General features: G+C 40.4%; 9 protein-coding genes and 1 pseudogene across 12 annotated transcripts; 5 read left to right on the forward strand and 5 right to left on the reverse strand.

Annotated features, from left to right (window-relative positions):
* The first annotated feature begins 43,199 nt into the window (after nt 1–43,199).
* LOC122003956 (calmodulin-binding protein 60 D-like) lies at nt 43,200–44,891 on the forward strand. The gene is made up of 5 exons (XM_042558915.1): nt 43,200–43,391; nt 43,475–44,051; nt 44,128–44,288; nt 44,363–44,528; nt 44,625–44,891. The coding sequence occupies exons 1-5, from the start codon at nt 43,224–43,226 to the stop codon at nt 44,822–44,824; spliced, it is 1,272 nt and encodes a 423-aa protein (XP_042414849.1). The 5' UTR covers nt 43,200–43,223; the 3' UTR covers nt 44,825–44,891.
* A 3,625-nt stretch (nt 44,892–48,516) lies between these two features.
* Nucleotides 48,517–49,598, reverse strand: LOC122004575 (putative glutamine amidotransferase GAT1_2.1). Its single transcript, XM_042559439.1, has 3 exons — nt 49,505–49,598; nt 48,718–49,418; nt 48,517–48,651 (listed from the first exon to the last, which is right to left on the reverse strand). Exons 1-3 carry the CDS (start codon nt 49,596–49,598, stop codon nt 48,517–48,519), a joined length of 930 nt encoding a protein of 309 aa, XP_042415373.1.
* A 1,055-nt stretch (nt 49,599–50,653) lies between these two features.
* Nucleotides 50,654–51,166, reverse strand: LOC122004576 (zinc finger CCCH domain-containing protein 37-like). The gene has a single exon (XM_042559440.1). It carries the CDS (start codon nt 51,164–51,166, stop codon nt 50,654–50,656), a length of 513 nt encoding a protein of 170 aa, XP_042415374.1.
* Nucleotides 51,167–51,773: 607 nt separating this feature from the next.
* Nucleotides 51,774–57,957, forward strand: LOC122006419 (phytochrome-associated serine/threonine-protein phosphatase 3). Of its 2 annotated transcripts, none has more exons than XR_006118692.1 (10): nt 51,774–51,978; nt 54,094–54,240; nt 54,348–54,415; nt 55,095–55,152; nt 56,052–56,162; nt 56,277–56,327; nt 56,786–56,929; nt 57,014–57,110; nt 57,265–57,336; nt 57,541–57,957. XR_006118692.1 is itself a non-coding variant. In XM_042561917.1 (10 exons), exons 1-10 carry the CDS (start codon nt 51,898–51,900, stop codon nt 57,622–57,624), a joined length of 909 nt encoding a protein of 302 aa, XP_042417851.1. In that variant the 5' UTR covers nt 51,775–51,897; the 3' UTR covers nt 57,625–57,957. The 2 variants fall into 2 exon arrangements, 1 of the variants encoding a protein (XP_042417851.1); XM_042561917.1 differs by having other exon boundaries at nt 51,775–51,978; nt 57,014–57,106.
* Nucleotides 57,958–61,489: 3,532 nt separating this feature from the next.
* On the forward strand, nt 61,490–64,660 carry LOC122006421 (peptidyl-tRNA hydrolase, mitochondrial-like). Of its 2 annotated transcripts, XM_042561920.1 has the most exons (8): nt 61,490–61,840; nt 62,782–62,866; nt 63,202–63,269; nt 63,361–63,411; nt 63,495–63,568; nt 64,043–64,101; nt 64,168–64,244; nt 64,329–64,660. In XM_042561920.1, the coding sequence occupies exons 1-8, from the start codon at nt 61,604–61,606 to the stop codon at nt 64,440–64,442; spliced, it is 765 nt and encodes a 254-aa protein (XP_042417854.1). In that variant the 5' UTR covers nt 61,490–61,603; the 3' UTR covers nt 64,443–64,660. The 2 variants fall into 2 exon arrangements, with proteins under 2 accessions (XP_042417854.1, XP_042417853.1); XM_042561919.1 differs by having other exon boundaries at nt 64,043–64,244.
* Nucleotides 64,661–64,957: 297 nt separating this feature from the next.
* Nucleotides 64,958–71,127, forward strand: LOC122006420 (glutathione reductase, chloroplastic-like). Its single transcript, XM_042561918.1, has 11 exons — nt 64,958–65,380; nt 66,461–66,686; nt 66,787–67,065; nt 67,148–67,324; nt 67,413–67,466; nt 67,543–67,691; nt 69,484–69,547; nt 69,632–69,802; nt 69,889–70,029; nt 70,197–70,250; nt 70,994–71,127. Exons 1-10 carry the CDS (start codon nt 65,004–65,006, stop codon nt 70,230–70,232), a joined length of 1,674 nt encoding a protein of 557 aa, XP_042417852.1. The 5' UTR covers nt 64,958–65,003; the 3' UTR covers nt 70,233–70,250; nt 70,994–71,127.
* Nucleotides 71,128–80,763: 9,636 nt separating this feature from the next.
* On the forward strand, nt 80,764–88,865 carry LOC122004578 (annotated as a pseudogene).
* A 788-nt stretch (nt 88,866–89,653) lies between these two features.
* On the reverse strand, nt 89,654–90,588 carry LOC122004579 (keratin, type I cytoskeletal 9-like). The gene is made up of 2 exons (XM_042559441.1): nt 90,564–90,588; nt 89,654–90,458 (listed from the first exon to the last, which is right to left on the reverse strand). The coding sequence occupies exons 1-2, from the start codon at nt 90,586–90,588 to the stop codon at nt 89,908–89,910; spliced, it is 576 nt and encodes a 191-aa protein (XP_042415375.1). The 3' UTR covers nt 89,654–89,907.
* A 1,085-nt stretch (nt 90,589–91,673) lies between these two features.
* On the reverse strand, nt 91,674–105,621 carry LOC122006423 (IQ domain-containing protein IQM2-like). The gene is made up of 12 exons (XM_042561921.1): nt 104,959–105,621; nt 104,677–104,833; nt 95,304–95,503; nt 93,952–95,227; nt 93,754–93,868; nt 93,605–93,670; nt 93,437–93,525; nt 93,260–93,350; nt 93,010–93,156; nt 92,820–92,912; nt 92,631–92,732; nt 91,674–92,485 (listed from the first exon to the last, which is right to left on the reverse strand). The coding sequence occupies exons 4-12, from the start codon at nt 94,230–94,232 to the stop codon at nt 91,859–91,861; spliced, it is 1,611 nt and encodes a 536-aa protein (XP_042417855.1). The 5' UTR covers nt 94,233–95,227; nt 95,304–95,503; nt 104,677–104,833; nt 104,959–105,621; the 3' UTR covers nt 91,674–91,858.
* A 1,429-nt stretch (nt 105,622–107,050) lies between these two features.
* Nucleotides 107,051–113,703, reverse strand: LOC122006424. Of its 2 annotated transcripts, none has more exons than XM_042561922.1 (14): nt 113,487–113,703; nt 112,287–112,988; nt 112,172–112,206; nt 111,988–112,066; nt 111,798–111,876; nt 111,367–111,459; nt 111,130–111,290; nt 110,991–111,047; nt 110,356–110,515; nt 109,888–110,107; nt 108,007–108,120; nt 107,779–107,898; nt 107,571–107,622; nt 107,051–107,396 (listed from the first exon to the last, which is right to left on the reverse strand). In XM_042561922.1, the coding sequence occupies exons 2-14, from the start codon at nt 112,890–112,892 to the stop codon at nt 107,238–107,240; spliced, it is 1,935 nt and encodes a 644-aa protein (XP_042417856.1). In that variant the 5' UTR covers nt 112,893–112,988; nt 113,487–113,703; the 3' UTR covers nt 107,051–107,237. The 2 variants fall into 2 exon arrangements, with proteins under 2 accessions (XP_042417856.1, XP_042417857.1); XM_042561923.1 differs by having other exon boundaries at nt 111,367–111,447; nt 113,487–113,702.
* Nucleotides 113,704–143,082: the final 29,379 nt, after the last annotated feature.

Here is a 143,082-nt window from a genome sequence, read left to right on the forward strand (position 1 = left end):
AAATTTACTTAATGTACCGCAAGACTAAGTACTTTGATTAGTTCAAAGAGTACAAGGTTGATGCGGAGAAATGTTAAAGTAAAAAGTCACTATGGAAGATCGTAGTGGCAAGTACCTCTTGAGAGATTTTAGAAGTCACTTATCAGAAGTTGGATTTCAATCCCAACTAACTGCATCTGGTACACCCCAACAAAATGGTGTAGTAGAAAGAAGGTAAAGGACTCTTATGGAATAATTAGATAGATGATGAGTTATTCAGAAAATTACCAAATTTGTTTTAAGGATAAACTCTGAAAACGAAAGTGAACATAGTACCTTCCAAGTTAGAACTTTCTACTCATATAGAATTGCTGAATAGGTGAAAACCTATTTTGAAGCATATTCGGATTCGGGTAATCCAGCACATATGTTAAAGAGAGACAATGATAAGTTGGATAGGAGTTCACTTGTTTGTAAGTTATCCTAGATAAACAAAAGTAGGTTTATAGTCTTAAAATCAGAAGGTCATTGTTAGCATCAATGACTGATTTTAGAAAAGGACTATATAATGAACCACGTGCTCATAAGTAAATTTGTTCTTAAGGAAATAATAAAGGACATGTCTAACCTAGTACCAACTGTACAAGATGAGATACCACAAGAAAACTGCAACACGTATCACAAATGATACACAATTGCAGAAAGTGCCTTGTCGTAGTGGGAGGGTTGTTAGGCAACCTAAATAGGTTCATGTTTTGGGAGAGTTTTTGGATTCGATCCCTGGAGGACATGAACCTGATCTCCGGTCATATGATGAAGTACTCCAAGATAAAGATGCAACATCTTGGCAAAGAGTAATGAATAACAGAATTAGAATATATATATTCTAATAAAATCTGGAAGCTTGTAGAATCACCAAATGGTGTAAAAGTCGTTGGGTGTAAAAGGTCTATAATAGGAAAAGAGGGATAGACAGGAAGGTAGTAACTTTCACAGCAAGGCTTGATGAAAAAGGAAACTTTTTGGTAGCCATGCTTAAGTCTATCCGGATTCTTTTATCTATTTGGCAAGTGGATGTCAAGACAACATTCCTTAATGGAAGTCTTGAAGAAAGCATCCATATAAAGCAACCAGAAGGGTTCATTGCAAAGGGCTAAGAGCATCTTGTGTGCAAGCTCAATCAGTCTATGGACTGAGGTAAAGCTTCAAGGTCTTGGAACATCCGGTTTATCAAAGTGATCCAGATCTATGGATTTAGTAACCGGATAAGTCTTGTGTATACAAAAGGTGTGATGAAAGCGTGGTGGTATTTTTGTACTATACGTAGATAACATTTTTGGTAGTTGGAAATAATATCAAAATGTTGTCAGAAGTAAGGGTATGGTTGTTCAAACAATTCGATATAAAGGACTTGGGAGAATGTATATATTCTTAAGATCAAAGTAATAAGTGATCGCAAGAAAAGAATATTTTACTTATCCCAAGCTTCATATATCAGAAAAATCCTTGCTCATTTTAAGCATGCAAAACTCCAAGAAAGGTTTCTTACCTTTTCAGGATGGAGTAACTTTATCTAAAGATATGTCTCTGTAGACATCAAAGGAGATAAAGGAAATAAAGACAGTTCTTTATGCTTCGGCTGTTGGAAGCCTAATGTATGCTATGCACGAGATCAGAAATCTGTTTTGCCAAGGGCATAGTTAGCAGATAACCCTAGACAAGGACATTGGACTGCAGTAAAGCATATATTAAAGTACCTTAGAGGCACTAGAGATTATATGCCAGCTTACAAGGCAGTTAATTTGGTCCCTGTGGGCTGCATGGATTTTGACTTCCAATCGGATAGGGACAATAATAAGTCGACCTCGGGGTTTTGTGTTTACTTTAGGAGGTAAAGTCATAACTATGGAAGAGTGATAAGCATAGGTGTTTTTCTGGACTCCACCATAGAAGCTTAGTATATGGCAAGCCTCTGAGGTAGCCATAAAAGCTGAATGACTCAATAACCTCAAGATAGACTTAGATATGATTTCTGGTTTGTCCAAAGATTATTACAATTTATTGTAATAATGTGGTGCAGTAGCAAACTCGAAGAAACCATAAGTCTATAAGGCAAGTAAACACAATAGAGCGCAAGTACCACCCAATACGAGAAATTGTATAACGAGGAGAAGTTGTTGCCGCCTAGATTGCATCAGATGATAACCTAAGGTCCTTAAGGCAAGAGCTTTTTGAAAGGCATGGGAATCAGATGTATGGCAACAGATATGACAGCTTAGTCTTTTAGTATAAGTGGGAGATTGTTAGAGTGTATACTAAAAGCCTAGCTTTTGGTATAAACATTTATCTAGAAATAAGAATCACATTGGTCAAATATCTACATTTATGATAAATGTAGTTGTTCAATTAATTTATATTGTAGATAACATGGTGTGTGGTGTCACACAGAGGATCATGTTATCTTATAAATTATAAACAGTAGCTCACGACCATAATGGAAAGGAACAAACCATTGGAAGGTCGTAGTGTAATTAGGTATTAGTTTATCTTAACTATATAATTACACTAGTACACTTAGAGTGTATTGAGTAGGACCATTAGAGGTCGTTTCTTTTATACTGACTTTATAAAGAAACAAAGACCTCAGTTATTATGGAAGTGTGTGCTCTTAATCCTAATATAATAACAAGCACATATATTTGATATTTATTTCTTTAATTTATCAATGGGTGAGATTTAGTTCGATGAATCAATAAGCCCGATAAGTTGGGAAATGATATCACTTATAGTGTGTGTTGTTGACTATAGAAGGAAACTGTGTCCTAGTGATCTAGGTTGAGAATGTCCCCAAGAGGAGCTCATAAGGATTGTCATGTTAAACCCTGCAGGTGGACTTAGTCCGACATGACGATCAAGTTGAGTGGTACTACTCTTGGAGCTAGATATTAATTAAGCGAGTTGTTAGTAACTTACTTAATTAGTGGACATTTGTTATCTTAAACACAGGGAGACTAACACACTCATAATGAGAAGGAGCCCAAAATGTAATTTGGGATTGGTGCGGTAGTTCAATAATAGTTCTCTAGTGGAATGAATTATTATTGATAAAATTAAGTTGTGTGTTCGGGGCGAACACGGGATGCTTAATTTTATCGGGAGACCAAAACCAATTCCTCCTCTCGGTCCCTATCGTAGCCTCTAGTATATAGAGATTTATACCCACCGCATACCCACCTTCTTACCCATCCAATGGGGCCGGCCAAGCTAGCTTGGAACCCAAGCTAGGGCCGGCCAAGACCAAGTGGATGAGCCATGAAGGTGGCCGGCCAAAAGCTTGGGTCCCAAGCTTAGGTGGTCGGCCACTAGAATATTAAAAAGGATTTTTATTAAAATTATTTCTTATGTGGATATCATGATTTTAAAAGAGAGTTAAAAAATTAAAATTTCCTTTTATAACTTTCTACAAAAGATTAAGAGAAGAGATTAATCTCTTTCCTTATTTGTAGTTTAAAAGGATGGTTTTAATTTTTGTAAAACTTTCCTTATTTGTAAATCATCTACATGATTAAAGAGAGTTTAAAATTTGAAATCTTTCCTTATTTGTTGATTAAAGGAGGATTTTAAATTTTAAGAAAACTTTCCTTTTAAACATGTTCATGATTTAAAAGAGAGTTTAAAAATTAAATATTCTCTTTTATAAGTTTCTACAAAAGATTAAGAAAAGATTTGATATCTTTCCTTATTTGTAGATTGAAAGAGATTTTAATTTTTAGAGATAACTTTCTTTTTATCCACATGTTTAAAAGAAAGATTTTAATTTATTAAATTTCCTTTTTATAAACCAATCATGAAGGGATAAAATTATTGGAGAAATTTTTATAAATTTCCGGAAACAAATTAGGAAGTTTTAATTCTTGTTTAATTAAAACTCACCTTGATTTGAGGAAATAAGTGGCCGGCCATGTTTTAGTGAGAAGAAAAATTATTTTAATTAAAATAAAATTTTCCTTTTCATGGCAAAAGAATTAAGGAAGTTTTTATTAAAATTTCCTTATTTGCCAAGACCAAGGATTATAAAAGAGGAGGTAGAGGAGCCTTCATGGGAAAACAACCTCTATTATTTTCTCCCTCTTTTCTTCCTTGGTGTGGCCGGCCTCCTTCCTTTCTCTTCTCTCCATCTTGTGGCCGGACCTCTCTTCCTCCTTGAAGATCAAGTGGTGGCCGGATTTTAGCTTGGAGAAGAAGGAGAGAAAGCTTACATCCCTTGGAGCTTGATTGGTGGAAAAAGATCTTCATCTCTTGGAAGCATAGTGCTTGGCCGAAACTTGAAGAAAGGAGAAGAAGGTGTTTTGGTGGTTTCTCATCTCGGAAGATCGTTGCCCACACAACGTCCGAGGTTAGAAGAGGAATACGGTAGAAGATCAAGAGGTCTTTCTAAAAGGTATAACTAGTAATTTTTCTTTCCGCATCATGCTAGTTATTTTTGGAAATAATACCAAATACAAGAGGCATGCGATTCTAGTATTTCGAATATATTTTTCGATGTTGTGTTCTTTTATTTTCTTTTTCCTTGTGATTTGATTGTTCTTTTCGGTTAACCTAAAGTTATTTTAGGAAATTAAATATTAGCTTTCCATAAAAGGTTTTGTCTAGTCGGTGGTGGTTGCTCCCATATCCAAGAAGGTCATGTGCCTCGCCACGTCAGTACTGGGAACCAATTATGGAAATTAATATTTAATGGAATTAATAACTTAAGGTGATTTGGGTCGAACGTGTTAAGTTCCGCAGGAGACCCAAGTCAAAACCTAAAAGAACGAATAGATTAAGTTTTGGATCAAACGTGTTAAGTTCCGCAGGCGATCCAAAATTTAATTTAAAAGAACACATGGTAGCTAGGAAAAGGTTCAGACCTTTGTACAAAATTTTTGTACAGTGGAACCTCTAGGCTTTCCGAGTAGCAACCAACAAACCCATCTTTGGACACACATCAACCGATGCTCCAATTTTGGGCACACTTCAACAAATCCATTGTTGAAAAACTCTCCCCCTGAAGAGTTGCTCATCGTTGTTCACAACATCACTTATTGTGATCAACACGATACTGAAGGTCCCATACCCTTCATTATCCTTACCCTACATTCTCCCCCAATGTAGGTAAATGCCCATCCTTGAGCATTATCAAACAGAAGGTTAACCACCTTCCAAGGTTCATAAAAAAATAAATTTTCATGTCTTTAAAGAGGCCCTCCCCCTAAAGACATGGTAGTAACTTCTGTCATTGCACCAACAATGACTTGAAATCCCTAAACCTTTAGGAAACCCAGATTTGGAAGTTTTGAGGTTCAAATGTTCAAAATTTGAAACAAACCTCAACCTAAACTTCAATGAGGTCTTCCTTAACCATTCCATCCTTGTTTTCAACACGAAAACACCCTTTTTATGTATACAAATATATTTTAAGGGTTTGGAATGGTTACCTAGACTAAAATAGGTTCAAAGTGCTGAAATCAGGCTTTCCCAGCCAAAATCAGCAACTTGGATCGATTGGAAAGGGCTTGTGAAAGGGCTTGTGAAAGGGAGTAAGTTAGACTTTCATTACCTAGAGGGAGTTTGTCCTCTTAGGGGGAGAATGAAGAGCTTAACTTATGCTTTCATTACCTAGTGGCATGAAGAATGAGGCTATGGGATTAGCCTAACTTACATGTGGTATTGTAAGTGTGATTGTAGTATTGTCAAACATCAAAAAGGGGGAGATTGTTGGTGCAACATCCCTCAGGTCAAGGTTGACCTGGTTAACCAAGCTGAGTCTTGGTTTGGGTTTAGATGTTTGACAATAAGATATTGATCGAAGAAGAGTCAAGTAGGTCAAGGTTGACCGGATACTTGACTGGGAAGTCCTAACTGGCATGTTAGGCAGAAGGAAATCCTAGTGAGTGAAGCTAGGCAGAAGGAAATCCTGGTGAGTGAAGCCAGGTGAAAGTCCTAGTGAGTGAAGCTAGGCAGAAGGAAATCCTGGTGAGTGAAGCCAGGTGAAAGTCCTAGTGAGTGAAGCTAGGCAGAAGGAAATCCTGGTGAGTGAAGCCAGGTGAAAGTCCTAGTGAGTGAAGCTAGGCAGATGGAAAACCCTAGTGAGTGAAGCTAGGTGAAAGTCCTGGTGAGTGAAGCCAGACAAAGGAAATCCAGATGGATCAAGGATGATCGGACATCTGGTGTTGGGAAGTCCAAGTAGGTCAAGGGAGTGACCAGATACTTGGCACGACGAGTAAAAGTCTAAGTGGGTCAAAGGGATTGACCGGACACTTGGTGGGGAGTCCTGGCAGGTCAAGGGAGTGACCAGATGCTAGGCATGATGTACCAACAGGTCAAGGTTGACCGGATGTTGGTTAGGGAGGTTTGGGACTTGGTTTTGGGCAAAAACCAAGTGCTGGATCGATCCGTGGATCGATCCAGGCTCTGGATCGATCAGTGGATCGATCCAGATTCTTCCCAGTGAACAGAGAGCTTCTGGATCGATCCGTGGATCGATCCAGAGGTCCTGATCGATCAGCCGATCGATCGGGACGATGCTTCTTCGCGCGATAAGCGCTGGATCGATCCGTGGATCGATCCAGGCGCGTTTCCAGAGCACAGAGGCGCTCTGGATCGATCCGTGGATCGATCCAGCCGCGATTCCTGAGCACAGAATCGATCGGGATCCGACCGTTGGCGTCGTTTATAGCTGCAGGCGTGCGATGGCTGCGTGCAGACTTTCACCGATTCATTCCAGCTCTTCACCAGCTTCTCCATAGCTCTCTACAAGCACGTGATCGCCAGTTCTTGAAGGTTCTTGGAGGCTTTCCAAGTCAAGAGGCGGATCCATTGCAAGAGGAAGAAGTTAGGGTTAGGGTTTTCACTGCATTTCTTGTAAGCTTTTACTTAATCTTTACTACCCTTTCTTCTTCTTGTACTGAGAGTCTTGTAGGGCTTCTCCGCCCTCGGTAGTTACCGAAAAGGAGTGTTTCATAGTGGAGGGTGCGTGCGTGGTGTGGATCCTTGGATTAGTCACCTCCTTTGGAGGTGGATACCAAGTAAAATCCTAGTGTTAGCGTGGTTGTATTTGTTTCTGTATTTTCCGCTGCATATCCTTGAAGAAACAAGCAACGCCAAGCGACGAGCACGCGACGAGCTATTCACCCCCTCTCTAGCTACTTTTGGTCCTAACCGATTGAACCTTTCTGAATCGATCCACTGATCGATTCAGACTACCTGGATCGATCGGCTGATCGATCCAGCGAGCTACTGCTCGCGAGATTTGCCTTCTGAATCGATCCATGGATCGATTCAGGCACTCCAATCAATCCATGGATCGATCGGAGCTCTGATAGTTGCTGAAATTCCATTTCAGTCAACTTCAGAAACCCCTAGAAAATTCTACAAAAATCCAAAAATTATGAAATTTCTTGTAGACATTGTTTAGGGCATATATTATCAAGGAAAAATAGTTTTCTATGAAAATACATCATATTTTCAAAGATTGACACAAACTTGAAAACTTGCAAAAACTTTAGTGTTTTCTTCAAGTTTGTGTCTAACTATTCAATGGTGATTACTATCAAAGGATAGCCTTCACCAAGGTTTTCCAAAATCATTTTGAAAACTTTTTCAAAACCAATATCCCACCATATTCCTTGGGCTTAATGCACATGACTTGTACATTAGCTTTCCCAATGATGGGAAAACACATATCTATGTGTTTTGATGAAACTAAAACTCAAAAGAATGCACTAAATCAACATCTTGAGTTTTGTTCATCATCCTAACATCTCACTTGTATCTAATGTGCACTAAAACACATACAAGTCATCTTATAGGTCTTTGTGAGATGTAGAGATTGGTTTTGCCCTAATCTAGGGATCATGCATACTATCTAGGCATTTTGGAGATATTAAACACCCACCTAGGATGTCACTTGTTAATAAGTGTTGTTAAATGCCTTTTGTCCTTGATTACAAGGAATTAAACTTAATGCATGATAATGTTATGGCATACATCAAAAGGAAATAATTTTCAACAGAAAATATCCTATAACTACATGATGTATGAATGTCATGACATGGTATTTTGTATTTTCATAATAAGTCATGAATGCAAAAGTAGACATGATGTCATGGCATATGATGGGCAAACAATCATGGCAAGATTTAGCATAAATAAAATATACCTAGATTAACTATCTAAGTATCCTTAAAACCTTAGCTAAACTTACAACTTAAACCTAGATTGCCCTTAAGTGCGTCAAGAAAACGCCAAAACCTAAATTGGCATTTCCAATTCCCTTGATTAATTTATGCCAATTGAAATTAAGCATATTCCTCAAATGTTGGCATATTTCATTTTTCCACAAGAGTAGCACTTTAAAGTTAAGGCCCGGATTGCCTTAAATTTCCTAAGAACATACCAAAATCCCAACTTGGTAGCTCTTATGAATTTCCCAATATGTGCCTTTTAAGATTAAAATCAGATTTTCACCACTAGGCACATTTTACTCTTTCAAGGAGTAAATAATAGTTCCATTTCATTTTCAAAGGTTAACAAAAAACCTTGAAAATGCTCCTTGAGTGTCAATTTCCTCAAAGTTGGGTTAACTACCCTTCTAATTGGAGTTGACACTCTCTAACCCATTTATGGGGTAGAGAAGATGCTCCTAGGAACCCAACACCTATTGGTGCTCCTTGGATGCTCTAGGTACTCACTAGGGATACCTTCCCTAGATACCTTCCTAGTGACCTTGTTGGGCTTCTTAGAAGCCTTGGTCACATTTTCTAGGTCAACCCTAGGGATAGCCTCCCTTGTGACCTTGTTAGTGACTTTCTTAGACTTCTTAGAAGTCTTAGTCACTTTGGTTGCAAAAATACTCTTAGGGATGACTTCCCTAGTATTCTTGACTTGACCACTAAACCTAGGGTTTGTTCCATAACTATATGGAACCCTATGATAACTAGGCACATCCTTCTTAGCCTTTGGTTTGTATCCCAAACCTCTATGGCTATTTGATGGCTTTGACTTTCCTAGCCCTAGGTTTTGCTCATTTTGCCCTTTTAGGATATTTTCCATCCTTTTAGGGTCTTTTCCATTTTATCAAGTCTTGATCTCAAGACTTGATTTTCTATCATTAAATCCTTAGAATTTGGTTTTTCATTAAGTCCATGAGCATTTTGGTTTCTAGGCTTGTATCTAAAATCCTTAGAGTTATTGCCTAGACTATTACCTACATTCCTAACCCTAGGAGTGATAGTCTTAGCATGTAGGGCCACATGCTTTTCCTTAAAGCCCTCATGCTTTCTATTCTTATGGTAAATTGCATTAAAATGATAAAAGTTAGACCTATCATGCTTTTTACCATAATGTAAAGGAGTATGCTCAATAAATGTTACTTTCTTCTTTACCTTGGAGGCTCCCCCTTGACTAGTGCCTCCTTGAGCCTTGACCCTCTTCTTCCCCTTGGGGCATTGACTACGATAATGCCCCTTTTGATTGCAAGAGAAGCATATAATATGCTCCTTGCTCTTCTTTGTGTTGGGGATGGTCTCCTTGGGCTTCACCTTGCCCTTTTGTGCCACTTGGCCCTTCTTCTTGGCTAATTTAGGGCACTTGCTCTTGTAGTGCCCATGTTCCCTACATTCAAAGCATATAATATGATTTTTATTATTAATTGAAATATTTATACCTTTGCTTGTAGGGGTGGCATCTTTTTCTTTGGATCCGGAGGTAGAAGCTTCCTCTTGATCGGACCTTGATTCTCCTCCATTTGATTTTTCTTGACTTGTGGAGGTAGAAGCTCCTTCCTCCTCTTCTTCTCTTGACCCGGATGTAGAGGCCTCTTCTTGCTCCGGGTTCACCAAGGATTGCTCCCCCTCAATCCTAGAGGTGGAGGCTTCATCATCTTGAACATGAAACAAGGAGTATGCTCCCTCCTTGTTCCCTTCGTTGCATTCCTTTGAGGATGAAGCTTCTTGGATTTCCTCTTCTTCGGAGGTTGAGCATCTCTCAACCTCGTAGTCCTCCTCTTGGTCTTGCTTCAAAAAGTCACCCTCTCTAGATTCTTCTTGTTCTTGTACAGTGGAGGGGATCTCTTCATGAAGCTTTGCCAATTTACTCCATAATTCCTTTGCATCTTCAAATTCTCCAATTTTGCAAAGGATGGTGCTTGGCAATAAATTGACCAAAAGCTTGGTCACTTTGTCATTTGCCTCGCACCTTTGGACTTGCTCCGGGCTCCATTTGCTTTTCTTTAGAAGCTTGCCCTTGGAGTTTGTTGGAGCTTCGAAGCCTTCAATTAGAGCAAACCATTGCTCTATCTCCATCATAAGAAAATTTTCGATTCTTGATCTCCAAGAATCGAAGCTTGCCGATGTGTATGGTGGAGCCACCCTTGTGTCAAATCCAAGCCCATCTTGGAATTGCATCTTGAAGTTGAGCTTCATAAAGTCTTGAACTTGAAGAATTTGCTCCAACTTCTTCACCCTCTAGCTTTTCTTGATATGCTTGACCCTTCCGGCGATGATTCCGGTGAAGAGCGGCCTCGCTCTGATACCACTTGTTAGGACCAAAAGTAGCTAGAGGGGGGGTGAATAGCTCGTCGCGTGCTCGTCGCTTGGCGTTGCTTGTTTCTTCAAGGATATGCAGCGGAAAATACAGAAACAAATACAACCACGCTAACACTATGATTTTACTTGGTATCCACCTCCAAAGGAGGTGACTAATCCAAGGATCCACACCACGCACGCACCCTCCACTATGAAACACTCCTTTTCGGTAACTACCGAGGGCGGAGAAGCCCTACAAGACTCTCAGTACAAGAAGAAGAAAGGGTAGTAAAGATTAAGTAAAAGCTTACAAGAAATGCAGTGAAAACCCTAACCCTAACTTCTTCCTCTTGCAATGGATCCGCCTCTTGACTTGGAAAGCCTCCAAGAACCTTCAAGAACTGGCGATCACGTGCTTGTAGAGAGATGTGGAGAAGCTGGTGAAGAGCTGGAATGAATCGGTGAAAGTCTGCACGCAGCCATCGCACGCCTGCAGCTATAAACGACGCCAACGGTCGGATCCCGATCGATTCAAATGTTCCGAATCGATCGGGGAGGCTTTGGATCGATCCACGGATCGATCCAGAGCGCCTCTGTGCTCTGGAAACGCGCCTGGATCGATCCAGCGCTTATCGCGCGAAGAAGCATCGTCCCGATCGATCGGCTGATCGATCAGGACCTCTGGATCGATCCACGGATCGATCCAGAAGCTCTCTGTTCGCTAGGAAGAATCTGGATCGATCCACTGATCGATCCAGAGCCTGGATCGATCCACGGATCGATCCAGCACTTGGTTTTTGCCCAAAACCAAGTCCCAAACCTCCCTAACCAACATCCGGTCAACCTTGACCTGTTGGTACATCATGCCTAGCATCTGGTCACTCCCTTGACCTGCCAGGACTCCCCACCAAGTGTCCGGTCAATCCCTTTGACCCACTTGGACTTTCTCTCATCGTGCCAAGTATCCGGTCACTCCCTTGACCTACTTGGACTTCCCAACACCAGATGTCCGATCATCCTTGATCCATCTGGATTTTCCCTTGCCTGGCTTCACTCACCAGGACTTTCACCTAGCTTCACTCACTAGGGGTTTCCATCTGCCTAGCTTCACTCACTAGGACTTTCACCTGGCTTCACTCACCAGGATTTCCTTCTGCCTAGCTTCACTCACTAGGACTTTCACCTGGCTTCACTCACCAGGATTTCCTTCTGCCTAGCTTCACTCACTAGGACTTCCTTCTGCCTAACATGCCAGTTAGGACTTCCCAGTCAAGTATCCGGTCAACCTTGACCTACTTGACTCTTCTTCAATCAATATCTTATTGTCAAACATCTAAACCCAAACCAAGACTCAGCTTGGTTAACCAGGTCAACCTTGACCTGAGGGATGTTGCACCAACAATTGTGAGCAGAGGACTTCATTAACTGGATCAACAAAGTAGAGCAGATCTTCAACTATAAGTGAGTTACATATCGGATGAAGGTGAAGTTAATTATCATTAGACTCAAGGGGTGAGCATTAGCATGGTGGAAATAGATGCGGTGCTTTTGAGACAAACAAGGTAAATCCCAAATAATTGACTGGGAAGATATGAAGAAAAATATGAAGGAACACTTCCTTCCCTTTGTCTACACCTAAACTTTGTTTCAATAACTTCACTCATTAAGACAAGGTGCGAGATCAGTTGATGAATATACAGAAGAATTTTTCCAGCTGATGACCCGAAACTACCTATCCGAGATGGAGGAGCAAAAGGTGACATGTTACTTAGGAGGTCTACGCATGGCCTTGTAAGTTGCCCTCAGTCTTCATTCACTTTTAATGGTATCAGAGGCTTTTCAGTGTGCATTGGTTGCTGGAAAGCAACAAAAACAAAAACTAGCGGGGAGAAGCGACTAGAACAGTCAATCAGCTCACCCTTAAACTTTTTGTCCTTTAGAACAATAGCCATCGCAGCAGCCACCACAGTGGTTACCACAGGTTTACTCTAAGGCTCCTATCAAATGTTATCAATGTGGTGAATAGGTGCATATGGAACACCAATGTAGGAAGCTTGTTAGAGCAAATGATGTACCCATAGGTTTTGATATTTGGGCAAAGAGTTTAAGTTATGATTTGCATCTATATTTGATTTGTGTTGTTAAGTGGGTAGGTGACAGGTGCAACGAAAGATCAAGTGTGATCTTTGCAAAGGTGAAGTCCAAGCTTGAGTCTTAGCTGTGTAAGTCTAAGTGTGACTTGATAAGGTGAAGACCCAAAGTGAGGGGCTCTTGGCAAGGATGAAGTCCTGAAGTGAGAAGCTCCTAGCAAGTGAAGTCCCAGGAGAGAGGAGCTTCTTGGCAAGGATGAAGACCTGGAGGTAAGAAGCCTCTTTGCAAATGAAGACCTGGAGGTAAGAAGCCTCTTTGTAAATGAAGACCCAACAACAAGGACAAGGCTAAAAGACGCTCTTAAAGGCAAGACATGAAAGATGGGGAAGCATCCGAGGGACGCAAGACTGATGGAGGAGGCTAGAAGGCAAGGTCAAGGTTGTGCGGACGAGGACGAGTACATGAATGTTTATACTCAAGCTAAACCCCTAAGTTAGGATTTACCAGTCAACTGGTATATATCTCAGTTGACTGGTGTTAAAAACTAGCAAACCCGGAATGGAATCCTGAGTTTGTGGTTCTAGGGTACTAGTAGACTAGTAAAGTTACCAGTTGACTGGTCAGTTGAATGAGAGTGAATAAAATGTTTTTATTCATTCGGCTCATGAAGACAAGTTGACTAATCCATGGTGAGCAATTGAATGGAATCGATCCGTTAGGTTGTAATAGTCAAATTCTATAGAGGCCAACCGAATTGTAAGTATGGCAATGACCTGGTGGTGAAAACATAACTTAGGTGTTTCCTTTCAAACTCTATATAATGGAACTCGGATTGACTGACTTTGGTAACAAAATTAGAGATGGTTAACCCCTAATAGAGTCTCCAAAGCTCAGAGTAATCTAAGAGTTCTGAATCGAGTTTGTAGTGAGGTTTCTCCACCGAAAATGAGGATTGAGCTAACCAGATTCGGGAACTAATCCACTAATAGATTGAGGGATCGTCCACTTTACTGACAGCTGTAGAGTAGGAGTATCATCTCCGAATCACGTAAATAAACGTGTTAGAGTTTGTTTTCTTTCTTCTTGTCTCTAGGGTTAGTTTTCATATTTGGTTGTGTGTATTTTCGCTGAGCTAACAAGTATAGGGAAGTGAACGACGTGGGTGACCGTCTATTCACCCCCCCCCCCCTCTAGCCGGTGATCAAGGCTCCAACAAAGCTTTCTTCTATTGATTCGAAGGGGAAAAACTTGTTGATTGAGGAAGATATAATAGCAGATACAATAGCAATTGATGATCTAATGTATGAAGCATCTGACGAAGTGATTTATGGTGATGGCTATGAGACTTTGATCGTTCATAAGAGTCTATTGACTCCCAAGGGTGATTTGGGAGACAATTGGTTGAGAACGCATATTTTTCATATTACCTGCACCATCACGGATAAAGTTTGCAAGATGATCATCAACAAGGGTAGTTGTGAAAATGTAATATCCATGGAGGCTGTCCAAAACTTACAACTAAAGATAGACCATCAGCCTAAATCCTACAAGTTATCTTGCCTGAATAAACAAAGTGAGGTAACAGTAGACTGGCAATGCCTCATTTTTTTTCAATTGACAAATATTTTGATAGTGCTTGGTATGATATGGTAGTCATGGATGTATGTCATATATTATTGGAGTGCCCTTAGCAGTATAATCGTAGTGTTGTTCATGATGGATGGAAGAATACCTATACCCTTAATGTCAAGGGAAAAAAATTGTGTTTGTGTCGCGGTGGAAAGCAACTAATCCAATTCCAATATCTAAAAATACTAATCTATTTTCTATATCCAAGTTTTTAGATGAAGTAGAGCATGGACTTGTGTATGCTTTGCTACTATGTAGAGAGTTGCTCCTACCATGGATACTGAGTTACTAGCTGAAGTACAACAACTACTAGCGGATTTTGATGGGTTGAGCCAGAGGAGCTTCCTTCTGGGCTACTGCTTATGCGAGATATCCAGCATCAGATTGACCTTGTTTTGGGGTCGAGTTTGCCTAATCGGCCAACTTATTGCCTTAGCCCTAAGGAAGACAAACAATTACAACATCTGGTAATGGTGTGCTAGAAAAGGGACACATCCGAGAGAGCATAAGCCCTTGTGCGGTTCTTGCCTAACTAGTGCCGAAGAAGGATGTCTTGTGGCATATGTGTGTTGATAGCAGAGCCATCAACAAGATTACAGTGAAGTACATGTTTCCAATTCTCCACTTGGATGACATGTTGGATCAGCTATCCATTTCTAAGTTCTTCACAAAAATTAACCTTAAAAGTGGATACCACTAGATCATAATAAGGCCTAGTGATGAATGGAAGACGACATTCAAGACGCAGTATGGGTTATATGAGTGAATGGGCATTCCTTCCAGAATATCCAATGTGCCCAACATCTTCATGAGGTTTATGCATCAGATCTTGCGACCCTTTATGAGAAAGTTTGTGATGGTATACTTTGATGACATCCTCATTTATAGTCCAACATGGGCATCACACTTCGATCATCTTCTTGTTGTCTTTGAAAAGCATAGAATAGAGTGCTTATTCGTAAATAAGTACTCTTTCTTTACTATATCGGTAACTTTCCTTGTCTTTATTGTGTCTACTAATGGTGTACATGCAAATCAAATAAAGATAGATGCAGTCTTGAAGTGGCCTCAACTGAGGACCTTGCACGATGTCAAAAGATTCCATGGCTTAGCTTCTTTCTACCACCTGTTCATCAAAAATTTCAGCACTCTGATTGCTCCTATCACTGAGTGTTTTAAGGGAAAGGATTTTAAGTAGTCTAAAGAAGCAGAGACTAGCTTTTAACTAATCAAATAAAGAATGACTACAACACTAGTTTTGACCCTTCTTGATTTTGATACATTATTAGAGATCAACTGTGATACATCTGACATGGGTTCTGAATCAATCTAGGCGACCAAGTGCTTTCTTCAGTGAGAAGCTCTATGGGTTCAAGAAAAATTATTCTACCTAAGACTTGGAGTTCTATGTCATTATGTAGTCCTTGAAGCATTGGTGACACTACCTAGTACAAAAAGAATTTATCCTATTTACTGATCATGAAGCATTGAAGTACATCAATGGTCAACACAAGATAAGAAAGCGACATGTCAAATGGGTGGCTTACTTACAAGAGTTTGCCTTTACACTAAGGCACCAATCTGGGAATCAGAACTATGCCGCAGATGCCCTTAGTCAGCATTCTTCATTACTCACCACCATGAGTACTAGTGTTATAGGCTTTGAGATTTTTCCATATATGTATGCAGCTGACACATCATTCAGAAGGATATTCCAGGAGGTATATGATGATCATCGACATGATTTTATTTGGTATAATGGTTATCTATTTCATGGATTGTAGTTATGCATTCTAGACTGCTTTCTAAAGCAGCATATTATGAGCGAGCTTCATAATGAGGGGCATTTTGAATGTGATAAGATGTTGGCCCTCATCTCTGTCAATTTCTACTAGCCCAAGTTAACCAATGATATAGCTCACTTGGTTGACCGATGTTCTCGATGACAATGGTCTAAGGGGATTCTAACAAATGTAGAATTGTACACTCTCCTATCTGTTCCTGAAGCTCCTTGGCTTGATATCAACATGGATTTTGTATTGGGATTACCCTACACGCAACAAACCTCATATTCATTTCTTATTGTGGCTGACAAATTCTCAAAGATGGATATCTTTTTTCTTTAACTTAATAGGTTTTTCTTCAATTTTTCAAAAAACATGAGATGTGTTCTCGTTTCCTTACCTATAAAAAAAGAATTTATTGAACTTATTGAAATTGAACTAATCTCTCTCATTGATGTATTATTTCATCGATATTGAAATCACGATGCAATTTTCTTGTTCCTGAATGGGCCCTTGCACTTCTTTTAGGTTCATGTTCTACTCTGGGAAAAGATCTGTCCGAATTTTATTTGCACATATAGGGCAAATAATCTCAGTACCACTTCTTTTTTTTTCACATTTCGTAGCTTACAGGAAGACTATGGATGCTGCTCGGATTGTCCATCTTTACTTCAAGGAGATCATGCGTTTACATGGCATTCCTCCATCACTTCAGATTGAGATACCAAATTCATCAATCATTTCTGGAAGAGCTTATGGGGAAAATTAGACACATAGTTGAACTTTAGCAGCGCTTACCACCCTCAAATAAATGGACAAATCGAACTAATGAATAAAAGTCTGAACAATCTTCTAAGATGCCTCACAGGAACTAAACCAAAATAGTGAGACTTGGTGTTACCTCAAGTAGAGTTTGCCTACATCAGATTGAGAACCAGAACCATGAGATTAAGTTCTTTTGAGATTGCCTATGGCTGAAATCTATCAAAAGTTCTAGACTTAGCCCCTGTTCCATGTGTAGGGTGAATTAGTCCTAGTGGATGAGATGACAAAGCATCTTCAAGGTATTTATAAGCAGGCAAAACTAGCAATTATGGAAGGTAATACCAATTATAAGGCTCGGGTCGATAATTTGAAATTGGGGATTTTGTTTGGGCTATATTGACTCATGATCATTTCCCTATTAAAGAGTATAATCAGTTCAAGGATTGAAAAATTGGATCATACTAGATACTGTAGAAGATTAATGGCAATGCCTATGGGTTGCGCCTTCCTAATCATCTAAAGACTTCCGATGTCTTCAATGTGAAGTACCTAATTCCTTATTTGGTAGATGCTGATAAAGCTAATCTGAACTCAAGGGTGAGTTCTTTTCAACCCGAGGAGACTGATGCAGGTCCAACCCATGTTTAAGTCCAATATGAGCCTTCGAACTTCAAACAATCATAATTTTTTACTCGGGACTCGAAATCAAACTCTGTCTATGGCCACGCATGTAGAATTCAAAATCCTACGTTTGTTATTAGTGAAACTATAATCACCAAATTTCAACCCCAAATTCCATGATTTAAACCCTTTTGAGGGTCTTTTTACTATTTTTAGTAATGTTTATTTTTTGGATATTTAGGATAATTTTTGTATCCCTGATATTTATTAGAGAGAATATGTCTTGATCCATGTCTTATTTGAGTTAAGATCATTTAGTTAATTACTTTCTTTTTCATGTAAAAATCCTTTCTTTATAAGATTGGAATTAAAATTTGATAATTGTAATTTATTTTATTTTCAGTTAAAAGATCTATTTTCTTTCTCTACAAAATTAAAATTAAGATCTATTAATTATATATTTTTTCCTTATTTAGGTCTTAGGTTGTAGTCTATATAAGAGTTATATTTAAATGTTGAGGAATTAATCCTCTATTCTTAATAAGAAGTTTCCTTTTTGGAGGTTTTTTTTCTTGTATTCTCCTCAATTTCCACTCTCCTCGTCAATCCGCAAGATAAGCGCTATCCTAGTCAACGTCAATTCGAGTGCCCAATCCAACGGCTCATTGTGATAGCCTGCCATTTTATTATGTTGATTCAACAGTCAAAATTCTAAGACTGAAGTATATTAGGGTTAGTGAGTGGAGAATGTCATCACTTTTTTCGTCATCTTCTCCAAGTTCTAGAAGTGGTGATTTTCTATGGCCTCACAAACTTCCTTTTCCTATAAGTTCCTTCACGCTTCCTATGCTCTAACTCTCATTGTCTCTTTTGTCTCCATCCTCCTTAGTCTTCCAATGCATCCATGGTAACTGAAAAGCATTTCAACTCTCTGGTATACCTCGATGACATCGGGTTTTAATGGAGGTGACTTGGACCAACTGCGCTAACAATATAAAATTTTTGTTGACCATCAAATAATAATCTCGAATGCTCTTGATCGACCTCATCTCCGCTTGCCAGTTTCATCAGCTTTTTTAAGGATTGGTTGTTAGACGTCCTTTAATTTCCCATTTTGAGATCTTTATTATGGTCTCTCAATATTTCTACATTCTCCCTAAACAACTGGACCAACTCTTTTCGACTACTCTGAGTATTAGTTAAGAAGATGGATGTTGGGGTCTTTTACTTTGTAGCGAGACCTTCCAGCAGCTTTTTAGATGAGATGTTGGCTTCACACAAGGGATGAAAGTCTCATTACCTATTTATTTGTCCTCCCACTCCATTCGCCTGGCTAACTAGCTAGCAAATGTAACTACCAAGCCGCTGAGTCTGAATCGGTACAAGTCGAAGCCCACCTATCTTATAACAGAAAACATTGTCTTGTCTTTACTTTGACATCAAACTCATGCTCGACCCTCAAGTTGGACAAGGCTGAGTTGGAGGAGCGGGTGCTTCGCCCGCTAGTTCTTCGGACGATGCGACAGTGCGATCGAGCTAGTTACGATTCAACCCTCAATTAACCAATGGTTCCGTTGAATCGACAGTTATATTTATATAGATTTTTAAAATTTTAATATACATAATATATTTTTATTGATGAAAATTTGTTAAAAAGAATGATGTTATCAGATTTTAACCTAAGTCTTTTGGTTGAGAGACAAATGTCCTATCCATATGGTCTATAACATATTAATATTTATTGTTAGTTAATTATTTAATAACTAATCAATAGTTTTCTTTTACTATATAAAAAAGAGTAATTAAGTAAATAATAATAATTTATAAATTATTAGTTAATTAAGAGATTTTTATTAATTAATTTTTAAAATTTAAAAATATAATAATAATCTTGAACTTTGGCGAACCATGATGAACCATGTATGAATTGTGAACCGGTGATTTTAAACTATGAACTGTAACCAATTTGGGATGATTAATGTTAAGGGTCAACCACAGAAATCGTCAAATCAGTGGTTCCGAACCATTGAATTGTCGGTTTTGAACCGTGGTCGAGCCTAAATCTGACCTATAGTGGTCCCAACCCTAACTCCATTCGTTGAGCTAGGATCTCTATGAGTTGAACTGAGTTTCACTCGTCCACCTCATGGTCCAAACTCTTCGACCTCTCCCCATGCGACCTTCTGATGGACTCAGTAGGTAACCTTGTGTCAACCACTTCACCTTCAAGAGCAAGTAGTCGCCACAAGGATAGAAGATCCCTCGATAGTCCAACCCCATCTTAATAATATTAACCCACTGGCTAACCATGATGTGGCCTGAGATTAATGAGGCAGCACAGCGCAAATCCTTCAGCTCCCTAGCGAAGTGGGTGGTGCATGACTCAATCGAGTAAGAATTTGTAGAAATTATCATGTCAAGGCAGACTTGTGCATCTAATTTTTGAGATCAATATCTTTTCCCCGTTATAGTTTTGGGCTATCACTACACCAAATATGACTTCCCGCAGCGTGCATTGCACGTTACACAACTACGAGCTGTTAAAAGTCATAAAACATGATAGCGCGTCACACGCTATGGTTAAGAACATTCGTAGAACATGTCACACACTGTGGTTATGAGCATTCACAAGGTGCACTGCGTGCTGCGGTTACGAGCATTCACAGCACACCGCGTGCTGCAATTAAGAGTAATCAACAACATTCGCAGTGTGCGTCGCACACTGTGGTTACAAGCATTCGCAACATGCATTGTGCGCTGCAGTTAAGAGCAATGGGCAGCATTCGTAGCGCGCATTGCAAGCTGCAGTTAAGAGCATTCGCAGCACGCACCACACGCTATGATTAAGAGCATTCGCAGTACGTACCACACACAGCGATTAAGACTATTCACAGCACATGTCATGCGCTGCAGTTACAATCATTCAAATATCACATACAGATACCACACAAATTACAATATCACATACAATTATAATACCACACGTAAATTATAATAGCACATACATATACCACATATACACAATTATAAAATCAAAACTCAAACAATTATAATACCACATTTAGCCATAAACATCACACTTAAGTAAAATAATCCAAACTAGTAACAAAAATTTACTTAGTAACATAATTTCTTTGTTTACAAAAGAGTATATGACTTTAAAATAAATAGAATCTATATCAGTTATACACAACTATAAACTTAGATACCAAGTGACTATACTTCCTATTGCATCCTCAAGAAAAAGTATTTCATCATTTGGTCTAATTAGATCCACCTTCTCTATAAAACTTTATCAACCCAAACTTCCAACATGATCCACTAAGAAGAATGTGATGCACTTTTTCTTTTGGATCCGTGGATGCAATTTGACCTTATACCACAACTCCATCAATGTACCAATAAAGTAGCTTACATTTAGCATTATCCCTAATATATCCATGACTCACATCCTTCATTTTTTACTGTATAATCATATAAAATTATTAATTCTACCATGTATATTTTTATAATAAATATATAATTTAAAAAATATAAATTTCAAAATAATTACCTGACCTACAATTAGATTTTGGTTAACATTCTCAACATTACCATGTTTTTTCCACGACTACCGTCACCAACATCATTACCGATACCGCTACCAATGCCACCACTAGCAACCTAATTTTATAAACAAATTGTGTCAATTAATATCATCATAAGATAATTTTACTAACAAGAACACAAAAACTCAAAGTAATTAAGACAAATGATGACAAACTTTTCCATATTATATCTTATGTTATTAACTACTAACCTGTTCTTGCTCATTTTGTTGCCTCATAGTTTTGAAAAAATAAGAACCCCATTTCTTGTTGAAAGTTATTCACCATACTTTCAAGTCGTTTAACAGTTTCATTTTATTGAACAGAAGCTCCAACTTTTGATGGTGCAACTCCAAAGCTCATTCCGTGCACTCTACCTCGAGCTTCTTTGCCAAATACAAGACTAATTGCATCATTAGGAATGTTAGTTGTGTTATGAGATTTTGGTGGACACCCTTCTATTTCTTTCTGCAAATAAAAAGAGACAACTTTTAAAAATGATAAAATAAGAAATTTAGATTGTCTATTTTTTTCTTACAAATTCTACAAATAATAAAGAGATAGTTTTATTAATATTTTCTCTCCAACAGCTTGACTACTAGGTTCTCCATTTTTTTCTTGTGACCTTCAATTCAAACTTTTGATCGTGTAATTAGTGTATCTGCTGGACTTGCTTTTTCCTTAAGTATAAGAAATATAAAATTTTTTAGAACAAATAATATTACTAATTAAGTGTATATGTAAAATTTTTTCATAAAGTTTGATAAATAAATTTTTTTACCATCATGCAAGCCAAACATATGTAACCACTATGGCTCATTATGTGAATGTGGTCTTGATTTTCCCTCATTATTCTAAATTTTACACTTTTTTCCTGAGAATCAAAATATATCTAACATATTTATATATAATTAATTATCTATTTGATTAACAAATAATAATTACTTAGATAAGAGAAATGAAAATAAATAGTAACAATTAAGATATAAAAGATAAAATATGAATACTAAATTAACAGTAAAAAAATACTAATAACCCCTCTAAAAAAGAGTTAATCAAATACTAGATGCAAAGATAAAGAATCAAGTATATAGAAATATAGAGAATCAAGAATACAAAGATACAACATAGCTTACTATTTGATAGGCTTGTAGAATAGGCATGCAATGACCCTATCTCAAGTACCAAATTATTATGCTGAAGAGACCTGAACTAGACAAAACTCCAACAAGTCAATTCTAAAAGGGTTCTGTCCATCAATGTTACTTCATGCTTGAGAATGAGTATCAAACATGAGTAAGCATCTAAGCATTCAACATGGTTATTTCTTTAAAAAAAAAGAATAAAGAAAAAAACTTACATGTGGTGAATGAGGATGCCAATATCCAAGACATGTCAAACTATCAATGTAATGCTCTAATATGAAGAGTCTGAATATTAAAGCTATTCATAAAGTCAACACAAAGATCAAGCGCAAGATCTTCATGATGGAATGTATTGGACAAGCTAACAAAATTGATCCCTTAAGAACTAAGGATAAAATGTTGTATTATAAGTAGCATGGGCGGATCTAGGCGAGGGTTGTAGGGGGCTAAAGCCCTCATCAAGATTTGTCAGAGAAAGAGCTAAAGAGGAGTCCGACATGAGAAGTTCGGTGTTCGGCGAGTTCGACATCCGACAACCACAGAGAAAAAACGGAAGCAGCAGGAGGTTTTCATTTTTTTTTTTTAAATAAAATTTAAAGGCCTCACTTTGCAACCCAAGCCCAAATGCCCAATAGGTCATCTATATGGTTTTTTTGCCCTGTTCGTCAATTGCGCTTTCTCCCTCCTCGCGATCGCGAATCGTGACTCCGCCTCAGTAGTCAATAGTCAGTACTTCGTTCCGCCGTCCGCTGTTCGCGTTCTATCATCCACTATCCGCCGGTCCACCGCTCACCAGTCCGACGCCCGCCGGTCCGTCGCCCACTGACTGCAGCGCGCAGTCCACCGCCTCCCTCTCTGGTTTTTTCTCTACTTTTATTTTGTTTTCTTGTATTGATTCCGCTGTCTGCCGATACGCCACCGATTAGTCTGCCGATCCGCCGCCGACCAGTCTGCCGCCCATCGACTATAGCAGGCCAGCAACCGCTAGCCGCCCACTAGGTCCGTCGCCTCCTTGTTTTTTCTATACTTTTTTTTTTCTGGTGTTGATTCCACTGTCTGCCGATCCACCACCCACCAGTCCACCGCCGGCCAGACAGTCCTGGGTCCGTCGGTCCGCCGCCCGCCGACTGCAGCAGCCACCCACTAGGTCCGCTGCCTCCCTCTCTATTTTTTCTCTAGTTTTGTTTTTTTATCTATTTTTGTTTTTTTTCTTGTGTTGATTCCATTGTCTGCCAGTTCTCCATCGACTAGTCTGCCGCTCATCGGTCAGCCGCCCGCCGACTGCAACAGCCGCCCACTAGGTCCGCTGCCTCCATCTCTTGTATTTTTCTCTACTATTTTTTTCTTGTGTTTATTTATTCATTGGATTATGTGTGACTTTGTTCTCTCGATCTCTTCTATTTTAAATTATTCTATTGACTACCAACTACCATTACCAAATATGAAAATTAATATTATTCAGTGGCACAGTGCTATTCGAGGTAAATAGTAAACTAATTGTGTTATTTTCTCACTTATTTTGCAGAGTCATTGTCTTATTGAGAAGCCCCTAGCCACTAGGCCACCATTCCTCAAGTCATTCACATAATTCAAGGTTAATTTTTTTTTACCATTCTTATTTCTTTTTTTACTTTTTTATTTCAATTTAAATTAAGGGTTTAGGATTTAAATTAATTGTGATTTGTGAATATTAATTTAATCACATCATATACATGACTTTATTTTTAATTAATTATTTATGTAGATTATGGAGAGATTTAAATTAATTGTTTTTTTTACTTTATTTACGTTTTATGATGTCAAATTGAATTTTTTGTTATTAAATATATTTATTTTGTTACAAAAGATATTCTGTTAGCCCTCGTTAAAATTTATCTCTGGACGCCCCTAATAAGTAGAGTGAACTTAGGTCGATCCCACTACAAACCTCATAATGTTAATACTCCTATATAACTAAATGTGCATGGTTAGAGGAGAAACAGAATTACCACAAGTCATATGTCATTAGTTAACGATTAACTCATTCATTAAAGAAAGACTGCAAATAGATGTTTACAACATCTGTCTACTCCATATTTTCCAAGATTCTGTAATAATTATAAACTCATTCATTAAAGAAGGATCCCAAATGCATGTTTCCAACATCTATCGACTCCATACTTTCCAATATTTTGAAGTATGTAGGCATTGGTGCTTCATTTTTTACATTCATAAACTTCAAATTCATGACAAAATAGAGGCTCAGTTAATATGAAGCATAATTTTCAATATTTTATACTAGGTAGGCTGGCCAGTGCTTCATTTTCCACATTCATAAAATTCAATTTTATTACAAACTAGTTGCTCCATTAATGTGCAACATGTATGTTTTGGAGAAAAATAAACCATGCAGACAGGAGAGCTGAGGAAATCAAACTTTTAGGCACATAGTAGCACACAACATTATTTATCTTTGCAATCAAGAATACAAAGATAAATAATGTATATGAAATACATAAAATAATAAAAGAAACTTTAATAGTAAGATTTATTAATTAATATTTACTTGAAAGGTAGATAATAATGTCCTCTTTACAAATAATTTCCATTGATTTTGATCCATAAATTCAAGTTTCAAAAGACTAAGATTTCGTGAAATCACTGGACCAACATTAGCTTCTCGTATAAGTATTTGTAGTTTGAACTTTCTATCGAGCACAACTTAACCAACTTTTGAAAGATTAATTTCTTTCCCTACTCTTCAACATTATAATTCATCTGTACATTAAGAAGCACGACAATATATTTACATTTTGTCATAATTAATATCAGACAAGAAAAATTTAGTGACCGAAGACATTACCCAAAGACAATTCCCACATCCTATTTTTCACTTCTTCATCTACATCATTCCATCCATCTAATGTATATCACACAAATTCTTTTATCATGCAACCTAGGAAAGAAGCGTACTTAACTGAATTATCTCCAATCGGTTGTCCAAATTCATTACGCTTTAGTTCTTTTGACTTTTGTTGACCATTAACCAAATTCAACTTTGATAGACCACGTCCCTTTTTCTTATCAATTTTGTCATCATCAATTCCCTCTTTTTTTATTAAAGTAAACCAAGATTTAAAACAGAATACAATATCATCTGAATTTCATCTATAACTACTTTGCTGCATTTTTTGCCCATTTTTTTCATCTTTTGAAAGTTATATAATTAATGACCTGCTCATTTACAATATGATATCATCATCGCTGAAAACACACAAACTAGAAAAATATAATAAAACAGTAAATAAAGTATAATGAAACTTGAAAAGAACATTTATTAGATGAAGTAATTAACTATAAAATATACCCCATAAAATTTAAGTCATGGATCAGTTACATCAATTCCCTCACACTCATTCCTTACATATGGTATATTCTCGATAATGTTACCTCAAGTCTAGACACATCAAGTGGTGTTGATGACATATAGGCATCCTCTTCAATCAAATTCATATCATGAATACCCCGAGGTGACACTTTTAGCAACACATACCAGTTTGATTCATCATTGTCCCTAGAATAGAATACTTGCTTTGCGTGTGATTCTAAAATGAATGGATTGCTTTCAAAAGTTCTTAGTCCTTGATGTAAGTTGACCAGTGTAAAATCATCTTCTATTTTAATACCAGTTCCATGATTGGCCCAATCACACCTAAAGATAGGAACTTTAAAAGAATAGTAGTCTAGTAAAATAATATCTCATATAACCCCATAGTATGATAGTCTTCCTACTGTATATGAATAATCATTAGCACTAGATTGACAAACAGTATCGACTTCAATTGAAACACCACTATCTTGTGTCAACCTTCCAACATCAATTATGTGAAATTGATGCCCATTTATAATATAACATATATAAGATATAACATATTTTCTTGGACCATGTGCTAGTCATTGAATTCTGCATGAAGAGGTATCATAACATGTTTTGATAACCATTGACCAAATGTTTCCATATGTCATTTTTGTAACAACATTTCATTCCTTATAAAATGATGATCTGCTTGTTTAAGCTCCTCAATGTGTATCCTATTTAAAATCATTAAAGAGTGATTGTTACAATATATGAATTATGTACTAGACCAATATTATCTAATAATTAACTATACTTATTGTAAGTAAGGTTCAACTTCTACAGTATTAAACAACACATATCAATGTGCGTCTTGCAACACAAGGTCTTCTAAAATCTTAACTTTTCCTTGGGAAATTGGGCGACCTTCCACTAATCCATTCTCCAAATCCGCATTCCGATTAGAACGGACACCAATACTAGCAACTTTTTTTAATATAAGCACTATAAAATTGCATTCTTTCTTCTGCAAGGTAACACTCAGCTATGCAACCCTCTAGTCTTGCTCAATTCTTCACATAACCTTTAAGTATTTTCATAAATCTAAATAACAAAATAAATTAGATGAAAGAAGTGTTGATAACAAAATCTAATTCGTTGTATAATATTTATTACATTTCAAATGGATACACATACATCCAGCAGAATTGGACTGGTCCACACAAGCGAGCTTCTCTAGCTAAATGAATTATCAAATGAACTGAAATGGTAAAAAAAAAGAGTGGAAAATACCTTTCCAACATGTATAGAGTTTCAACAATATTCTCCTCGAGTTGTTCTAAACGGTTCCTGTTTAACACTCTTTAACATAATTCATTATAAAATGTACACAACATAAATAGAGCATTGTATGGACCTTTCAGTAAAAGATTTCTCAATGAAACTGATAGCAATTGTTGCATTAGAATATGACAATCATGAGATTTCAGCCCAATAAATTTACAATCTTCTAAAGAAACACAATTACCAATATTTGAGCTATAACCATCGGGTAGCTTTATTTTCTTCAACCTAGAGAAAAATACTATTAGGACCAAAAGGGATTTATATATCTCCACAACAGCATAATATTATTCACTTTGGGCCTAAGCCCTCATGGTTTTATTTTTGGGCTCTATCCAAAAGGCCTCATACAAATAGAGATATCTTTTCCTTATAAACCCATGATCATTCCCATATATTTTTAATGTGGGGCTTTGTTTGCAATTTTGCAATCCAAAATCCCTCCCTCCCCTCAAACAAAGGATCACAGGCTTCCCACGTCTAATCCTTGATCCACCAGGTCTTCCTTCCCCTTGGCCCACCCGACCTACTAAGACTTTCTTGCCTAGCCGCAACTAGGACTTCCTGCTTGGTGTCTAGTCCTCTTGATCTAGACACGGGAGCCCCTACTTCCTTTATTCAAGGTCAATATTCTACTCACATGGCTTAATTAGACCATATCTCTTGTGCACAGTAGTCGGTTAGACCTTTTGGTAGTCCAAGTTTTGATACCAATTGTTAAGACTAAAAGAAATTTAGATATCAATACAATAGTGTGATATTATCCACTTTGGGTCTAAGATTTCATGGTTTTATTTTTGAGCTCTACCCAAAAGGTCTTATACCAATGGTATCTTTCTCTTATAAACCTGTGATCTTTCCCATGTATTTTTAATATGGGACTTTATTTGCAACCTTGCAATCTAACAAATACATCCTTTTCTTTTTTAGACAATCTGTAAGGCGCAGCAGGTAAGTGATACATGTTTTCCCCTTTTGTTGAGGATGTAATTCTTCTCTAATTTTTAAGTGCATCAAATCTTTCCGAGCATTAACACTATTTTTGGATTTTTATTTTCTTCATGTTTAACAATATGCCTATGATATTCTCACAGATATTCTTTTCAACATGCATCATAATGCGGTGATAAGGAGGGGCTCCACCCCGTGGAGCATAGCTGTCACGGTGGAGGTCAAAGTCAAAGTGGTCAACGCTCAGATATCATCGGTCGGTCGGGTGATCAGGTCAACGCTCAGATATAATCGATCGATCGGGAGACCAGGTCAACATCGGTCGATCAGGCGATCATGCCCCAACCGGGGGGAGAAGGTTCCGGTCCGATCCTGGGGGGAGAAGGTTCCGATCTGATCTCGTCTTTGACACGAGGAAGTGTCAAATGACCGACGCTCAAGGGAGTAGTGGACGCTGGACGGAAGAGGAGACGATGTGCAGAAGTCGGGCCGAGCAGCTATCCCGCTCGACCTTGCGATAAGACTCGGTATTGGCACAGTGGAGCTTCGGCCGACCGGATGAGACACGAGAACAGCGAAGTTACGGCCGAGCAGATACATGCACATGACTAGTGAAGTTTTGGCCGAGCGGCCAACCCGCTCGGCCTAGCAACATACTCCCTCTGTTATCCATCGGCATCCTTTTGGGAGTTAGTGCCACTGACACCGGGCATCGACAACTAGAAGATCATATGGTGGAAGCTTCTACTGTCACTTCAAAGATATGCTCGACCTGTTAAGGTACTATGTCAGGGACACTTTACTAACAAGTTTTTTCAGAAAAAAATTTGGGAAGCGTGCTCTCCTTGGGGAGCGTGCATGTACACTACAGGAGCTCTATATAAAGGGGGGTCCAAGCATCGGCGGAGGTATGCAAGAGACGCTGTTCGTGCTACTGTTCATTCTTGTTGTTACTCCACCTTCTACTTCATCGTCGATAACTGACTTAAGCGTCGGAGGGCCAACGCAGGGAACCTCTTCCCTGGCTCCGCACTGACGTCATCTGTGTTGCAGGTCAGAGCGGAGTCTATAGGCGGTCAGCGTGAGCGCCACATCCCCAGCTTTCTATCTCATCGACTTTCGGACAGGATTATATTTGGCACCGTCTGTGGGAACTTAACCTGCATCCGAGTTCAGAAGATGGAGAACGTTGGACGACTCACCACCGTGACGCTCACCAAAGAGGAGCTCGACATGCTAGTGTAATCCCGAGCGGCGAAGATGTTCGAGCAGCAGCAACAGCAGGCACTAGCCAATCGCACTACAACAAAAATGACTTTCTGCAGCGCGCAATTATGCTATCTGCAGCGGACATCACATGCTGCACAACTCCATGCTGTTAAAAGTCATAAAATATTCGCAGCGCGACCGTGCGCTGCTGTAAATTGAATTTGCAACGCGTGTTCGCGCGCTGCGATAAATTGAATTTGCAGTGCATAGCTGTGTGCTGCGGTAAATTACATTCACAACGCATAACTGCACGCTGCGGTTAATTGCATATAAAATAAAAAAATGTCACACATATAATTATCAATATCGTACAATTATCGCTAAAGGAATAACTGTGTTACAGGCATATAAAAAAAAAAAAAATAAACATCATATACTTTTTCTTTCTAATATAAATAACTGTGTTACAGGTTGATAAGGTAAAAAAATTATAAGCAGCAAGCCTTTACTCTCCTTCTATGTCTCTCTGAAGTAGTGCAAGTAATTCAAAGTCCACAATGATTTCTGATTGTTGCGTTGGTTCTTCTAACTCTCTTGCATTGGAATACATAAAATAGTCATAACATTAATAGACCAGTCGGTTCTTACAAGGTAACATTCATGAGACTAGTTCTACAAGAATCAAATGACATAAGTTAGTATTAGATAACTAATCACTGATTCATGTGTCTGAAAAAAATCAAACGATAATTTTTTTATTCTGAAATAAAGGGAGTTGGAAACACATTGATAGCATAATAGAAAAATGTTTTGATACAATCACTGGGGCATAACTCCAAACTATTGATACTGCTTAAAATGACAGTCACTAGGGCACAACCCCAAATGAACCATATTAGTACGACTTAAAATGCCTTTAATTTTCAATAAAACTGATACAATATATAGAAAACCTATTACAATGTGAATAATGCTGAAGTGGTTTTAGTATTATTTGTCAATGGTGCAACTCACATCATGGTAGTAAGAACAATGTACAAGATAAACGTAAACCCATAAAGCACAATGATGCAAAATCTCAAACTTTATGTTGAGTATCCACATTGCAGTACATATAATTAAAATTATTATAATGTAGATACTACCTAAGTAATTTTGATCTCTTAGTGGTGCAACACATCTTAATTGAGCCTAACTTATTTGCTCATAAAAAATTCAAATTCAATAAATGCCTATCACCCTTAGCACAATGATAAACTAAACTAAATTAAATGTTGTTAGTTGAAATGCAAGACTAGCTCAGAAAAGTTGAGATATGGAGATATCGGAATAGAGTAAAGCTAATTTTGGAAAGAAAGTTCTAAATATTATAAATGGTCATACTTTCTCAAATAAGAGAACATATGTGGGCTAATAAAATTAAAAAACAAGTATGTGCAAATGAGCAAGTTAATGTTACTTAGCATGTGATGACTTAGGGATTCCAACAAGTAAACAATCTCCTTATTAGGTTCAATGGCAGTGAGATTATAATGGAAACTAGACACATAATCAATGCATACAATTCACTAAAAAGTAATTAAAAATGATATTAAGAATATTAATTATCCGTTACTAGATAGCAAATAGCATGATTCAGTTAATAAAATCTACTGAAGAATCATAACACTAATATATCCGAATCCATATTAATCAAAGCTTAAATCTTGGTATAAAAAGAGATTTCACCCATTTTATTTCAGATCCTGTCAATAGCTTAATCTAATTTTTTAAGTGTATAACTCTTAAATTTTTGACCCGCTATTCTATTAGGTAAGTGAGAGCATGCCCAGTGGCATTATCTTTAGCAAAACGGCACAAGAATATCCAAACAAGAACACCTTCAACTGAAACTCCATCCAATAAATTAAAAGTCAAATTCTCCTTTAATTTTTGAGTGGTAAAGAAATGTTTGATTCAAACAGTTACCTGTTGTGCTTGAGGAACAACAATGCTTGAATTGCCACCGCCACCGTCGAGTAGCCCTTTTATCTCATGCCTTCGTCCTACTTTTGCCAAAAGCATCTGATAGTAAGGCGCTGAGTTCAGAAGTACCATTTATCCGACTCCTTAGCATTTGCTCAAACAGATCTCATGTTCTATTATATCTGATTCCCCTCTTCAACAGCTTGTCAAAAACTTCCATTGCTTGGCTAATCCTTCTTGCCTTCACCAATCCATCAAACCAGAGGACTCTCTATGCTATGGTTTGGGGAGTAGAGTGCTTTCAACGACAACATAATATACGAAAAATAAAAACAAATAAAAGAAATCTAACCTAAGAAAGATCCCGACGAAGATGTTCAAGTCAGTGGAGGGCTTCGATGGAGAGGGTTTCGGCGTGGAGGACTTAGGGTTTAGGGCTTCAACAGAGAGGGCTTCGGCGGAGGAGTTTGCGTGAGAGAGAGGTCGCGCGTTTAGTTTTTTTGCGTGAAAGAGGTGCGTGCAATTGGTTTTGCATGAGTTTGGTACGCGAGGGGAGTAAGTGAAAAATAATTGTGGAGGGTTTCACATGAATAATTTTGGCAAAAAGACTATTAACAACGCTAATTGCACGTTATTAAAATTTTTTAATATTTATTGGCAGCGTGTATTTTTACACATCGTCATTTATATATGTATAATAATTATTAACAGTGTCCACCGCATGACATTAATATTATGTTTTAACAGCGCACTATACACGTCGTTGAAAAGTATATTGACAGTGTACTTTTTTCGTATGTCATCATTTATATAAATATTATACTATCTGCAGCGCACATAATTAGGTGTGTCGTAAAAACTATTATTAACAACGTGCTTTAACTGCGCGTCGTTGATGATGCGCTGTGAAAAGTCATTTTTGTTGCAGTGTCGGTTAGTACAACAACCGACGACGTCGACAGCAGGAGGGCGAGCGGGATTGGAAGACTGACCGGAACCAGTTTCTATATGGGGGAAGAATAGAGGTCTGACCAACACGCAGGAAGCGCCGCCCACGCCCATCCCATTTCATCACGTCTTGTTCCAAACCCCCTAAGAAATAGCTCAGGTGAACCAGGAAAGGGAGTCATCTTCGGACGACGCTCCCATTCGAGATGCACAAAAAGGAAAGGCGCCTAGAAGTCACGCTTCGCCCGAGCAGATCAATTTGTAATTCTCTTAGGCGATCTTGGGTGAGCCTCTACCTAGGCACTATACCCCATTGGCGATCGGGGAATATAATGGAATGACTAATCCAGATAATCATCTGGATAAGTTTGATAACGCGGCCACGCTTCACCAGCACACAGATAGAGTGAAGTGTCGAGTCTTTCTCACTACTCTCTCCGGCTCGGCGCAGCACTGGTTCCGAAGATTGCCAAACAGATCAATACGTAGCTTCCAGGACTTCTGAGCTACGTTCCAGCACCATTTTGCCAGCAGCTAACGCTATCAGAAGACGAGCGTCAGCCTCTTTGTCCTGAAGCAAGGATCGAAAGAAGCGCTCTGAGCCTACATCAGGTGTTTCAATCAAGTGGCCATGGATATCCCCTCAGTCTCATCCGAGACGATGATGAATGTCTTCACGCAGGGGCTGGTTGAAGGAGAGTTCTTCCGGTCGCTCATTAGGAAGCCGCGCAAGGACTTTGACCACCTACTCAGGAAGGCCAATGAATACATAAACGTGGAAGAAGCCCAGGCAGTAAGGAAGAAAGAAACGTCAGCCGAGCCCACGCTGGTACCCAAGTTGCGACCATCGAACAGCCACCAACCGCCCAAAGAGCCAAGAACAGAGGGAGCACGGTCGCATCAAGAAGCCAGGACACATGTCGTGTAGCATGTGGCCTCTAGTCGGCAGAAGACGACAAGAGGCAAGGTATGGACACCGATGTTCTGCTCCTTTCACTAGTCGTTGACGCACAACATGCGCGACTGCTACGATCTGACACCGATCGATGGCCGACCGGCGCCGAGAGGATACCGTCGTCGATCTCCAACTTCAGATCGGCGACATAGACAACGATCTGTCGGGCGACGAGAGGACAAAAGAAGAGTGCCCAAGTGGCACCATCGACACTAGAGGAGGGATAACGCTGATCCTGCTCGAGTCCCGGCTAAGCAAAATAAACTCTCCACTCAGAAAGAAGAAAACAGAAGCAACGCCGCCCAAGTCTTATTCTATGGGGTCAACTATAACTGTCATTTTGTACTATAATGTCTGAAACCACTTATTTAATTTAGGATATTTATTGGATTAAATTATAATTTAATTTAGATTTAATTAAGAAATTATTAATTTAATAAATGGATTTAGTTAGATTTGATTAAGTTAGCTTACATTTATGGAATTAGAATTAACCAATTAAGAAAACGGTTGAATATAAATATGTATAAAATTTATTTTAAAAATAAATATGTATATAAAAATTTATATAACTGTATACATTTTTATACAAAAATGTATATGATTTAGTAAATATATAAAAATTTATATAACCATAGATATAGATTTTTGTTATTTATAAAATTTATAAAGACTTAGTATGTATATAAAAATTAGTATAACATATAGATATAAATTTTTATATAGAAATTATACATGACTTAGTATTTATGTATATAAACTATCCATCTAATCATAAATGAGATATAAATAATATAGGTACTATAAATTATAGAAATGTAACGTGTATGATAATAAAAAGGAAAAGACTATAATATATGGATAAAACTTAGTATATAAGAATTAAAGGCCTTAGCATTTAGAGATAAAACTTAGTATGTATAAATTTGTAGACATTATTCATCTAATTAATATGGAAATAAACTAATATATTACGTGATATATAAGTTATAATTACAAAGAATAAATAGAATTAAATAAGGAGAATGTAGGATTAATATATAAAGAAAGTGCTCTTGGTAACCAATTAAGAAATTATAGTATTATAAATTATATATCATGAATAAAATTTATATGACTAAGTAAAATATATATGGAATTATATAACTATGGTTTCTATCTAGACTTGTTATTAAGTTTTATAAAAAAAATAAAATAAATGACTTAGCATTTATATAAGTTACGAATTTATATGTGGATAGATATGGAAATAGAAATTGAGACCAAGTCCTAAATTCCCTCTTTTATTTAAACCCGCAACTCCACCTTGTCTTCTTGTTGCCACCAGCCTAAGGAGGTTTCCCCTACCCTTTGTTTTCTCCATCGATGCTAGAGTTTCAAGGGAAGACAAGGAGTTATAGTTAAGTACTTAAGGCATGTTCTCAACCATGTTATTATTTTAATTAGCCTCTATGTCTTGTGTAGTTTTGGATTTTTGTGGCTTGTGAGGTTTTGGTTTGTTTTCTTACTAAGGATACCATGGTTCGGCCCATACAAATGGTGCATATTTTCAACTATGTTAATGCTTTAGATTAGCTTCTATGTCTTGTGAATTTCGAGTACCATAGATTGAGTTGTGATGCTTTAGTTTAAGTTCTTTCCTTAAAGCTCTTAAAGGTTGTTTAAATGGAGGATTTTGGATTTTGGATTTTAGGGCTTATAATGATTGGTTATTTTTTTGCTAATGACACCATGTTTAGGATCTTTTTATGCTCTAAATTGATTGTGAATAGGTTGGATTTCGGATGTTATAGGGTGCAGTATAAAACCTATGGTTTAGTTCACACATCTTGGTTTAAAATTGTATTTTAGAAACGATATAGTTCGATGTTGCACTTCATGTTTGTTACATGCTTCTATCTATTTTTGTTTAGAAGATAGGAGACCATTTGATACCCAACTCGAATTGTAAAACTTGTAAAATTCAGATTTATAGTAGTAGATTAAAATTCTATTTTAGAGACTATATAGTCTGATGTTGCACTTCATGTTTGTTCCATGCTTCTAGTTGTTTTTCTGTAGAAGATAGGAGACCATTTGATACCCAACTCGAATTGTAAAACTTGTAAAATTCAGATTTTATGAGTAGATTAAAATTCTATTTTAGAGGCTATATAGTTTGATGTTGCACTCCATGCTTGTTCCATGCTTCTAGTTGTTTTCCATTAGAAGGTGGGAAACTTTTCTATGCTTATTTCAACTTATAAAACTAGAAAATTTCAGATTTATGGAGTGGTTAAATTCTGGTTTAGAGCTTTAATTAATATGATGTTGTAAAAATTTGTTTTAGAGCTTTAATCATCATGACGTTGTTAAATTCTATTTGTGAGGTTTAATTAACATGATTATGTTAAATTTTGTTTTTAGAGGTTTTATTATCATGATGTTTCTCTACAAGTTGCTTCGTGTTTTACTATTTGTTTTCCCTTAGAAACTAGAGATCTTTGCATGCTCAAATTATGATATAGATCATGCAAGCTTCGGATATGATAGGAGTCATTTTAAATTCTGTTTTTAATGGTTTAATCACCATGGGGTTGCATTAGAAACTAGAGAACGATGCATGCTCCGATTATGTTATAAACCTTGCAAGTTTCGGATATGGTAGGAGTAGTTCTAAATCCTGTTTTAAGGGTTTGTTCATCATGGTTGCTCTACCATTGTTCAGGTTTTTCTCATATCATGTTTTATTTTAGTTCCTCAGGATCATGTATGTTTAGGTACCCTAAATGAGTTTCGGTTTTTGGTTTGTAATTAAGTCTATGTTAAGAAAATGATACCATTTAGCTCCTATAAATTTTTAAGTTTTCAAAATTTGTTTAGTATGCTTGTGATTACCCTTGCTTCACATCATGATAGTTTAGAAGGCTATAGGTAGGATATAAATTTGCATGCTTACGTTTAGATTTACGATTATGCCATGTCTAAATTTCTACGCCTACTCATGCTATGTTGATACAGAAGTCGAAGTTTAAGTTTTGTTATGAATTGACACGCAAGTTTATGTTCATATTCTTCGTATGTACGATTATGATATCTTAAGGTGATAATGATAATGATAAGAATTTAGGTGGTGTTTGGTTCTCTCCTAGGAATCGGAATGAGAATGGGTATCATAGTATTTTGGAATGGGAATGGGTAAGAGCTTGGGTATTATTCTTAAAAATAATGTTTGGTTAGTTAAATATTTTCGATCAGAATGAACCTAAATTTCTTTTTTTACCCTTAGAGGAAAATAAGAGAAAAAATTAGATGGAAGAGAAAGTTGAATGTGAGAGAAACATATGATGAGCGAGAATGATGAGAGAGAAAGTGTGATGAGAAAAAATGAAGAGGGAGAAAGTGTGATGAGAGAAAATGAGGAGAGAGAGCGTGATAGGAGAGATTGAGAAGAGAAAAAGTATGAAGAGAGAGAAACTATGCTGAGAGAAAATGAGGGATTGAGGAGAGAAAACGTGATGAGAGAGAAATTATGATGGAAAAAAATGAAGAAAGGAAAAGTGTGATGAGAGAAAATGAGAAGAGAGAGTATGATGGAAGATAATAAAGAGAGAGAAAGTGTGATAAGAGAAAATGTAGAGAGAGTATGGTAAAGAGAGATTGAGGAGAGAGAAAGTATGATGAGAAAGAAAGTATGATGAAAAAATGAGGAGACAATTAAGAGAGAGAAAATGATGAGAGAGAATATAGAGAGAAAATTATAGAGAATGTGTGATGAGAGAGAATGAGGAGAGAGAAAGTGTGATGATAGAATGAGGAGAGAGAAAGTACGATGAGAGAGAACAAGGAGAGAGAGTGAAATGAAAGAAAAATTGAACAAATATACTAAAGGTATTTTCGTCCAAGACTTAATTCTCATTCCTATTCCATCAAAACCCAAGGGAGGAGGTGGGTTTCATCCATACCCAAGTTTTTGGGTTTCATTCCAAAATCTTGATTCCATTCCCATCAACCAAACATAAGGTTTGGGAATGAATCCATTCCCTCATTCCCAAACCTCTAAACCAAACGCCACCTTAATAAGAATACTATGAGGGAACAGGCCCTAGAGGGAGTCCGTTTACGGGAAAAGGCCCCAAAGGGAGCCCAAATCGGGTAAGTTGACTATAACAAAGTGATAATAATAATGATAAAGATGTAATGAGGATATCGTGAGAGAAAATGCCTCAGAGGGAGCCTGCTTACGGAAAAAGACCCTAGAGACAGCCCAATATCGGGTAAGTTGATTGTGACAAAATGATAATGATTTGATGAGAATACCAAGAGGAAAAAGGCCCCAAAGGGAGCTCATTTACGAGACAAGGCCCTAGAGGGAGCCCAATATCGGTTTTCCATGATAGGCCATGACCCAGTGACGAGAGTTGCTGATGCCCCGCCGCCAAGTACCATGATTTTACAACTAAGATTGATCAATCGATCATATGACGATAGCTTGTCACTTTCAACGATCCTTGCCTTAAAAGGATTTATAATATATTATGCTTATTTTTATGCTTACATTATGTTGATGTACATGCTCATGATTATAACTGTTCGTATGCTTATGTTTATGCTTACGTTATGTTGATGTACATGCTCATGATTATGCTTGTTCGTATGCTTATATTTATGCTTACGTTATGCTGATGTATAGGAAGGTCCCTAGTTACCTAGAACGTGGTTTTTCTTAGTGCACCAGATTATAGGCGCTAACTATTGCATGGTATGGTTTTGAATATGCTAAGTCTCTCGACTCACAGACTTTAACCTTCTTTTTTTTAGAAAAGGGAATAGTCGAGGCAGGAGGCGTTGACTAGTGAGTCAGCTCAGAACCATGGCAGTACAACCCGAAGACCTTCCAGTTTAAATTCTGCATTTAGTTATGTTGTTTTTGAACCATCTATGTAATTTTATCTGAACTAAGAAACAGCTATGGAAGTATGAGAAAGTGACGTCCGCATTTCTATTTATGAATTGTAAGTAAAAAAAACTAGGAGCGTTACATGTACATTGCCATTTATTTATTTTTTATATTTGTGGTGGGCCCGTGAGTTAGCCCACCTAATCTGGAATCCACCTTAAGTTGGATTGGATTGGAGATTTTCCACGATGTCAAGATAATGAATTGACCCACCCTGCCTCGTCCTGCCAAATGGCTAACCAGCTATGAACCGACCTGCCCCACCATGGGTTGACCCATCTAATAGCTCTATATCCAAGTAATGATTAGCACATCTTGTGTTGCAACAAATGCTATAGAGTTGAGGGTTGCCACGTGTCAGAGCCATGCTGATATATCAACTCGAAATGATGGTAGAGATTTGGTAGATTTGAGCGGCGGAATCAACGGCTCAGCGTGATAGTTCATCGTTTTATTACTTTGATCCAATGGTTAAAATTCCAAGACCGAAGTATATTAGGGTTAGCGAGGGGAGAATGTCATCACTTTTTCGTCATCTTGTCCAAGTTCTAGAAACAATGATTTTCTGTCGCCCCACAAATTTCCTTTTTCCTATAAGTTCTTTCACCTTTCTTGTGCTCCAACTTTTGCTGTCTCTTTCGTCTTCATCCTCCGTAGTCTTCCAGCGCATCCATGGCAACTGAAAGTATTTCAACTCCCTAGTACACTTCAATGACATCTGATTTTAATAGAGGAGATTTGGACCAATTGTTCTTGCAATGTGAAATTCTTGCTGACCATCGAATAATAATCTTGAATAACTCTTGACCGACCTCATCTCCCCCTGTCGGTTTCATCACCTTTTTTAAGCGGTTAGCTGTTAGACGACCTTCAATTTTTCATTTTGAGATCTTTATCGAGGTCTGTCAATACTTCAATATTCACCTTTAACAATTGGACCCAACTCTTTTTGACTACTCTATGGAGTAATCATCATTTTCCACTTGTACTGAATCTCTCTCACTCTGAGTCTTCCATTATTTTTTCATTCACAATAAAATATTTTCTTCGCTTGTCGGTAAAAAAATATATTTTTAGGGAGAGAGACTATTTTGCCAATTGAGTATCTGACATATTTATAACTAATGATTTTACACGTGGTGACAAAAATAGATGTTGGGGTCTTCTACCCTCAAGTTAGTTGAGGCAGGTGAGCGCCTCCTGGGCCTCACCTCAGGTCCAGACCTGCTAAGGCTGAGTTGGAGGAGTGAGGTGCTTCGCCCGCTAGTTCTTTGGGTGATGGAGCGGGTCAGTTATGGTTCAAGCTTTAATTAGCCAGAACAGCTAGTTCAAACATTGAACCAACAATTCAATTGATTCTTTTATTATAGATGCTTTTTTAATTTTAATATAAATGATATTTTTTATTGCTAGAAATTTGTTAAAAAGAATGATTTGTCATTGAACCTAGGTCTCTTATGTGAGCCAAATATCCTATTCATATGGTCTATAACATATTAACATGCAATGTTAGTTAATTATTTAATAAGTAAGCAATAGTTTACTTTTCTTATATAAAAACTAATGGAGTAATAATAATAATTTATAAATTGTTAGTTAATTAAGAGAATTTTGTTAGTTAATTTATATTTTTTTTATTTTTAAAATATAATAATAATCTTAAACTATGACGAATAATGATGAACCATACACAATTCGTGAACTGGCAGTTTCGAATCTTGAATGATAATTATCTTAGATGATTAAGATTAAGGGTTGACCCCCCAAAAAACGATCAAACCGTCAGTTTCAAATCACGATCGGGTTTAAATCCGGCCTATAGTGGTCCCGATACCATCTTCGTCCATCATGGCAGGATCTCTACAAGCCGAACTGAGTTTTACACGTCCACCTCACGGTCCAGACTCTTCAACCCACTCCCAAGCGACCTTCTGATGGGCTCAGTTGGTAATCCTAAGTCAACCATTTCACCTTAAAGAGCAGGTAGGGGATTTGCGCTTAGAAACTCTCTTGAGAATTCAACCTCGTCTTGATAACATTAACCCACGGGATGGTCACGATGTGCCACAAGATTAATGAGGTGGCGCAGTGGCGGAGTGGGTAGCGCATGACTCAACCGAGGTAAGAATTTGTAGAATTTATCGGATCAAGGTGGAGTTGTGCCTCCAATTTTTGTGATCCATACCTTATCCCTATTGTAGTTATGGGTTATGATGATGGAGTTATCCACTTGAGTTCCCGTTGTCCTCCAATCCCATAGACATACAAGCTTGGGTCGACAGGCTCCACCCAATCGAGGATTGTAGTTGGCAAGGACTACAGCTGAGGGATTCAAAGCTGAAATCGCCGACCAAGCAACACAGCTACATATGATGTAGCAAGAGCTAGAGATGGCAGAGGCGGAGGTGGCCACCCTCCAAGAGCAATCGAGCGAGTTCTAAGCCTAATTGAAAAAATTGGAATCACACGCCTCCTCAGAAAAGAAATAACAGAAAAAAACCACATCTAAATTAGAGAAGATGAAAGCCAAGTCGAGGACTCGGCAAGAAGAGATGGATATATTAAAGGCAATGTTGGAGATCAGGAGGGTCTTGTCTAAGACCTAGCGATCTAAAATAGATACCTTTAGGCTGACCTAGTAGCCTAGAAGGGTGAATTAAAGGGCAAGGAGGTGCAACTCGAAGGTTATGTGGCTAGAGAAGAAAAATGTTGGGCCATTAAGAGGGAAGAGTTTGTACGGTTGGAGGAATTCTATGATCTACTAGATAGTCACACCCTCAAAATGGTCTAGTATGAGATTGATAGTGTAGTCAAACAGTTTTGTGAGGCCAAGCACTTACCTGCTGACTTATTTGATAACACTATAAGCCTGAGAAGTGTCTACGACAACATCCCTAAAGAGGAGTTTGTCAACTAGCGTAGTTTGATTATATGCTGCTTATTGTAAGCCTTCGATGGTATACTTAGCCAAATTTTTGAAATGAAATGAAAGATAAAACTCTTACTTTTGAATGTTCTCTTAAACTATGGGAGGTCGGTCATGAGTAGTGAGAGTCAAAGGGCTCCAAGTCTATGAGGGTACTCGGTCGCATGAGAGCATGATTGCGTGGGAGCACACTTGGACTTGATTGTGTGAGAGCACACTCGGACTTGGCGCGTGGGAGAACTCTTGGACTCGATTGCATGGGAGCACACTTGAACTTGATGCATGGGAGCACTTTTGGACTTGATCGTGTGGGAGCACGCTTGAACTTGGACGTGTGGGAGCATACTTGGACTTGTTTGCATTGGAGCATGCTTGAACTTGGTATGTGGCAGCACACTTGGACGCGATGCATGGGAGCATGCTTAAACTCAATCGCATGGGGGCATGCTTAGACTTGATCACGTGAAAATACGCTTGGACTGGACACGTAGGAGCACGCTTGAACTTGGCACGTGAGAGCATGCTTGGACTCGGAGTGTGAGAGCACGCTTGAACTCAGTCGCGTGGGAGTACGCTTGGACTTGATCGCGTGGGAGAATGCTTGGACTTGGTCATGTGGGAGTACGCTTGGACGTGTTTGCTGAGAGAACGCTTGGACTTATCAGGTAGGAACATGCTTGGACTTAGCTCGTGGGAGCATGTTTGGACTCAATCACATGAGAGCATGCTTGAACTTGGTGCGCAAAAGCACGTTTAAACTCGACCAAGTGGGAGCACGCTTGTATTTGATCTCATGGGAACATGCTTGGACTAGACGTTTCGGAAAGGAAAAGTTATTTATTGCAAAAGGAGGCAAAGGTAGATACAAAACAAATAAATACTTGAGACAAAATAGAAAATTAAAAAAACACCCGAGGTCCTTAAGTGTGGTAGGGCCACAAATGCATAGTCGACCATGGTCGGTCAAGCTCTTTACCAGCCAAATCTTTTAGGTAGTATGCTCTCGAGCTTAGTTTGCGGGTGACCTGATATGGTCCTCCCCACTAAGATTTTAGCTTTCCCACATCGCCCACAGGTTTGATCTTCTTCCAGACAAAGTTGTTGACTTGGAAAGTGCGTGAGATAACTCTCTTGTTGTAAGTCTGGCACATCCATTGAGGTAAGCCACAGGCCAAAATGCTACCTTTTCTAAGTTTCATTGATCAAATCTAGCTTCAATAGTCGTTTGTCAAAATTATTGGAATCATAAGTTTGTATCCAAGCTATCTCCATACCAACTTCGATCAAAACCAATGCTTCTCCTCCGTAAACCAAGTGAAAAAGAGTCATCCTTGTGCCATGGTGATAGTTTCGCCTTGAGCAACATCACCTGCAAAGTTGGGATCCTCGACATTTCTCCTGAGTTCCACCATCTCAACATCTCAGTTTAGGCGGTTCTCACAGACACCAATTTGAACATATTTGAGACCGTGATTTAATGAGTCATCAAAAAGCAACTATCACGGAGAAGATAGTAGGTGACACAATGGTGAGGGGGTTGCACGAAAATCTTACAGACAACTTAGCAAAGATGTTAGAATGAGCACCGAGATTGGACTCGGCGTAATCACTCCGATGCTCACGTTAGCACAAGAGTTAAAGGAAGATGAAAGTGATGGAATAATCAAAGCATCCAAATGGTTGTGTCCACATAGCTGCGCACGTAGGAGCGGGAGTCTTTTTATAGAGCTACAACTATATTTTCTCATGCCCCACGTGCCCCAAGATGAACACTAACATTCTCCACATCCTCCAGATGAAATTGGTACACTATTCATATCTTTTGGGATAAATAACTATATTACTATGATCTTCCGGAGGGGAAGAGTAATGACTACATTATCCATATTTACCGGAAATAGCGGCTCGCCAAATTATGTAAAGGGTAAATCATGAGTGACTGAGCTAGAGAAATCGATGATCACTTTAACCTCTATTTTTACTTAAGTATTTATCCATACCTTTGACTGGACCACGTCACATCTAGATTTATATTCCCACATCAAATATCTGCTTTTTTTGATATGTCAAACCTAAGGTCGGCAATGATGCAATATATAATTAACGTTGCATGGGGCCAAGCTCATTTAGGTGCTTCTATTTGAGTTGGTCGACAAAATGTTACATTTTGATATTTCATGGAAGCTCCCATCTTACAGAAATTTCTCATCAATCTTATATAGTACCGAAGATTAACCGTTGACATGCTGAGTGTTTGGTGTTTGACTTGAGCCCTCCACAGTTACAAGCCATCTTCCTCCCGACTTAACTTCCCAAGAGTCAAACTCCAACCTTCCAACCACTTTCCATGCACACACAGCGAATCAACCTCCCAACTGCCGCGGATATCATCGCGCGTTACGCGCCAGCTTACTCCAACTCACCATATAAATTAAGCCGGCCATTGCCCCCGAAATGAAGCATCGATCCCTCAAGCTCGTTGACTAATGGCGATCCAAAGCCTTTGCGTAGATATGCAGCTCAAGGGCAACGAGGATAGCAATACGGCGGCCATGCTCAGACGGATGGGTTCCAACTTGTGCAGAGAGGAGATGAGCACGAGCAGATCTGCGCAGAGTTTTTGCAGCATGTTAGAACCGATGCTTCGAAATGTGGTATGTATGCACTAAATCAGAACATTTGTGGTATTTTTGTTTTTTTGTTCAGATCTTGTGCTGAACAAATTGGCAAAGTGCAGGTGCGTGAGGTGGTTCAGCAGAAGTTCGATCAGTTCGTGGTCGCACTGCAACGGCCTCTGTCGTCAGTTGCTCCCCCTAGATCTAACCAGTTGCTTATGGAGAAACAGCCGCCAGTAGCAAGCCTGGAACTCATGTTCGTAGATCAAATGTCAACGCACATCTACAACAAATGCAAGATACGGAACAGAGACGACAAGCCTCTGCAAGTCAAGCTTGTCGATGCCATGACTAAAGAAACTCCTGTCTTTTCTCCCTCGAAGACTATGAAGGTAGAGATTGTGGTTCTCAATGGGAATTTTCCCTCACAGAAAGAGGAAGACTGGACGGCAGACGAGTTCAACAGAAACCTCGTGAAACGGAGAGATGGAAAGCCGCCGTTGCTCGTCGGAGAATGCACGGCGGTGCTGTCCGGAGGCATGGCGACGTTTCAAGAAGTTGAGTTCTCAGACAACTCGAGGTGGGTGAGAACTGGGAAATTCGTGCTGGGTGCGAGGGTTTGCTATGGCAATGGCGGAGGGGCAAGGATTAAGGAAGCAACGACCACACCTTTCAAAGTCCTGGATCGTCGCGGTGAAGGTGATTGAACGCCACCTAGCTCCAACTAAATTTCAATCCGTTCAGATATTTAATGATTAAGTTTCATGTTTAACAGCATATAAGAAACATTATCCACCGATGCCTAATGATGAAGTGTGGAGATTGAAGAAGATCGGCAAAGATGGAGCATTCCACGTGAGGTTGGACAATGCAAAAGTAAGAACAGTGGAAGAGTTCGTGAGGCTAATGGACAAAGATCCAAAGCGTCTCAGAAACGTAAGCTGAAATGTCTAAATCTTTCCCTACAAAGGCTTTAATTTTGATCAAAGTGAATGATGGTGATGATTCAGATTCTAGGAAAAGGTATGTCCGAGAAGATGTGGAAGGCAACTACAAAGCATGCAAGGACTTGCAAAGTTGAAGAGAAACAGTGCCTTTATCAAGGGCAGTTGCAGATGAATGATCAGTTGAACAAAGCTCATGGAGTGCCGTATAATGGATGCTTTGCCACACAAAGTGATCTTCTCTTCGTCATTATAATTTTGTTCTGAAATTAAAATTCTGTTATGAATGTATTATATTACTTATTGGATTTCCCTTCTCTCTTTCCAGTGAATTCTGTGGAGGAATATGGAGCAGAGACTCGGCTAGTTTCAAGTTATCAGCAGCAGAACATGAATATGCCTGCATATGAACAAGGGAGATCAGAGGACAACAATAGAACTTTGCAAAGCAACATGCAGATGAACACCACAATCGTAATCGAGAACATGGACTTCGAATTACTTGCGGTGCAACAAGTTTCATCCTAGCAAATCTTGTAGCTTTATATATACTCCCCACTTCATCTTGTATTATGTTTCTCAGTTGTAATGCTTCTTCAATATATCAAGACGGTAAAGCAAAGTCTGATGGATAATGATCCTGTCCGGAATCTGAATCAGACGGACCGCCGAGTGAGGTGAATGAAATATTGATCGAATCGCGATGACCCGGAGGTGGTATGCTAAGATGTCTTCTATGTTGACCAAGTCATCAAAAGTCCTCTGGTCAACGCTATCTGCAGCCAGCGACTGAGTCACCCCGATCCCTAGTACCCCGATGCTCGAGACAGATCCAACGAGTATATAAGTAATAGGCTAAGACATAAAATAATGAAATGTGTATAGAATATGAACGAAAAACGTACCCTGACCCAAGGGGGTGGCCTCGGATGGGACGCTGCTCGAGTTGTCGTAACCTGGAAACGTAGATGAATAAGTCGGATGACGAGCTGGATCTGACGGCACCTAATCGAGCATGGCCTAGATCTGGAAGACGACATGCAAGCCGGAACCTCGTCATGCCACACCGACCGGGATATGAAATCGGCACGTAGGCCGGGATATGAAATCGGCATGTAGGTCGGGATACAACGGACATGCCCAAATAAGACAACGATGCGAGGATCGGAATGTAGCCTCGTCTCGAAGGCCGGAACGCAACAGAGACGGAGCACGATCAAGTCGGAATCCACTAGCAGTGGCGATGAGGGCTTAGAGGGTCGACCCACATCGAAGGCACATGACAATGTGAACGGTCCGGAGGTGGCCTACGATGAGGTGATAAGAGAGGCAGTGTTGTGGCGTCCTGGAGGAGACCGCTGGTGAGGCAGCGCTTGGCTGTTCGGCGGTCTGAAGGGTGACGGCCGGCTGTTGTGGGCGCCGATGTGCCAAGGGAGAGGGAAGAGGTAGGAGGTGGCAGGGCTGACGTTGTGGGTGAGGCCGAGATGATGCCAGTGCAATGTCGTGTGGGTTTTCCCGACAGCGGAAGAACCCAAAGCCCTTTCTCCTCCCAAAGACAGCGGGCCCTTCAAAGAAGAAGACCTTCCATTTTATGTTGGCTGTGGATTAAAGGAAGAAGGCGGCTCCGGTGTTGGGGCTAAGAGGGGAGAAGGAGGCGTTGGCTAGGAGGGTGGCAGCGCGACAGTTGTGGCGACCTCAACGACGTCGCCCTGGAGGAGAGAAAGGAAGAGGCAACAGCGTCCTCGTGGGCGTCTGTGTGGCGGCCAAGGCGTGAAGAGGCGGCGGTGCCGCTCGGTGACAAGGGAGAAAGCGGCAGCCACGACAACGGTGGCGTGAAGAGGGAGAAGGGAAGGCGGCGTCAGTGTCGAAGGAGGAGAGGAGATGGTGACTAGAAGCCCCTGATGGCCGTAGGAATGGGAGAGTAGAAGAGAAGGGGGGTGGCTCACCGGCGACGAGGGAGACGGTGCCGACGAAGGTGGCGTCCCCTCTACTATGGTGGCAGTGAAGAATTTCCACGAAGAAGGAAAAGATCCAGCCCCCCTCTTAAGCCCTAAACAGTGTAATAACCAAATTACCCTTCCTCCTCTTCCTAATTTCTCCTTTGCCCTTAAGTTATATCCACATCACAAGCCTCCCCTTCAAGTCTAGTCGAAGGAGGCGCAAGTCCGACTGACTAGACCCAGCCAAACGAAAAGCAAAATCCCTCATGAATGTAGAGTCAGATCGCTAGGCCTGCCGTATAACATCAAACGAATAACGACGAATGGTAGACACCTGGTAGAGCGACGAGTGAGATGCGAACGATGAGCGCCAGGTAGAGCAACGAGTTGGATGCGAACGATGAGCGTTGGGTAGAGCGATGAGTGAGATGCGAACGATGAGAGCCGGGTAGAGCGACAAGTGAGATGCGAACGATGAATGAGGTGAATGTTGACCAAGCCATAGGGAGAATGTCGAGCGAGTCGAAAGACGACGAGCAAAGGGTTCCAAGGGCACAACCGAAAAAGTACTGACAGAGCAACAGTAAATTACGATCGAGCAATAGAGAGAATGATAGACGAGCAGAGTCGTAAGCGCGACCAGAAAAATGCCAACCGAGCGACAGTAAATCAGGGTCGGACAATAGAGAGAATGATAGACGAGAAGAACCATAAGCGCAACCAAGAAAAATATCGACTGAGCGACAATAAATCGCGACCGGGTGGCCGCACAATACTGACCGGGCAATCGAGAAAATGTCGATCTAGCAATCAAAAAATGACAACCTGGCGATCGAAAAAATGCCGACCTGGTAATCAAAACAATGCCGATCGGGTAATCAAAAACTGCTGAGCGGGTCGAAAGACGATGGGCGAGTGGTATCAAATACGCGATCGAGAAAATATCGATCGATCGATAGTAAATCACAATCGAACAATCGAATAATGTCGACCTGGCAATCGAAAAATCTCAACCGGGCAATAGGGATGAGCGAAACGTGGATGGTGAGCGCGGGCCAGAGCGGCGAATGAAGCAAGTGTGATGAGTGTCGGGCAGAGCGGAGAGTGAGCGGTGAGTGTCGATCGAGCAACAACGATGAGCAAAACGCAAACGGTGAGTGCCGAGCAAAGTGGCGATTGAGACGCGAACGGTGAGTGTCATGCAGAGTAGCAAATGAGTCGCGAACGACAAGTGTTATGCAGAACGGCGAGTGGAGCGAGTGTAATGAGTACGGGCAGAGCGGAGAGTGAGAGGTGAGTGCCGATCGAGCAACAGCGATGAGCGAAACGTGAACAGTGAGTGTCGGACATAGCGACGAGTGGAGTGTGTCCTTGACTAGGGAGGAACCCGTCCGACTAGTAGTTGATCGCGGTCCGAAGGGCGGCGGCCGATGGTTGTGGGCGCCGGTGTGCCAAGGGAGAGGGAAGAGGTAGGAGGCGGCAAGGCTGGCGTTGTGGGTGAGGCCAAGACGATGCCGGTGTAGTATCATACGGGTTTTCCTGGCAGCGGAAGAACCCAAAGTCCTTTCTCCTCCCATAGGCAGTGACCCCTTCAAAGAAGAAGACCTTCCTTCTTCTGTTGGCTGTGGATTGAAGGAAGAAGGCGACTCCGGCGTTGGGGCTAAGAGGGGAGAAGGAGGCGTCGGCGAGGAGGGCGGCAGCGCGATGGCTATGGCGACCTCAATGACGTCGCCCTGGAGGAGAGAAAGGAAGAGGCAACGGCGTCCTTGCGAGCGTCTGTGTGGCGGCCAGGGCGCGAAGAGGTGGCGGTGCCGCTCGGCGATGGGGGAGAAAGCGGCGGTCGCGACGGCGGTGGCATGAAGAGGGAGAAGGGAAGACGACATCGGTGTCGAACGAGGAGAGGAGATGATAACCAGAAACGCCTGTCGGCCATAGGAGTGGGAGAGTAGAAGAGAAGGGGTGGCTCGCCGGCGACGAGGGAGACGGTGCCGACAAAGGTGACGTCCCCTCTACTGTGGTGGCGGCGAAGAATTTCCAGAAAAAGGAAAAACCCCAGCCCAGTGTAATAACCAAATTACCCTTCCTCCTCTTCCTAATTGCCCTTAGTTATATCCACATCAGATAACTAACACATTAATTAATTCTTGTTAAATGGATGCAGACGAAAAGCTTCAGAGCTTTATTCAACAAGTTCTTCTATTCTATTTCCCCTTCCATATTCATGTTCTTCTTGGAGGTCTCGTTGTGGGGCAGTTGCATGCCTGCTCATGTGAATTTGCTTTAATTTGCGATCGAGAGACTTGGAACTATTTTGTTTCTCTTCTTCTCCATTGCCTTGTTTAATTTCCTGCGATCTACAGTCTTCTTTGAGTTGTTAACCTTCTTCTTATAAGCAATGACTGCGTTCATGAATTCCTGCAAGAGAAGGTATTATTACATTAGTTACTAGAAATGCTTTTGAAAATTTTGAAGTACTTTTACCTGATAGGCTGCAGGGCAGCCAGGATACTCAAACTCGTCGGTGCCCGGCCGACGCATTCGCTCCGGGTGGAACTGTAACCCCACCGTGAACTTGCCCTCCTCCGGGCAGTACGAGTTCGGGTCATAGAATCCCTCCACCAATCCTTCTCTCGCCACACCCATCGCCACGAACCGCTCCGCCAGCCTCTTAACCCCTTGGTGGTGGTAGCTGTTCACAGAGATCTCCGGCGAGCCTCCGAACCATGAATACAAAGGAGTGTTCTCCACCAGCCACACCGGGTGCCGGTGGCCGTCGTAGTTTTCATAGTCCACATGCTTTCCGGTTTCTGGAAGCTCCTTGTCAACGTCCCGGAAGAGCAAGCCGCCGCATGCCACGTTGAGGATCTGCGCGCCGCGGCATATGCCGAGGATGGGGGTGCCTCGCTCGAGGCAGAGCTCGGCGAGGGAAAGCTCGATGAAGTCCTTCTCGTGGTCGACGGAGGCGTCGCCGGGGTGTAGGAGGCGGACCTCCTCTAGCTCCTCCGGAGAGAGGCTGCTGGAGGTCTCGCCGTCGTAGAGCGACGGATCGATGTCCTCTCCTTCACAAAGGAGCACGCCGTGGATTGGCTCGTAGCCGCGGAGGAGCGAGTGGACGCCGGAAACTCGAGGGACGATGATTGGAACTCCACCGTAGGCGACGATGAGGTCGAGATGATACTCCCCTGCATGAAGAACGCAGAGAAATGCCATTGTTTGATCATAAAAAAAAAACAGAGAATCTTTGGTTTGGTGAAACAAGACCACATACCTACGAAGTCAACGAACTTGTTCTTGCGAATGGTGCGACGAGAGACGATAAGAACTCGGGGGAGCATTTGAGATTGATCGCAGAATGAATTCATCTCGATCTTCGCAGAATGAATTCATCTAGATCTTCTTATTGTTTTTCTTCTTTACTTAAGAAGCAACGACGCAAGAGAAATATTCACTTTGCCTCTCAAAATTTCGAAGTTCGTATCTGTGTCATCAAGAAATTACATTTACCTCTTACAATTTTAAAATCTAGTATCTATTAATTAAAATTTATTTGATATTGATTTAATTCAACAATCAAGTTGGGAATTACATTTAAATTTATTTAAAATTGTTGGAACAGACATGTATATTTTATTCAAAATATAAAGGCAAAAGAGAATTTAGTACTCTGATAGTAAAATTAAAATTTCTAAAACCTTGGAGACAAAATGAAAATTTCAGAACAAGAGTAGGGCCGGGTGAGAACCCGTGTTTACTAATTTGACTACACCTGTACAATTACCTGAAATGTCATAGGTGAAAAGCGTGGGGTCATCTTATTGTCCCATAAACACGATGCGGCGTCGACGATACTCTATCTCATTGCCACCACGAGAGGCTTCCGTTCACGTTTCGAATGCCAGGTCACTTGAAGACGTGGCAGAAGCCACGCGTCGAAGGAAGGTGGACGTTGTAGGTGGGCATGCGTAGTTCTGCTCGGTGACAGTTACAACTGGGGCGGGCCCAACTGGTGGAGTTGAAGTGCAATTTCATGATGACGTGTCAGTTCCTTGAAAGTCTCAAGTCACAACTCACAACTGTCAACTGTCTGAGAGAAGAAGACAGTGGACTCACGTGCTTCATGGGTTTAGATTTTCAGTATTTTCTTTTAACCAAACATTTTTTTTTAACAAAAGAAAATACAACAGCTTGATATTTTGCATGACACACAGAAATTATTAATTATGGTAGAATTTTTTTATTCTATTATAATTGTTTTTGTGCATTGGAAGAGAATGTTCATAGTGTTATCAGCTAATTGAGTTCCATTAAGAACAGTTTGGATGATAATTAAGTGCAATCTCTAAAATTTAGAGTATCTAATTACAATTAGCTACTCCCAATTCTCTCTACGGATTATGAGTTATAGTGGTAGTAGTAGTTAATCCACCAGCTCGTAGACCCACCGGATATCCGGCTCCTCCGCTCTCTTCGCCGGCTCTGACGCTTCCCTTGCAACATCCCCCGCCGGGGAGACGGCCTCTGGCCGCAGCTCATCGGCAGAGTGCGCGAAGAAGCAGATCTTGCGTGCGCATGTGGGTCCGGAGACACACATCCTCGTCCGGTAACGCGCGGGGTGGAGCCAGAACTCGAACACCCCGTGCGCGAACTCGCAGCGCAGCCCCCGCCGGCACGCCCCGCTCTGCCGGAACTCCGGACACGGCACGCCGTGGTGGGGGAACCTCCTGGGGTCCCGCCGCTGAGCCTTCTCCCCCCGGTGCGCGTACGGACATTTCATCCATTGGTGCGGGTACGCCTTCCCGCACCGCCGCACCTTGAACTCGTACATCAGAAACTCGTCCAGCTCCGCCCTCGTCACCCCGTACGCCACCCGCGCCGCCTCCGACAGCCGTAGGTACTCGCACGGCACAACTAAAAAAGGGTGCTGCTCCATCGATACAATTAACTGTTCTCTGCATCGCAAATTTGGGTCTGGAAATCGATGTATTTATAGGGGAATCCTTTTGTTGGATTGTGCATGCATGCTAGGCAAGTGTAACCTTGAATTCTGCCACCAACTCCAGTGGTTAATGCTGCTGGGCAGGGAATGGTAACGGGTTAACTTTAACATCGCCGAAGTAATTCGGCAGGGGAACTCTGTTTACGGCGGAGAAGGTGGGAAGAAAGGGGCGGCGGCTGCCTAGAGAGGCTTGATTTGAGAGTTTCAGGGAAGAGACAAGGGAGGGACGGACTTCTTCTGATGGCTAGCTGCGTGTCTGTAATTCTGAAACGGCAGGCAGGGAGAGAGGTTTGTCGGAGTCCGCCGGCCGGCAGCCCACAAAATGCGGGTTGGTTTTTTTTTAGTTCTGAATTGTTTTATTGTTTAGACGGGAATTGAAAGGAATTTGATTAACATTATTATTCATGAGTTATTGTTTATGAATTTGATTATTATTATTATTCATTTGTGGTAAAAGAAAGCGTTATAAGCTAGGAAACAAATCGGGGCCGATACGCTATATATCTATATCTTCTGCCACATAAAATCGCTACCTGTTATTTTTGCAATTTTCCGATTCGTACCCCTTCGCCCCCATTTCGGAAACCGGTTCGATCTCGATTCCTCCTCTCTCGCTTCATCGGAGAGCGAAGCGTCCCGAAGGATCGGAATTCGTGCGCTTCGCCATGGAGCTAGATCAATGGATCTCCAAGGTGAAGGAAGGGCAGCATCTTGAGGAACACGAGCTTCAACTCCTGTGCGAATATGTACGCTAGGGCATTTTCCCCGTCTCTGCTATTGATCTTAGTTTGTGTTTTTCTCCCAAGACGCTTCTTCTAGGGTTTGTTACACGCCTGCAGTTCTTATTAGTACCTAGATGTGTTAATTATTTCTTGGTATGTAATCCAACCACACTTCCGTCTCCAACCACAGTTTATGTTCGTTTTCAAGATTCACTTTGTTTGGAAATCATAAAAGAGACCTAAACCTGTGTCGAAGGGAAGTAGGCTCTTTATCTGGAGGAATTCAGTTTTGTGAGAATATCGTAGGAGATGAAGTCCGTGTAATCTAACATTATTTCCATGGCATGAGATGTCTTTATGATACACTCTTCGGAGTCAATGTGAGTTGGAGAGTGCATACATGGGGGGTTGAAGGGTTGACTTTTGTGGTCGTCACAAGTTTCGGTCATCTTACCTTTGTATTGTTTGTTGCAATATTTATTGATTGATCAACCCCATTAGTGTAAGCCCAACGGTGCACACTCACAATATAACTATTATTAGCTCAACATCTCAGTCTCTCAGATATTAATGGTTAATCATCACGTTTATTATTTCTTCTTCATATTTAGAATTTGAAGGGGAGTCTTGGCGCAACGGTAAAGTTGTTGCTTTGTGACCAAAAGGTTACAGATTCGAATCCTGGAAATAGTCTCTTGCAAAAAGCAAGGTAAGGCTGCGTACAATGGATCCTCCCCGGGGTCCTGCATGGCGGGAGCTTCGTGCACTGGGCTGCCCTTCTTCATATTTAGAATTTATTTTGGTGTAAGACTGGAGTCTCATCCATCAACTTATATAAATTTGACACATCTCTTTTCTTGGGGAAGCTGTTTTCAACTTCCTCTTCAGCATCCTCCCATCTTTACTGTAGGTCACCGGAGAATGGCATGTGAGCTTGAAAAACTTGGGAACATTTTCTAATAGGCTCACATTTATTGTGGTTGACTACATCATCATACTTTTGACTTCTTTGATATGCGCAATTTCCTTTCTTCACACCATCATCCACTGTGTTCTGCGGCTAGTTGGCCAATTCTTTTTCTATGTACTAGAAGTTTGATAAAGTGATTTTGTGAAGGAGTTTTAACCTTTCAAATTTCTGCCTTTCCTTGTCTATGTTTTGTCGAATAGTGTTCACATATAATTAAACAAGTTATTATCAATGTTAAGATATGTTTGTCTCAACTGGTTGGGAAGTGGGCATGAATCTTTATCACTCCACTGGGTTCTACATAATGCTATATCATTAGCAATATTCAAAAGTAAATTATAGAGCTTGTACAAAATACAAATAAACAAGCACACAGTTGATTTCCTTTGGCTATGTAGAGTAATCTTTGACCTAAAAATTTTCTTTGTTGGACAATATATTGCCTCTTTATGTTGGTTACATAGACTCGGAATCAGCTGCTAAAAGTGACACCTTAATTGAAGTAAAAGTTTTAGATCATCAGTTAGGACTCTTGATAATTGAAACTAACATTGCTTGAAGATCAGATGGGAGCCTTATTTTGTGTTTTGTGGTTAAAGCAAGAAACAATTTAATAGCAACTACAAAGTCATACTTGCCAATTTTCTTTTCTTCCATACTGCATTGTTGAGTGCTGACAAGAAGGATAGGAAGTACTAGCTAATCCCAAGTTGGTTGATTAAGTGAAGTATCTTCACCTCTTGTTTTTGTTTGAGATTGCCCTTATCCATTCCCATTTTATGTAGAATTGTACTGTGAAATCATATTTTGCTAAACTTTGTTTGGCAGATAGACAAAGAGATGTTAAAGTATGTAGCAATACTTGAAACAATGTTTTTCTTTTTTTTTTGGTTTGTTTGAAAGGAGAAAAATATTACAAAATCATTGTTCATAGATAAATATCCACTTTCCCTCTTGTGGTCAACGTGCAAACTAGATGATTAACTATTGGTTTCTTGGTTGACATAGTTGTTCGTGATATCTGTATAATTTCCTTCTGTTTCTGAGGAAGGGAAAGGCCAATAACGTGCCCATATATTATATATAATACATACATGAAGGCGAGCCCTCATTTGGTAAACATCCTTCTGAGTTAAATTTTCCAGTTTTCATATTAATTTCCTTGACAGGTCAAAGAGATACTTATAGAGGAGTCAAATGTACAACCTGTTAATAGCCCTGTTACTGTTTGTGGTGACATTCACGGTCAGTTTCATGATCTAATGAAGCTATTTCAAACTGGAGGTCATGTTCCCGAGACAAATTATATTTTTATGGTGAACTTCTCATTTTCTAAAGAATATTGGTCCATTTTGTTTGTTTATAATTTTGTGAGAATACCTACTATGTATTGTGATTTAAAATTTCTCAATATATCTGCCAGGGTGATTTTGTTGATCGTGGTTATAACAGTCTTGAAGTTTTCACAATCCTTTTGCTGCTAAAAGCCAGGTAATCAGTATGTGCTACATTGTCTATTTTTAACTCTCTTAATCTCCCATTATTTCTCTGTAATACTTGAAAGTGTTTGTTTATGCTAAAATAACAAGATACTGGCCATTGCATTGGAATAATCTGGAAATGATGTGTCAAAAGTCTAAAACAAGTTATTAGTGAAGTATAATTATAGTTGAAATTATTATGGATAAGATTTTGGTCGTTATATGATGAATTTGTTCCTTTTGAGTTCCAGAGTTAGTCAATCAGCTTGGAATTTGATATTCCTCTAACGTATGTCACATCTCTTGGCCACTAAAGTTAGGTGAATGCTCAACTAGTACGTGCTTCTCTTCAAGCTGATTGCGCATTAGAAAGGATATTTGTGATAGTCGAACTCCATAAATGCAGTTTACAAGCTTTATGCACGCAACATTATTTTTCTTGTTTGTGAAGTGCAACCGTGGAAGGGATACAATGGTTTAATTCATGCTTTTATTTTGTATAATGTGTTTGTAATTTTAACCCAGGTAATATACTCTTCTGTATGACACTTTTAACATTTTCCTGAAAAAGATTTCTATGGAGCTAATCATTTGCAATCCTTATCAGGAGCTACTTTTAGCCATTTCATTGAGTTTCACGAAGCACGTCCGACTCATATTATTTAATTTTTTATTTCCTTGTACATCAGATACCCTGCAAATATCACCCTTTTGCGAGGCAATCATGAGAGCAGGCAGTTAACCCAGGTAATTATATTTGGTAGTGTGGTCCGTTTATTACGGAGTCAATCATAAGCATACTTATCTTTCCTTGCAGAGATGAAAATTATTTGATGCAACAATTTCTTTACAAAGTTCTATTTGATATTCTTCAGTTTTAGTTGCATTTGTGTCTTGCTTCAGTTTTTAAAATTATGCATATGTATCTCATATATCACATTTCACCACTTTATTTTTATATAAACCGTCTTTTTGAGATTTGATAGATAAAAGTGTTGTCAAAGCTCACCTTCCTATTTCACTATATCTAATTCATTTGTTGCACTTTTTCAATATTTCACTACTCATATCTGTATGAATCTTTAATTTTTATACTGGATGTATGTTTTAAAAGAAAATCTTGTTTTCTTGAAGACCTTTTGGGGTTTGTTGTGTTTATTTAGATGTTTAAACTCCAGATCTTAAGAAGGGATGATGCTATGCTTTTAAATATAAACCTTCAATTCTGAGATGTTGTTTTTGGTTAACTGCCTCTGCTATGACTATGACAGTTACTGTGTGCATGTTCTTTTACTACTTTGCCTTCTGCATGCATATCTAACTAGTTTGAATTTAGATGTCAGACATGGCTATTTATAAATACCTTTTAACATGCTGTCAATGAAAGTGTAGTGTGTTTGATACAAATATATAGATAAGATTCCTTGAAGGTATGAATGTAAAATGGAAATAGATGCTTTAAATAAAAAAATAAATCAAATTTGCTGTTTTCGAAAATATTGCAATTTGTTTTGTTGGCTGATCATGATCTGAATGCCACTGCCATTAATCAGCTAACGATCAGATTTCATTATATAATTTGGTTAAATCTTTAAATTAACTTAATCAAATTTAATATATATTAATTTGGGATGTGATTTTCATAGGTTTATGGATTTTATGATGAATGCCAGAGGAAGTATGGGAATGCAAATGCATGGCGCTATTGCACAGATGTATTTGACTACCTTACTCTATCAGCAATTATAGATGGAACTGTAAGCCATTTTACTCAAACTTGAGTGCACGTGTATTCTCATATAATAGTGAATTGAATTTCTCGTGCTGTGTCAGATAATCAATTGCTTTATTGATATAACATTTGAATGCAGGTACTTTGTGTCCATGGTGGCCTTTCTCCAGATGTAAGAACAATTGACCAGGTTCGTCTTTACTTTGCTTTTAATTGTTTGCAAAAATCATAAACTATGTCTGCCAATATGCCTTTGGTTGTCACGTTAGTGGTGTCTTGAGTTTGTATAAACTTTTTAAGTATGACCTCTATGCCTTCTGTTACATTTTAATGGAATTTCAACTTGATGCATTGACGGCAACTATGTCTCTGATTCTTTGGTAACTTTTAACATCTGGATGGAATGTATAGATGTTTCTTCATGTCGAATCAGTTCTTACTATATCTTGGTCTGGAGCAACTTGTTGCCGCTTATGTTACCTCGTTGAAGATATTGTTTCATAATACGGAGAGAACTACATTTGATAATTAAAAGAATGAAAAGTACAAGTGCATGTCAAAAAAATGCAAATCTGGGAAAATGACTAAGATTTATTTCTTTCTTATAATTAGTATCCTCATTCTATTTTCTCTTTTTATGGTGAGCAGATAAGGGTTATTGATCGCAACTGTGAAATTCCCCATGAAGGTCCTTTTTGCGATCTCATGTGGAGTGACCCAGAAGAAATTGATACATGGGCCGTTAGCCCACGAGGTGCAGGTTGGCTATTTGGATCAAGGGTTACAACAGAAGTATGCAGATATTTCTGTTTTTTTTTTTCCCTAGCTTGTTTGTATCTAAGTTGGTTGCACTGATCAAAAGCTTTGTATTCACAGTTCAATCAGATAAACAAACTTGATCTAGTTTGTCGGGCTCATCAGTTGGTCCAAGAAGGCCTCAAGTATATGTTTGATAAGGGACTCGTAACGGCAAGTTATTCTCATGCACAAACAGCTCTCTTTCCTTGTTACTTGCAGTACAAGTTTCTCAGCCATCAATTAGATCCTTCTTTTATCTATATTGAATTTTTATCTGGTGACTAGATTCGCAAATTCGAAGTCCTACGTGCTGTGTAAACTTTTTGCAGGTTTGGTCAGCGCCTAATTATTGTTACAGGTGTGGGAATGTAGCTTCAATATTGAGCTTCAACGAAAACATGGTATGACAACTGCACTTATGTCTGACTTGGTGTTGTTTGCGTACTAATTTATTTCAGATGACCATCATACATATAAAGCTTTGTGAAGCGACCTTTACCATGTGACAGTCTAGTTTCTTGTGCAACTCATACTAAACACTTTGAAGTACTGCCGATCCCAATGTTACATCCCCTTTTCAAGATCTTTTCCCTTCATGATGGCAGGAAAGGGAGGTGAAATTCTTCACAGAAACAGAGGAGAATAATCAAATGCGGGGGCCGCGGTCTGGTGTTCCGTATTTTCTTTGAACGAATTGATATTGGTTGCTCAAGTACGTTTTCATACATCATAGAGCAGACCAGTAAGATGATAGATGCACTGAGATTGATGTGTTGACCGTTGGAGAATGGGTCAATGCTGATGAGATCCCAAACCATTGCAGCTTTGCCTCGCACATATGTTATGCTACATAGTAGAGATTGTCGATGTCGTCTGTCTTAATTGACTATGCTGTTTTGCTACACTTAAAGGTCATGATTTCAATTGTTATTTTGAGTTAGGAGGTCAGGGTGAACTTATTTGTTGCAGGAACTTCATAGGTTCTATTTAAATTCTCTGCAAAAAGTTGTTTCCAAATTCAAGGACCAACTTGCATCAAGTGATTTGCTTAGCACTTTGAAAATGCATCTCTTTGTTTCAGACATCGCGCTTTGATTCAGCCTCCGTGACTGATATTCTTCAAAACAGCCACTTGGATCTTTGTTTTGTATCCTACAACAAAACAGCCAATTTTGATTAAATCAAGGTGACTAGTTTCGAATAAAATTAGTGACATTTGTTGGAACAAGAGTTCCTTTTCTTTGTTAGATTGTCCTATTCCGTTGCTTGACCTAAGAGCATCTCCAATGTAAGTTTTTTAAAAAATTAAAAAAGTTCATCAAAAAAAGGCAAAAAGCTCTAATGAGTAGGAAAATAAGCTTTGAGATTTTTATTTTAAAAATAGGTTTGTCAAACCTATTTTTTTCCCTTAAAAATAGAGTTATTAATCATTGAAAAATTAATATTGCATGTTTGACTTTTTAAAATCATTAATTATTTTATTTAATAATTAAATTATATATTTTTCTTTTGAAAATAAATATATTTGATAAATTTAAAAAATATAAATGACAATAATTAAATTAAAATTCATAAGTTAATTAAATATTAAATAAAAATTATAAATTAAATTAAATCAAAAATCATAAGTTCATTAATTTATTAATTAAAAATTACAAATAAATTAAATGAGAATTAAATAGAATATTAAGTAGAAATTATATAGAGATATTAAATGAAAAATAATAAATAAAGATGTGTGATTTGTAATGTAGGACCCAAAAAAAGTTATATGGAGATTTTTTGATTGAGCATAGATAGTAAATTTTTTTATTTTTGATGTGATATTGATATGACATATTAAAAATTACAAAAAAATTTAAGATAAAATTTAATTATTGGAGATGTCCTAACTCAATCGATGGATATTTTCATTGGAAATTGTTATATATGAATTAACTTTCATCAACTCCTCTGCCGTCTTCCCACCATTTCTCATTCACTGCGACTCACCAAGTCGTCGCCTTTCTTCCCCTCAAGAACCCATCGCCAATTTCACCTTTTCATTTCATCTCCTCGCTGAATTCCTTGCGTCCACATTTTCTCTCCAACGGAAGTTCAGTGCTTGGCATCATCCTCACGGCCTTGTCGCCGCCGCCCTCCTCTCCTTTAAATTCGCTGTTCGAGATGACCCATCCTGAGCGTCTTGACGCAGTGCCAGCGGTTGAAACCCTGATTTTGAGCCACAACAACTTCACCGGTCCTTTGCCCCTTGGTTTCGGTGGTAGCCTGGCTGGTTTGAAAAACTTGATCTTTCTTACAATGGATTCAGTGGTTCAATTCCTGGCGAGCTTGCTAATCTTACTAACCTTCAAGGAACCCTAGATTTGTTCCACAATAGGTTCTCCTGTTCGATACCGCTGCTATGGAGAACATAGAACCGACGGCTTTCCTCAGAAAAACCCAATCTTTGTGGCTTGCCATTGAACAATCCCTGTCCTAGGGATTCTCCATTGACGAATCCCTTCTTGCCCAACAACTATTCTCCTATGCCACTTGGAGGAAATGCCACACATGATAGAAGAAGTAGCAACACAGGCCTGCTGAGTAAAGCTGGAGTTGTTACCATTGCATAAAGAAAATATAAGTCAGGTAACGACGATCGGTCAGGCTCCATTAAAATTTTCCATTGACTCAAGGGACAAATACAAGGAGATCCATCTTGACGGCAACCATTCCCAGATCCGCAGAAAAAAAAATTCAATAATACATGATGCTTTGTTGCCATTGTGGTGAGTAATATGGCTGACATTTGTTTGATTGCATTGATGTTAGGGATGGTAAGGAGGCAGATGTGGTTCAGGTTTGGCCAATTTTAGAATCTGTCTCGTTAAAAAAAAAAAAACTAGGCCCGAATCTAGATCGGTTCTGTCTATTTTTTCAATCCACCCCGATTCTGTTCAAAATCTGATGGGTGGATCCGTCAATTCGTTAAACTAAAAAAGTATATATATACAAGTCAATAATAAATTATTATTATTATGATTATTATATATTTATATTATATAATATAAATATTATTATTATAAAGGATGGATTAAATCCTGAATCTATTTCTAAATTTGATTAATAGATTTAGATATGTCTGTAATCTATTTGATCGGGTTTAAATTTACATTGAAATTGATGAGTTTAATAAAAGTCAGGTTTAAATTCGATCTATTATATGTCTATTGATGTTCTTTTGACTTTTACTCCAAAGCAACTGCTTCCCTTGGGATTAAAGAGAAATGGAAATCTGGTCAGTTTCAAGTCCAAGGAGGGCATATGCTTTAGCCTTCTATTGACAAGGTATTTTATTTTGGGGCATTCTGTTTTAGCACATTTGAGGTCAAATACTAGCACATCATTTTGTTTTGGGGCATTGGAGGTCAGACACTCAGCGATCAGATCAAACACTCCCATAGGTAAAATCTGTAGTATTGTTACTTTATCCTTCAGTTTTTTATCGAACTATATAAATAAATTTATTAAATCACGTATCCTAATTTAAAATTATTAAATTATCTATCCCATTCGATTGTGCTTTTTATTAACTGAATTGATTTTATCTATTTTGACCTATTTATATTTAAAAAATTATTATTCTTAATATATTTAATCAAATTAATATTTGAGAATATTTTTATAATTAAGAAATCAGATGAACACATAGAAATTGATTTTATATGATTCTAAAATCTCTAGGTCTATCAATCAGTTTTGATTGAAATCGATTGATGAATTTATATATCTCGGAACGATACGAAATCAATTTCTATATGTTCGTCTAGTTCTTTTGATTATAAAAATATCGTCAAATATTAATTTTAATTAATATATTGAGAGTAATGATTTTTTAAATATAAATATATCTATAAAATTAATTTATATTTAAAAAATTATCGTTCTCAATATATTACATCAATATTTGGGGACACTTATATAATCATAAGAATTAGACGAATTCGATTAAAACCGGCTGATGGACCTAGATATCTCATAATGACATGAAACTGATTCTTATATGTTTTATCTAGTTCTCCTGATTATAAAAATATCTTCAAACATCAATTTTATCAGAATAATAATTTTTTAAACACGAATCGATGAAAACTAACTAAAAAATTTGATTTGACTCCCTAAAAAAGGCATTCCACTGGGATAATAATATAGAGAAAAATAAAAATGAATATGTGATTTGATAATTCTAAAATTAAGTGATATGATTTGATAATTTTAAAAATTTATGTGCTCGATAAAAATGAAAGTGAGGATGTGGTATGATAATTTCAAAAATAGGGTATACGATTCGATAATTTTAAAAATTTATGCACCCGGTAAAAAGTTGTTTATCCTTCTATTATTATAAATGGCAGAGAGGGCTTAATAGATAAATAGGTGGGGAGTAAAATGTTAATTATGGAACTGTAAGTGGCATGTCGCTAACATTTGTAAGTACAGTAGCTTAAATGATAATAATAAGACTATAGGGGGTATATCAAAAATCAAACTAACAAAATCTTCGCTGGTCCATTCGCGTGGGGTCGGATCATTCTCCAATAGATTTCCCAGGCAAATGGCGAGGGTTTCTCCGCTACATCGCTGGTCATCCGTGGCGGCTGCGTGACGGCACCTCTGTTTGATGTGATGCTTGGCGCAGTCGTCTCCTCCGCGTCCGCCTCCTCTGGAGGACTGCGGCTTCCATTCCCGGTCTTCGCTAGCGCGGCTCGGAGGACGATGCAGATGCCTCTGTCGACGCGGCGCCCTCTCGCGCCGCCTGACGCCTCCGCTTCCTCCTTGGCCCCCAGCGAATCTACCCGCAGGCCTTGGCTCCTCGTCGGGCTCGGAAACCCTGGAAAGATATATCAGGGAACACGGCACAATGTAAGAGCCTGAGTACCTTTCTAAATTTGTACTTTAAACATTCCGTTTTGTTTTAATAAAATGCCTCATACATGTTCGGTTTTATGTCATACTCGTTCATTTCAATTGTTTTACGCATAAGAAATTTATTTATTTATTTATTTTTTGGAGAGCTTTGTAAATTGATAAATGTGTAGCCTACATAAGCTTGATTCGCTTCCTTGTATGGTTATCGTTATGGGCTTGGAACTACGCTCACTCGTTGACTATCTGTCTTGGTCGCTACTTTGCTTGCACTCAATCTTCTCTATGGGAGAATAGGAATAGATACACTGATGGCTGTATTGATGCCTAAATTGGGCTGAAAGGTGGATTTTTACGAGGTCAGTTTCAAAGAGCTCTGAAACTGCTCCATCAGAGTGCATTGTTGGCTTATTTATGGTGGTCACCTTGCTAATAGAAGGGTCAGTCCAGGAAGCTTGTCTACACGACGTATTTGACACAAGAAAACATTTTATGTGGTGTTGCAATGTGGGTTGATTGGCTCAAGCACAATGATAAAGTATACATATGGAAAGGAAAGAATGTGTTGTATGACCTCCCATTTATTTCACCTCATTCAAATTCCCCTTTAGCCCTGTATTGGCTAAGAGTGGTAGATCCATGAGTTAAATGTGGCAAGCAAGTCATATTTAAAAGAAGCATTCTAGGCTAAGAGTACTTTAAAGAATTGTACTATCAATTATAAAGTAACAGTGATATAGGGTTAATATCCTTCACATTCGTGAACTTGGAATGTTTCATAACTTTTTTGAATGTATCATATGGGTTTCTAACCCAATTTGCTTGATGCTTTTCTGAAACTTCAAACGCACCATGCTAGTCCATCATAATAACATGATAATCAAATCATTAACTTTAACTCCTCTTAATCTTACCATTAGCAATGTCTTTTGTTTTAGGTGGGTTTTGAGATGATAGATTTTATAGCGGAATCTGAAGGAATATCTATGAGTACTATGCGTTCAAGAGCTCTGTTTGGAAAAGGTAATTCTGGTAATTTTGTTTTACTTGTTGCATGTCTATGTTGGTTTATGGTTCAGTTAGAAGATTGTATACTGGGTTTTCATTAGACCATAATCTCCTGTGCTCTTTCTGCTTTGCAATGACTCGCCTCGAGTTCTTGTTTATAAGTTCTGTCTTGATCACATGAATATGCTTGTGATTATGTCCCATCCAATCAGTAACATGACTACCTATTTTCAGCTTACATAAACTAAATCAATTATGTCCAAAGGAGTGACATGTGAAAAATGCAATACTATCTTTGGGACATTTGTCCTTATCTAATTTGGAAGGCTCAACTTTCTTTTCTTTATCAGGTTTCATCTGTGATGTTCCTGTCATGCTTGCAAAACCACAAACCTTCATGAATGCTAGTGGTGAATCGGTAACTAATACTGCCATTTTCCAATTGATAAGTTTATATGCCAATATCTATATGCAATTTCTAAACCATCATATCTTGAACACTATTTCAGGTTGGACCAATAGTATCATACTTCAATGTCCCTCTCAATCAAGTGCTTTTGGTAAAAAGCTTTTGTTGGGATTACTAGGTGACCGTTATTTGTAACTTTATGTTCTATGATAATCCAATGTCTTTGCTATGTAGATGTATGATGATTTAGATTTGCCATTTGCAAAACTACGCTTATTGCCAAAAGGTGGACATGGTGGCCATAATGGGTAATATATTTCTTCCCACCAAGTTTTTTGCACTATCGTGTCAAGAGTAGTGAGTTCATTTATGGTCATTTCACAAAAATTTGAAAGCCTTCTCATGAACTGGCACCAGATTATTATTACTATTCAGACTAATACGAGCTTCTTCATAATGTTCACATGACTTAAATGGCGTTCAAACATAGTTCAAGGATGAAAGGGCAATACATACATGAGATTACTGGCGATATTGCTGTGAAAATGGAAGATATACGACAAGGCGATGTTTATATACACCCACATTTTGAATGACTTAACCATCTATGGAAATGATCTTAGAACATTGAATGAATACTGGTGGACTGGGCTTTATCTAGTGTGTCAGTTCAGTTCTTAATCTAACAACTTCAGACACCCCAACAATCTACCATTTATATTTGTATTGTATTCACCTTGACGAAACTATGCATTGGTAAGTAACAGAGATTGTTCTAACAGGATGCGGAGCGTGATCAATCACCTGAAAGGAAGTCATGAATTTCCTCGTTTAAGAATAGGTGAGCTAGGCAACTTTCAGATACAGTTTACATGGTTTCCTAAACCTAATATACATTTTTGTCAAGGTATCGGAAGACCCCCCGGGAAAATGGATCCTGCAAGCTTTGTTCTCCGACCATTTAACAAAAAGGAACAAGAAGAGGTTTTTGCATCTTTACTTACCTGATTCAACGACAAGAACTGTTGATCAACCAAACATCTGAATGTTACAATCTGGTTTCTGCAGCTAGATTTTGCCTTTCAAAGAGGGCTGGAAGCAGTGAGAATTCTAGTTGAAGAAGGGCTCAACAAGAGTGCCACATTTGTAAACACTGCACAATCACAAGTTCTGAATAGTTAGGCACCTGGTTGATGCTTATGATGATATTTTTGCTTTGGAATCAACAAGATCATGTGGATCAATCATTACACCTTGATTTATGATTTTTTTTTGTTTTTTCCCTGAAGAACAAGAGGTAATTGACACACTCCTTGGTTTGGAAGAAAAATCTTGGAATCACTTTCTCCTGTAATTTATTCATGTTATAGGAATAAGAAAACTTTGGTGAAGGGACTTAATTGCTTGGATGATCACTAAATTAATTTACTACTTTGGTTGGTCACTAATCCATCTAATTGCACTAACTTAGTCAACCCTTTAATAGATACATATTCATGAAAATTTTAAATAATAATAAACAAGCAGTAGGATGAAAACTAACAATTTGAGTTTATTTTAAGAAAATTTATTTCAAGAAAAATAATAAAATAATCACATCAAATGCCCAATTTAGACCACTTTTTGTATATAAAAAATGATTTTGTGGCCCATGAAGAGTTGGATTTTGTGTTCTATATATTTAGTCCATTTGTTCAATCTCACTTTACTTCTCGCTCTACGTTTTAGACTCCAATTTACGCGATGGCGGCCGCCCTGTCTCTCCGAGCACCGCCTCCCGCCCTTGCCTCCGCCGTCGCTCTCCGAACCTTCTCGACGACTCTCCTCTCCATCCCCCTCAAACCTCTCTTCGCCTCCTCCTCGAGGGCCTTGCGATCGTCCCCGTTCCCACCTTTCCTTTCCCTCCTCCCCTCTCGCCGTCTCGCCGTCCGCGCCTGCGCCGACGGAGGAAACGGTGCCTCCTTCTCCCGCCAGTTCGACTTCGACCTATTCACTATCGGCGCCGGCAGCGGAGGGGTCCGCGCCTCGCGGTTCGCGGCGACCTACGGCGCCAAGGTGGCCATCTGCGAGCTACCGTTCTCCACTATATCCTCAGAAAATGCTGGCGGGGTCGGAGGAACGTAAGATTTCTCTTTTATCCATCTGCCTTGTCTAATTGACTGAAAATTTTACCCCTGTTTCATATGTTGTTCTTTTGCTGTGTAAGTAGCATCTGCTGTAAGATGATTAATCTACTGAACTTCATGATGTCAAAGAGCAAAGAGGTTTTGACCTAGGATTGTTTTATCAACCTGTATGAAATCGAACTTTGTTGGATCATCTCCAGAATTTTGGATTTTCATACTTGAATAGACTATGTTATGTTTTGGTTATTTTCTGACTCCTTTTCCTTATTAGAATATCGTTTGATACTTTCCTTTTAACCCTTTCCCTTTTCTCCCTGCATTGGTTCTTTTGTCTGCTTATTTTGTTCTATTTAGCTTTTCTTTTAATGTAGAGAATTATGTTTGTTTTGATAAATTGCTATTACAATTTCATATCATTCATTCTTTCAAGTAGATTGAGTTTTCCGGGGTTTGTTCTGGGAGGTGTATTTTCAAGGTGTCAAATTCTATAATCTATACTTTTTAACTGATAGATCGTTGAAGATCATTGAACAGGCATTTCTATATTTGTAGCTTAGTCCATGCTAATATACGAGATGTTCCATATTTACTAACACGTTGATTTTATGGCTGATAGATCATTTAAAGAAAAACCAAAAAGAGGCACGTATTTAAAGGTAGACAATTAGACACGTCCTACATAGCAGGGAATGACAATTTGTTCAAAAGTAAAAAAAAAAGAACAGAAGAACAAAGACAGCCAGGCATGAAGTTGTGAATTGAGCTGGAGTAGTTATTAGGGAGTATCATGCTAAAGACATAAATGATCACCTACTTTGCCTTGTGATTTAGTATAATAGGGTTGAGGTATCATATGTGAATAAACTTTTGGCACTTTCAACTCATTCTTTTTTAGTCAATCTCGTTCATCATGAAAGCCACACATCCAAAGCACATGATTTGATACAAGTTCCTCAAGTAAGAATGATTTTCTTAGCAAACGGAGGGGAAATATATTATTTTATGATTGGCATTTATTTTTATTGTATTCACCTTTTGTTCATAGAAATGATTATATACTTCTTTCTTATATAGATGTGTGCTTCGTGGGTGTGTCCCAAAGAAACTTTTCGTGTATGCGTCTCAATATTCCCATGACTTTGAAGAGAGTCATGGCTTTGGATGGGCATATGAATCTGAGCCAAAGCATGACTGGAGTACCCTTATAGCTAACAAGAATGCAGAACTACAACGTCTCACAGGAATCTACAAAAATATCCTTCAAAATGCTGGTGTCACTTTAATTGAAGGCCGTGGAAAGGTTAGATGTACTTTTGAAATCGGTTTAAAATTTAGTATTTTAATGAATGAATGATTTTGATTGTTATGGCTTATTTGTTTTCTTGGTCTTAATGGTACAGATAGTTGATCCACATACTGTTGAAGTTGATGGGAAACTCTACACAGCTAGGCATATACTTATCTCTGTTGGTGGGCGACCTAATCTTCCAGAGATTCCTGGTATAGAATATGCTATTGACTCAGATGCTGCATTAGACTTGCCTTCAAAACCTGAAAAGATTGCAATAGTAGGAGGTGGGTATATTGCTTTAGAGTTTGCTGGCATCTTCAATGGGTTGAAGAGTGAGGTTCATGTATTTATTCGACAAAAGAAAGTTTTGAGGGGATTTGATGAGGAGGTGAGGAAGATAACTTGAATTAAGAGGAGTACATTTATGTTTTTGATTGTGAATTCATCTTCTCACAGTTTGGTTCATGCAGATTAGAGACTTTGTTTCTGAACAGATGTCCTTGCGGGGCATTGAGTTTCATGTAGAGGAGACTCCTCAGGCAATTGTCAAGTCAACAGATGGATTACTATCACTTAGGACTAACAAAGGAACAATTGATGGTTTTTCACATATAATGTTTGCAACAGGGCGAAGACCAAATACAAAGGTTTGTTGTTTGGGGGTTGAATTTAACTTATATGTTATGTCACAAACCTAATATAATGGCTATATATAATTTTCTTTCATACATGCAGAACTTGGGACTAGAGAATGTTGGAGTAGACTTGGCTGAGAATGGTGCCATTCTGGTATTGTTACTATGCACTTCATTTACTCACTGGAAGTTTTCAAAACATTTTGATTCTATCTATTTGTTTCCTCTAGGTTGATGAATATTCTCAGACATCAGTAGATTCCATCTGGGCTGTTGGAGATGTTACAGATAGGTTAAACTTGACTCCTGTCGCACTAATGGAAGGAGGGGCATTTGCTAAAACTGTCTTTCTTAATGAACCAACAAAGCCCAATTTCACGTATGTATTTACATCATTTTAGTGGCAATTTAAATTTTAAATAGTGATATACAAACTCATTAAATTGGTACGATAATTTAAAGAAGAACACAACAAGAGAATGTTCAGAATCTTTCATATTCTAGTCAAGATCAATCAGCTAAGGTTAACTAGATAGTCATTCTTCTGAGTTTATCTTTTCATTTCTTGGTCAAGATTCTGTAGTTAACTGAATAATCATTTTTCATAGTTTTAGTTATTTCTATTGTTGATGGATCATGTTTATTTGCAGTTTCATATCTGATCTTTCAATGTGATTTATCACATTTATTTAAGCTGCACTTTCTTATTTTGTTAGCTATTTTTGGTTACACACATGGTACCAGGATCTTGCTGCACCTTCTGATTTCTGGATATGCACATAAGGGAAACTTTAAAGTTAAGCAGAAGAAGAATCTCATCATTAATGAAAAATTTGCTGAACTTGATAATTGTTTGGGAAAACTAATTACATCAATCAAGCAATAAAAAAGGCTCCTGTGGCCTAAGGGCAAAAATTTCAGATATTGCGGTAACCACTTCAAAGGTACCTCATCAGTCATCAGTACTAATGGAAGATGCTATTGGGACTCATAAATCTGTTTAAGGATGTCTTTGGTAGCTTGAAGTTTGTCATCAAGTCTAAGCTGTAAACTTTTGTCACACACATAGGAACGCTAATCATCAATTAGAAGTCATTACATATTCTGAATTTGTACGTGATGCAGTTATTTTTAAGTCTTGTCTGTTATTGGTTTCCAGCTTGTTCTGGAAGACTGGAACTGAGTGGTATGTTTCTTGGTCTTGAGATTCAAGGAAAATCTGATTATGTAACTTGCATATACCGTCAACAAGAAATGATATATTTCTCAAAACTCCTCTTTGTTCCTTTAGAAAATCAATGTTTTCCCCTTCAAAACAAATGCCAGGAATGATGGGTTCTCTCATAATAAGCTTGCAATTTTTTCTCTCTCCTATGGAATCATCCTGGTTTGTATCACCTTCATTCTTTTCCTTCTTTTAAGGTACCCAATCTGAGGATTAATTCGAGTTTGTATTTTTAATCCATAAGCTTCCCAGAATTTTAATTGAGTGGAGCATGTCCCTAGGTGTTTCTGGTTGTTTGCAGGAAGATCTGAAAGCTTTATAGCTTCCAGTTACTTCTATTTTCAAAACTCGACATACGGTAGGAAGGATAAAATATAATATTGGAGCTCATGGAATGCTCAAGTGCTAGGTTTCTCAATTTCACCTTTATTTTCCAACTATTCATAGTCCTAGTATTGTTGAATGGTTTAATTATGATACTTGCTAACAAAACAAGAAATCTTCATACTGCTTCCCAAGACCTTGGGGCTTCTTTTCCTATTCCTGAGGATTATTGCTTATTTTAACATGAGACTACTTGTGACCTTTAATAACTATCCTTTGGGTTTTGAATATGCTACATTTTTACAGGTAATATTTCTTGATTTGTGCTCTTGGTTGACCAACAAAGATGCAATAGTGCATATTTAAAATGGGCCTTTATACAGCTTAAATTTAATAATTATATGTCCTCTACATGCTCATGTGTACTTCTAGGCTCCAGTTTGTGAATTCAAATTCAATAACATTACAGCTTAAATTTTAATAATTATGTGTCCAGTACATGCCCATATGTACTTCAAAGCTCCAGTTTGTGAATTCAAACTCTAAATAAATGTTACACAGAATCTTTGAGGCAGATAAACTTGATGAACTTATCAAACTAATTCTTTTGTATTTATAACAGAGCTGTGCCTTCTGCTGTATTTTGTCAACCTCCAATTGGACAAGTTGGTCTAACTGAGGAGCAGGTGAGGTGCACTTTGTACACAATAATAGTGCTTATGAAAGAGCTTTCATGTTTTATTTCCATATGAACAATTTAACTGATGTAGGCTATCCAAGAGTATGGTGATGTTGATATTTATACCACCAACTTTAGGCCTCTGAAGGCTACCCTCTCTGGTCTGCCTGATCGTGTGTTTATGAAACTCATTGTGTGTGCAAATACAAATAAAGTATTAGGTGCTCACATGTGTGGGGACGATGCACCAGAGATTATACAGGTTAGTGTCCTCTAGTTCAAGTGCATACTTTTCTACTTTCTGGTTGCCCCAGTTTAGCCCACAAAGTTTAGCTTCATACACTTCAGGGGATTGGTATTGCTATAAAAGCTGGACTAACGAAATGGGATTTTGATTCCACTGTTGGAATTCACCCAACCTCCTCGGAGGAATTTGTGACAATGAGGAACCCAACTCGGAAGATTCGGAAGGATTCGGCTTCAGTTGTGGTATGTCAGTTATTATAATTGCAGTTTATCGTCCATAAAAATGAGCATTTTTTAGTTAATCTTATGGTGTGTTTTTTTTTGCCACAAAAGGCAAAAAATTTGGTGTGGATGTTCTAACCATTGTTTCTTCTCGAGGCTGATAATGTTCCTATTGTCATGTTATCTAGGAAATGAGTGGCGACAAGATAAAATCAGCAGGATAAGTAGTACATCCGCATCAAGTAGGTTATTGGAATTTACTCATTTACTATTTAGAAAACATTAATTCCTCTGACGTTCATATAAGTTTTACTTGTACCTTTGCATTTATTTGAGCATAATACAACTTTTGCCTGAATATAATTCTATTCATGACGTTTCTCAAAAGCATGATTACTCTTTGCATGAACTGGTTAGTTTTGCATATATACAAGTATATGTTTCTTATGAACTTGCAAAAGTTCTACTCGTAGCACTGCTGCTCGCTGGAGCATGATAAACACTTTTGTTGCCAGAACAATCTGTTATCATATTTCTTGGATGTATAATTGCTTCATTGCTATAATCTGGAAGTGGTAGACTATATATGTTTTAGTGTATGTTTCCCTTGATGAAAGTTTGGTTATCTGTGCCTTTGCATGAAGTTATTTGTACGTTTCCTTACTACATGTTGATTAGCATCACTCTATTAGATAGAAAACCTTCAGATCAAAACTTGAAACAAGATAAAAATACAATAATCTACTTTCTTAAGTAAAGGATGCTTTCATTGTATTCACGCAGAATATCATCAATGTTTAGCACATCTTCAAATTTTCTTCATGCAAAGTTTGAAATGGTTGTCAATACAATTAAATAAAGAAGAGTCGCATATGGCTGCAAAGTTTGAAATGAGCTTTTCTTTAGGATTTCAATTCTTTGTGCTGATAAACATTGATCCAGCAGACCATTTAAAAAGACACTTCTTGTGTTGTTTCTCTTGCAGGAGAAACATCTCACTACCAGTAAGGAATCAGAAATCGGTTATACACAAGGAGCCTTTACCCAACGGAGATTCTGACGTCTAGGGTAGAACCATTCCACACAAAAGAAGGAAAACATGTTTTGCTTTTTTTTTTTGAAAAAAAAAATCTGTAGAAACAAAATTCTGGGTTACTTACTCATCTTCCTGCAGAGAGATTAAGTATTGGGTTTTTTTTTTTTTTTTGGTGTTTATATTATAACAGATGATAAACCTACATGTACCGTCCCCGCAAAACAATGCATATATACTCTATCTGCTATTATACCTCTCTATTGTTAAGGCAACTTTAGATATTGCAATGTTCTTGTACAACTAATGTTCAAGAGTGATGATACTCGTATGCTTGCGGAGATATTCGATCGAGTATAATTTATTTGAGCTCAAGGTTGCCGATGATTATCAATGATCATTAGTCGAATCGAAGGTAGCGCAGCATTATTTTAAGTTCAAGTTTATCTAACTTCTCCATTTTCTTTCTTCGAAGGTAGTGATGTTCATTAGTTGAATATGCTGTCGAAATTCACATGTTAAGAAGCAGCATATTGAATGAGATCACACAATTTACAAAGTAATCTAGAACTGACAAATGAACCCCGAGCCGGCCATTTTATCGATGAATGCTGCGTGTTTAAGCTACATTTTACTTCGTCTATACGACTAAACTCAAGGAAGCAACAGCTATTATTAATCTCGACCAAAAAAACTACATAACTGATGTTTAGGTGTGTCATTCAATAATATTGTAGATTGATAACATTGTGACTACAAAATAATCAAAATTTTGACTAATAACAGTGATGCATGAACAAGAACCTGCAACTATAACATTGCATGAACAAAGAAGGGATACAACTTTTTTTTTTCGAGATAAGTGATAAGAGATCTTCAATGTTAAAGCAAAAGAAAGAGCAACGCGATCACAACAACTTAAAGACTTTAGTTAATCAGTAAGTATCAACTAAAGAACTATGAATTATGATGAAGATTACTCCACAAGAAGACAAGTGCACTGACAAACTGTAAATATGAGAACTTTTTTCTACTCTGATGAATCATTGCAAAAAGATCTTGAGCTATGAGATCTTCATTATATGTATCAAAAAACTAACTCATACTGTATCAATCTGAAACCATAGAGGAAGTAATTTAACTAGAAAAGCAGCAGCAAATTGATTGATGCTCCATCCATTTCTCGCCCAATTCTTACAAAATTTCTCGTCCCCTCGAAAACAATCGATCCGCTAAAGTCGAGTAGAAAGGGAAGTACCGAAAAACCCCACCTTTGCACTCAATCGGATCCCTTCTTCTTCTTCTTCTTCTTCACTACTCGTCTTGTGCTCCGCTTCCATGGCTGCATCACGGAATCGTGGAACCTCGAGGGCATTGCCAGTTGCCTCTTCCTCGGCTTCCTCTTCGAACCATCTTCCACTCCGCCGCCCGTATCCTCCTCCTGCCTCTCGACCGCCTCCCGCTTCCCCTTCTCCTCCTCCTCGCCGATTCCATTGCTTCCAATGCGCTCCGCGTCCAGAGCACTGTCCCCGAATACTTCAATGACGGCCAGCGCCAGAAGATCGAGACCTGCGCAGCGATCACTGGAAGCGAGGTAGGGATTGGAAATGGAGCTCAAAGGTGGAGCCTCTGATGCTCGAATTCTCATTGGAAAAAGGCTCTTTATCGGATTGAAATAGTCGGTAAAATTTTGTGGAGGAGAAAGGTGAGATCTTGGAGATGAGAATTGGATGAGAATTGCGGTAGGAGATTGGAGAAAGCAGACGAAGGGGAAGTAAGATTGAGTCGAATAGGAGAAGGCAAAAGCCAAAGGGTGGAACAGATGGCCTGCGTGGTTTGACATATGAAACAGGGGCTGTGCGCCAGAAATTACTGCTCTGGGGGTCAATTTTTTTTACTAAAAATAGCAAAAATCTAATAAACCTAATTAAATATGTTTTAGATTTTTAAACCTGGGAAAAATTCTCTAAATATTGTTTCAATTCTTGCCCTTCACGGCATAACCGAGTTGGGTACTTAGTAATAGAGGAATAAAATTTCTCTCACATAAAGAGATGCTTTTTGTAATCATGATTTACCTCCCTTTCAAATACGTACCTGGGTATACGTATCACCTTGTGTCATAAAAACATCAATACTTTTTAAAATAATCACAAACTTTACGCTAAGTTTTTTGAAGAAGAAAAAAATTTCAAGAAATAGAAATTTGAAGGACCAAATAGCAAATAAATTAGAACAATTTTACATTACATTGATCTAAGAAATAAGCTGATTCAACTTTAAGTTATGCATTGTAGTTTGGACATGTCAATTTATACATATATTAATTACTATAAAGCTTTTACAAAATCTTACAAATTATCATTTTCTTTCTTAACTAACAAAATAATTATATTAATAGTCAAGAGAAAAGTGTTACGGATTAATTCTTTTAAAAAATGTTTGATAATTTTAAATTTTTAATAATGTTTTTATCGTTAACACTCATTTTGAACCGGTGAAACTAATCTTAGAGGGCAAGGTTGTACTTCACCAATGTTGCAAGCTAAGTATAATTTTTTAAAACTCGAGGAGTATTATGAAAAAGTTAGCTCATATTGACATATTTCCGTCTGAAAATAGGATGAAGTGGATCCAAATCCAATAACCCGTTATTCATAGAAGTGGATCCTAATCCAATAGCCCGATTACGTACAAATAAGCTCTCTTCCCTCCCCTCGTATTGGATCAAAACCCTGGTCGCTGAGTGCTGCTCCGCCCGCCGTCGTCGCCTCTGCTCCGCTGGGGGTTTTGCCATTCGATTTGGCCTCTCTTGAAGCGTGGTTCGATCGTGCTGCTGGGATCGTCTTGGGTTTGTCTCGATTAGCTTCGTAGACTACTACGCCTCAATGGGAGGCTCGCGCACGCAGGCGAACAAGGCTCACAAGAGCCGCTTCGCGTCCAAAGCTTCTTGTCAGCTCCATCGGATCTCCGGAACTGGTGAGTCTGGCTCAACTTAATTTGATAATTTGGCATTTCTCGATGGTGCAAGTTTCATGTAAGAACCGTCCGTGGGTATTTAGTTAATAAACGCATCGGGAAGCCGGATTCTCACCGGAAAGCAGTGAAGGGCGCACGTACTTCTCGGATACAGCGCGGAAAAATGGTACGCGTCACTAACAGGTGCTTCTCCGTATCTGTTTGTTTTAACCGTATAAAAGGCTTTTTTTTTTTTTTTTATTCTCATTCTCTTTAAGTTGCGTTGTTAATTCAATTGCACTCAAGATTTTTGTACCTGTTTCAGATGTGTTTTAACTTCTTAGGGATTTCAGAAACGAAAGTAAGGTTGAAGAGTATTTATATCTTTCTCTGCATTATACATATTATCTTGAATGGTTACGCACTTTTTCTCTCTAATGTGATTCAGTGGGTTTAAACTGCTTTATTAAAATAGGATCTATACAAACTATAGTCACAAGTAGGCAGGGATCACTTACATATATAGGTAGCGCACATAAACAAACTTGCAAGTGGCAATAAGCGGAGGCATAAACAATAAAATTTTGCAAAACTGATGATTTGCACGTAATTTTCTTCTTTGCTGCATACTAGGTCTCACTTGCTCTGTTTTTTTCCCTTCCCTATATGCTTAATTAGTTCCTGTACACTCTGTATTCAAGTAGAGATTTTGATTGTGACTAAGCACGAGCAAATTTTCTTGCAATGTTAACTTACCATCATTTTTAATTTTCATTGTCTTTTTTGCTGAATTGCATAATGTGGAAATGTATCAATTTGTTTATAAATGATTATGATATGGTCCCGAGTATAGGATCGAGTTACAGGTCGAGATCCGGACCCGTACTTGGTCATGCAACACGTAAGGGGGAAAGGGAGGAGGAAAGACTCGCCCTAGATAGAGTCCCAATTACTCAATTTTCTTCCCCTCTTCATTGATAATAGCACTCCTTTTATAAGGAGTTAATTACATGGACTATTCAAGGAGAAAAAAAAAAAGACAATCCTTAAAGGAAACAAGGAATCAAATAAATAAATGCCCTTTATTTATTTCTACTTATGACAGTAGCAGAATTTGGATAGTAACCAAATAAGTAGTGATAGATTTATTCAGTAGCTAATTAGGTAGTAGCAGATTTATTCCAAGTTAGTAATTTGCTTCCGATTATAGTGGCGTCCAACAAAGGCGTCCACATCATCACTCCCCTCCTCAATGTTGAGCTTGTCCTCAAGCTCGAAGGTTGGGTAGACAGAGAGGAACTTCCCGACCGGTTCCCAAGTAGCATCTTCAATGGAGGAACCTGCCCAATGCACTAAGTACTCCCGTGCCCCTCTGTTAAGACGGCTGCGCAGAATTGTCTGGGGAACAGGTAAAGCTTGGCCTTCACACATTTGAGGTAAGGTTCCCGCATTATCTAGTGGAGAGCTCTTATATGGCTTTAGCAATGAGACTTGAAAAACATCATGGATGCGGCTATCAGGTGGTAAATCAAGTCTGTAAGCAACAGACCCAATGCGTGCCGCCGCCATAAATGGACCGAAATATTTGGGAAGCAACTTGTGATGACGTTGGCCAGCCACCGATAGTTAACAATACGGTTGTAGGCGCAGCCAGACCCAGTCACCCACTGCACAGCTCAATTCACGGTGAGAGGAGTCAAAAGCCAATTTGGTCCGCTGTTGGGATTGCAGTAAACGTGCCCTCGCCACCTGAAGCACCTCATCCCTCTCCATCAAGGCGTGATCTACTGCAGCAACACAAGTAGAGCCTCCAGAATAAGATAGGAGACGAGGGGGCACGCGTCCGTACACTAGCTGAAATGGTGTAGCCCCCAAAGCAGTATGGAAAAATGTGTTGTCGCAATACTCAGCCCATGGAAGCCATTCAAGCCATTTCTGCGGTTGATCCCCAACAAGGCAGCGCAGATACATTTTAATGGTACGATTAACCATCTCCGTTTGTCTATTAGTCTGTAGGTGATAGGCTGAAGAAAAAGATAACTTGGTTCCACAAAGTCGGAACAATTCCCGCCAAAAGGAGCTAAGGAAAACCTTGTAACAATCAGAGACAATAGATTCAGGCATTCCGTGGAGGCGGAATATCTCATTAAAGAAGATCGCAGCCACTGAGATCGTTGTATATGGATGGGCTAGGGGAATGAAATGAGCATACTTGGATAAACGGTCCACAATTACAAACAAGACTAATTTACCCTTTACCTTCAGAAGACTCTCAATAAAGTCCATGGAGATGTCTGCCGATACTTGTTCGGGGATGGAAAGAGGTTGAAGTAGACCTGTTGGTTGCAAGTTCTGCCATTTGTTGCACTGACAGGTAACACATTGTCGCACAAAGGTCAAGATATCCCGCTTCATACTTGGCCAATAGAAGTTGGCACGAAGGCAGTGTAATGTCTTCTGTATCCCCTCATACCCCGCCTCATGAAAAACTACGATCACTGTGGGAAGCAGCAGAGATTTGCCGGGAAGGAAAACCCGACCCTTGTAGAAGATTAAGCCATCCCGAGTTTCCCACTCGGGCCCCTCCTCTCCACTTTGAACCCGGCGTAGTAACCCGAACAGCTCAGAATTAGAGTTTACTTCGCTTCGTGTTTATTAAAGATCTCTGCACAGGGAATAGAAAGAGCCATTATAATAGGTTCCTCCTTGTGACAGCGGGAGAGGGCGTCTGCGGCACGATTCAAATGGTCCGCCTTAAATTCCACCCGGAAGTCGAAGCCCATCAGCTTGCTAATCCAATGTTGTTGGGGTGATGTGGTGATGCGCTGCTCCAACAAGTGCTTCAAACTATAATGGTCTGTTCGTATCAGAAAGTGACGACCCCACAGGTACGACCTCCAATGGATAACGACTTTGGCCAAACCAATGAGTTCTCGTTCATATGCTGCTAATTTGAGATGATGCTCTGCTATTTTTCGACTGAAGAAAGCAATGGGGTGCCCTAGTTGTTGAAGAATTGCTCCAAATTCACTCCCTGAAGCGTCACACTCTACTACAAATTCTTCGAAAAAATTAGGCAAACTAAGCACTGGTGCTTCTGATAGGGACTTCTTTAATTGCTCAAATGCCTCTTCATCCTCTTGGGACCATTGGAATGCATTCTTCCTAAGAAGACTCGTGAGAGGGGTTGTGATTTGCCCATAAGCCTGGATGAATTTGTGGTAGTAGCCTATTAGTCCGAGAAATCCCCTGAGAGCTTTGCAAGTTTGAGGTCTGGGCCACTCCTCAATCACTTGGATTTTGTTGTGATCCACCTCGACCCCTCGGGAATGGATAACATGACCCAAGTATGATACTTGGGACTGACCGAAGGAACACTTGGATTTTTTTAGAAATAAAAGGTTAGCCTTTAACAATTCAAAGACAAGCCGACAATGTCCCAAGTGAGTATCCCTCGTGGGGCTGTAGTTCAAGATGTCATCGAAGAAAACCAAAACGAACTTACGGAGATATGGCTGGAAGACTTCATTCATTAGTACTTGAAAGGTTGACGGGGCGTTGGTGAGGCCGAACGGCATGACCAGGAACTCAAAGTGTCCATGGTGGGTACGGAAGGCTATCTTCTCGATATCTTTCGGGTCCATCCGAATCTGGTGGTATCCGGAGCGCAAGTCTAGTTTGGTGAAGTACTGCACCCCATGGAGCTCGTCAAGTAATTCCTCCACTATTGGAATGGGAAACTTGTCCATAACCGTACGATTGTTGAGCTCACGATAATCGATACAGAAACGCCATGGGCCATCTTGTTTTTTTACCAGAAGAATTGATGACGAAAAAGGCGACTTACTAGGGCGGATGATACCCTGGATGAGCATCTGGGTGCATTGTCGCTCGATCTCATCCTTCTGCAGCTGCGAGTAGCGGTAAGGGCGGACCACCATGGGGGCGGATCCTGGCAAGAGCGTGATACGGTGATCACAGTTTCGAGGTGGAGGGAGGCTTGCAGGTTCTTGAAATAAGTCATCATAATCCTCAAGCAATGACTCCAGTTTGTTTCCCATGAATTCCTCGCTGCGTATCATGGTTGTACCTGTTTTCGATTCCAACGGGTGATCACGCCAGAGGACCTCCTTGCCCACCAGGACAAACTTCATCTTCAGGGAACGGAAGCCCCATATAATGGGGCCTAGAGTGCGCAACCATTTAACTCCTAAAATCATGTCAAACCCCTCCAACGGAAGCATATAGAGATCAATAGAGAAGGTATCTTTGCCCACCTGTAGGGGTACTGACTTGCAGAGGCCTAAGCTTGGCACGCGCTCTCCGTTGGCAACACATACCTTTAGGTTCGGTCGCTTTTGAATCTCCACCTTCAGGTTCAGCACTAGCCCTTCACGCACGAAGTTGTGTGTGCTTCCTGAATCCACCAATATGGAGACAGGTATCCCGTGTGATGCGGCCAACAGCTGCATTGTTTGTGAGTTTCTAACTCCACTGATAGCATGGAGGGAAATTTCTGGGTGTGTCTCCCCCTCTTCCTCACCTTCACTGTCATCATCCAGTACTTTAATCCAGAATAGACGCTTACACTTGTGACCCGTGGAGTAGGACTCGTCGCAATTAAAACAGAGGCCTTTAGCTCTTCGTTCTGCCATCTCCGCGCGGGATAGACGCTTGAAGAATGAGGTAGGTGGAGTCCCTTTGCTGTTGTCCCCCATGGCCTTGGTCTTTGCTACAGGAGGGCCTCCACTGCTAGGGTTAAACTTGGATGTGATTCCGCCCCAATTTATATGCAGTGGGCGCTCGCCTCAATGGAAGCATTGCTTCCGTTCTAATGCCGTGGCCATATTCATTGCAATGCCTAGGTTTCGAGGCTTCTGTAGCTCAATGTTGATACAAAGATCTTCAACTAGCCCTGCTGTGAACAAGTCAACATGTTGTTGGGGTCGGAGGTCCGAGGTTCGGGCGAGGAGAGATTGAAATTGGCGCTGGTAGTCTTCTACAGAGCTTGTCTGCTTCAGATTTGCTAACTCTCCCAAAGGGTTGTTGCTTAGAGGCGGGCCAAAGCGAATATGACAGTGGTCTCTGAACTGCTTCCAAGTCATCTCTAGCTCTTCTTGCTCTACCTGATCAAACCGAAGTTGGGCTTCCCCTACCAAGTGGAAGGCAGGAAGGCCAACCTTGTCAGTCTCTGTGGTCCTTTGGTTAGTAAAGAATTTTTCGCACCTTTTAACCCAGCTCAGCGGATCCCCTTCTCCAGAATAGGTGAGGAACTCCATCTTTGAGTATCGTGGTGCCATGGTGCTGCTAGTTGGCAGTTCAGGTCTGACCCCCGAGCCTCTAGAAGGGCCATACTCTGCGCTGGTAGGGTTGTCTGCAGTGGGCAAAGGTCGTCGTTTAGCATCTTGAACAGTACGGGAAATCTCGGCAATCTGCTCCTCTAGTCCTTGCTGGCGGGAGGTGATTTGCTCTATAAAAACTTGCTGATGCGAGGTCAATTTCTCCATGAAGTCATTGAGTTTGGATGCGATCGGATCCGTGTCACCCATGATCGGCTCTGATACCAAGTTGATATGGTCCCGAGTATAGGATAGAGTCACAGGTCGAGATCTGGACCCGTACTTGGTCATGCAACACGTAAGGGGGAAAGGGAGGAGGAAAGACTCGTCCTAAACAGAGTCCCAATTACTCAATTTTCTTCCCCTCTTTATTAATAATAACACTCCTTTTATAAGGAGTTAATTACATTGACTATTCAAGGAGAAAAAGGAAAAGACAATCCCTAAAGGTAACAAGGAATCAAATAAATAAATGCCCTTTATTTATTTCTACTTATGACAGTAGCAAATTTGGGCAGTAGCACAATTTGGACAGTAACCAAATAGGCAGTAGCAGATTTATTCAGTAGCTAATTAGGTAGTAGCAAATTTATTCCAAGCTAGTAATTTGCTTCCGATTATAGTGGCGTCCAACATAAGCGTCCACATCAGATTATTGCTATAATTCTTGTCCCTCTCTCTTAGACTACAGATCCGCAATCAAAAAAGGGTTGCTTTGCTGAAGGAGAAAAGAGCCTCAAGTGGATCATCAAGTCCACCTCGTGTTATTGTGAGTTATATATATGAAACGAGTTTTATTTGTTAATTATGCCATTACAGCTTCTTATTGACTTGAAGGTTGGATCTACCATGTTTGTCAAGATTCAAGGCAATTTCTATGTTTAAGAAATATTTCTCAATTGCTTTCCCAATTCTTTTTCTCTCAATATAAATTACCAGTGAATTGCGCCAAACAACTTTCCATTTCAGGCATTAACTTATTTGAACTTGTGTAACTCGGTTTTTTGTACTAATGTTGTGGTTTAATTGACTTGATAGTTTCTTTTGATAAATATTTCATGGCCAATGTATGATGATTTAAGAAAATTTTAGTTTCATTTAATGAATAGACCACCTGATTATATGGTGTGCTAATAAGATATATAAAAGGCACTTCAGCATCTTGTACATCAGATTACAGTGTTTTCTACGAATATTATACTTGCTGCTTGTGGCTTGATGTCACTTCCCTTTGGATTTTGAAGAGCTGACAAGTAGTTAATAGCTAATATAGGTGGTGAGCTCCACATTTTGTATTTGACAATTGATTCTTTTTCTAGTCGATCTGCTGTTATTTTCCCTTTTCTTGCGCATGCACTTACATTAGTGTTTAGATTTCCTCCCTTCTCCTGATTGAAAACTGACATTTATATTCCTGATGGTTGATGGCTGGTCCTTTTTGACCTTTCCTCATCCAGAAATTTGGGTGAAGTTGCAAGGGATTTGTTGATGCTATCATCAGGAGAAGATACAGAACCTTTGTCAAACATTGTTGCTTCATCAATTTACAAATTTAGGCTAACGGTTTGTTCCTTACTGTAAACTAAGTCTATTATGCTTCCTGCTATTGACTGTCATCTTGATGTTCTACTTGACAATTGCTTTTTGCTGTCTATTAATTTATTATATGGTGCCATGTTATTTGCCAAATGCTATTTTTAACTTTACAATATGCTTTTGATAATGGCTGTTAAGGTCCTGGAAGCTCCTCATGGAGATCTGTTGTCATGCATGGAAATGGCCAAGGTGTCTTATATATTCTAGCATTTCATATAACCTTTTATTTCTAATTGACAATTTATGCATATCTTCTTAAATTATTTGAAACAGGTTGCAGATCTTATTGCATTTGTAGTGTCTGCGAATTCATTGGTTGATGAATATGAAACAAGCACCCTGGTAGATGTATTTGGACAGCAATGCCTTTCTGTTTTCAGATCCATTGGTTTACCAAGCACTGCTGTCTTAATTAGGGTAAATGTTTAGTCCTAACTGTTCATGCACACAATTTTCTCCTATACTGAATTGTGGGGATTTGAATTTTGAGCAATGGATACTGTCAACAGGATCTTCCTTCAAACATAAAACAAAAGCAAGACTTTTAAGACACTGTGCATCTCTCATCTTTCTTCTGAGTTGCCTGAAGATTGTAAATTCTATCCGGCTGCTACTAAGGACGACTTGCAGAAGGTAAGGCCACATTGATGTCTACCAAACATTCTCCCTTCATACTTTAACATAGGTACTCACAATCCTAGGTCTATCTTTACTATTGGTGAATGGCCTTGTCTTGTAGTTCATGTGGCTTTTCAAGGAGCAAAGCCTTTCATGCCCTCATTGGAGGAACCAAAGACCTTATCTCATGTCCCAAGAGGTGAACATTTTGAAAGCAATTTTATGCAACATACTTATTTTAGAACTAGGCTTGGTATATTGCTTGAGAAAATAATTTGCCATTCTCATGTATATCATATGATCACTATCTATGCATTTTGATTTGGCAATATTTTTGTATTTGTCGCATTCCACTGTTTTAAGAGTACATAATGTGAGTTTCTTTTGCATTACTTGATAGGCTGCATATCTCTCGTCAACTTCTCTAACATTATTTTTATCAGACACAATTAGAACATGATAAGGACAATCCTGGAATGTGCTCGTTGCTTCTGTCTGGTTATGTCCGTGCTCACAATCTTTCTGCTAACCAATTGGTGAGTAATTTATCTAGGGTATGTTTCTTTTTCAGTACATATTTCTTACTTCTTCCACTTTAGGTTCATGTTTCAGGTGAAGGAGATTTTCAGATAGGGAAGATTGATATCCTTAATGATCCATTCCCTATTAATGAAAGGAAAAGTTCGAACTCAATGGATTCTGAAGATATGAATAATTCGCAGGTGATCTTTTTTTAAGAAATAAAATAACCCTCCATCTTATATTTTCAACTCTAGATTCAAAATGTTTCTTATTTGTTTGTTTGGAACTCTAAATTCTACAAAAAAAAAAAAAAAAAAAAAAAAAGTGATTTGTAATATTCTTTTGGCATCCATGTAGTGTTATCCTAAATGGATTTTTATTTTCTTTTATATGTAAACAATTACAAGTATTATTAATTTTTTTTTAAAGAAACCCTCTTCTCATAATTGTTCCCACCATTTCCATTCTAATAAGCATGCTATTTGGTATTGGGATTCATGCTTTAGCTTTTCAATTTGTAATCACCTGTATTTCACAGTAGTACTTTAAAGGCAAATAATTACACTGAAGCTGCACAGGGCACCATTTTCAAAGTCATAAATGCTCTTTTAGACATATTTTTTAGATTAGATGACCATCCATTTATTAGTTGGAGAGTAAGAGTTGTAAGTATAATGCATTGGCCATTGTTGATGTATCAAGATTTTAGCTCATCAATAAATCTTTTTTTAGTTAATTTTTTGGCTTTTGTGAACAAAATCATACAAAATAAAGAGCAATTTGCTTCTGAAATTTTACAGATTGGAAATTCCTCAAACTATTTAAGTAGCTTAGGTTTAGATTTTGTTCATTCTAGAAACCAGACAATTCTTTTGTAATTGTTCAGCCTTTTGTGCCTATGCTTTGACATTATAAGGCTTTGCTGCCTTGATTATTATACGCAGAACAGGTCAGCAAGTATGATTTAGAATACTAGTCGAACCAGTTGGCTAGAGGTTTTTGGGCTGACCGGTCATGGAGTGCTTACCAGAGTTGTATGATTCCAAAGTTAGGAGGCGTTTGGTTTAGGGGAATAGGAGTGGAGAATGGGAATGGGAATCATTGATTGTCATTGTTAATGTTTGGATTATAGGAATAGGAATACAAATAAGGGAATGAATCTTTGAAATTGGGTAATAACTCATTCTCATGTACCTCCCCTTCAATGAGCCATTACTCTATTTCCATCAATCAAAATATTCCCTTATTCCAAAAATACCCTTGACCTAAAATTAAAATTTTCTCCCTTAATACCAAATATCAAAATATATTTATTTATTTTTTCTTTCATATCACTTCTCTCTCCTTGTTCTCTCTTATCATATTTTCTCTCTCATCATTTTATCACACACTTTCTCTTTCCTTAATCTCTCCTATCACACTCTCTTTCCTCTTTTTTCTCATTACACTTTCTCTCTCCTCAATCTCTTCCATCGCACTCTCTTCCTTCTTTTCTCTCATCGTACTTTCTCTCTCATCATACTTTCTCTCTCCTCAATCTCTCCCATCACACTATCTTTTCTCTTTTTTTCTTATCACACTTTCGCTCTCATCACACTTTCTCTCTCCTCAATCTCTCTTGTCACACTACCTCTTTTTTTTCCACAACACACTTCCTCTCTCATCATACTTTCTCTCTCCTCAATCTCTCCCATCACACCACTGCTCTCTTATTTCCTCATCATACTTTCTCTCTCATTATACTTTCTCTCTCCTCAATCTCTCTCATCACACTCTCTCCCCTCATTTTTCTCATTACATTTTCTCTCTCTTCATCCTCTCCCATCATACTTTCTCTCACATCATATTTTCTCTCTCATCATGATCTCTCCTATCACACTCTCTTTTCTCATTTTCTCTCATCACACTTTCTCTCTTTTCATTCTTTCTCATCACACTTTCTCTCTCATCATACTTTCTCCCTCATCATTCTCTTTCATCATATTTTTTCTCTCACATTCATCTTTCTCTCACATCTAATTTTTTCTCTTATTTTCCTTTAAGGGTAAAAAGGGAAATTTTGATTTATTCCAATAGAAAATATGCAACTAACCAAACATTGCTTTTAAGAATGATATTCATGCTCATACCCATTCCCATTCCACAATACAATGATTCTCATTTCGATTCCTATTCCTAGGAAAGAACCAAACACCCCCTTAGTTCTTTTTAGTGTTTAGCATACCATATAGAACTATCCTTTGCTATGTTGGCAGTTTACTAGTTCAATAAGTATATTGCAACCAAGCAGTTTCCAAATGAGATTGTACTGGAGCAGTAAATCATAAGGATTTGTTGGGTGAGCCGTAGGTTCCTGTTGTCATATCCATATTAGTGTCCATGCTTACTGTGCATTGTAGGCAAAACAATTCTCCCAATAAAATTAAATGAATAAATGCCTTAACGGGCACCTAGTTTCATCTCTGTACATGTGGTGTGCCTCATGGTCCACTTGCCAATTTAGAAAATTTAAAGGACAAATCTTCTCCTTGTTACGCTTCAACTGTTACTGTGCACAGGAAGATAGACTGAGAGAAACCTGCAATATCATTACTATAATGTGTCTGATAAGACACAATTTTGTACATATTTGGTTGTGGTTTATAGTTCTTGTTAATTAATCTGTGTCAAATAAGACATTTTTCATGGAAGTTAAGAAGCCAATTTTTTCTGTTGGTTACCATGGATATCATCTTAATTGGTAATCTCAATGTTTCTTGCAAATGTTTCCTGATCATTGCCAATAGTCATGATTTTATGCTTTAATAGGCTAGTTTCTGTTTACTGATATGTATATGTTGAGTAGACATGGCCAACAGAAGCAGAGATGGCTGAAGCTGAGACAAATAACAAAGAGCGGAAGTTGGTTAGGAAGAGACTTCCTCAAGGCACTTCAGATTACCAGGTTATGTTGCCTTTTGAGTTATTATACATTTCCCTTACTTTTTTCCATTTCCAAGTACAATATGAATGAACCACGAGTCCCAAGATCCAAGTAGTTAGAACAGATTGCTGGGGTCTTATCCAATTGTGACTTATCACTGCAAATATTTAATTTTTGTAGTATCCTTATAAATGTGTTTATTAAAAATTTTTAGTCTCCCTTCAAGGCTTCAATCCTCACACCTTCAAACCTAATTTCTTCTGGCTTATCTACTAATCAAATTCTTTGCTTGTCTTTGAATGCTACAGTTTGTTTTTTTCGGGATGTGTGGTTAACTTTTTTTTCTTCTTCTTTTTTGGGTCTGTTTGTGTCTAGTTTCTTTCAGTTTTCTTTGAAATGCATAGGTGGAAAAACTTGATTGTTCACATTTATTTGCCATGTTTTCTAGGCTGCTTGGATTGTGGAGGATACAGATGATGACTTGGATCTTAGTGATGAGGATCATGATGGTATGATAATGGATGAACATGAAGGCCAAACAGCTCAAGAAGATTCTGATCATTCAGAAATTGATGGCCAATTTATTAGTCAAAATTTTGATAATAAAACTATCGGGGATACTGAGATGGCTGTGAGTTTTCACCCTTTCCATTCTAAATAAAAGCATACTTCACCTTAAATTCTGGTCATTCAGATATTGTTTGGTTGTAGCTTCACTTTTTGTTTTGCTTACATATTCTATGCATGGTTCGCATGCCAATCATCAAAGTTTGAAATTTTTGTAACTTGTCTGACTACGTATTTCTGTTTGTTTCTCCATGTTAATGTTCTATGTGAACATAATATGACACATGTTACAGGATGATGAAAACATGACAAAAGAGCAGATAGAAGCAGAGATTAAGAAAATTAAGGAAGCATATGTTGACGATCAAGGTACTTCTCATCTGCCCAATTACTTGCACACACACAGATAAAAAAAATCTCCACCTTATAATTTGTAATTGTTGAGAATCTCACCTATTTTATACGATATAGGAAATGGAATATCATCATTTGCATTCTTGAAAGCAATTTCAGTTAGAGCAATTCTTTTCTTCTCCAGTTAGTTTTTTTTTTTTTTTTTTGCTTCAGTTGAACATGAATTGCAAATGCCTATTTCTTTCAGTTGATGATATGCTATTATTATATTGTTTTCATTAATAGTTCAATTATATATCTGAATACTTTTGTGCTCATATTTTAATGCTCTAATTAACTAATACCTCTTATTTCCTCTAGAATTTCCTGACCAATTGATGTTCCAGCTAAAAAGCGTCTTGCCAAATACAGAGGACTAAAGTCTTTTCGAACCTCTTCATGGGATCCTAAAGTGTGCATCTTCTATTAGCTTTTTGTTAATTATTTATTTCTCTTTTATATCATATATACTATCTTCATTGGCAGGAATCATTACCCCCTGAATATGCAAGAATTTTTGCTTTTGACAATTTTGCCAAAACACAAAAGAACGTCCTTGCAAAGATGCTCGAGGTGGACGAAGGAAACATGAATGAATGTGCTCCTATAGGATCGTATGTGAGATTATACTTGAAAAATGTACCTTTGGATGTCGCTGCCAGGATATCTTTACCCTCAAGGAAAGTGCCTGTGCTTGTATGTGGGCTTCTGCAACATGAATCAAAGATGTCCGTCCTTCACTTCAGGTATAGTATGTTTATGTGAGTTATCATATTCAGATAGAATGCTTACTATTTCAATTGTTAGTATGCGGAAAGGTGATTGTGATTGTTGCCATGGATCTTTACTTTGACTATATTCTAGTTGTGTTAATCTTATGGGTCCATTGAGTCTACTTATGATGAAATTCAATCATCAATGTTCCTTCATCACCAACACATGTTAATTATCTTTAGGTATCATCTACTTTGTATGATGTAACAAATCCTTAGGAACATTGTGGATAACCTTCGTGACTTATGCATCCTTATTTGTGAGATCCTCATCGGGAGCACTCTGTGCGACATTGTACAGTGACTTGCTTGTATGATTTCTTCCCATTTGTTAGAACTCCATTTTTGAAATTGTGATCAAATTATTTAATCCATGTCAACAAGTCTACATACAAATTAATATATGATGGATTCTCAACTTTAAATTGGTACTTATGAGAACCTGATGATGGATGGGTCAATGAATTCAACTGAAGAACAATTGTCCTAAGACCAATACCTGCTAAGCTCAATTTAATAAAATCAACTGATGAACAATTGTCCTAAGACCAATACCTGCTAAGCTCAATTTAATAAGTTCTGCATTATATAGCTGGGCTAAAGCTTGAAAGGCATTTCTTATGTTTTTCTCTGTCTGCAGCATTAAAAAAATGACTCTTATGATGCCCCTATACAGTCCAAGGAGATGCTCAGTTTTCATGTAGGGTTCCGTCAGTTTTTGGCAAGGAACTATTATGGTGAACTTTTGGCGTTTAGATGTTTACTGAAGCTTCCTTAGTCCTAACAATTCTGTCGATAAAGGACTTAGAAGTTGAAGAGTCTTCAACATGCTTTATTTGCAGGCCATTGTTTTCTTCCGACAACTTGAACTCTGATAAGCATAAGATGGAGAGATTTCTACATGCAGGACGTTATTCTGTGGCTACTGTTTATGCTCGCATTAGTTTTCCTTCATTACCATTGGTTGTCCTGAAGATTCAGGATGGAGAAGCTCCTGCTGTTGCTGCCATTGGTTCACTAAAATCAGTGGACCCAGACAGAATAATTCTTAAGAAGATCATTTTAACCGGGTAAATTTTTTCTTAGCTTTATTTTTCCTCGCATGTAAATTTGAATTTGTCTACTAACCAATTGCAGACAATTGTATACTTAGACAATCATTCTACCCTGAATTCTGATGTCAAACATTCAAAGGTTAGCTTAGAAATATATTTAGATGTAATGCAAAAGCACTCCGTTTTCCCAAGAAGACTTTTTTTTTACTTTGTCATGCAAACTAATAATTGTTGTGAATGATACCTTTTCCCTCACATCTCTGATATTTTTTTTTCACTTCCTCTTGCAAATTACAATCATTGCCACATCTTTTCCCCTCAAATTTCTTCGGCTACAACTCATTATGCATGATGATGTTACTATATGCTATAATACAATAATTGTATAGTGATCAAGCTTGTTTGAGGTTTAGCAATGAGTATATTTTAATATTTGCAATTTAATCTCTCTGCACAGCCATACGGCATACATAAAGTGAATTTTCAGGCATAGTAAATCGATCAACCTAAGAAGATACTTGTACTTGGATTACGTTTATTATCCCGCGTTAATAACCCACAAGATTTCTTTTGCAGCTACCCTCAAAGAGTTTCAAAATCAAAGTCCATCGTGCGATACATGTTTCATAATCCTGAGGATGTCAGATGGTTAAAGTGCCATTTGAAGTTCCTCATACATTCTCTCTCTGACATGCAGCCACTAGAGGTATGGACTAAAGGTGGTCGTCGCGGTCGAATAACTGATACTGTTGGTACTCATGGTACGCATACTTTATAGTTACAATGAATGCCACAAATTTGGACCTAGATCGAGGAGCATGTAGTTTTCTGAATCGTGGCCTTGTGTTTATCGTACTTCAGGTGCTATGAAATGTATCTTCAACGGTGTGATTCAGCAGAGCGGCACTGTGTGCATGAGTTTGTACAAGCGTATTTACCCCAAGTGGCCCGACATCCAATGACGGGGCACGAGTAAGTGAAACTCACTCCTCCGGCTCAAACTAGTTATTATGTTTGTATATTCTATCAGCCTTTGGTCTATCAACCAAACGATTTTTTTGTCCGGTTTGTATTCTTCTGGTTTCTAATTATCATGTATATTGTTTTAAAAAAAAATTGTTGATATTGTTGTTTGCTGCATTTACTGAAATACAAACGTAAATAAGAATTAACGTGCGAATCCCGTCGATGTTACGGTTCCTCTCCCCGACCCCGCGACAAACGCCAACGCACAAACAAGGCGTCTGCTGAATGGGTCAGTTTTCTCATCCCCCGCGCTGTCGGCAATTCCCCAGCGATGACCCCATTTAAAGTGCACAAATCGAGGGAGAAAAACAAAGATGCAAATCTTGCCGTCCATCTGCCAATCCCATGCCGCCACGCTTCCTCCGCAACACGCGTCCCCTTCCTTATCCTCAACTTTAAAGACGATGGGCCCCGCTGCAATCCTCGCTGATGCGGCCTCTGCGCTGCCATCTCTTTTTTTACATTATCTCTTGCCAAAAGCGGCTGCCGCTGCAGCAGCCAATTTGTTCTACTCCCGCCGCGGCCGCCGTTTACTTTTTTTTTCCCTTTTTTTTTTAATATAAATCACATCGTGGCCGGTAAAATCTCTGAAAACACTATATATTTAATATACTTATTTCTTTTTAACTTTTATTGGCTGTCATGGCAACTTATAGCTTATTTTTTCTACACTTATCTCTTCAACTAAATTTTAATTTTAGAAGTATATTTAATATACTTATTACCTTCCTCTATGAAAAATCATATATTATTGTGTTTTTTAATATTTAGTTATATATAATTCGAGAATAAATTGTTGTTTTCGACAACATTAATTAATTGTTTTTAATTTGCGGCTCTATCTCCGTACGCGGAGTGGCATCATAGTAATCGACAATAGTTTCGGTGGCATTTCGGTCATTTAATATCGAAAAAGACGCGCATATGGCATTAAAGACCGAACCGCACAAGTCAACCGGGGGATTCGCGTCTCAACCGGTTTCTTGTGAACCCCTCTGTACAAAGCCGCGACCGGCTAAAAAAAAACCGAAAACTTTTAACAGAGGCATCTCGACCGTCCGATCTACATCAATAGAAAGGAGCCGGCAAATTGAGATCAAACGCAAAGGGCGTCTTCGCCTCCGCCGCGCCGCCAGCGGCAACGGCGGCGGTGTTCTCCTGCGCCACCACCTCGACGGCGTCGACGCGGCACACGGATCGCCCCGGCCCTCCTCCGGCCGGAAGCCCCAGCGACAGGTTCCGCCCGCCGATCGCCGGCGTCCTCCAGCCCGGAGGCGTCGGGGGAAGACCCCACGCCACCGGCTGCTCGTCGGCGGATCCGAAGTTGGTCTTCGCCTTGGGGCCGCGCAGGCTGCGCGCGGCCGCGTCGTACGCCCGCGCGGCCTCCTCCGCCGTGTCGAAGGTCCCCAGCCACCTGCGCGTCTTCTTCCACGGGTCCCGGATCTCCGCCGAGAACCGCCCCCACGGCCGCTTCCGCACCCCACGAAAGTGAGCCTCCTCCCGCGCTCCTCCCCCTGCCGCCGCCGCCGCCGCCGCCATCGCCACCAGAAGATTTCGAGGCGAAGCGAAGGGGTTCCAAGATTGGGTATTTATAGGCGGAGCCGACGGTCTCGCTTCCGCCCGACAGGTATTCGCCCGAATGCCCGTCTATTTTTACCGGTTACCATTCGGCCGCCCTCAGTAAGTCGGTAACGTGCGAAATGGGCGCTTGCGTGCCCGCTGGGCTCATCCAATGGATGGCGGTGATTCAACCTCGGAGCTCGGTATCTCGCGTCATCTGCGCGAATCACGCAACGTGACGGCGATCTCGCGCCATCAGACGGCTGGTGACGCCCGGATCAACGACAGTGAACGGTGATCGCAGCGCAGTCCCGGCGCACTGTCAGTTGCCAGGTCACGGGACCACCCCCACGTGTCGACCAACTGAGGGAACCGGATGAGTCGAATCTCCCACCCAAAAAAAAACGGATTTATCAATTTATCTCTTTTGATTAGCTAAATTCTTATATTGTTTTATTTTAAACTTTTTAATCTCTTGCTATATTTTATTAATTCCAGTGAAAAATATTTTATATTTGTTACGCCGTGGATACAGATCAAGGAGTCCCCCGCTTTTGTCTCCACTCTTGGATTTACGTCACTACTTGATTAAATAAACTAGCAAAGCATAAAAATTTTAAAGCTCGGAAGTATTTCAAAATTTAAAAAAAAAAAAGAAATTATAAAGGATGCAGTGAGTTTTAGTAACTAGCTATGGTAATCATGTGGGCTTGAGGATTAGTGGGTAGATAATTAAGCAGACTCATCGCCGGAGGAATTAAAAAGTCTTGATCCGAGTCATCAGACACGCCGGCGGATGAGGAAATAATATAATTGGTCGGGGGAGATTTGAATAATCTAACGTGTCGGCCACTGGATCCTCCGTGACTTAGTCCACAGTTCACGTCCATGGCTTTCAATTTTTGGTGGTTCACCAGAACTTTTAGCTGATTTTTCTTGTCTCGCAATTATTAGCTGGCGAATTGCTCGAGGACTACAGGACTGATCAAACTTATTGAATCAAGAATGCAAGTGACAGATGAGGACGAATGCACGGTCAAAAGGTCAAAGGCCAAAGATCAAAGGTCAAAGTCATGGGCGGCAGACCACATGGCTGAAGTCAAAGGCACTAGTTGTTTAGGTCGTGAGAAGATGGGAGCATTCTCAATGTTTCCCTCTCAAGATCAGAAATGTACACCACTGAGATCAAATTTCTTTATCTGAAAATGACGATGAATGATCGAGGAACACAAGATATCGGCACACGATTAAAAAGAAATTCGAAAATTATCAATCTGAACACAACAATGGCACTAAGATCCGTCTGAAAACCACAACTTGTAGTGTGTAATTTACTTTCTGTGACATCAATTTTCTTGTGTACAGTTTGTGTAGTATACTCTACATTTGCGGAGAGATCTACCAAAAAGATGAATTGGATCCTTTTCAACATGTTTCGTCGAAGAGACTGGTTTCTTCTATGATATCTATGGTTTGTGCAGTTCCTACTAAGATGCTTCCTTGGCTCTTGGACTGTTGGATTTCCTAGGAGAAGTAAATCTTGACACCCCATCACTTCTCGGCGACAAGTTTACTTGTTCCAGGGCTTGAAATCGGAGCTCCGGCGGGTAGTCCCTCACACACCCAATTCTAGGCCCTGCACCTGATATCCACCTGAAAGAAAGCTGCTTCCCCAACTGATAGGACTCAATTCTATTCTTGGATTTGATCCTCCTAAGTATCAACTCTGATGGCACAATAGCTCCTGCATCCTCCTCTTGCTCCTTACTAAAGAGATTCTTTTTTACGAAAATATAATTCGTTTCTGAACTCGAAGGATTTTCCGATACTGCACTTTCTTCTCCTCCATCTGTACAAGTCCTATCTAGTTCTTTCCAACTGCCTACTTCCTCATCGTCCTTTTCTTTTCCACAGGGTTTGAGATCAGCAAGGGGACAGTTTTCTTCCTTAAATGCCTCAAATGAAGATCTCTGTGCTGCTGCATCACTGCTTAGTGTTTTTTCGTTTGCTTCGGTTTCATGTTCAGTGCTGATTTCTATTTCGGACAATTTGAGTCCAGAGTTGCTCTTTTGAAGTTCATGATTGAATTCATGATCCTCTCCAGCGACACCTTTCTGGTAAGAGCAAGCAAAGGGAACATACCCACTCAAATTAGTCATCGAAAATCCAAGACACTCAAGACTTCACTTATGTAACTTAACTCATAGTTTTCAGGTTGTCGGCATTCTAAACAAGTAGAATGTGCATGGACTTGCTCACCTTCACATCAGCAAGATCAACCTTATTTTCCACAAGAAAGCTCATGAATTCTTCAAAGTTCTCTTCTGTCGGTCGGTAGTGCCCACTATGAGAACACACAGCCTAACAAATTATGATCGAATAGCTAAACCTCTCGAATAGCAAATAATTTCTTAGGAACATGAACTAACATATTTAGTGAGCATTTACCTTGAGAATTCCATCTTCTACAACTAATTGCCCGGCAGCAGATGTGGCTCCTCCAGCAAGGAAACTTGAGTGCTGAAATTTACCTTTTTTCTTCTGAAGAATTCATTAAAGGCTGCTGTTACATAAAACAACCATATCGAAAAAAAGAAGTGTTTTTTATAAAATTTCAATGGATCGAGAAAACTTCCACCTGACCAACATATAAATTCTTTGATGTGCTCAAGACAAAAATCCACTTAGCATCTTGAGGACTATCAGATGTGTTCAGCAATTGTCTGCTCTGTTTGTAGAAGAATTTTCCATCCTCAATTACTACTTCATAAGCCTCCCTTTCTTTCTGCAAATCAAGAAATCTTTTCATATATTCCTTCACAATGTTACTCGTATATAGCATGTGTGTTTGAAATGAAAAGAATTGGATAATCTATGGCATTGCTTACGGGGCCGAGATACTTGACGCACTGTTGTTGAAGTCTCGACCGTGGGCATTGTTCTTCGAGATTGACCTCCTTTCCTTCTCCAACATCAAGCCTATTAATCCACATTAGTAGTGGTGGTTATGTTCCCTAATTGAACTTTGTCCCTTATAAACAATTCATTGAATATTTCAAACATACCAATAGAAGAAGGGCTCCATGCTCTCACATTGAAGCCAACAATCATAATAGAATTGGAGATTGTGGCCATAACGATGTCGAGGATCGATCTGCGCATATAGGTTAACAATAATAGATTGAGCAAAACATGAGCTAACATGCAAAAGAAGTGGTGTGTGATTAACCTACTGCTTCTAGCCAATGCTGCAAAGCTAGTTTCTGAGCTTTCTCATCCTTTGACAAACCTTTGCCAACCTATAACCGAAGAAGAGCCAGAAGCTTAAGCTCGAACATCATACCAAAATGAACACAATTGTCATAGAAAAAGTATCAACTACCTTAGCAGCTCTGGTTCTTGCACGGGACCATCGAGAAACCGCAGTTTCCGGTTTCTCGATATCGAAAAATGACACAGAACTTAGTTTGAGCAGTGCAAAATCCAACAATTTCCACCTACAAGGCGCAATCCGAACACAATCACTAAGCAAATCCTTTTCAGAATGAAAACCCACAAAACCTGAGAACAAAGTCCATACCAACGCTGTTCTATGAGAACAGCACAATCTGCAAGCCTCCTTCGAGTTTGAAATCCTTTGTAGATTTTCTGCAGTTTCACAGCAGCTTGGTGCTTGGGACACTCAGTCGATATATTCAAGCTCGATTCGAGTGATCTCATCTTCAAAGGACTAGATTTGGAGCTCCTTATGGAAATCCTTGTTTCTGATTTTACAGAACCTTCAAGTAGAAACCTTTCCGGGCGAAAAACCTTGAGAGCCATCGAGTGGAAGTCCCTTCTACTGAAACTGATGGACTTCATCTCGTTCCCGAATTGAGGGCCCTCTTAATGAGAGCTTCCATTCCATCATCCTTACCTTCATAGTTAGCTCTAGAACTTGAGAAAGCTATTTCCAGGTTTATGCGACGTGGAAGAGCCTTTGATGCTATGCATCTCATGGTTCTTAAAAACAATATGATTTAGGCATCGCCTTTGGAGACAAACATGTATCAGGAGGTTAAAATCACAGGTCTTGCTGTCAAAATTGAATGAAAAATGGAAATTTTTGGTTTAGATTATTAAGCAAACAGTTTATCAAATTCCAAAAGCGACAAACTAATGATCTAAAAGGGACCAATCTTTCTTAACTTTTCAAACTTCCAGATTAAAAAAAAAAAAATCTTTTCTTTTCATAAAAACAAGTACGAAACAACAATCTCGTAGACTTAAATTAGAAAAAAAAAGAACAAAATAAATCAGCAACCCCCAAAAAACCTTGAGGAAAACAAAGCAGAGAACACATGTAAAACCAGCAGCTACCTCCATATATCAGAACCCTAATCACAGTAAGCAGACATGAAATATCAAAACCTTACCAGATAAAAACTTCACCTTGGCCACCTTAAAGCTTGTGATTGCCAGAAAGGAACGCATCTGAGACAGGGATTGAAGAAGTGAGACAGAGGAACTAACCTGAGAATGAGATGGATGTGTTTAAACAGGGTGGGAGGTCGGTGAAGCGCCCAAATGTCCGTTCACGTGTTCTCCCCGTACTCTATCTCTTTTAACTCTATATCGTTATTTTCTTAAAAATAATAAATTGAATCATCATAATTAATATTAATTGTTCTGGTCGTGAAGTTGAGAAGACGGATCTGTCGGTGTGACGTATCTAAAAGATTAACTGCATCCCCATGACCCGGTGGTGAGTTATCCTCCATGTTGACCGAGTCGTCCAAAGTCCTCCTGGTCAATGTTACATGTAGCCAGCGACCGGGATGTCCCGGTCCCTGGTACCCCGATGTTCGAAGCAAATCCTACAGATATATAAGTAGCCGAATGATAATAACAATGGAATAGTGCAATAAATACAAGACGAGTACGGTGACATACCCTGGCCCCGGGAGGACGGATGGATGGATGAGCTGGTTGCAGCGTTGATCGAGTCGTCGCAGTTGTGAGGAGTAGATCGACGTCCACCAGATGAGTAACTGGCTCCTGTGGCTCCAAGCCGGACGCGATATGGATCCGTATGACGACGCGGGGTCAATCTAGAGCGGCTCGTAGGCCGGAATACAATAGCGGCACGCGAGCTGGACAATATCAATAACAAACATGATAACAGTGCGACTAGCACAATCATAACAGCTCGATGACCGAAACTACATCTGCTCACCGACCGAACATCATCTCGGCTCGAGGGTCGGGGTAGACAAACCTGAGCACTTCAGACTGCGGTTGTCCGAGGGGCGACGGCGGACGACTGCCGAGGGAGGCAGCAGTGGCACCCATAGCCGCTGGAGGCAGCAGGGGTGGTGGGAGACGCCGCCAACTGCTGGGGGAGGCGGCGTCTGCCGCCGGAGGCGGATGCGGCTGCGAGAGTGGTAGTGGCCGCCGGAGGCGGCTGCGACAACGGTAGTGGCTGCCGGAGGCGGCTGCGACAGTGGGAGTGGCCGCCGGATCGCGGCTGCGGTAACGGCTGGAGGCGACGGGATGCTCCTCGACGGTGTCTGCACCGGAGGGAGGAGAAGGATACGGTTGTGCCATGCATCGGGTGAGGGAGGAGGACGCGGCGTGCCTACCCAATGGCGGCGACGAGCCTCAGCCGACGGCGCCGGCCTAGATCGAAGAGGAAGAGAACGGCGGGAAGAACAGGGATACTCTCTGCTAGCCGGAGGTGATCGACACCGGAGATGATGGGGAGAAGCGTGCGCTGGCGGCGGCGACAGAACCCTCAAAACCAGCCCCCTCTACTTGGCGACGGCTCCAGCCCGAAAAAACCTTTTCTCCTCTCCCTTGATCGTGAACAGTGTCCTCCTTTATAACCAAAAACCCTATTAATGCCAAATGACAACAATGCCCCTCCTTTCTTCACTAATTACTCCTATGTCCTAATGTTACATCCAGATCACGAGCCTCCCCTTAAAGTCTAGTCGAAGGAGGCACAAGTCCAACTGACTGGACAATCTATCACAAGGGCTGAATCAACCTCCATAATCAAGTCAACTCACAGAACTCATCGTACATGCCACGCGAACGGTTGCTATAATAATGGTGTCGCATGAGATGACAACGATGCCGACCGAATCAAGTCGTCAACCGGCCCGATGCCGAGCAAACGACAAAACATCAAACGAGCACCAAAACAACAAGCGAGCGACGAGTGCAATGATAGTAGACCGAGCGCCACGCTGGACAACGAGTAGACCGAGCGGTCGAGCAATGTCGAGCGCGCGACCACGAAGATGCCGAACGGGCGATCGGAAGGATGTCGATCGGGCGGATTGACATCGAGCGAACGATGCCGAGCGTGCGACCTAGCTCAAATGTGTGGCCGAACGGATGGCCAAGCGATACCGGACAGATGACTGCGAGAGTGCTGACCGAGCAGCACACAGAATGTAGAACGGGCGATCGTAAAATGCCAACCTGGCAATCGAGTAGCACTGAGTGGGATGATGTCGAGCGAACGCATCACCCGTGAGTTGAACGGAAGTGTAGCCCGGGAAACGAAGGCGCATGAGAGAGAAAGTAGTGAGTTGAACGGGCGCGTCGCACGCGAAATCGAATGCGCACAGAAACGAAAGTCGTGAGACGAACGGACACAAAGCCTATGAGATATTATGGCCCGAAACCAGCGGAGGTTCGCGACCATTGGAGATAGCTCGACCCCGAACGGGGGAGATAAGCTGCTCTGATGCTCCGTGACCAATGAAGACCTCTTGACCCGGACGAGTGAGATATGAGATCCGATATGCTGGTCCGAGACTAGTGAAAGCCGCTCGGCCCCGCATGGGGGAGATAGAGTATCTGATAATATTGGTCCGTAAACATTGAAGATTGCTCAACCCTGAACGGGGGAGATAAATGCTCGCAAAGACTGTGTTGAGACCTTGGCGTTCGCTAGAGGGGGGTGAATAGCATCTCACCCAAATCGTCGCTTCCTACGCTTGTTAGTGCACAGCGGAAAGAAAAATACTAACAAACAAAAGCAAAGCTAACCCTATAAAACAATAAACAAGAAGCAAACTCAATGACACGTTGTTTAACGTGGTTCGGAGATGAAGCTCCTACTCCACGGCTATCCGTAAGGTGGACGATCCCGATCCGTCGGTGGATGACTCCCCGGAAAACCTCCAGCTAACTCATGTAGCTCCTTGTGGGTGGAGAAACCTCGCCACAAACTCTCACCAAGGACTCTTGAGAAGCTAGGGCACTAGTAGACTACTAATAGGGGTTAACCACCTTTATTTCGTCAACTTTACCAAGCTTCCAATGCTTGGTAATATAGGCCACGGGTTGAAAAACTCCGCCTACCAGTCGACTGCCAAAACATGTAGTCGACTGCCCTTCGTGGAAATTCGACCGTTGCAGCCCAATGGCTCGATACCAACCCTCTGTTCACTCTCAGTCGACTGCACCAGTCGACTGCATCAGTCGACTGATGAAACCACCAGTCGACTACTACAGTACTGCTACAGTAGCGATACAGTGTTGCTACAGCAACACTACAGTGTCGCTACAGTGAACCCTAATTCTAGAATTTTACCCCGAGTACATTCACTCAACACTCATTCTCGCCCGACCAACCTAGACCTAGCCTTCTATCCTCCTTCATCAGCTTTGCGTCCCTTGGATGCCTCCCCATCCTTCACGTCTTGCCTTCTGGAGCTTCCATCGGCTTTGTCATTGTTGTCGGGTCTTCCTTTGCCAAGAGGTCGCGCCTCCGGGACTTCATCCATTGTCAAGTCACACTTGGACTTACGTTACCAAGACTACATGCTTGGACTTACACCGCCAAGACTCATCCTTGGACTTTCCTCCTTTGCCAAGATCACACCTGGACTTTCCTTGTTGTACCTGTATCCTGCACACTCATAATGCATATCAAATACAACAATAAACCTAACTTAAACCTTTGCCCAAACATCAAAACTTAGGGTACCCAGATTGCTCCGACAATCTCTCCTTTTTTGATGTTTGACAACCTATTTAAGTTAGGGAAACAATATAGCAATAATAATGCAAATAAATATACAATCTACACATGTATAAATCATGGAACCTAATCCTAGGCTCCCCCTTCACCTAAGCTCCCCCTTGAGCTAGGATTTCTTGCAAAGATAAACTTCTCCCCCTTTGCTAATAAATGAGCAATCATTCCTCTTTCACCTAAGCTCCCCCTTGAGCTAGGATTTCTTGCAAAGGTATGTAGGTTTCCCACTTAAACCTAAATTTCTCTCCCTTTGCCATACATCAAAAAGAGCTCCAACAATATTTCAATTATTGGACTCTTTGACCTCTAATGACCATAAACATCATGTATTAATCCCCCATAAGATTACAGACATGTTCACAACTCTTTTGGTCATTTTCTAATGCTAAAAAATATTTTCAAACTATATCAGTCGACTGCTATAAGTACCAGTCGACTGACAACATTAAAACGAGCTTATAGAGTCATTCTGTGCTCATGAACAGTGCTACTAGTCGACTGGTAAAATCATCAGTTGACTGACCTCATCAAAATGAGCTTACAGAGGTCATTTGTGCTAAAAATTACTATTATCAGTCGACTGGTAATTGTACCAGTCGACTGGTACTCTTTTTGGGCAAAAATTAATCTTTTTTACCCACTTTCAAAAATGCGCCAAAAATTCCAAAGACCTCCAAAAAATCTCAAATTTTGTGGAGAGGTATATTTTATCCATGTCTACTTGGGAAAAAAATATATATAAATATATTTATCACAAATCCGAAGATTGATACAAAATTCAAAACTAGCTAAATGGTTCAATTAAACCTTAACCTAAAGTCCTAGTTTTGGCTTTCTCTTGATGTATCTGCTCATACTAAATCATAATGCATTCCTATAATTAGTTTATATGACATCTATACATCAAAAATTAATTTTCATGCAATATGAACCCAATTCACATTTCAATGCATGAAATACATCCCAATTGTGTCAACCCACTATGTTAGAGACTTAAGTCTGTCTCCTAACCACTTAGTACATTTGATAACCCATCTACCATGGGTCCCAAAGGCTCTTCCTAACCTTAGGAATCTTAACCTTAGTCACCTCCCTTGGTGACTCATCCACTATGGCTAGACCACTTCAGTGCACCTCGGGTGACACTTGGCCTACAAAACTCACCTTCTTAACCTTAGACACATTGTCTTTGGTTAATTTCTTCTTGTCCTTAACCTTGGGCATCCCATCCTTGCCATAATTATATGTCACCCTAGCATATTCCTTCTTATTGGCCTTGGATGACTCTCCCTTGTCCTTGGTCACACCTCTCTTACCAATGTCATGTGCTACCTTAGCACTTGACCTCCTTTTGGTCTTGGAGAGACCTAATTTGACATTTTTGGGTCTTTGACCACCTAAATACATGTCAAGTCCTTTAGGTTCAATAATGAACCTCTCTAGGACTTTCTCCATTTCCTCAAACTTTGTCTTCAAGGCTTGATTTTCCAATTCTAGGGTTCTAACCCTAGAATCAACATGTCCATCATGGACATTCCTAGACCTACCCTTCCTAGGCATGTGTCTCCCCTTCTTGGGATTAATGCTTAGGTTTTCACCCACTTTTCTTCCCTTAGGCAAAGTGGTTTGGGTCTTATTAGGTCTACCCTTAGTGTATGATTTCTTAGGGTTATCTACCATGTTAACCCTATTCCTATCATTATACCTAAATTCATGATTATGCTTGGGTAAATAATATACATTATTTCTAACAAGCATATAAGAATTAGAGTTTGGATTAAGCTTCAAAATAGGGATTACCTTCCCTTTTACCTTTGAAGCTCCCACTTGACTTGTGTGTTGGAGCAATCTAGGTGCCCTAGGTTTTGATGTTTGGGCAAAGGTTTAAGTTAGGTTTATTGTTGTATTTGATATGCATTGTGAGTGTGCAGGATACAGGTACAACAAGGAAAGTCCAAGTGTGATCTTGGCAAATGAGGAAAGTCCAAAAATGAGTCTTGGCGGTGTAAGTCCAAGCATGTAGTCTTGGCAATCTAAGTCCAAGTGTGACTTGGCAATGGATGAAGTCCCGGAGGTGAGGAGCCTCTTGGCAAAGGAAGACCCGACAATATTGACAAGGCCGAAGGAAGCTCCAGAAGGTAAGACGTGAAGGATGGGGAGACATCCGAGGGACGCGAGGCTGATGAAGGAGGCTAGAAGGCTAGGTCTAGGTTGGTCGGGCGAGGACGAATGCTGAGTGATTGTACTCAGGGCAAAATCCTATGTGTTTTAGGATTTACTGTAGCAGTACTGTAGCAACAGTGTAGCAGTACTGTTGCGACACTGTAGCAGTCGACTGATTACTGTAGCAGTCGACTGGTACACTGTAGCACTCGACTGGTAGCCGAACGTTGGGTAACGGTCGGCTTCACTTAAGGACCAGTTGACCTGTAGCAGTCGACTGGTTACTGTAGCAGTCGACTGGTAGCCGAACGTTGGGTAACGGTCGGCTTCACTTAAAGGACCAGTTGACTGGTAGCGGGAAAACAGCTTAGTGTTTTCCTCTCGAGTTCTATTTAATAGAGTTCGAGGTGCTTGGGCATGGTTGACGAAATAGACTTGGTTAAAGCCTATTAGTGTCTCCGAAGCCTTCGTGTGATTGGTGTGCTTGTATTTAAGTGTTTGTGGCGAGGTTTCTCCACCGACAAGGAGCTTGAGCTAGCCGGAGGTTTTCCGGGGAGTCATCCACCGACGGATCGGGATCGTCCACCTTACGGACAGCCGTGGAGTAGGAGCTTTATCTCCGAACCACGTTAAATCAACGTGTTAGGTTTGCTTTCTCTTGTTAGTATTTGTTTTTGTATTTTCGCTGTGCACTAACATTATAGAAAGTGATCGATTTGGGTGAGACGCTATTCACCCCCCCTCTAACGGGCGTCAAGGTCCCAATATTGTGCTCTTCTTCTTTTCCCATTTCTTCAAGTGCGTCAATTTCTTGAGCTCTCCTCTCCTTGGGCACTTTGTGTGGTAGTGACCCCACTCACCACATGTAAAACACCTAATGTGATTCTTTTCCTTCTTATTCCTACAACTCACATTAGTTTCTAAATTAACTTTAGTGAGTTTAGGGTTTACCTCCTTTACCTTCTTGAGTGAAGGACATCTACTCTTGTAGTGCCCCATCTTACCACACTCAAAGTATTTGATATGGTCCTTTTTGCTTTTCTTGGTAGTTGAGGTGGAGGGTTGAGCTTCTAAGATCTCATCTTCCTTGGATTGCTCTTCTTCCTCTTCACTTGAAGATGTGAACGGTTCCACTTCTTCCTCCCTTGAAGATATGGATGATACCTCTTCATCTTCCTTCTCCTCCTTGGATGTTGAGCTCGTGTCAACATTCCATTGGTCCTTCTCTTCTTGGACCAATGAGTCCTTCTCCTTGGGTTCCTCCTCTTCTTGGATTTGTGTAGGACTCTAATGAAGTGCAATTACCTTTTTCCAAAGGTTATTTGCGTTCTTGTATTCACCTACATTCAATATCGCATTAGGAGAAAATAAATTAATTAAAATTCTAGTTACCTCCTTGTCCGTCTTCGATTGCTCCCTTTGCTCCTTGGTTCAATATCGACGTTGGAGACGCTTTCCCTTCTTGTTCGTTGGAGCTTTAAACGGTTCCTCCAACGCAATCCATTGGTTCCAATTCATTTGGAACCACATCTCCATGTGCTTCCTCCAATAGTCGAAGTCCTCGCGCTCGTATGGAGGTGGGATTCGGATGCCCCATCTGAGAGGTCCATCTGACTCCATCTTCTTCCTCTAGCCGCTCTCTTAGCGATTAGTCCAACAAGAGCTCACCTAGCTCTGATACCACTTGTTGAGACCTTGGCGTTCGCTAGAGGGGGTGAATAGCGTCTCACCCAAATCGTCGCTTCCTACGCTTGTTTGTGCACAACGGAAAAAAAAATACTAACAAACAAAAGCAAAGTTAACCCTAGAAAATAATAAACAAGAAGCAAACCCAATGACACATTGTTTAACGTGGTTCGGAGATGAAGCTCCTACTCCATGGCTATCCGTAAGGTGGACAATCCCGATCCGTCGGTGGATGACTCCCCGGAAAACCTCCGGCTAACTCGTGTAGCTCCTTGAGGGTGGAGAAACCTCGCCACAAGCTCTCACCAAGGACTCTTGAGAAGCTAGGGCACCGGTAGACTACTAATAGGGGTTAACCACCTCTATTTCGTCAACTTTAACCAAGCTTCCAATGCTTGGTTATATAGGCCACGGGTTGAAAAACCCCGCCTACCAGTCGACTGCCAAAACATGCAGTCGACTGCCATTCGTGGAAATTCGACCGTTGCAGCCCAATGGCTCGATACCAACCCTCTATTCACTCTCAGTCGACTGCACCAGTCGACTGCATCATTCGACTGATGAAACCACCAGTAGACTGCTACAGTAGCGATACAGTGCTGCTACAGCAACGCTACAGTAAACCCTAATTCTAGAATTTTACCCCGAGTACATTCACTCAACACTCATTCTCGCCCGACCAACCTAGACCTAGCCTTCTAGCCTCCTCCATCATCTTTGCGTCCCTCGGATGCCTCCTCATCCTTCACGTCTTGCCTTCTGGAGCTTCCATCGGTTTTGTCATTGTTGTCGGGTCTTCCTTTGCCAAGAGGTCGCGCCTCCGGGACTTCATCCATTGCCAAGTCACACTTGGACTTAAGTTGTCAAGACTACATGCTTGGACTTACACCGCCAAAACTCATCCTTGGACTTTCCTCCTTTGCCAAGATCACACCTGGAGTTTCCTTGTTGTACCTGTATCCCGCACACTCACAATGCATATCAAATAAAATAATAAACCTAACTTAAACCTTTGCTCAAACATCAAAACTTATGGTACTCAGATTGCTCCAACAGACTACTTAACCCCGAACGGGGGAGATAGATGCTTGCCAAGACTGCTCGACCCCGAATGGGGGAGATAAATGCTCGCGAAGACTGCTCAATCCCGAATGGGAGAGATAGAATATCTGATAAGCTGGTCTGAGACCAGTGAAGATCACTCGATCCCAAATGGGGGAGATAGATGCTCTAATAAGTTGGTCGGTGTAGGCACAGATTTAAGGTCGCCGCTCGACCGCCGTTGGAGACCTGAGTTTAACGTCGCCGCTCGACAGTCTTCAGGCCGGGGGTTTATAGTCGCCGGTTCGACTCTAGAGTTTAACGTCGCGGCTCGATGGTCTTCAGGCCGGGGGGTTTATAGTCGCCAGTTCGACTCTAGAGTTTAACGTCGCCGCTCGACGGTCTTAAGGTCGGGGGGTTTATAGTCGCCGGTTCGACTCTAGAGTTTAACGTCGTCGCTCGACGGTCTTCAAGCCGGGGTTTTTATAGTCGTCGGTTCGACTCTAGAGTTTAACGTTGCCAGCTCGATTCTAGAGTTTAACGTCGCCGCTCGACGGTCTTCAAGCATAACTCAAACCCGACCGATCGGCACGGGGTCTTCGGCCTCGAGCCCGTGGCTCGAATAATATACGCCCGGCCGATCGGCATGAGGTCTTCGGCATTGAGCCCGTGGGTCAGATAATATACGCCTGGCCGATGTGCACGGAGTCTTCGGCATCGAGCCCGTGGCTCGAATAATATACGCTCGTCCGATCGGCACGGAGTCTTCGGTATCGAGCCTGTGGCTTGAATAATATATGCCCGGTTGATCGACACGGGGTCTTCGGCATCGAGCTTGTGGCTCGAATATAATGGAAACCCGGCCGATCGGCAGGGGAGTCCTCGCTCGAGAAACCATGATAAATTTTATGACCGAAAGAGAATATAACTGAAAAATTGACCTGTCGACCAACAGAGGATCTGACTCAATTTCTCAACTCCCGAATACCCGTGGAGTGAGGAGGAAACGATATACTCGTCGAAACTCATCAAGGCCATGAGGATGGCGGAACTTTCCGGGTCGTCTGTCTTCACGTTCTAGACCAGGTGCGTTCCCACAAACAACATCAATTTGTTCCTGTCGGGAAGCTGAGAAGACGGATCTGCCGGTGTGACGTGTCTAGAAGGTTGACCACATCCCCATGACTCGGTGGTGAGCTGTCCTCCATGTTGACCGAGTCGTCCGAAGTCCTCCTGGTCAACGTTACCTGTAGCCAGCGCCCGGGATGTCCCGGTCCCTGGTACCCCAATGCTCGAGGCAAATCTTACGGATATATAAGTAGCCGAATGATAATAACAATGGAATAGTGCAATAAATATAAGATGAGTACGGTGACATACCCTGACCTCGGGGGGCGGATGGATGGATGAGCTGGTTGCAACACTGATCGAGTCGTCGTAGCTATGAGGAGTAGATCGACGTCCACCAGATGAGTAACTAGCTCTTGTGGCTCCAAGCCGGACGCGATATGGATTCGTATGACGGCGCGCGGTCAATCTAGAGCGGCTCGTAGGCCGGAATACAATAGCGGCACGCAAGCCAGACAATATCAATAACAAACATGATAACAATGCGACTAGCGCAATCATAACAGCTCGATGGCCGGAACTACATCTGCTCACCGGCCGAATATCATCTCGGCTCGAGGGTCGGGGTAGACAAACTTGAGCACTTCAGACTGCGGCTGTCCGAGGGGCGACGGCGGACGGCTGCCGAGGGAGGCAGCGATGGCACCCATAGCCGCTGGAGGCAACAGGGGTGGTGGGAGACGCCACCAACTGCTGGGGGAGGCGGCGCCGGCCGCCGGAGGCGGCGCCGGCCGCCGGAGGCGGCTGCGACAGTGGTAGTGGCTGCCAGAGGCGGCTGCGGCAACGGTAGTGGCCGCCAGAGGCGACTACGACAGTGGGAGTGGCCGCCGGAGGCGGCTGCGGCAACGGTTGGAGGCGACGAGATGCTCCTCGGTGGTGTTTGCACCGGAGGGAGGAGAAGGATACGGTTGTGCCATGCATCGTGTGAGGGAGGAGGACGCGGCGCGCCTACCGAGCGGCGGTGACGAGCCTCAGCCGACGGCGTCGACCTGGATCGAAGAGGAAGAGAAGGGCGGGAAGAGCAGGGATACTCTTTGCTAGCCGGAGGTGATCGGCACCGGAGAGGATGGGGAGAAACGTGCACTGGTGGCGGCGACAGAACCCTCAAAACTAGCCCCCTCTACTTGGCAGCAGCTCCAGCCCGAAAAAACCTTTTCTCCTCTCCCTTGATCATGAACAGTATCCTCCTTTATAACCAAAAACCCTATTAATACCAAATGACAACAATATCCCTTCTTTCTTCACTAATTACTCTATGTCCTAATGTTACATCCGGATCATTAATAATTTAATCAATATTCAACTTATCAATATATATTCATGCATATGTTTGACATTTAAATCGATATAAATAATGTATATTGAAATAAAGAGAAAATAATTAATTAGTTAATGACTGAATTTACTAATATGAATGGTTAAAATATCTCTATCAGGGAAGATATTGGTTGTATAGATTGTTTAATTAATTTCAAAAAGTTATAGCTAATCAATGAATATAACTTCCGAGAGAGTACAAATTATTATTTTTTTTAGAAAACAAATATTTTTTATTTGTTTATTTTTAAATATTTGCGGCGGAACTGCCACACACGACATATTGGTTTCAGATTGACTGCACGTTGTTCAACCTCGGCACAGGATCTCTCATCTCGCTCTCAAGTCTATTTTTTTAGATTTACCGTTGACTATTTATAGGAAACAATTTGACTTTTTAAGACGCTTCACGTGTGATAATATAAAAGAGTATTTTTCTTTATATATAATTTTAAAATTCTATTATAATTTAATAGTATTTTACCACCCAATTTAATAGTATTTAGAAAATAATAAAACTTTTATTTATAATATAATTTAAAAACATCATACACCTATTAAATAATACAATATTTAAAAGGATAAAAAAGTTAACAATAATATTTTTAGCTAATCATTAAGTGCGTTCAGATCTACATAATTGTTTTTTTTTTTTTGCTTATTTATTCTTGATTCGGGCCAACTAATTTGATTTGCTCCCCAAAATATGTGGATTAATTGATTCCGCGTGTAAAATATAATGCGTGAGGTCGATAGCCCTGTCAGTTAGCTATCGATTGGTTAGGCTGGACCCACTTAAAGGTACTACTGCATTAAAGCATAAAAGATGCATATCAAAGACATTGACAATAGTTCATTAGCCACCAAACAAATTCATAAGATTAAATTTGAGTTAAAATCTCATTATCAGTCACAAATAAACGAGTCATTTTAAAATCAAGTCCAACGCTCACGGATATAAAACGAAAAATAAAAAACTAATAAAATTATTTTTATATACTTTATCTAAAGAATGTGTTTACTCAACAATAAAATTACTACCGTGACTTAAAATTTAAATCACGGATTCAAGTTTTAAAAATAACCTTTTCCAAAGCAGGAATAAGATCACATATAATCATCCTTCCGCCCACCAAACTGCCTTTTATGTTCATCTATTATACCGTAAATCAAAATTAAAATAATATAATTTTACCAGTAACCATCAAGAGAGATCGAGTAGACAGGTTGGCGACAAGAGCATCACAGCTGTTCTTGCGGTTGCTCTTGATTTAGTGTATAATGGAAACAAAGATGATCGAAACAGAAATAAAAGGAGAAAAAAAATATACTAAACTTGCATATGAATCTCATACATGTCGATCCTTTACATTAGCTTGTGTTTTACGTTCTCTGATGATGGAAAAATGGTGCATTGCAGTCGGGCATGTGATGTTCATATTTCCAGGGAGTGTTCTCCAGGAAATCCCCAGTAGGATTGCCTTGCTGAATGAAGTTCAATCCGCGTCTCCAAGTCCATCACTTCCATCCCCCCTCTTGGATATTGGCATCATGCGACTGTTCGATCCGTGCTTCTTGCTCTGTGCGGCAATCTCGGCATTCTTCCGCAAGACAGCACCGGGAGAAGGATAGGGACGCTGCTGAAACAGAGGACCCTGCAATGCAGAATAAAATCAGCCCTGGACCAGACCGAAAACACGAACAAATGCACGATAGGTCAGGTGGAAATGTTAATGTTAATTTCCACAGCAGAACTAGACAGTGTCCCAACTAAAGGTCAAATGAACCTAGTAAATTTTTACAAGAAGCATTTATCAGAGAAAACTTACAGTAGCAGTGGTGTCGGCTGCTCGTGGTTGCACCCCTTTAAGGCCCACAACCCTAAACAATCACAAAACCGATCAAATAGTGTTCATAAGTTGCATGATATTCCTTCTCAGCAGATACACCAAACAATTACAAACTACAACTCAAACACTATAGTAGTTAACAATGCAATGGTAATTGTTTACATTTAATTTAGTTAACAAAACATACCACCCGCCGCGTGGAGCATCTGAATAAGAGCTTGGATCCATTGGGTCCAATTCATCATCCTCGGAGAATGTTCGTTTCCTATCTCTTCGATTGCCTTTTCCAAGTGGAGGCTTGCTCGACCTACATATCAACAATTGGGTAATAACTGCACATGTTACAGTAGCTTAGACATCAACATGCTTTGTTCTGTTTCTGCTGTGTATTTTTTGTGGTGAGGAAATAAATTACCTATGCTTGGGAATTGCTTTCCCTGAGTGATCTCCTGAGCTAGCATCATGTTTTCCGTGTTGATCATTTACTATGTAAGGTGCCGGATCTTGTTTAAATGGGAGATTGTGAATCCTGCAACAAAATATCATTTATTAATTTTATTTAGTTTTTCTATAAGCTGATTCTGTACATTCAAAAGCATAATGATCTATGAAAAAGAAATTGAATTAGGCTGATGTGTATAATATGTTAAGTTTTACAGTGAATTGCGGCTCCATCCCCTCTGCATATGGTAAATAATAGAAAAGAAACCTCCACTACCAGTAAAGATGACATGGGGCATCACAAAGTACTCGTGCAATTCATACTTTCTGGAGGAAGTGGAGGTACAAGTAACCCTAATTTCTATATTCTGGGAGATCAGAGTAAATATAATTGATAAGGATAAAAGGTCAACACCATATAGCAAGCGTTATCTAGTAGAGAATCATGACTTGTGCAAATTTACTCTTGGCTTTATTTGAAGAGATACAAACAAGCTTCTTTTAACTTTCCCCTGTGTATGGCTGATACAAGAAGAAAGAACTGATTGTCAAGCACAAGTTATAGCAAGAGAGATTGACTAATTGTAGTTCTGCAGATTTGTTTGCTAATTGAAGGAAACCAGCATGGGGACATACTCTGGGATAAGAGTGATATATCATACACAAAGGAAGGATAGCTAAGCACATGATAGTAGATGTCAAATGATCACACAACTCTCAAAGTATACATGGAAAAATTGCAATTGGTCAATAACCAACAATCAAAACTCACTGTCTGGCTTAGTATGCACAATTGCAGAAGATGCAGACTTAAGCTACTGATTACCAATAAAGACTAATCTGTCACAGACTTCTTGAAGATATAACCAACTGATCAGATGTTTAACTATATGTCTCGGTAACTACTAAAACTCCCTGAGAAATGATGATTCAAACAACTTGACTTCATGTTTACTACTATAACTCTTGAAGACTAGAATTTTTGTATGTTCTCAAATTTGTGCCTAGATATAGCCCATTATCTATGATGTTTATAAATATAAAGAATTATTCTTTCAACCTTAAACTTAAGAAACTAAAACAAAAAATAATAGCTCAAGAAATTGTTGAATTTGGATTTGATTTAGGGTTTAAAACATAATTAGGAGTCATCTCTTGGTTCCTGAATAGATAATTAGCATCCTTTGGTCGTAAACACATACAGAGAAACTTTGAAACAACATGCAAAAGATTATTTTAAACTAACACAATTTGTGCAATGCCATAATGTCCTTTTCTTTGCACCATCAGCATTTGTGAAAGATATAAGAGCAGCCCGGTGCACGAAGCTCCCGCCATGCGGGGTTCCGAGAAAGGATCCATTGTACGCAGCCTTACCCTGCTTTTTGCAAGAGGTTGTTTCCAGTATTCGAACCCGTGATATTTTGGTCACATGGCAACAACTTTACTGATGCGCCAAGGCTCCCCTTTTCTTTGTGCAATGCCATAATGTCCTTTTCTTTGCACCATCAGCATTTGTGAAAGATATAAGAGCAGCCCGGTGCACGAAGCTCCCGCCATGCGGGGTTCCGAGGAAGGATCCATTGTACGCAGTCTTACCCTGCTTTTTACAAGAGGTTGTTTCCAGGATTCGAACTCGTGACCTTTTGGTCACATGGCAACAACTTTACTGATGCGCCAAGGCTCCCCTTCCATTTGTGAAAGATATATCAAACCAATTTTTAAAAATATCAGTCTATGTTGTCCTATCTATATCTACATACCAAGGCAAACTAGAATCAATAATTTGTCTACACATAAGGAAAATCAAATGCAAGCATAAACAAACCGAAAGTAGCACATTCAGAAGAAATACCGTGTGCAGTGATTGCAATAGCCCCAATCTTGGACCAAGCCAAGTCCCCATCCACCACAACCCATGCATCTTTTCACTTGATTGGGATATAAGTGCTCGGTTCTAAAGTAATGTCCATGAGTAACGTTGTGTACACTGTTCTGTGAACAGTGAAGTCTACTTGAAGCAGGCCGCTCCCATTGTGAGATATGTGTCTTTACGTTATAGTAGTATGTTTGTCCTATTACATTTGAAAAAACAATGGATTAAAGTAGATAAGGGAACAATATGATAGTTTTGATCTCCCTGATGTAAACAATAGCAAAATTTTCAAATTAAATAGCAATCTGATGAATCAAAGATGATAAAATCCAGATAATATATAAAATAGAAAATAAAAAACTAGTGATCCTTCTGATAATAGTGTCTCAGCAAGGTGCATAGGTTTTGTGAATGTCTGAGCTAAAAATAAGGACTTTTCCATCATACCAGTTGAATTATCAATTGCCTCTTGCCAATCATCGGGCAATGGGTGCTGGCTTAAAGCAACTTTATAGCTATCATTTGCACTGGGAATTTCCCATTGTCTTTCTCCAGTTTTTTCATTGTAATAATAGGAAGATCCAGTCGCCGGATCCTTTGCTTCAATCTAAGACAATAAGAAAAAGTCATTAGCCTCATTTTATGCATAACGATTGTTTGTTAACCTAACTAGTAGAATCTCAAACAATAAAAATATATCATTTTTCAAAAATTAAAAAGGTCCCAATCAAATAAGTACTTGCGTCTAAATAACAACCCTACTTTATTCTACCTGGCTTAAATTTGTAATACCTAGCACATCTCACTAATTTTACTAATATATTTCTCATCTTCTATGAGATCATTAGTTAAGGCACACAACCACATGAGATCAACTACTGAGGCAAACATCTATCCGGGTGCTGCAGCACAAGCCACAACAAAAGTTGAGAACTTTCACATTACAAAACTGTGTATGGAAACATGTCAGATAATGTGTAAATTGAACTGAACTCACATAAATTTCAAGATCAAGCTTGTCATTTCACAGAAATTTCTGATGCATAAGGAATGGCAAATGCATTAACATTTTACATGCTTACCCAACCAATAGGTAACCCAGAGACACTTTTTGCCAAATCATTTTGATGATCCAATTTCTGGCATGCATTGTGAAGTCATTGATTAGAGTTAGCAAGACATGCAAAAAGACAACAATTTTAGATTAGGATAAGAACTTGCATCTTCAATTAACTTGGAACTATCATCAAGTTTGACGTCTCTAAGAATTCCCCTTGCTTTTAATCTCTTCTTCAAATATTCGGGTAACTCCTTTTGAGCAACCTTTGATTCTGAATCTTCAATTGAGGAACTCAAACTAAGACCTTCATCGTTGGTTTTCCCTGATGAACCAGATGCTCATCAAACCTCTCCATATGAAATTATAAAATTAAAGGATAATTTTTTAAAGAAACCTACTGGACTGAACATTAAATGATGGAGCAGCATAATATGCACCACCACCTGGCACTCCATAGCCATTACCAATTTCAACATTGCCTGACCAGAAATCTACAATGGTCAAATAAGTATAGACAAGAACATATCACTTCAAAAGAAAACCAATATCATACAAATGAAAAGGAAAGAATTATCATGATTGATCAGGAAAGAATTGGCTTTATCAATAGTTATGATGTTAGGGCATCATTATCTTGGAACCTTGAAGAAAGCATATGCTCAAAAATGATGCATTAACTTAATGTGATTTGAGGAAAATGCATATAAATTCTTCTGAGATCCCAAGAGGCATAATTTATCAAAATGGAAACTTAAGAATTACAAATGAATTAAACAAATGCAAAGAGCTGGAAATATCATGAAACATATATAAAAAATGCATGACTTACCATTGTCATGGTTGATCGACTTTCCACGTTTATTGGTCATTTCAGTCCTATGATCAGAAGCCATCTTCAATAAGTGCTCCTAAAGTAAGCAGTAAAAGAGGCCATAAAAACACAATCACTTTGAATAAAAGTATGCAGAGCAAATAGTTATGCTATGATGGTTAAATATATAGGATGACAAGTAACAGACCTTTAATGCATTGGGATCATAGCGCCCAGACATAATATCTTTGCTGTCATCCAAAGATCCAGTTCTGCCCTCTACTTGTCTGTGATTAGGAAACAAATTACAATAACTTGAAACTTTTTTATGATCACTTATTAAAATATCAAGTGCCCAGCAACATGAAATGAGACGCACAAGAAAAACTGACCTTTGAACTTTTATAATTTCTTGTGTAATAATTTCCTGGATGTGACAAATTGGTATAACTTCAATACCACAACAAGCAGAAACATGAAGTCTTAACAGTAAATTAGGAAATATACCTGTTTATGTAGTACAGCTTTTTCAGCAGCAGTCTCAATTCTGGAATCTTCACTACATAAATTTGATGTTTTGACCTCTGGATCCTCTTCAACCCTTTCAGGAGCACTGGGCAGCTCAGAGCTGTTATCTACTGATCCTATATGATTTACCATACCATACTCTGCAATTTGCGACACTGCACCAGAGATCTGATTATTTAGCATGGGTAAACTTTGTTCAGGATGTTTATTGTGGAGCTTAGAATTAGAGTTGGCAGTGCTATCATGAATGATTTCCTGGATAATCTGGACCTTTTCACTATCAAGATGCGGTTCTGATAAATTAAAACTGTTTTCCACCTGCAAACTTTGAATAGGTGCAGCGCTGGGCCCATTGGATAGAGATGGTTGTGAATGCAGAAAGTTTTGAGCTGAAGGGAAGGGTATATTCGAGGGCCTAATAGGGAAAAGATTTGCTGAACCATTAGTCTGTCTGTCACAATTGTATGTAGGAGGCACCAGAGAACTAGGTGCAGGTGGATCTATAGGTGCAGCATCTGACGTAGTATGTGAATGTGAGTATGCATCAAATTCAGAAGGCAATGATTGATCATACACATTCTCCATCCCCAGTGATTTCTTACTCCTTGAATTTTCTATGGCTCTACACTAAGAGATAAGCTTGCAAAATATAGAACTAGTATAAGTGGTGAAACTTTCAACCTGAAAATAGAAAATTAACACAGCATTAGATAACGCCATTGATACTGTCAAATTGGGGAGTTTAGATGTGCTTCCGCGTGCACACTATTGTGGCACCCAAATAATACAGTTAATGTCAGTAGTCACCTAAAGGAAGAAATAATATTTAGCACGATATTAACATGATGCAGAATAGCCACATCAAGGAAAAAAAAACTTTGTCCTCTAATTAATGAACCTCCGGACTTTCGTCTAAGTAGGATGTGATACAATTGGTATAAGCAAATTTAAAGCATAACGAGGGAATGAATGGTAAAAAAAAAAAAACGAGAGCTTGATTTCCTAGAAACTGTATGTAATAATCAAATACTCCTATTTCAGTTTCTCAGCAAGGAAAACCCTAGACCGAATAATCAAGTTCCTCTCTTTTTTGCATTCCTTACGATACCAATAATCATGAAGCTGAAAGAAAAGAAGGAAGGAGAAGCAGAATGAATCTATTAAGAGTGACCAACTTACTTCCGGTGGCGGCCGCAGAGGCTGGAGAGAAGAGACCACGTGAGCCTTCTACGATTTCCTTTCCGGCGGACGGCGGCAACAAACAGCCGGAGTTTGAGTCGCAATCATCCAGCACGTAATAAATGAGAGATTTGGAGATCGTGGCGATTCTTCTCTTCGGCGAAGAAGCCGGCGAGGGAAACACGAAGATGATAACTGGATACTGAAAGTACAACAAGGATCGAGGACGCATCTCGATTGGTCGCAATCGTAAACAAACCGGCCCGGCCCAATTAATCATTTTCAATTTGGGCCGGAAACAATTTGTTGATATAATTTAATGTTGTGCAGAGTTTGCGAGTTTCTCGAACTTTAGTCACTAAATCATACCAGCCCTAGAATTCGTTTTTGAGAAAAACCATCCAATCATCGAGTACGTAGTCAGTGGGTAAGAGATGCAACTTTATTCCTTCTTTATCTTTCGTTCACCCTTTTGTTCTAAAATGACCGCACGCACGCCTCTGACACGCAACTCGATGGGAGAGATCTTAGCCGTCCATTTTATTCTTCATGAAAAACATTAGCAAACATGATATACTTGATAAGACTTGTTTATATTTATTTGTTTATATTTATTCAATTAATATAAGATCAATTAAATAAATAAATTTAAATAATTTATTAAATTAAATAAATAAATATAAATATATATGTGTTCAGCTTATTAATATTCATGAATAATATTCATAAATAATATTTATAAATAACATTTATGAATATTATTGAACGCACGTCTACACGCAACTCGATGGGAGAGACTTTACCCATCCATTTTGTTCTTCACGAAAAACGTTAGCAAACATGATACTTGATAAGACTTGTTTATATTTATTTGTTTATATTTATTCAATTAATATGAGATCAATTAAATAAATAAATTAAAATAATTTATTAAAATAAATAAATAAATATAAATACATATATGTTCAGCTTATTAATATTCATGAATAATATTCATAGATAATATTTACGAATAACATTTGTGAATATTATTCGTCAATAATATTCGTGAATGATGCTTTTAATAAAGGTCTTATCAATATGTTAATTTTTTAAAAATATATAAATGAATTTAAATTAAATTCTCAAATGTAATAACTAATATAAAAATTTCAAATAATAAAATAAGTTTCAATTGAGGATAATATCTAAACGAATCAAGCTCAAGTTAAGTCTAAATTGAAAATTTGATAATATCTAAAGGAATCAAGCTCAGACCAAGCTTGAACTAAGCTTCAAGTTCATAAAAAATTAATCAAGTTAAATTTGAATAATCATTTCAAAGGCTTAATTCATTTTAAATTTGACTTGGTTATCTTATTAAATAAGAGACTCAAGTTCATAAAAAAATTAATCAAGTTAAATTTGAATAATCATTTCAAAGACTTAATTCATTTTAAATTCGACTCGGCTATCTTATTAAATAAGCTTCAACACTCTCAAATTTAGTAGGATTGGATTTGTCTACGACCTTATTTTTTAAAAAAATGATTACCCAAATAAGGTAACGTTGAACCTAGGGTGCCCGGTTTGGCCCTATGAAAATTTTTTATCGGTCGTCGGGGTAAATTGGGAAAGTGCACATGAAGGCTCATCCTAACAGTCAACATTTTTTGGTCAGCTACCCATTAAAACAAAATCAATAATACACCGCATCTCAAATTTTAAATACATGAATTTATTACTGGAAAACCTATGATAACACTATGCCCTTAGAGCTCTACAACCCTATTCTTGAGTAGGTGGATAGTGGATAAGAAGTGAAATTTTATTCCCACTTTATCTCTCGTTCTCCCTTTTTCTAAAACGATTGCACGCACACGTTCAACATGCTACTCGATGTGAGAGATCTTAGCCATCTGCTTTTGTTCTCCACCCAATAACGTATGAAGATCTCTACTATGCTATCTGGGGTAATGCCCAAACACCAAGAACCCGAACGGCTTCATAACACTTGTCATTTTAGAAGGCGAGTACTCGTTTGAAGCCCACAATATGAGGCCTTCACCATCGTGCTACGCCTCCTCCTCCTCTTCCCTCTACGAGTCCAATTCCTAACACTAGTCCTAAAAGGGCAAACCTTAGATTTAGCAAATTTTGAATGGGAAAAATATTTTCCACAATCGTTTTTGTTCATTCCATCCTCGCTTGTGGATTTTTCTCTCTTTTTCTGATTTCTTAAATAGTTTTTTAGTGTCAAAATCGTACCTTTCCTCACTTTTTACCATTCTATAAGATAGTGCGGAGTATGTGATCTTCCGTCTTCATCCATGATATGACGACTAAGGTGGAACATTCAAAATTGGGTTTGACGTCAAGAAAATTAGTTGATGTGGCAATCAAATTCAAGAAGGGATCAATTCTCGGGTCATATCAATGTCATGCCGAAATAAATCCAGTGTCACTGTTAAGTGCTTTGGTCGATCAGACCAAAAGGTCGATTAGACATGCTAGGTGCATCGCTCAGCTCGACCAAACTCTATATTCAAGTATAGCAGTCATATATAAAATAAACCCCTGACATAAAGTCTGATCAGACAAATTGTCCGAGCAAATTCTGAATCCCCAGCAAAAACCCGACTAGCTCAAAGGCAGGTCGGACCTTAGGGGTTCAACTCCCCACTTCTCCAAATATAAGACTCTCAGTTTACGTCTGCCCGACCCCAGCGCCAGTCGAATTTATGGGGCTCAACTTCCACTTCTCCAAATGCAAGACTCTCAACTTACATCCGTCCCGCCCTTGAGTCAGTCGAACCTTCAGGGCTCAGCTTCCCGCTCATGGACATGACCCTTAGCTTAATTACATCCATCCTGCCCCAACACCGGTCAGACATCTGGGGCCTAGTTCCCCACATGAGCATGACTCCTAGTCTACAGTAGGTTGGCCCAAATCCGGTCGTACTCTCTTTGAGAGACAACATTGTCAGAGAATCTTAACAACCTGTTAGGGAATATGTCATTACTCTGACATATGCATGCAATAGAACCTTCCTCCGCCTATAGGAAGACTGTCATATATACTCCACCACATGGCATACTCTGACACCAGACATTATCTACTATCTTATTAATACGGAGGTTATAAGAGGCGGTATAAAAAAAAGATCATCTCCGTTGGCCAGGTATGTGCTTGAATGAATACCCATCTGTACACTTGTGCATTTACACTATTATTTTATTGTTCATCGTCTTCTCCATTTCACTCGGTTACTGTTTTAACTTGAGCGTTAGAGTGCCTATGCTATCGACCCCTTCCCTAGTTCTCACTCTAACGTTCTCGTTGGCTCTGTCTGTGGTATGTGCAGGTTCATCTTAGTGCCATCTTCTTCTAGCTTAGAGTCTTCTCTCAATCAACATACAAGTCACCTTGACTCCACTCCTAGCCAGCGCGTCATCTTCCCCGCTTTCAAACAGGATTAATCCATGAATCTAGAGAAAGGATCACCGCACCTCCTCCACCCCGGCAGAAGCAATGGTGGTGCCTCCTACTGTGCCTCCAGTAGCAAGCTCGTCGTAGGACAACCTGAAGCTCGTCGCTGCCTTCCATGTCTTGGAGTTGGTGCGGTACGACATGATCCTCGATCTCGGCATAGTCTCCACCATTGCCCATGCCCTCAACTACATCGACGACCTCCGTGATGTCGTCGTCATCCCCACCTCCGAGTGGTCTGCCATCAGCATCCCTCTCTCTGACCTCAACTCGCAACTAGTGATTGACATGCCCATCGACGACGAAGACGAGGTTGACCTAACGCTCAACCTCATGAAGGGTTGCGACGCCTTCCTCCTCCGCTAGAAGATGGTGGAGGGTGCCAGTCGTTACTTCGTGGTCATCGTCGATGAGTTAAAGCTTGACCCACGCCTAGGTGGCAGTGGCCAAGTAGTCCCTGTGGAGGTCATCCCCTTCAGTTGGGCCCTCACTCTCCTTCGACTCTAGAGCCTCTTCAACGACACACCTAGCTTTAACCTCAAGCTCAGGACTGCATCTATCAACTCCAAATCTAGCACCTTTACCTAAAAAGAGTCTGAAATATAGCCATTTGTGATGGATAACAAGAATTATATCGTAGACCTATTCTTCGAGGATGGAATTGACGGCTACCTCCGCGCTATCAGTGATGACATCTTGAGGGTCATTGGTGTAGTTGAGCATGGGATGTTCCTAAGTTTGGCGATGTCAGTCATTGAAGTTAGGAAGGACGATGTGGTTGTGTTATATAAAGAGGGAAAGTTAAATGGTTTATGCATAGAAGAATACTAAGAATGAAGTGATCGAGTTTCTGAGTTGTGGCTAATTGTATATTGTTAAAATATCATCAAGCAACAATGGCGATGTGCCAATATGAGTTGAAACCAATTTTGTCAGTATAAAAGTATCAATTGTCTCCTTAAGTTTTGAGAGAAACAATCAAATTATGTTTGATGTATTGATTTGCTTTTATTTGAGTATATTTAATCTAGTATTGTACGTTGGTCGTTAATCTTTTAGTTTAAATAATTGAATATGAATCTTGCCTCATGTGTCCTATGTGATAAAAAATCATGATAAGTTGTCAGTAAGGTGGGGGTAAATGTGTGGATGTCAAACTCAGTCTAGAAGGAACTTAAGTGAACTAGCTGAATATATATATACATTTAAATATTCGAATTTGACCAAGGTCAAGTCAGCTATTACGTCTTGATTTAATCCGACCAATATCATCCCGAACTCAGTCCCAATCACTGACTTCGTTTAGGACTCGACCTCAGTCGTTGACATCATCCATGTCTCAGCCTCATGTCCCGACATTCTCCATGTCTCAGTCTTAGATTTCGATATCCTTCATGCCTCAGTCTTAGTCATTGACATCTTCTCTGGCTCGATCTTAGTCGCCAACACCATCCTGATCTCGTCCTCATTTGCATACATTCTCCCTGTCTTGGCCTCAGATCCTGGTACCATCCATGCTCCAACATCGGATCCTGATAGTGTCCCTGATTTAGCCTCAGATCTTGACATCCTCCCTACTTCAACCTCAACTTTGTCCATCCTCAAGGCCACTTAACATCAACCTGATTTCCTTATCCTCGGATTAGGTTCACACCATACGTTGGCATGCTAAAATCATGGGAGGAGCATGTGGATAAGGTGGCAACGTATCAACCTCATTGATGAGGTTATTTTTCTCGAGAGATGCCAACAACAACGACTATGAATATTTAAGAACACGTGGCACCGGATGAATAGAGACATAATCAAGTGGTTGTCAAATTTGGTTTCTTAGATATCCTCTTTCAAACACGTGGCACTTGGTGAATGAAGAAACAACTAACGATTGCCAAATCTAATTTCTTCACTAGCTATGATGAAGGCGAATGCAACATATGGTGTGGAGATGCTCTTTTGACTATATAAACTCTAGAGAAGGTAAGTCCAAAGGGATTCTGGACTCTCTTCGGATCCACTCTGTGAGAAAATAATCCAAACATGATAAGGTTAAATCCCCACGTCGCTAGTTTATTTTTTTTAATTTCTTATTATTTGGTCTTCCTATTTTTATGGATCTAGTCCTAGTCGATCCTATTTTTATGGATCTTGTAGTCTTTGCTCTTATCATTTGTGGTGTATTTAAAGGGTCGTAGAGGCGTGTAGAAAGTATCTCAATGTAAGGTTTTCTTTCATAAGTTAAATTTCTATTTGTCCTATTCTTCTTGTGTGCTCTGTGCTTTGGGTGTACTGTCCTATCTAATTCTAGGCCAACATCTGGTATCAGAGCCTTGGCAGTATAGAACATCCAAGAATCCACGATTCCACAAAAATGTCTGGCATCCCACAAGTTGTTGCGAAGGAGAACGACGGAGTGTCATTTCCCTATCCGATGCTAAGCCCTCACAATTACACTGTATGGGCAATAAAGACAAAGACGATTCTTGATGCCCAGGGAGTCTGGGAGGCAGTGGAGACAGCGGATGGAGCCCAAGTAGATATAAAGAAGGACAAAAAGGCGCGTGCATACATCTTGCAATGTATCCCCGAAGACATCCTTCTCCAGATTGCAAAAAAGAAGACAACGAAGGAAGTCTGGGACAACCTCAATACGAGGTACCTTGGTAGTGATCGGGTGAAGAAGGCACGTGTATAAACGTTGAAGAGCGAGTTTGACGCCCTCCGGATGAAGGATACCGAGACGATTGATGAGTTTGCTGGCAAACTCAGCACCATGAGCAGCAAGTTCTCCACTCTTGGTGCCACGCTTGAAAATTCCTCTTTGGTAAAGAAGTTGCTTGATTCTGTCCCTGATAAGTTCTTCCCTATTGTTGCCGGTATTGAGCAATTTCACGATCTTGAGATGATACCATTTGAGAAGACTATTGGGCGACTGAAGGCGTATGAGGAACGAACACTATGATTACGTGGCAACACCAACGACACTGAAGGTGAGCTCCTACTTACTCATGCCGAATGACAAATGCGACAGAAGGGGAGCAACATGGACACTTCGTCATGAGGCAAGGGGTGTGGGTCCAGCAGTCCTAGTTGTGGAAAATGGCGTGGGCGTGGGCGAGGGTGCGGTCGTGGCCGTGGTACACTGAGCCAAGACAATGCAAGAGGCACTAGCAGCAACGGCAGAGGCACTCGTGATAAGAGCTGTATAAAGTGTTTCAATTGTGAGAAAATGGGGTATTATGCGTACGAATGCTACAACAAGCGTCGTGATGATGAGGCTCACCTCACTTGCACCACCGATGAAGAGCCAGCACTGATGATGATCGTGTTCCACAAGAAGCCTGACACTAGGCGTGAGCAGCAGGATACCATTCTGTTCAGTGAAGATAGGTTGCTACTGGAGATGTATCGCGACGTTAATAAAGGAGATAAAGACGTTTAGTACCTTGATAACGGTGCCAGCAACCATATGACTGGCTATCGCGAGAAGTTTCAAGAACTAGATGAAACCATCACCGGGAGGGTGAGATTTGGCGATGGATCAACCATTGAGATCATGGGCAAAGGGACGGTTGTGTTTGAATGCAAGAACGACGATCGGAAGGCTCTCCACGAGGTATACTACATTCTGAAACTTTGTAGTAATATCATAAGTCTCGGTCAATTGACAGAAACTGGGAACGAGGTGCACATGGAAAGAGATACCATGAAGGTGATTAATAGGAGCAGGAAGCTCTTGATGTTGGTAAAGCGAACACAAAATCGCTTGTACAAGATAACCTTGAAGACATTCAAGCAAGTCTGTCTCCTAGCAAGCTTAGAAGACCCAACCTAGTTATGGCATACAAGGCTCGGACATGTCAATTTCCATGACTTGAAGCTGTTAGGGGAGAAGAAATTAGTGGTCGATGTGCCTTCATTGCCCCAGCCGAACAAGCTTTGCGAGGTATGTGTGATCGCCAAACATGCAAGGTCGTTGATCCTGTCCGAATCAGAAGTCAAAGGACGCTGGGGACGTGGCGCTCCCTGTTGGATCCTCGAGTGCTCCGGCGAACCTGCAACAAAACCGAGCCGGGAGGGGTGTCCCGGCGACGGCCCTCCAACGCTCAAGTCAGGCGAGGAATAACAAAGAGGTGGCTTCAGAGATTCAGACCAGCGTACCTCCGGTGAAGAAATGGAGACCTTATATAGACCTCTCGAAGGACCCTGGGCGCGCCAATCAAAGCAATCACCTGCTTTCGACCATGCCCAGGTATGAGTTTGTCAGAAGGGCATCCATAATGCCATACCTCTACTGTATCAACCTCTCCATGATGTGACGGCGAGATCCTCCATCGTGCAATCTTGTGTACGGCATAATTATCAGACATGCCTTTGCTGACATCCCATATCCCGAGCCGAACGAATAGGTCGCTCGGCTAACCTTTGTATCCTCGCCCTTATCCTGGCCGAACGGACCACCCGCTCGGCCCTTCGGTCCCAGCCGGGCAGACACCCGCTCGGCCATTCAGTCCTCCCGCCTTGGCGTCGGAAACCCAAGCCCATGGCTGAGTTATCTCTGGCTCCGCTCGGACCTGCTCGACTGCTTGACGCGGCCACTACCCGCTTAGTCAGCCCTCCATCCGTCCTCAGGCTGGGACCTTTCAGGAAGTGGGTCCCCCATTCTTACCGCCGGATCACTTGCCTTCCCTTCAAGTCTAGTCGAAGGAGGCAGCGAGTCCGACTGACTGGACTATGTGTCCGAGCGGGCGGTCGTCGCCTTACCGTCGCTTATGATATCCCTAGAGCCGTTCGGCCCTTATGCCAAATTCAGCCGCTCGGCTCTTCGTTTTGGATGTCTTGGGGCTCAACGTGGATGTTTGCTTGTCTAAATCTTCTCGAAAATTGCGCAAATCCTTTTCATTAAGTCGAAGCATGCGCGGTATGGGCGCATTAATTGCGCCTGGTGACAGAGCGCCACGTGGCTCTTCTCGCGTGGCGGTGATGATCCATACGATGGGACGCCAATTATTTTGAAATGGACGGTTAGATGATGACCTCGTCTCTCGTGACCTGCATCCGACGGACGAGGCCGACCAGCTTCGTTCGCATAAAGCCTTCGTCTTCGCCTTTACACTGCATTCTCTGTTTCATTGCGCGTCCTCCGTCGAAGGTGCCCGCGGCTGCCTCATTCCGGCTGTCCTAGTTCTCGCCTCTTGGTGGTTTTCGGCTTTCTGGTGATCCTCTCCGTTCATCTTCCCTCAGTAAGCTTCTCCCTTCCTTTCGTTCGGCCTTTCCCTTTCGCGTGGAACTCCTTTCGTTCCCTTGCTTGCGAACTCTTATCTGTCCTCCGTTTCCGAGTTTCTTTCGGCTTCCTTCTTTCTTTTTCTTGGTACTTTAGTCATGGCGAGCACTTCCGTACCCGCTGTTGATGTTCATGGTCCCTGGTATATGACCATGGAGAGTCGGTTTGATGAAGAGGGCGCTCGGCGTCTTGTTCGGACGTACGGGATCCCGGACGACCATGAAATAGTTGTAGCCGACCCGACCGACCGGCCCCATAACCCGTCGATCGGTACCATTTGTTTTTTTCTGGACCAATTCCAGGGCGGCCTTAGATTTCCCACCCATCCTTTTGTTTTGGAAGTTTGTAATTATTTTCGCATCCCGCTCGGCCAACTTGTGCCGAATTCCTTTAGGCTACTGAGCGGGGTGGTCGTCCTCTTTAGGCTGCACAGTATCCCACTCGACCCCCAAATATTCCACTACTTCTTCTACCCCAAACAATCCGAGTTGGGTACTTTTATTTTCCAAAGTAGAATAGGCTTCAAATTTTTTGAGAATATGCCGACCTCCAACAAGCACTGGAAGGAGTTCTTCTTCTATATACGACTTCCCGAGCGGCCAGCATTCAGAACCAAATGGCAGACCGCTGTGCCGACCCAGCCGGAGCTCGGCAAATTCAGAAGCAATCCAGCCTACCTTCATGCGGCAAACTGGTTGTCCGGTACAAAATCGACCAGTTGCTTCTCAAGGGGGTGTTGTACATTTTTGGATTATCTCCCGTTCGGGCCAATCTCCCCTACCGCATGGGTAAAGACTCTTTACTCCCTTCGCCTTTTTTATCTAACTGATTTTAATTTTTTCCACTGCAGCTGAAGTCATGTGGCGCTCCAAGGCTACCGATCATCTGAAATTGAAGGCCGTGGAAATTGAGGCGGCTACCAAAAAAGAACTCGCCGAGCGGGGTCTCATCCCGAGCCGCCCGGCAGATGCAGGAGAGGGGGGGCGCAGTCCGCCCCTGAAACAGAGGTTGCCCCGTCCGCTTCAACGGAGGTTGAGACGGATCCTGTTTCCTCTGCTCCAGCCGAGCTGGGAGTCCCCCAGGCCGGGGATTCACCACTGGAAGTTCGGCGGAAACGTCGAAGAGGCTCCAGCCTTCCGCCAACCCAAGAGGGCGAACCACAGGCGTCGATCGAGATCACTTCTCCAGATCGCACCCCGTCGCAGATCAGGACCCCCGTGGCCTCGCCCACCGCACAGTCCTCTGGCTCTCCTCCACGGACTCGTCGTCGCTTACGACGGTTGGGCGAAACTTCAACCATAGGGGAGTCCTCGGGCCAGGCGAGTGCGGCTGAAGAAGTGTCGGCCGGCCACCCGACCATCAAGACTACCCTTCGATTCCCATCGGATGAATATTTATTGTCTGCCGATCGGCCATCGAGCCCCGTTCACGAAATAACCTTGACGGGTCCGCTCGCCAAGCTTTTCAAGGACGCCCAGATTCGGGTGGCCCTCATGACGCCCAAGCAGCTCGGCGATAATCATATGCAGCAAGCCACTCAGGTAGGTTCGTTTTTCTTCCTGTGCCATGCTACTGTTCAGTTCCTGATTTTGTTATTTCTCTTACAGCATTGGGCGGAGCAAATCGCCACTAGCCATCGGCTGGCCGAGCTGGAGGACCTCATGGAAAAACTCCAAGTCTCGGGGGGTCCATCGGCCGAGCGGGAGAAACAAGCCCGTGAGGCCGAACAGAAGAAGGTCGCCGACCTGGCTACAGAGGTGGCTCGACTTGAAGGCCTAGTGAAGAAGCGCGACGAAGACATGAAGCGCGCCAGTAGCCGGAAGAAGCGGGCGATCGCTGATATGGACAAAATGAAAGTTGAAGTCCGAGCCCTAGATCAGCGATCTAAGGAGCTGGAAGCCCAACTAACTGCCGAACGGGATGGGCGCTCAGCTGAACGCACGAAAGCGGAGGTGGATCAGAAAGTCCTCCACGATTCACTGATTGCCTCCCGGGCGACGCTCAGAAACTACAAGGAAGGGGAGCCGAGTCGTCTGGCTGCTGCACGTCAAGATTACCTCCGCTCGGAGAGGTTTGGCACGAAATTTGGCGGCAGCGTCTCTTCGACCTTTGCCGAGGCCGTTAAGGTCACTGTGGCCTACTTGAAGAAGGGTGGTCACCTTCCTGCGGGAATACACATTCCCTCCTCCGATCTGGCGGCCATGATAGACGACCTTCCGGACGGCTTCTTCAACTTCGAAGACCCTGAGTGAGGAGTGTTCCTTGTCTGTACCTTGTTTTTACGTTTCCTAAGCCCAGCGTAACTTTTTGTACTTGCTGTTCGGCATGCTTTCCTTTTAATGTAATTATGTCTTTGCTTGTGTCTTCCTATCCATAATATTTTTCTGTTTGCTTAACGTTTATGCTTAGAGTTAGTCATGCTTTTAAGCGTTCTCTGTCACGCGGCCGGTCAGCTTAACCCATTAAACAAAGTCCGAGCAGGAGGGCCTACTCGCTCTACTCGTATCTAGCCAGTGTGAACTCAACAAACGCCAAGTATCGAAGGACCAACGCCCGAGCGAGCCTAAATGTTTTAATACTTGTGGTTTCCGCGGTTTCTTATTCTCTGATATTCGTTCGTCCGCCCGGGGTATTTATAGTCGCCGGACCGACTCTCGATTTTTAACGACGGAGCTCGTCGGTCTTCTGCTCGGGGATTTATAGACGTCGGCTCGTCTATACGGTTTAACACCTGGGCTAGACGGTCTTCCACTCGGATATTTATAGCCGGTCGGTGCGGCTCTCGATCTTTAACGACGGAGCTCGTCGGCGCGGGTATTTATAGCCGGTCGGCGCGGCTCTCGATCTTTAACGACGGGGCTCGTCGGCGCGGATATTTATAGCCGGTCGGCGCGGCTCTCGATCTTTAACGATGGAGCTCGTCGGCGCGGGTATTTATAGCCGGTCGGCGCGGCTCTCGATCTTTAACGACGGGGCTCGTCGGCGCGGATATTTATAGCAGGTCGGCGCGGCTCTCGATCTTTAACGACGGAGCTCGTCGGTCTTCCGCTCGGACGTTTATAGACGCCGGCTCGTCTCTCGATCTTTAACGTCGAAGCTCGACGGCGCGGATATTTATAGCCGGTCGGCGCGGCTCTCGATCTTTAACGACGGAGCTCGTCGGCGCGGATATTTATAGCCGGTCGGCGCGACTCTCGATCTTTAACGACGGAGCTCGTCGGCCTTCCGCTCGGACGTTTATAGACGCCGGCTCGTCTCTCGATCTTTAACGTCGGAGCTCGTCGGCGCGGGTATTTATAGCCGGTCGGCGCGGCTCTCGATCTTTAACGACGGGGCTCGTCGGCGCGGATATTTATAGCCGGTCGGCGCGGCTCTCGATCTTTAACGACGGGGCTCGTCGGCGCGGATATTTATAGCCGGTCGGCGCGGCTCTCGATCTTTAACGACGGGGCTCGTCGGTCTTCCGCTCGGACGTTTATAGACGCCGGCTCGTCTCTCGATCTTTAACGTCGGAGCTCGACGGCGCGGATATTTATAGCCGATCGGCGCGGCTCTCGATCTTTAACGACGGGGCTCGTCGGCGCGGATATTTATAGCCGGTCGGCGCGGCTCTCGATCTTTAACGACGGAGCTCGTCGGTCTTCCGCTCGGAAGTTTATAGACGCCGGCTTGTCTCTCGATCTTTAACGTCGGAGCTCGACGGCGCGGATATTTATAGCCGGTCGGCGTGGCTCTTGATCTTTAACGACGGAGCTCGTCGGCGCGGATATTTATAGCCGGTCGGCGCGGCTCTCGATCTTTAACGACGGGGCTCGTCGGCGCGGATATTTATAGCCGGTCGGCGCGGCTCTCGATCTTTAACGACGGAGCTCGTCGGCGTTGCGTATGTCGGACCGTCTCTCGATCTTTAACGACGGAGCTCGTCGGCGCGGATATTTATAGCCGGTCGGCGCGGCTCTCGATCTTTAACGACGGAGCTCGTCGGTCTTCTGCTCGGGGATTTATAGACGCCGGCTCGTCTCCCGGTTTCCCGGCCGGAGGGTTTATAGACGCCGGACCGTCTCCCGGTTTCCCGGCCGGAGGGTTTATAGACGCCGGACCGTCTCCCGGTTTCCCGGCCGGAGGGTTTATAGACGCCGGACCGTCTCCCGGTTTCCCGGCCGGAGGGTTTATAGACGCCGGACCGTCATCTTTAACTAAGCTTGCATATATAAACCTCCCGGCTGAGTGGCTCGGGGGCCTTCGGATAACCAGTCGTTCGGCTATGAACACAGAATGCCTTGGGAATAATTTGTTTCCTGCGACAAAAGGAGTACAACTATTTTGAATTTACACAAAGTAGAGCAACAGCGCACCTCTCACCCAGCTCTATATGGCTGAAGGTGATTTGCACTCCAGGGCCGGTCCAGCATCCGACCTTCCGCATCCTTGAGGTAATAAGCGCCCGAACGGAGCTTCTCGACCACTTCAAAGGGTCCTGCCCAAGGAGCTTCCAACTTGCCGACATCTCCGACCGGCTTAACTTTCTTCCAAACTAGGTCGCCTACTTGAAAGGCTCTGGGGATCACGCGCCGGTTGTAGTTCTGTTTCATACGTTGCCGGTACGCCATCAGCCGTACGGACGCTTTAGCTCTTTCCTCTTCGACCAAGTCTAGCTCCATGCTCCTCCGTTCGGCGTTATCTTCATCATAGTTTTGCACCCGAACGGACTCCACCCCAACTTCAATCGGGATGACTGCTTCACCTCCATATACCAAGTGAAATGGAGTGACGCCCGTTCCCTCTTTTGGTGTCGTGCGGAGAGCCCATAGGACGCCCGGCAGCTCGTCTACCCAGCTGCCTCCTTCACATATTCCGGGCGGTCTGCCTGCGCCGCCCGGCCTGCTGAAGCCGAGGTTGTTTGCTGTTGCGCTCGCTCAGCTTGTGCATGTAGTCTTCCAGCCTCGTCCATTGCTTCTGCTCGGATGCAGGTGCGTTCCCACAGACGGCGCCAAATTGATCCTGTTTGAATCAGAAGTCAAAGGACGCTGGGGACGTGGCGCTCCCTGCTGGATCCTCGAGTGCTCCAGCGAACGTGCAACAAAACCGAGCCGGGAGGGGTGTCCCGGCGACGACCCTCCGACGCTCAAGTCAGGCGAGGAATAACAAAGAGGTGGCTTCAGAGATTCAGACCAGCGTACCTCCGGTGAAGAAATGGAGACCTTATATAGACCTCTCGAAGGAGCCTGGGCGCGCCAATCAAAACAATCACCTGCTTTCGACCATGCCCAGGTATGGGTTTGTCAGAAGGGCATCCATAAGGCCATACCTCTACTGTATCAACCTCTCCATGATGTGACGGCGAGATCCTCCATCGTGCAATCTTGTGTACGGCATAATCATCAGACATGCCTTTGCTGACATCCCATATCCCGAGCCGAACGAATAGGCCGCTCGGCTAACCTTTGTATCCTCGCCCTTATCCTGGCCGAACGGACCACCCGCTCGACCCTTCGGTCCTAGCCGGGCAGACACCCGCTCGGCCATTCAGTCCTCCCGCCTTGGCGTCGGAAACCCAAGCCCATGGCTGGGTTATCTCTGGCTCCGCTCGGACCTGCTCGACTGCTTGACGCGGCCACTACCCGCTTAGTCAGCCCTCCATCCGTCCTCAGGCTGGGACCCTTCAGGAAGTGGGTCCCCCATTCTTACCGCCGGATCAATCGTCATTCCCGTGCCAAACAAATTTTAGAGCGGAGAAGCCGTTGGAACTTATCTATGCTGATATTTGTGGGCCAATCTCACCATGTACACTAGCCGGTAAGAAGTACTTCCTTCTGATTGTTGATGATTTCACAAGGTGGATGTGAGTGTTTATATTGGTAGCAAAGAATGATGCATTCCGAGCATTCAAGAAGTTCAAATTATTGACGGAGAACAGGACTGAATACAAGATCAAAACACTCCGGGCAAACCGGGGCGGCGAGTTTCTATCCACGGAGTTCACTCAGTTCTGTGAAAACGAAGGAATCGAGCGACATCTCACGACTCCCTACACACCCCAACAAAATGGTGTTGTGGAGCGTCGTAATCGCACCATGATGGTCATGGCAAGATCTCTCTTCAAGGGTACACATATGCCGGCAAGGTTAAGAGGAGAGGTGGTTAGGCATGCTGTCTATCTGTTAAACCGTCTCCCAACTAAGGCGCTAGGAGAGCGCATGCCATTTGAAGCTTGGATGGGGAGAAAGTCACATCTCGTCCACTTGAGAGTGTTCGGTTGTGTTGCATATGTGAAAAATACAGCCCCTCACCTCAAGAAACTTGACGACAGAAGCTCACCCATGGTATACTTGGGTGTCGAGGAAGGCTGCAAAGCTCATCGTCTATTTGATCCAAGGCATGGCAAACTACAAGTAAGTAGAGATGTGATGTTTCGAGAAAATTATGAATGGACATGGAATGCAGGTGCCAATAATGAAGAAAAGGTATCAGAGTTTATGGTGGTGGATGCATTTAGCACCGACGAGGTGATTGTTGCAGCAGACATTGAGGTCGCAGTGGAAGATGTCACAACACCGACAGTAGTTGTGGTACCCATGACAGGAGCGTCAAGTCTATCTACACCATCATCGAACACTCATACAGCTTCCTCGCCTTCGATAACAAACTCATCCGAGTCTTATGAAGGACTAGTCCATTTTAGATCCATTGTTGATATCTACGCCAACGCCGAGTAAGTGGTTGGTATTGATGAGAAGAGGATGAGGTGATGATGGTGATATCTGAAGAGTCGACATGTTATAAAGAAACTGCAACTGAGACTTGCTGGTACGAAGCAATGGAGAAAGAGCTAAAATCTATTGAGATGAACAATACCTGGAACCTAACTGAGCTCCCATTAGGCCACAAGCCTATCGGCCTAAAGTGGGTGTTCAAATTGAAGAAAGATTCAGATGGGAAAGTCGTTAAGCACAAAGCAAGATTAGTGGCTAAAGGCTATGTACAAAGACAAGACATCGACTTTGAAGAAGTGTTTACGCTTGTCGCTAGACTTGACACTATTCGAGTCATTCTTGCGCTTACGACAAATCAAAGTTGGGAGGTACACCATCTAGATGTGAAGTCAACATTTTTTAACGGAGAGTTAGAAGAAGAAATATATGTCACTTAACCAGAAGAGTTTGAAGTACAAAATCATAAACATAAGGTATACAAGTTGTCCAAGGCCCTCTATGGATTGCGATAAGCTCCACGAGCTTGGAACATGCGTTTGAACAGGAGTCTGGAAAAGCTTGGCTTCAAAAAATGTACTCAAGAACATGCAGTATATACAAGAGGTGAAGGAGAAGCAAGTATACTTGTTGGAGTGTATGTCGTCGATCTCATCGTGATAGGAGGTAGCACAGAGAAAATCAACAAGTTCAAACAACAAATGATGACAGAATTTGAGATGAATGATTTGGGTCTTCTCTCCTACTACTTAGGGATTGAAGTGGAGCAACAGAAGAGCTGAATTTTACTTAGACAATCAGCTTATGCCAAGAAAATTCTATCTCAGTTCAAGATGACAGACTGCAATGCCACAAAGCATCCAATGGAACTCAAGACAGTTGCATAAGGACTTGGAAGGGACTTCAGTTGATGCCACGGACTACAGACGCATTATTGGTTGTCTAAGATATTTGCTACACACACGGTCGGACCTGTCATATTCTGTCGGGATGGCGAGCAGATACATGGAAAGACCTACAATCATGCATCACAAGGCGGTTAAACAGATTCTCAGGTATTTGAAAGGTACAATCTATTTTGGGCTTGTTTACATATAAAGGGACCCCAGGAAATTGGTATATTCGGCTACCCGGACAGTGATTTAGCCGGCGATCTCGATGGGAGGAAAAGCACAAGTGGAATGACTTTCTATTTTAATGAAAGTTTGGTGTTCTGGAATTCACAGAAGCAGAAGACAGTGGCGCTTTCATCGTGTGAGGCAGAGTTCATGGCAGCCGCAACTGCGACCTACCATGCTTTGTGGTTGAGGAGCCTAGCCAGCGAATTAACTGGTGTAGAGCCGAAGCCGGTAACTTTGTTTGTTGACAACAAATCTACCATAGCTCACATGAAGAATCCGGTATTCCATGATCGAAGCAAGCATATAGATACAAGGTTTCATTTTATCAGAGAATGTATTGAAAGGGGGCAGATTGTGGTTAAGTTCGTTAATACCGGAGAATAATGAGCCGATGCGTTAACTAAAGCATTGCCAGGAGTGAAGTTAGCTGTTATGCGACAACTACTCGACATCCGTGATTTACAACCATGTCAAGATTAGGGGGAGTAATGTGAGAAAATAATCCAAACATGATAAGGTTAAATCCCCACGTCGCTAGTTTATTTTTTTTTAATTTCTTATTACTCGGTCTTCCTATTTTTATGGATATAGTCCTAGCCGATCCTATTTTTATGGATCTCGTAGTCTTTGCTCTTATCATTTGTGGTGTATTTAAAGGGTCGTAGAGGCGTGTAGAAAGTATCTCAATGTAAGGTTTTCTTTCATAAATTAAATTTCTATTTGTCCTATTCTTCTTATGTGTTCTATGCTTTGGGTGTGCTATCCTATCCGATTCTAGGCCAACACACTCAATTTTCTCTTTCTCCTTCCTCTTCCTCTAGTTTCATACCTCAAACAATCCTTAACTCGAGTGAAGTGGTTCGGTAGGATCCCTCCTTAACGTCATTCTAACTATATACACTATGTGAAAATCTGTATTAGACTTCGCCACTGTTTACTTCGGCAATCAATAATTATGAAGTAATATATTACAATTAACTTCGGTACAAAATGTAATATAGTAAATACTATTTTAAACTTCATAGATTAAAAAATACGGACTTCACTGCTAATTTTATATAATATTTTACTTCGGGATTTATATTTGATGAAGTAATAGGTCACAAAATTAAACTATATGTCTAAATGTTGAAGCAATAAGTTATTATTGGTTAAAAATATTTTCCTACCTGAACCGGTTTACTTTTTCCTAGCTGAACCCTAATTACTTTACTTTTTACCTGCAATGTGCGTCCTCTTTCTTCTGCTATCTCCTTCGCGTTTTTTCTCCCTGCGCCCTCTTCCTGTTTTTTCGCCCGACGCAGATATTCAATAGCACCACAAACTTCGACTCCCCCGGCGGCCTTCTACTTCACCCAGCCGGCGGTCGGACGCATAAAGATCCTTTCCTCTCTACAGAGCTAGGTTTGTTCCCTCTTCGACCTCTTCTTTCCTTTCCTCTCTGCCTCGCCGTTAGGTTTCTTTTCCTTTTTTCTCTGTTCCTTTGTCTCTAACCGATCCTAACTATTGTATTTTTTTCATGCACCCTCTAGGTCTTCTTCGTGTTTTTTCGTCGTGCGCCCTCTACTTGTTTTTCTGCCCGACGCAAACAATCGACTTCACCCGGCGACCTTTGACTCCCCCAGCGACAAATCTACTTTACCTGGTGGCCCTTCAGTTTTTCTATAGCTCTAGGTTTGTTTTCCGACCCCTTCTTTCTTTTCCTCTCTGCCTTGCTGTTGGATTTCTTTTCCTTTCATCTCTGTTGCGTTGTTTCTAACCAATTGTCTCTAACCGATCCTAAGAGGCAAGTGTTATTCTCTAGTTTATTGGTATTATTGTTTTTAGACATGAATCATGAACTAAAACATGATGGAGCAAGACAAATATTATACATATGAACTAAGGCATCTTGCTTGGGGGTCTGTAATGATTTCTTGATAGCAGATTCTGTTATTTCATGGAAAACAACCCTTGCGATAATGATATCTTCATTCAAGGCATACTGTTGTTGTAACATCTCATTTGACAGAATCCTCATGATATGGTCAAAAACAGAACCATATATTTCACAAATTAGCAGCCTAATATGAATTATCTTCTTTCAATTGAATAGACAATCTTATGCTTTCATTTGACACCCTATTTTCAACATTCACTATTTAGCAGCAATTGTAGTTAACAAATCTTCAGAGATTATGTGTTAATTGAGACGATGTATAATTGGAGCTTTCTACCAAAGCAACATGGGTTTCTATCGTTTGTTTTCTATAGCTCTTGAATGCAATGTCTCTAGAACTGCTAGTAATGAGTATGCTACTACATTGCTTTAAAATGATTAGCTTGCAATGCTACAAACTTCCAATAAAAGACTACACCGTATATTTTTATAATTTCACACAGATTACTGAGATTTGTAGACATGCATAGATAAAGATACAAGATCAACTTGTACGCTTAGATTCCATAATTCAACATCCAGTGTATGCATGCTATCTTGAAATGCTTGATGCACTAGCAATTAGTAAATTAATAGATGTAATTATATATATCTGCAAGTTTGTCATATTGGTAGTGTCTACCAAGTAACATTTATAATTGGTAAGCAGGTAATATGGATCCTTATGCCATCCTTATTTGTCGTAGTCATGTCAGCTTTAAATAACCAATGCAGTTGTAGATACAAAATACTTTCATTAATTTCGAAAACATCAAAGTCAGCTTGAATTGAGGAAATGCTATATATCTACACTAAAAAGGAAAACAAATTAAAGTAGAATGCAGGAAAAAAAAAGAAGAAATCTGACCCATTTAGTGCTACTTTATTTGTTGCTTTATTTCAGATTTCTGATAAGTAGAATTGGTTTCATGAGATCCACCCACTGTACTAAGCACTCTTCTAGTGGCATTCAAACCATTCACAGACATTATTGTAGACTGTTAGTCTTCTTTTTACTACTGTCCTATATTTTAGCCTTAGGAGCCTTAGAATCCTTGATGGGAGTTTTGGTCACTGCTTGTTTAGTCTTTTTCTTGACAACTTTAGAATCCTTGCTGGGAGTTTGGTGTTTGTTTGTTTAGTCTTTTTTTTTTACATCTTTAGAATCCTTGACAGGAGTTTTGGTGTTTGTTTGTTTAGTCTTTTTCTTGACAACTTTAACAGACTTCTTTTGGATGTTTTACTTGTGATTTTGGTGGTAATAACAGATGCCTTTTTAGATGACTTGGATATTGTAGCATGTGTTATTATCTTCTTTCCTTACATTATTTCATTGCTCATGTATTAACAGACCTATTTGTTTGTAGATTTTACTTGATTGAAATGGATAAATCTTGGATATACTTGGATAAAAGGTCCAAACAGTATGAGGAGGGTGTGAAACAGTTCATTAGCGATTGTTTACAGAATCCCAATATTGACCCCAATAATATTCATTGTCCTTGTTGCAAATGTATCAATCTTAAAAAAGGACCGGTTAAGTTCATTTCAGAGCATCTTTATTTCCATGATTTTAGTCAAAATTATGTGAATTGGATTTGGCATGGTGAGCCTGCCAAAGATGATAAAGTAAAATGGAGTGTCAACCAAGAGCCAGTTAATACTTATTATGACAACTTTGAAACCACTCATATGTGTGAGGCAGCGTATGATAATTATACAGAAAACCCTGAAGAATTTATGAAATTTTTGGAGGAATCAGAGAAGCCATTGTACAAGGGATGTCAACGTTATACAAAATTGAGTGCACTTGTGAAACTGTACAATACCAAAGCAAGGCATGGAATGAGTGATGCTCTATTTTCAGATTTACTATTAGATTTTGGAGATATGTTGCCAAATAATCACAATCTACCATCCTCCATGTATGATGTAAAAAAGACGTTGGGTTGCTTGGCGTTGACTCATGAAAAGATTCATGCTTGTTCCAATGATTGCATTCTTTATAGGAAGCAATATAAAAACTGCACAAGCTGCCCTAAATGTGGCTTGTCACGGTGGAAGCTAACCAAAAACAAGGTTGAGAAGAAAGGTGTTCCCGCTAAGGTGGTTTGGTATTTCCCTCCCATACCAAGATTTAAGCGCATGTTTAAATCTTTAGAGACCTCAAGAAATTTAACATGGCATGCAGATTCTACAAGAGTTGTTGGTCAATTACGTCATCCAGTTGATTCACCATCGTGGAAGTTAGTGGATCATATGTGGCCCGACTTTGAAAGTGAGCCAAGAAATTTTCGTCTAGCGCTTGCAGCTGATGGCATTAATCCTCATAGCAACCTTAGTAGTCGGTATAGTTGTTGGCCAATCATGTTGGTCAATTATAATTTACCTCCAAATATGTGCATGAAGAGGAAATACATCATGCTAACTATGCTCATTTCAGGGCCTAAACAACCTGGAAACGATATTGATGTCTATCTGGAGGTGTTAGTTGAAGATTTGCAATGATTGTGGGAAGGAGTTGATGGAGTCTATGATGCTTATCGCAAGCAGTTCTTCACTCTTAAAGCAGTCTTATTATGGACCATCAATGATTTTCCTGCCTACGGTAACCTTAGTGGATGTACTACACATGGTTATTATGCATGTCCAGTATGTGGAGAAGATACTTATGCAAGGCACTTGGAAAATGGGAAGAAAATGTCTTTTGCGGGCCATAGACGATTCCTATCACGGTTTCATCCCTATCGTAGGCAAATGAAGGAGTTTAATGGCATGGAGGAACTTGGAGAAGCAGCTAGACCATTATCTGGGATTAAGTTGTTTGACAAACTTTCTGACATAAGGTGTGAATTTGGAAAGAAGATAAGTGTAAGAGGTAAAAAAAAGAATGCAAAGGCTAATAAGTTGGAAGTCACTATAGAAGAAAAAGATTTAGAAGCAACAAATTTCAGAAAATGTTGGAAGAAGAAGTCAATCTTTTTTAATATTCCTTACTGGAAACACTTGCATGTAAGACATTGTCTTGATGTTATGCACATCGAGAAAAATGTATTTGAATCCCTCATTAATACTTTGATGAATGTTAAAGGAAAAACCAAGGATAATGTGGCAGCTAAGTTGGACATGGTTGAGATGGGAATTATGCCTGAATTAACACCTATAGTTGGGGAGAAGAGAACATATCTTCCTTTTGCTGCATGCTCATTCACAAAAAAAGAAAAGTTACAAGTGTGCAAGTCATTAAAGGATATAAAAGTTCCAGAAGGTTTCTCTTCAAACATGAATAATATTGTGTGCATGGATCAGTTGAAGTTGACTTGCTTGAAATCCCATGATTGCCATGTTTTAATGCAGCATTTCTTGCCAATAGTCATACGTGATGCGCTGCCAAAACATGTTAGATATGCCATCATAAGATTATATTTTTTCTTTAAAGATATTTGTTGCAAAGTTATAGATGTAGCCAAGTTAGATAAGCTGCAATCTGACTTGGTTGTTACACTATGCTTATTGGAGCAATATTTCCCCCCATCTTTCTTCGATATCATGCTTCACTTAACTATCCATCTTGTTCGAGAAGTCCGATTATGTGGACCAGTTTACTTTAGATGGATGTATCCATTTGAAAGATGCATGAAGGTGTTTAAGAGTTATGTAGGCAGTCGAAAACATCCGGAAGGTTGCATTGTTCAGAGATATTTAGCAGAAGAAGCAATTGAGTTTTGTTCAGAATACCTCAATGACGTTGATCCTATTGGAGTTCCTCAATCAATTCGAGATCCGAAAGCAAATGGTTCTGGCTTGCAAGCATGCAATACACCAATTATAGTGCAACAAGTTGATCTGCAACAAGCACATTTGACTGTGCTAGAAAATATGGAAGAAGTATCTCCCTATATAATGTAAGTGTGTTGTATTATTTATAATTCTGCATACATAATAGAGATTATCTAATGTCTCACTTAAATTTACATATTAATACTTCTACAGTGAACATAAAATTTTTTTGAAATCAATGTTTCCCAAAAAAGAGAAAGATGAAAGGTGGATACAAGATGCTCACAACAAGAGGTTTATTGATTGGTTTCGTGCAAAGATGGGCATTAGATTCATCAAATTTTTAATATCATTTGTGCTGAACAACTTATATCTACTATTTTAAATCACCATATTCAAATTTAATATATGTTAGGTGGCTACTGAAATTGACAGTTGCAATAGTGGAACAACATCATCATTAACATGGTTGGCCCATGGACCGCGTGCACAAATCATTAAGTATAATAGTTATGTGATAAATGGCAATTTATACCAAACAAAGGCGCGAGATGATGACAGAGTTTGCCAAAACAGTGGGGGTTCTTTAGTTGCCAACACCATGCTTGTATGTAGTTCTAAAGATAAGAATCCCTTGCTAGCTGATGTGTCTTTCTATGGAGTAATTGAAGAAATATGGGAATTAGACTATCATCAATTTCACGTTCCTCTTTTCAAATGCGCGTGGGTTGCAAATGACAAAGGAATAATCAACAATGATGAATGTAGCTTCACCTTAGTCAACTTGAACAAACGAGGACACAAGAATGACGAATTTGTGCTTGCAAGTCAAGTCAACCAAGTCTTTTATATTGATGACCCATTAACAAAGGGGTGGTCAATTGTGCTCCCAGTTTCAAATAGATGTTATGAGGGAGATGCTGATGATGATGGGAGCAGTATTCCTGATTCTAGACCAATTGATGATGTTGATACTCATTGCATTCCTTCTCATGAAAGATATTTTAGATCAGAAATTGAGGGTGTTTGGGACACAAAAAAGAAAAAAATGATATTTTGAATTTTTGGGTCATGAAAGGAATGTTTTATGCACTTTAAAAATTATGTTATGCAATTGTATGTTATGTTTATACTTGTGTTGCGATTTATTTATATTTGTGTTATTATGATTATATATTTCATGTTTATGTTATTGTTATTGTACCAATTTTAATAGTGGTTTCATTGATGTTCTTATGCAGACAATACTCGATGGGTCGTAAAAAACATGTAGTAGCAGCTGAGGAGATACATGGAGTAGTCGATGTTGAGCTACATGGTGTAGCCGATGCAGAGCTACATGAAGTTACTGATAGAGAAGAACGTTCTGTCGATGTGCAGAAGAACAAACGAGGTCCTACATCAATGTGTAAACTCACTGCAGCTGCAAGATGGGGAAAAAAGCGAAGATTGATTATGATGACATGGGACGACCATTATACAATGCAAATGGAAAGGCATTACAATCGTACATTGGCTCTGTTGCTAGAACCATGGTGCCCATCAACATAAAGTCTTGGCCTACTGTTCCAGAAAATATAAAACAAAAATTGTGGGAAGAGATTTCGGTAAGATTAATAAATACATACAATCCCAAATCAAGTTAACCTTACAACTCTCTGCTGCCATTATTTTATTTAATCAATTCTTGTCATATTAGGTGTATAATTAATAGTACTAACTAATTTTTTGTGTTGCAGAATGTGTTTGAATTAGCACCACAAAGTGAGACTGCTGTGATGAATTCAGCATCTCAAAAGTGGCGGGATTTCAAAAACAAACTCACTAGCAGATTTGTTTGGCCAAATAAAGGCAATCCTGAAAAATTGAGTTCTCCACCGAGTCAATATCAGATCCCAAAAGCAGTTTGGAAAGCATTTGTAGATGAGAGACTTCATCCATCATGGGAGGTATGCACTCATATGGTGTTAGCTGGAAATGTTGCTTATATAACTTGTTGCTTATATAGCTGGAAATTAGACTTCTTAATGATCACATATATGATTCAAAAACAAAATTCAAACTATGGCCAGTGCAAAATTAGTACTGCCATTAAATAGGGATCTAATTTAGTAGATCAAGACATTGTTATTAGTACTACCAACGTGGTATGTTTATTGTTGAAAAACTATTGGTTTGCATGATTCAAGACACTGGTGTAAATGTGAGAAAAATCATGTTACAAGCATCAGTGAACATATCAAGGCATGTACACCATAGCATGTACACATGAAATGCTAGTCCAAAATAATTCAATTTAAATTTATCACATGAAATGTACACCATATCATGTACACAAATTGAAGAAAAAGCCAGCTTAGACCTGTTGGAAGCTGCAATCAGCTTCGGCCTGCTGGAAGCTGTAATCAGCTTCGGCCTGCTGGAAGCTGCAATTCAATTGTTTGTTATGAATGCAATTGTTTTGTAATTCATACTGTGCCAATTAACCATTGCTATAAAAATATTCCAGCCCAGTTCCAAATAAGCTGCTGCCCTGTTGCAGTAAGGTTGTGGCATTTGTATCACTGCAGATCTGCAATATGACTATGTAGAGCATTTCAAATACGTAGAATACGTATCACTGCAAATCTGCAATATGAATGTTAAATTTATCACATGAAATGTACACCATAGCATGGATTTTTTCACAGTTCTGTTGGATGTGGATTTAACAAGTATAGTTGTGGATTTTTTCACACCTACAAACCAAAATACAATTCTTTGTTTTCATATTATCTGCTATATATATAATGCATACAGGTGCTTATAAATGTATCTTTTATGTAGCTTATTCATGAAAAGCAAAAGGAACGAACGATGCATTATAAATATCATCACAGATTGTCTCGCAAAGGTTATATCGGCTTAGAGGCTGAATTGGTAAGCTACCATGCATTATACTTGGCATTTTTCAAGAAAATCTTTAATATTATGTAACTGATCATTTTTGGGATTGTAGCGGGAGAAAAAATTAATTGCTGAAAATGAGGAAGTTGATAGATCGTTGCTTTGGCGTAAAGCTCGCGAGGACTAGACCTGACCACGGTTCGGAACCGACGGTTCGACGGTTCGGAACCGCCGGTTCGACGGTTCCAGGCAGGTCGACCCTTAACCTTAACCGCCCAAGACGGTTACGGTTCACGGTTCAGAACCGCCGGTTCACGGTTCGGTTCACGGTTCGTCACGGTTCGTCACGGTTCAAGATTAATATGTTAATAAAAATTAAAAATTAAACATTAAACATTAAAAATTAGAAATTAAAATTTATTAAAAAAAGGGCTTGCACTTATTTAAGTTGCCTACGTATCCCTTTAGGGGAATCAAAGCCCACGTAGTTCTTTTACATTTTTATCCTTTTACATTTTCATTCACTTCCATTTCCTGTTCCTGTCGTATTTGTTCCTTCAGTATCAAAATCTTCAACTTCGTCATCTGAAAGTTGCATTCCTTGGATTCTTTTCTCCGCTCTGGTCCAATCGTCCAGAATGCTTGGGCTTCCAATGAGTCGAGACAAAGTTGATCGTCGTTCATCTAATATGTTGCAGCTTGACACTCAACAGTTGACACCGGACAAGCTAAAATTTCTTTTGCGATCACGGAGAGAACGGAAAGCTTTGAGCCTTCTGTGACCACCACTTTAAGATATCAAGTTTTCGCTATCCGCTTCATTAAAATCAAAAGAAGTCGTAAAATAATTCTTCTGTGGAACTTGAGGATCCCCGTGGACGTTTTGTCCGTTCTTTTAATAAGAGTTGTGCTTTTGTAAGTTTTAAATTACTACTAGTAGTTTGTTGAATTTCGAAATATTAATTTGTGTTCCATATTTTGCATAATATTGATTATAAATATCATATAAATAAATTCTAACATTATATATAATATTAATTGGATCAGGGGAAGAAGAATCTTTAATTGGAATTAAAGCATCATAATATAAAGTTAACATTTCTTGTAAAACTTCTAATTTAAATCTAGGATCTAAAGCAAATGCAATTAAATAAATTTCAGAATTAAATAAAATATTTTTCCCATTTAGTTTTCATAGCTAAGATGCAAGGAGATAAAGATTCATTATTAATATGTTCATTTAAAACTAATACTATATTAGAAAAATTTTCTAAAACTAATTGAGCGGGGATAATAAACACCGGAAAGTTGTTCGGTTGCATCATTAAATACTTTTAAAATTTCACAAATACTACTACAAATATTCCATTGTTGTGAAAATAAATATATATTAGCATTAGTATTTTGTGCAAAAATGAACATAATAATTCTTTATATTGAAATGAATCTTGTAATAATTGGTATGTTGAATTCCAACGTGTTGGTACATCACGTGGAAATTTTTAGGTCTCATTCCATTAATTTTACAAAACCTACCCCATTGTTTCATTATAGATGGATGAGACCATAAATAAGAAATTGCAATTCTAATTGGTTTAATATAACTTTCTAAAATTTTTAAACCATCTTGAACACATAAATTTAAAACATGGCATACACAACGAATATGAAAAATAAACCTCCAATAATAGGTTGACAAACAAATTTTAGATCATCTATACAAGCGGTATTAGAACTAGCATTATCTAATGATATTGAAAATATTTTATGAGTTAAACCATATTCTTCTAAAATTAAACATAATAATTGTGCGATATTATGAGCATTATGTGATTCATCAAAAACTCTATAAGCTAATAATCTTTTTTGGAGATTCCAAGAGTTATCGATCCAATGGCAAGTCACACCCATATACGAATGTGTTTGCCAATGATCACTCCAAATATCGGAACATAAAGAAACTTTATTATCTAATTTACTAAATTCATCAATTAAATTCTTTTTCCTTGTTTTACTAATTTTTAATTATACGAGTAAGTGTAGTCCTAGGAACACGTTTAGCACATGGATTAAGAGATTCTTTACAAAAATCTTCAAATGTGCATTTAGATCCAAAACTAAAAGAAAGATATTCTACGGAAACAAATTTAGCTAATGATTCTCTTAATTTATTATCCGAATATAAAAATAAACCGGAATTGGTACTACCGCTAGTTGAAGAAAATCTTGATAATTGTGTTTGAGAACGGTCGAGTCCATATTCCGTCGGGTGCTTCGTTTCTACATGTCGTTTTCCGCCGGCTTGGAATTTGTAGGAAGCATTGCAGTGCTTACATTTTGCACACATTTCTCCCGACGGAAGAGTGACCTTCTCAAAATGTTTAGTAAAAATAGAAGACTTTAGAGGAGGAAGTTTCCGAACCTTAGAAGTAATTGCATCGGTACTTCCTTGTGTGTCGGGTGTCGGATTCGGAAGATGCTCGATCTCATCATCGGTGGATTGAATGTTGGGGTCCTCCTCCCGCGGATTCATTATTTGCTTTTCCTTCCGAGCTCGAGATGATGCACCTCCGCGGCCTCCTTCCATTGTAATTGAAAACGAAAGCGTGTAGAGATTAGAGAATACGAAAATAAGATTAAGAGTAGAGAAGATGTGTGTGAAAAATGATGAAATAAGCTCTCTATTTATAGAGTTTTGATAGTAACGGACACTAAATCATAGCCATTGATCAAAAAACGGTCAAATGATCCTAACCGTTGAAAAAAAAAACCTAAAAAACCCTCCCAACGGCTACGAACCACCGGTTAACCCGCGGTTCCAACGGCTATGAACCGCCGGTTAACCGGCGGTTCAAGCCGTTAAAAAAAAAAAAATTTGCTGCTGAACCGCCGGTTAACCGGCGGTTCGCTCGGCCCGATGAACCGGGTCAACGGGCAACCGGCCCGTTGACCCGGTTACGGGCCCGGGCCGGGTCCGGGCCAGACCCGGCCCGGGGTCGGGTCTAGCGAGGACAAATCTGACAACATTACAAATATGGAGATAGCAAAAGTCGCTGAAAAAATTGTAAATATTTATCTTTATCTAATTTTCATATTGTCTAGCTAAATAATATTGGAATTTTTGGATTAATTTGTTACATCCCTAATTGTAGGATGACTTATTGGAAAAGAAGGTCAAAGGAGAGTTCAAGTCTTCTGGGATGAACGATGTGCTAACTGTTGGTGCGGTTAGCACTAACGATTTAACCTAGATTTTGATGAATGACAAATAGGTTAAGTTAGGTTTATTGTTGATCTAACACTCTGATCGAGTGTGCAGGATAAGTCCAGACAGGTCGACGGGCTGATCGGATGTCTGGCACGAAGCCCAGCTAGGTCGACAGGCTGACCGGATAGCTGGCACGAAGTCCAAGCGGGTCGACGGGCTGACCGGACGCTTAGGCACGAAGCCCAACTAGGTCAACGGGCTGACCGGATAGCTGGCACGAAGTCCAGACGGGTCAACGGGCTGACCGGACGTCTGGCAGGTAAGTAAGGTAAGTCACTGGAGGGGAGTGACTGCGAGGACGCGTTCCCAGGAAGGGAACATTAGGCGTCGATCCGGCTTAGATCCATTTCGGATATCTAAGTCGAGATCGTGACTAGATTCCGGTCTCAGAAAGACGGAATCTAAGTCATACTTTTTCTGTTAATTCATACTTTATAAATTGTGTTAATAATCTGTGTTGCAGGATATATTTTGCCTCGGACTAACCTTGTTTTGCAGGAGAAGGAATCTCTGGAAAAAGGTGGTCCGGGCGCCCGGAGGGGATCCGAGCGCCCGGAAGGGATCCGGGTGCCCGGAGGCAACTTTTATCCTCTGCGTCGCCTCACCACGTGGAGCATCCTGACTGGACTTGCCACGTCGCACCAGGGCGCCCGGAAGGGATCTAGGCGCCCGGAGCAGCATATAAAAGAAGCCCCAGGGGTGGAGCTTCAATATCATCTCAGAATTCCCAGATTGCTTTGCTGCTCTGTGCTCCAGCGACGCTAACAAAGCTCCGACAACGCGCCCTTGCTCTTTAAGCTTTCTTTTCTGTCGGTATAGCTTTGTGTTTTGTTTCATTAGCATTTCTTACACTTTTTTTGTAATCACATTCGAATTGCTAGTGATTGTCCAACGAAAGTGGTTAAGGACCATGGGCCTTCGAGTATGAGTCGTCACAGGCTCCGAACGAAGTAAAATCAATTGTGTTCATTTACTTTTCCGCTGCGTACTTTTACACTCGAGTTTTCGAATCGATATTCACCCCCTCCCCCCCTCTATCGAACGATCACGGTCCTACACTAACCACTGCCTTAGGAAATCGGGAACACTATGGACGAGTCAGAGGTGTGGGAGGATGTGTAAAACCCCAACTCTACTTTAAAACTGCAAGAAAGAATAGGGAA

This window comes from Zingiber officinale, chromosome 7B (genome assembly GCF_018446385.1).
Source record: "Zingiber officinale cultivar Zhangliang chromosome 7B, Zo_v1.1, whole genome shotgun sequence".
Lineage (NCBI taxonomy): Eukaryota > Viridiplantae > Streptophyta > Magnoliopsida > Zingiberales > Zingiberaceae > Zingiber > Zingiber officinale.

What these genes read in the sequence shown, in the direction of transcription:
- LOC122006420 (XM_042561918.1), top strand. Translation starts at nt 65,004, where the DNA reads ATGGCGGCCGCCCTGTCTCTCCGAGCACCGCCTCCCGCCCTTGCCTCC. An exon ending in GCTGGCGGGGTCGGAGGAAC is followed by an intron (nt 65,381 to 66,460) that starts GTAAGATTTCTC and finishes TTTCTTATATAG; the next exon opens with ATGTGTGCTTCGTGGGTGTG. An exon ending in ATGCACCAGAGATTATACAG is followed by an intron (nt 69,803 to 69,888) that starts GTTAGTGTCCTC and finishes CATACACTTCAG; the next exon opens with GGGATTGGTATTGCTATAAA.
- LOC122004579 (XM_042559441.1), bottom strand. Translation starts at nt 90,588, where the DNA reads ATGACGCGAGATACCGAGCTCCGAG. An exon ending in GCGAGATACCGAGCTCCGAG is followed by an intron (nt 90,459 to 90,563) that starts GTTGAATCACCG and finishes CGGTAAAAATAG; the next exon opens with ACGGGCATTCGGGCGAATAC.
- LOC122006423 (XM_042561921.1), bottom strand. Translation starts at nt 94,232, where the DNA reads ATGAAGTCCATCAGTTTCAGTAGAAGGGACTTCCACTCGATGGCTCTC. An exon ending in CAAGAACCAGAGCTGCTAAG is followed by an intron (nt 93,671 to 93,753) that starts GTAGTTGATACT and finishes CTTCGGTTATAG; the next exon opens with GTTGGCAAAGGTTTGTCAAA. An exon ending in TAGAAGATGGAATTCTCAAG is followed by an intron (nt 92,733 to 92,819) that starts GTAAATGCTCAC and finishes ATAATTTGTTAG; the next exon opens with GCTGTGTGTTCTCATAGTGG.
- LOC122006419 (XM_042561917.1), top strand. Translation starts at nt 51,898, where the DNA reads ATGGAGCTAGATCAATGGATCTCCAAGGTGAAGGAAGGGCAGCATCTT. An exon ending in ATGTAAGAACAATTGACCAG is followed by an intron (nt 56,328 to 56,785) that starts GTTCGTCTTTAC and finishes TATGGTGAGCAG; the next exon opens with ATAAGGGTTATTGATCGCAA. An exon ending in TGAGCTTCAACGAAAACATG is followed by an intron (nt 57,337 to 57,540) that starts GTATGACAACTG and finishes TCATGATGGCAG; the next exon opens with GAAAGGGAGGTGAAATTCTT.
- LOC122006424 (XM_042561922.1), bottom strand. Translation starts at nt 112,892, where the DNA reads ATGGAGAATGTGTATGATCAATCATTGCCTTCTGAATTTGATGCATAC. An exon ending in GTCGATCAACCATGACAATG is followed by an intron (nt 111,460 to 111,797) that starts GTAAGTCATGCA and finishes TGACCATTGTAG; the next exon opens with ATTTCTGGTCAGGCAATGTT. An exon ending in CTGGGTTACCTATTGGTTGG is followed by an intron (nt 110,516 to 110,990) that starts GTAAGCATGTAA and finishes TTATTGTCTTAG; the next exon opens with ATTGAAGCAAAGGATCCGGC.
- LOC122004576 (XM_042559440.1), bottom strand. Translation starts at nt 51,166, where the DNA reads ATGGAGCAGCACCCTTTTTTAGTTGTGCCGTGCGAGTACCTACGGCTG.
- LOC122004575 (XM_042559439.1), bottom strand. Translation starts at nt 49,598, where the DNA reads ATGAATTCATTCTGCGATCAATCTCAAATGCTCCCCCGAGTTCTTATC. An exon ending in CAAGTTCGTTGACTTCGTAG is followed by an intron (nt 49,419 to 49,504) that starts GTATGTGGTCTT and finishes TTCTTCATGCAG; the next exon opens with GGGAGTATCATCTCGACCTC. An exon ending in GCTGCCCTGCAGCCTATCAG is followed by an intron (nt 48,652 to 48,717) that starts GTAAAAGTACTT and finishes CTTCTCTTGCAG; the next exon opens with GAATTCATGAACGCAGTCAT.
- LOC122006421 (XM_042561919.1), top strand. Translation starts at nt 61,604, where the DNA reads ATGCTTGGCGCAGTCGTCTCCTCCGCGTCCGCCTCCTCTGGAGGACTG. An exon ending in TGAATGCTAGTGGTGAATCG is followed by an intron (nt 63,270 to 63,360) that starts GTAACTAATACT and finishes ACACTATTTCAG; the next exon opens with GTTGGACCAATAGTATCATA. An exon ending in CTCTCAATCAAGTGCTTTTG is followed by an intron (nt 63,412 to 63,494) that starts GTAAAAAGCTTT and finishes TTTGCTATGTAG; the next exon opens with ATGTATGATGATTTAGATTT.
- LOC122003956 (XM_042558915.1), top strand. Translation starts at nt 43,224, where the DNA reads ATGGCGATCCAAAGCCTTTGCGTAGATATGCAGCTCAAGGGCAACGAG. An exon ending in AACCGATGCTTCGAAATGTG is followed by an intron (nt 43,392 to 43,474) that starts GTATGTATGCAC and finishes GGCAAAGTGCAG; the next exon opens with GTGCGTGAGGTGGTTCAGCA. An exon ending in CCTGGATCGTCGCGGTGAAG is followed by an intron (nt 44,052 to 44,127) that starts GTGATTGAACGC and finishes CATGTTTAACAG; the next exon opens with CATATAAGAAACATTATCCA.